This window comes from Nipponia nippon, unplaced genomic scaffold, assembly GCF_047370975.1.
Source record: "Nipponia nippon isolate SJK-2023a ecotype South Korea unplaced genomic scaffold, ASM4737097v1 scaffold_1, whole genome shotgun sequence".
In the NCBI taxonomy this organism is placed as follows: domain Eukaryota; kingdom Metazoa; phylum Chordata; class Aves; order Pelecaniformes; family Threskiornithidae; genus Nipponia; species Nipponia nippon.
The window spans coordinates 1201215-1313125 of NW_028262290.1; the positions used below are offsets into that span (position 1 = coordinate 1201215).

General features: G+C 57.2%; 23 protein-coding genes and 3 pseudogenes across 23 annotated transcripts; all 26 read right to left on the bottom strand.

The window, feature by feature from the left end:
• Positions 1 to 5819: 5819 nt before the first annotated feature.
• LOC148057190 (feather keratin-like) lies at positions 5820 to 6125 on the bottom strand. Its single transcript, XM_087734019.1, has one exon. The coding sequence runs from the start codon at positions 6123 to 6125 to the stop codon at positions 5820 to 5822; it is 306 nt and encodes a 101-aa protein (XP_087590145.1).
• Positions 6126 to 12479: 6354 nt separating this feature from the next.
• On the bottom strand, positions 12480 to 12791 carry LOC148057191 (feather keratin pseudogene; annotated as a pseudogene).
• A 3462-nt stretch (positions 12792 to 16253) lies between these two features.
• Positions 16254 to 16559, bottom strand: LOC148057192 (feather keratin-like). Its single transcript, XM_087734041.1, has one exon. The coding sequence runs from the start codon at positions 16557 to 16559 to the stop codon at positions 16254 to 16256; it is 306 nt and encodes a 101-aa protein (XP_087590167.1).
• A 3452-nt stretch (positions 16560 to 20011) lies between these two features.
• Positions 20012 to 20317, bottom strand: LOC148057193 (feather keratin-like). Its single transcript, XM_087734056.1, has one exon. The coding sequence runs from the start codon at positions 20315 to 20317 to the stop codon at positions 20012 to 20014; it is 306 nt and encodes a 101-aa protein (XP_087590182.1).
• A 3457-nt stretch (positions 20318 to 23774) lies between these two features.
• On the bottom strand, positions 23775 to 24080 carry LOC148057194 (feather keratin-like). Its single transcript, XM_087734069.1, has one exon. The coding sequence runs from the start codon at positions 24078 to 24080 to the stop codon at positions 23775 to 23777; it is 306 nt and encodes a 101-aa protein (XP_087590195.1).
• Positions 24081 to 27532: 3452 nt separating this feature from the next.
• Positions 27533 to 27838, bottom strand: LOC148057195 (feather keratin-like). Its single transcript, XM_087734083.1, has one exon. The coding sequence runs from the start codon at positions 27836 to 27838 to the stop codon at positions 27533 to 27535; it is 306 nt and encodes a 101-aa protein (XP_087590209.1).
• Positions 27839 to 31294: 3456 nt separating this feature from the next.
• On the bottom strand, positions 31295 to 31600 carry LOC148057196 (feather keratin-like). Its single transcript, XM_087734094.1, has one exon. The coding sequence runs from the start codon at positions 31598 to 31600 to the stop codon at positions 31295 to 31297; it is 306 nt and encodes a 101-aa protein (XP_087590220.1).
• A 3730-nt stretch (positions 31601 to 35330) lies between these two features.
• On the bottom strand, positions 35331 to 35636 carry LOC148057197 (feather keratin-like). The gene has a single exon (XM_087734105.1). The coding sequence runs from the start codon at positions 35634 to 35636 to the stop codon at positions 35331 to 35333; it is 306 nt and encodes a 101-aa protein (XP_087590231.1).
• A 3728-nt stretch (positions 35637 to 39364) lies between these two features.
• Positions 39365 to 39670, bottom strand: LOC148057198 (feather keratin-like). Its single transcript, XM_087734113.1, has one exon. The coding sequence runs from the start codon at positions 39668 to 39670 to the stop codon at positions 39365 to 39367; it is 306 nt and encodes a 101-aa protein (XP_087590239.1).
• Positions 39671 to 43124: 3454 nt separating this feature from the next.
• On the bottom strand, positions 43125 to 43430 carry LOC148057199 (feather keratin pseudogene; annotated as a pseudogene).
• A 3451-nt stretch (positions 43431 to 46881) lies between these two features.
• LOC148057200 (feather keratin-like) lies at positions 46882 to 47187 on the bottom strand. Its single transcript, XM_087734132.1, has one exon. The coding sequence runs from the start codon at positions 47185 to 47187 to the stop codon at positions 46882 to 46884; it is 306 nt and encodes a 101-aa protein (XP_087590258.1).
• Positions 47188 to 50914: 3727 nt separating this feature from the next.
• LOC148057201 (feather keratin-like) lies at positions 50915 to 51220 on the bottom strand. The gene has a single exon (XM_087734140.1). The coding sequence runs from the start codon at positions 51218 to 51220 to the stop codon at positions 50915 to 50917; it is 306 nt and encodes a 101-aa protein (XP_087590266.1).
• Positions 51221 to 54664: 3444 nt separating this feature from the next.
• LOC148057202 (feather keratin-like) lies at positions 54665 to 54970 on the bottom strand. The gene has a single exon (XM_087734152.1). It carries the CDS (start codon positions 54968 to 54970, stop codon positions 54665 to 54667), a length of 306 nt encoding a protein of 101 aa, XP_087590278.1.
• A 3727-nt stretch (positions 54971 to 58697) lies between these two features.
• On the bottom strand, positions 58698 to 59003 carry LOC148057203 (feather keratin-like). Its single transcript, XM_087734166.1, has one exon. The coding sequence runs from the start codon at positions 59001 to 59003 to the stop codon at positions 58698 to 58700; it is 306 nt and encodes a 101-aa protein (XP_087590292.1).
• A 3453-nt stretch (positions 59004 to 62456) lies between these two features.
• LOC148057204 (feather keratin-like) lies at positions 62457 to 62762 on the bottom strand. Its single transcript, XM_087734177.1, has one exon. It carries the CDS (start codon positions 62760 to 62762, stop codon positions 62457 to 62459), a length of 306 nt encoding a protein of 101 aa, XP_087590303.1.
• Positions 62763 to 66489: 3727 nt separating this feature from the next.
• LOC148057205 (feather keratin-like) lies at positions 66490 to 66807 on the bottom strand. Its single transcript, XM_087734192.1, has one exon. It carries the CDS (start codon positions 66805 to 66807, stop codon positions 66490 to 66492), a length of 318 nt encoding a protein of 105 aa, XP_087590318.1.
• A 3447-nt stretch (positions 66808 to 70254) lies between these two features.
• On the bottom strand, positions 70255 to 70560 carry LOC148057206 (feather keratin-like). The gene has a single exon (XM_087734205.1). It carries the CDS (start codon positions 70558 to 70560, stop codon positions 70255 to 70257), a length of 306 nt encoding a protein of 101 aa, XP_087590331.1.
• Positions 70561 to 74287: 3727 nt separating this feature from the next.
• LOC148057207 (feather keratin-like) lies at positions 74288 to 74593 on the bottom strand. Its single transcript, XM_087734215.1, has one exon. It carries the CDS (start codon positions 74591 to 74593, stop codon positions 74288 to 74290), a length of 306 nt encoding a protein of 101 aa, XP_087590341.1.
• Positions 74594 to 78049: 3456 nt separating this feature from the next.
• LOC148057208 (feather keratin-like) lies at positions 78050 to 78355 on the bottom strand. The gene has a single exon (XM_087734231.1). The coding sequence runs from the start codon at positions 78353 to 78355 to the stop codon at positions 78050 to 78052; it is 306 nt and encodes a 101-aa protein (XP_087590357.1).
• Positions 78356 to 82082: 3727 nt separating this feature from the next.
• Positions 82083 to 82388, bottom strand: LOC148057209 (feather keratin-like). The gene has a single exon (XM_087734247.1). The coding sequence runs from the start codon at positions 82386 to 82388 to the stop codon at positions 82083 to 82085; it is 306 nt and encodes a 101-aa protein (XP_087590373.1).
• Positions 82389 to 87702: 5314 nt separating this feature from the next.
• LOC148057210 (feather keratin-like) lies at positions 87703 to 88008 on the bottom strand. Its single transcript, XM_087734261.1, has one exon. The coding sequence runs from the start codon at positions 88006 to 88008 to the stop codon at positions 87703 to 87705; it is 306 nt and encodes a 101-aa protein (XP_087590387.1).
• A 4328-nt stretch (positions 88009 to 92336) lies between these two features.
• On the bottom strand, positions 92337 to 92642 carry LOC148057211 (feather keratin pseudogene; annotated as a pseudogene).
• Positions 92643 to 98497: 5855 nt separating this feature from the next.
• LOC148057212 (feather keratin-like) lies at positions 98498 to 98803 on the bottom strand. Its single transcript, XM_087734281.1, has one exon. The coding sequence runs from the start codon at positions 98801 to 98803 to the stop codon at positions 98498 to 98500; it is 306 nt and encodes a 101-aa protein (XP_087590407.1).
• A 3456-nt stretch (positions 98804 to 102259) lies between these two features.
• Positions 102260 to 102577, bottom strand: LOC148057213 (feather keratin-like). The gene has a single exon (XM_087734296.1). The coding sequence runs from the start codon at positions 102575 to 102577 to the stop codon at positions 102260 to 102262; it is 318 nt and encodes a 105-aa protein (XP_087590422.1).
• A 3451-nt stretch (positions 102578 to 106028) lies between these two features.
• LOC148057214 (feather keratin-like) lies at positions 106029 to 106346 on the bottom strand. The gene has a single exon (XM_087734311.1). It carries the CDS (start codon positions 106344 to 106346, stop codon positions 106029 to 106031), a length of 318 nt encoding a protein of 105 aa, XP_087590437.1.
• Positions 106347 to 109797: 3451 nt separating this feature from the next.
• On the bottom strand, positions 109798 to 110115 carry LOC148057215 (feather keratin-like). The gene has a single exon (XM_087734323.1). It carries the CDS (start codon positions 110113 to 110115, stop codon positions 109798 to 109800), a length of 318 nt encoding a protein of 105 aa, XP_087590449.1.
• Positions 110116 to 111911: the final 1796 nt, after the last annotated feature.

The following is a 111911-nucleotide window of genomic DNA, read 5'->3' on the forward strand; positions in this document are numbered from 1 at the left end:
CTCTCCAGCCACTCCTCCCCACGCCTGCAGCAGTGCCTGGGTTTGTTGTGACCCACGTGCAGGACCCAGCACTGAGCCTTGTTGAGCCTCATACAGTTGGCCCCAGCCCATCGACCCAGCCTGGCCAGGGCCCTCTGCAGACCCTTCCTACCCTCCAGCAGATTGAGACTCCCGCCCAACGGGGTGTCATCTACAAACTGACTGAGGGTGCCCTCGATCCCCTTGTCCAGATCGTCGATAAAGATATTAAACAGGACAGGTGACCCTGCATGGGTGTCCCAAGGACCTTGCAGCACGGATGGAAGGTGATGTGGACATGAAAAGCGGTGGGGGCAGTGGCTTTGGGACGCCTCAGCAAGGAGGGAAGACGACAGGAACCTGCATGGTTGGTCCAAGGACCCTGTGGATGAGGAATGGTGACATGCGATGGGCACGGGATGCCTGTGCTGAGGCGTCTGTGTTACTTATGAGAGTTTTGGGTTTTGTTATTGCTGTTATCATAATTTTTTAGCAACATTTTGTCTTTGTGTGTCCCCTGTGTCGTCCCCCCCCCCCCCCCTTTTTCCCCCACAGTTTATGTTTAGTGTTTCCTTGCCATTTCCCCCTCATTTTTTCAGTTGATTCTTTTCTCTCTTTCCCCTCTATTTTTTCGCAGTTTTTCATGGGGTCATTCGTTGATCTTAATTTGTTTAGGCAAGGCTTTCTAACCAGGTGTTTTTTCATCTTGTTGTAGCAGCCTTTTTCCCCCAGAAGGGCTTTGCAGGGTGGTTTCCTCGTTGGCATTTATTCCCGTGGGGTTTTATATATTTACTCAAAGTGGTACGACGCGTGGCGTTTTTGTGTCTTTGGAGGGTTATTTTTCCATCCCCAGCAGTTGCTTGCAGGGTCTGTTGATGTATTTATCGATCGCAGCTTTTTTTGAGGGGTGTTATTTAATCAGGGCATTTTCCCTCCATCTTACCCCTCGGAGTCCCCTAACTGCTTCCGTGTGAGGCGTTTGGTTTGGTTTTCGGCAGCGTTTCTCTCTGGGGAGAGATGGGACACGTGTGACACAGTGAGGTAAAAGAACTTTTATCCACAGGCTTACGAATGTTGAGGGATGTCAAAGGCAACACGAAGGGCTTCTATAAGTGTAGAAGTAGGGGGACAAGGGAGAATGCTGACCTCAGCAGGGACCCGAGTGCCACAGGACATGGAAAAGGTGGAGGTACTGAACACCGCCTTCACCTCCACGCCAGGCCCCAGAGACCAGGGGCGAAGTTAGGAGCAGGGAAGCCTTACCCTGGGTGGAAGGGGTGAGGTTAGACTATTCTTTAGCAAAGTGGACATAAATAAGTCCGTGGGTCATGATGGGAAGCACCCATGAATGCTGATGTCGCTGGCTGGTGTCATTGTGAGACCACTCTCAATAACTGAACGATTGTAGGGAGTGGGGAAGGTGTCCGAGGACTGGAGGAAAGCAAATGTCACTCCTATCTCGAAGAAGGGCAGGCAGGAGGACGCAGGGAACTGCAGGCCAGCCAGCTTTACCTGTATCCCTGGGAAGATGGTGGAGCAGCTCATCCTGGAAACCACTTCCAGGCACATGAAGGACAAGAAAGTCATCAGGAGTAGTCAGCATGGCTTCACTAAGGGGAAGTCACGCTTAACCAATCTGATAACCTCCTGTGATGAAATGACTGGCCTGGTAGGTGAGGGGAGAGCAGTAGATATTGTCTGCCTAGACTGCAGGAAGGTTTTCAACATTGTCTCATAAGATCATAAGATCCTCACAGAGAAGCTGATGAAGTATGGGCTCATCAGACAGTGAGGTGGATTAAAAACCATCTGAATGGCTGGACCCGGGGCCTAGTCTGAGGCCAGTAATTAGATCAAGGGGTCAATGCTGCATCAAATCATAGAATCATAGAATGGTTTGGGTCAGAAGGGACCTTAAAGATCATCCAGTCCAACTCCCCTGCCATGGGCAGGGATATCATCAACTAGATCAGGTTTCTCAGAGCCTCATCCAGCCTGGCCTTGAACACTTCCAGGGAGGGGGCATCCACAACTTCTCCGGGCAACCTCTTCCAGTGCCTCACCACCCTCACAGTAAAGAATTTCTTCCTAATATGTAACCTAAATCTAGCCTTTTTCAGTTTAAAACTGTTAATCCTTATCCTATCACTACACTCCCTGATAAAGACTCCCTCCCCATCTTTCCTGTAGGCCCCCTTTAGGTACTGGAAGGCTCCTATAAGGTCTCCCCGGAGCCTTCTCTTCTCCAGGCTGAACACCACCAACTGTCTCAGCCTGTCCTCAAAGGGGAGGTGCTCCAGCCCTGATCGTCTTCATGGCCTCCTCTTGAGCAGGTCCATGTCTGTCTTGTGCTGGGGGCCCCAGAGCTGAACACAGTACTCCTGTTTAACATCTTCATTAATGATCCGGATGGTGGGGCAGAACATGCCCTCAGAAAATTTGCAGATGACACCAAGCTGGGAGGAGTGGTTGATATGCCAGAGGGTCGTGCTGGGATCCAGAGGGACCTCACCAGGCTGGAGAAATGGGCTGACAGGAACCTCATGCAGTTCAACAATCATAGAATCATAAAGTCATTTAGGTTGGAAAAGACCTTTAAGATCATTGAGTCCAGCTGTTAACCCAGCACTGCCAAGTCCACCACAAAACCATGTCCCTCAGCACCACATCTACCCGGCTTTTAGATACCTCCAGGGGTGGGGACTCAGCCCCTGCCCCGGGCAGCCTGGGCCAGGGCCTGACAGCCCTTTGGGGGAAGAAGTTTTTCCTAATACCCAACCCAAACCTGCCCTGGTGCAGCTTGAGGCCGGTCCCTCTCGTCCCATCGCTTGTTCCTGGGGAGAAGAGACCGACCCCCCCGGCTCCAGCCTCCTTTCAGGCAGTTGCAGAGAGCGATGAGGGCTCCCCTCAGCCTCCTCTTCTCCAGGCTGAGCCCCCCCAGCTCCCCCAGCCGCTCCTCCCCAGCCTTGGGCTCCAGCCCCTGCCCCAGCCTCGCTGCCCTGCTCTGGCCACGCTCCAGCCCCTCCATGGCCGCCTTGGGGTGAGGGGCCCAGCGCTGAGCACAGCATTCGAGGGGCGGCCTCACCAGTGCCCAGCACAGGGGGACGATCACTTCCCTAGTCCTGCTGGACACACTATTTCTGGGGAATGGCAAAGTCCTATATCTGGAGAAGAACCACCCCAGGCACCAGGACATGCTAGGGGTCACCCAGCTGGAAAGCAGCTCTGCAGAAAAGGCTCCAGGGGTCCTGGTGGACACCAAGTTGAACACAAGGCAGCAACATGCTCTTGCTGCAAAGGGGCCTAACGGTGTCCTGCTGGAGAAGTGTTGCCAGCAGGTTCAGGGAGGGGACCCTTCCCCTCTATTCATCATTGGTGAGGCCACAGCTGGAGTACTGGGTCGAGTTCTGGGCTCCCCAGTACAAGAGAGACATGGACATACTGGAGAGAGTCCAATGAAGGGCCACGACAACGATGAAGGGACTGGAGCATCTCTCCTATGAGGAAAGGCTGGGAGAGCTGGGACTCTTTAGCCTGGAGAAGAGAAGGCTCAGGGAATCTCATCAACGTCTATAAACACCCGAAGGGAGGGTGCATAGAGGACAGAGCCAGGATCTTCTGCGTGGTGCGCAGTGCCAGGACCAGAGGCCGTGGGTGCAAACTGAAACACGGGAGGTTCCCTCTGAACATCAGGAAACACTTTTTTACTGTGAGGGTGACCGAACACTGGCACAGGTTGCTCAGGGAGGCTGTGAAGTCTCCGTCCTTGGAGATACTCAAAACCCAACTGGACATGGTCCTGGGCAGGTGGCTCTAGGTGGCTCTGCTTGAGCAGGGGGTTCAGACCAGATGATCTCCAGAGGTCCCTTACAGATTCAACCATTCCATGGCACTATAAAACCAGGTGAGGAGGTCTGTAAGCTGGTTCTGTTGGGGATGATGACTGTAGCTGGCAGTTAAGTGAGGAAGCAGAGGCTGGGGTCATCAATGCATGGGTTGAGGTGTTGGGGGTGAGAGAACTCTTTGGAAGGACAAAGATGGGGTCAGGAAAGGGTTGACCTGAAGCTCCTGCAGGGGAAAGGCCAGAGCCTGGGAAGTAAGCAGGAGGAGCGGGAGCTCTGGGTCAAGTCACAGAACTATGGCATCATAGGGCTACCCGAGACTGGTTGTGACTCATGTGACTGGAGTGCTGCGATGGATGCATACGGGCTCTGCAGGGCAGACATGCAGGGGGCTGGCTGTTGTGTGAAGGGGCAACTAACCTGTTTGGAGATGTTCAGTGGGGCAGATGAGTCGCTGGCTGGGGTGTGGTCTGCCTAAAGGCAGCTCATGTGGATGTTTGGTGGTTTGTTCCCCAGGTGAGCAGTGCTCGTTTGTGCTGGGGCCCTTGTGCCTGATCTCTTGCCTGAGCATCGTTGTGGCCACCTGCACACCCTCGTTCCTGGTGCATGGAATCGCCCTTAGTGAGGAAGGTCTTGGCAAAGGGTGGTGTGGACTTGGAGGGCTGCAGGTTGGGCTCTATGGTGATTTCCGTGTGAAACAGCGAGCAGAAAAGCGTGTCGTGTTTTCTCAAGGATTCCCTTGCTGCTTGTTGCAAACTCTTCTGCAGAGAAATGTGTGGTGCAGATGAAGAGTTGTGGAGTGGGAGAGTGGTTGGACGAGGGATGCGATGCTTTCTGCAGCCCCTTCTTTACCTTTGCCCATGCAGAGTACAGGGAAGATGCCTTGGGCAGTGATGGTTCCTGTGGGGAACCCAGCTGAGCCCTTTGTGTTGGGGTGCTTCAGGTCACGGAATGGGGACACAGAGGACAATGCTGAACCCCTGTTAGGAAATCACACATTGTTCCTCCTCATTCCCTTCCTCCTTCCTTTCTTTATATTTTGCCAATTCCAGCTTTCCCTTCTGCTCTGCAGAGACTATTTCTTGTTAGGGCTGGAGAGGGGTGCTGCGGAAGAGAGTTGGTTAAGAGTGTGCTGAGAGGAGGGGATTGCATCAGAGGCATGGCCAGATGAGCATTACTGTACCCAAGCCGTTGTATGGGCAAGTGAAGGGCTTGCCTCATGCCGGAAGGCAAATATGTGCCAATCTGGGTTGTTGTTGGTGACATACTTCCCAGGAGACATCTTGGCACCTTGGGGCACTCATGCACAGCTGTCTCCGATGATCCTTGTGTTTGTATAGTGATGGGATTGTTTGTCAGGATTAAAAGAGGCTGAGCACTGAACCATAGGGCACTGAACCATAGGGCACTGAGCCTGCTGGCCTCTTCAGCCCTGGCTTTGTGTCGGGTGAGGCTGGAAGAGCCTTGGGAGAAGAAAGGAAGAGGAGGTGTCTCACCCTGGCATGCAGAAGAACTTTATTGAGAAGATAAAGGAGAACAGGCAGGAGGGCCAAGTGGAAGGGAGCCAGTCTGAGGTGCAACAAGGGCGACCATCAGCCAAGGTCCTTTGCTTGCAGTAGATTTTAACAGAGCACCGAGATCTTCCTTTTCTATGGTGGGAGTAGCCCACTGGAGGTCCCCACTGGTCTTTGGCTTGTCAGAGAGCGACTGCAGCAGAGAGTAGTGGGCATAGCAGAAGGGGCGCTGCAAGGAAGGAAGAGGGAGAAGAGGCAGAGGTACATGGGCCATGTTTGCAGGGAGCCCAGGCTGGCCCCTTCCCTGCTTCCTTGCTTGGTGCTTTGAGAGGAGGAGCTGTGGACGGCAGGTCCACGTGCCATCAACAGCTGGAGGTGCGTCCTCAATCCATGCTGTGGCTTCCAGGGTGTGGGTGGTTGTTGTCAGGGGTGGTGGTGAGGGCCCTTAGCAGGGGTAGCAGCCTCTTGTGCCACTGAAGCAGCCCAGGCCTCCGAAGCCAGAGCCGAGGCCAAAGCCCCCGGAGACGGGCACTCCCTGGGAGCTGAGGACGTTGCCCACGGCAGCCGATGCGGAGGATCCGACGGCGGTGTTCTGGGGGAAGGAGCTGAGGATGGGTCCTGGCAGGGTGACCACGACGGCGGGAGGCTGGATGACGACGCGGGAGTCCTCGCACTGCCTGACACAGGGCTCGTTGCAGCTGTTAGCCAGCGGGGTGGGTCCGCAGGGGCGGCAGAGGTCGTAGCAGGCCATGGGTGTGGTGTGGAGGGGCCCTGGAAGAGAGGGTGTTGAGAAGGCGGAGGGGTGTGGGGGTGCGAGGGGCGGTGTTGCAGGAGGGCGAGGGAGCGGGGAGGCCTGGTGTGGGGCTGTGGGGAGCGTGGGGGTGGGGAGGCGTCAGCGGTGCTGAGGCTGGGGTCAGAGCGTGGTGGAAGAGAGGGGCCAGGTGGGTCAGGAGAAGGAGGGGAAGGGGGTTGAGGCTCACCTTGTTGAGCGCGGAGGAGAAGGCGTGAGGAGAAGAGTGTGAGGGAGAGAGGTCCTGGGCTGGCTTTTATGCTGGTGTGCGAGGGGCGGGACAGCCTTTGCGCATGACAGCATTTTGCAGCAAGCAGCTGTTGCATGCCCCAGCCATGTAAGTAATGAGGTGGGGTGTGTTTTCCTTCCCACAATAGTCCTATTTCATGTCCTCCTCTTGAGGCCGTGTCCATGTCACCCTGGCGGCAGCTTTTAAGTGCGAGTATTAGAGGCCAAAGGTTTGGTTTTGATGGTGCGTGTCAGGATGGGCAGAGGACACGACCAAAGGGTAGGAGAGGTGGGGTGTCATCAGTGAGGCCATCGCGTGGCACTGGTGTGGTGTGGTTTGTGGGTGCGTTGTGAAGAGGGGGCCCCATTTCCTTGTCGCCCTAATGAGCTGGTCTGGGCTTTGGAGGTGTGCTGGGCGTGAGGCGCTGCCCCTTTCATCGTGTTGGGTCAGTTCTTGGCTTTGCTGCCAGGTTGCTAAGCCTTTCTTTAGGCCTGGCCTTTCCCGTTGGCTGTGCTCTGTGGGTGTCTTGGTGCCCCTCTTGCTGGTAAGGTTGGAGGTGGGAGAAAGGAGGCTGCGTGTTTCGACTTGTGCCCCCTTGGTGCCGTTGCTGGGGGTGGCAGTGCAGGCAGGCAGAGGAGGACCGCTTGTGAGAGCAGGCCGTTGTGCTGGCAGCCCTGGTTCAGAGTTCATAAGCCCTGTGATGTGGGAGCCCTGCCAGGCTCCCCAAAGGCTTGTCTTGGCCCCTCCATAGCTCTCCCCTTAGCTGTGGCCGGCACGTTTGCAGCCTGGGCTCTGGTGTGACACAATGCCTGTGCTGTGGCGAGATGCGTTCAAAGAAGAGCAAGGCAGCTGGTGAAGGATCTAGAGAAGAAGACTGCTGAGGAGCAGTTGAGGGACCTGGGGGTGTTTAGTTTGCAGAAAAAGAAGGCTGAGGGGAGACCTTATTGCTGTCTGCAGTTACCTGAAAGGAGGATGTAATGATGTGGGTGTTGGTCTCTCATCCCTTGTAACAAATGATAGGAGAAGAGGAAATGGCCTCCAGCTGTGCCAGGGGAGGTTTGGATTGGGTATTAGGAACAATTTCTTCATGAGAAGTGTTACCAATCACTGGCACAGGCTGCCCAGGGAAGTGGTTGAGTCCCCATCCCGGGAGGTATCTAAAAGATGTGTAGATGTGTCGCTCAGGGACACGGTTTAGCGTTGGACTTGGTACTGTTTGTGTCACGGTTGGACTCGGTAGTGTTTAAGGGTCTTTTCCAAGCTCCATGCCTCTCTGATTGTATATGGGGCACCCTGCGAGGGCAGGTGAGTTTCTGGAGAGCCCGTGAGTGTGTGGAGAGGCAGAGGGGGAGTGGAGGTGGCAGGCAGGGGAGGTGGTGAGCCAGGGCCTTTGGGGTGTTGTTTTGGGGTGAGTGCCGAGGGGTGAGGCTGTTTCTCTGCACAGTGTCTGATGGGCTGAATGAGGATTTGGAGCTTGCGGAGGGGAGCTGGAGGTGAGCAGGCAGCACCTGGCTGCAGAGGGGAGGCCCTGGTGGTGGTGGCTGCATGCCGAAGGGTTGATGAATGGCAAGGCCTGCCCCAAGTGAGCTGAGGTGAGTGTGTTGCAGGCTGTTTGTCAGGCGGGCAGTGGTTGTTGCTGAGGAAGATGAAGGGAGGCAGGAAGGAGTGCTTTGCGACTGGATGTACGTAATTCCATGGGGCCTGACAGATTGCATCCACAAATGCAGAGGGAGCTGTCTGCTGTCCTTGGGAGGCCACTCTCCATTAGCTTGCAAAGGTCATGGTGCAGTGCATGGAGCAGTTCCTGAAGACTGGAAGGAAGCTCATACCCCTCGTATCTTGAAGAAGATCAAGAGGGAGGATCTGGGAAAGTAGAGGCTGGTGAGCCTGACCTCGTTTCCGGGGAAGACGATGGAGGAAATCCTCACTGAAAGCCCTGAAGAAGGTGATGGGAAGTGGTCAGCGTGGATTTACGAAGGAGAAATCATGCTTGACCAACCTCCGTGTCTTCCGGGTGTAAGTGACTGGATGTCGGACGAGGGGAGAGCAGTGGCTGTTGTTGAGCTCTACTTGAATGAAGCCTTTGTCGCTGCTCCCATTCCACGTCCCTAGAGAAGCCGAGAAAGTATGGGTTGCATAAGTGGCCAGTGAGGTGGACTGCAAAGTGGCTGAAGGGCTGGGCCCAGAGGGTTGTGATCGGTGGCAGGCCAAGCGGCCATGGGCACAAGTGAAAAGCGATGGAATTGCATGGGCAAGGAAGGCAAAGCTTTTTCAAAGAGTGGAAGAGGTGGTGGAGTCTCCATCCTGGGAGATACTGAAAACCCGACTGGATGTGGTCCCGGACAACCTGCTCTGGCTGGCCCTGCTTGAGTAGGGCGGTCAAAGCACCTGCTCTCCAGATGTTCCTGCCTAACTAAATGCTTCTGTGATTCTCTTTCCTGGCAGTACCGGGGAGTCATGCTGGGGAAGAGTTTGTCAAGTGTGCACTGGCACGGGGAGACTTGGTCAGAGGCGTGCACACGGGAGTACTGTCGTGTTGAAGCCTTTGTCTGATCCAGTGATGGGCTTGTGTCACGTTCTGGAATCCCCCCCCAGGTGCCAGTCTGCATTATTCATAGAATCATAGAATGTCCTGAGTTGGAAGGGACCCCCAAGGATCATTGAGTCCAGCTCCTGTCCCTGCGCAGGGCAACCCCAAAAATCACACCATACCTCTGAGGGTGTTGCCAAATACTTCTTGAATGTTGTCAGGCTTGGCGCCATGACGACCTCACGGGGGAGCTTGTTCCAGTGCTCCCCTACCCTTTGGGTGAAGAACCTTTTCCTAATGCCCAACCCAAACCTCCTCTGGCAGATCTTCCTGCCGTTCCCTCGGGTCCTATCGCTGGTCACCAGGGAGAAGAGATGAGCGCCTGCCCCTCCTCCTTCCCTCCTGAGGAAGCTGTAGACAGCGATGAGGTCTCCCCTCAGTCTCCTCTCCTCCAGCCTGAACAGACCAAGTGACTTCAGCCGCTCCTCGTACGGCTTCCCCTCTAAACCCTTCACCATCTTTGTGGCCCTCCTCTGGACAATCTCTAGGAGCTTCGTATCCTTTTTGTACTCTGGCGCCCAAAACTGCACACAGCACTCGAGATGAGGCCGCACCAGTGCAGAGGAGAGCGGGACAATCACCTCCCTCAACCGTCTGGCAATACAGTGCTTGATGCACCCCAGGACATGGTTGGCCCTCTTGGCTGCCAGGGCACACTGTTGGCTTGTGTTCAACTTGCTGTCGACCAGAACCCCCCTCCACGATCCCTCTCCGCGATCCCTCTCCGCGGGGCTGCTCTCCAGCCTCTCGTTCCCCAGTCTGTATGTACATCCAGGGTTGCCCTGTCCCAGGTGCAAAATCTGGCACGTGCCCTTGTTAAACTTCATAGGGTTGGTGATTGCCCAGCTCTCTCATTTGTCCAGATCCCTCTGCAGGGTCTCTCTGCCCTCGAGAGTGTCAACGGCTCCTCCCAGTTTTGTGTCATCGGCAAACTTTAGATAGTAATCCTTCCACTCCTGCATCCAAGTCATTTATGAGGATATTGAAGGGCACTGGCCCCAGGATGGATCCCTGCGGAACCCCACTAGTGACTGGTCACCAGCCCGATGTAACCCCATTTCCTATAACCCTTTGAGCCCGACCTGGCAGCCAATTGCACAGCCATTGCATTATGTGTTTATCCAGCTGTATGCTGGACATTTTGTCCAGGAGGGTACTGGGAGAAACGGTATCGAAGGCTTTAGTGAAGTCCAAAAAGATTACATCGACTGGCTTCCCTTGCTCAGCTAGGTGGGTAACCTTGTCATAGAAGGAAATCAAGTTTGTCAAGCAGGACTTTCCCCTCGTGAAGCCGTGCTGGCTGGGACCAATGACTGCGTTGTCTTTCAGGTGTTTCTCAGTAACACCCGGAATAATCTTCTCCATGACATTGCCAGGCACAGAGGTGAGACTGACAGGCCTGTAGTTCCCAGGGTCATCCCTGTTGCCCTTCTTGAAGATTGAGTCAACGTTTGCCAACTTCCAGTCAACTGGGACCTTCCCAGATTCCCAAAAGCTTTGAGAAATCATTGACAGAGGTTTCGCTATGACATCAGCCAGCTCTTTAAGTACCCTTGGATGAATCCCATCAGGCCCCATTGACTTATAGGGATCTAGCTGGAGCAGCAAATCCCGCACAGGTTCACACCTTTCCTGGTCGGTTCTCTTCGTACTTGTACCAAGAAGGTATCATCCAGATGGTTTAGGAATCTTCTGGACCTGCTTGTACCAGCTGTGTGGTATTCCCAGTTGACATCTGGCAAGTTGAAGTCCCCCAGAAGGACAAGGGCAGACGACTTGGAAGCATCCCTTAGTTCCTTAAAGAATAACTCATCCATGTCCTCATCCTGCTTGGGTGGCCTGTCGTAGACTCGCACAACAACATCCGCTTTATTTGTCTGTCCCTTAATCCTTACCCAGAGGCTCTCAACGGTGCCATCGCCAGCTGCTAGTTCCATGCATTCCAGCCCCTCCACTACATTCAGTGTCACCCCGCCACCTCGCCTGCCCTGCCTATCCCTCCTGAAGAGCCTGTAGCCATCCAGCATGGCATACCAGTCCCAGGACTCATCCCACCAGGTTTCGCTTATGCCTATGGCATCGTATCTCTGGGACTGGCCCAAGGCCACTACCTCGTCTTGCTTCTTCCTCAGGCTGCGTGCATTTGTGGAAGAACACTTCAAGTGTGGTCCATTGTGCCCGTTGCCTCGTGGAGCAGCCTGCGGAATCTCACTAGCACACAGCTCCTCGACCTTTGCCGTGCAATCCCATTGCTCATCGCTGACTCGCCAGCTATTGTCCCTTTCCCCCTTCCAAACTAGTTTAAAGCTCTACCAATCAGCCCTGCTAGCTCCTGGGGAAAAAAACGCTTTTCCATTTCTGAGGAAGGTGAATCCCATTGGATGTCAGTAGACCTGGGGATGAATAGACCATCCCATGATCGAAGAATCCAAAGTTCTGCCATGGCTTATCTTCTCGAGGCATAAATCGAGAGAGAGCTGGGAGTGTTTAGCCAGGAGACGATAATGCGCAGGGGGGCTGTGGTAAATGTGTATAAATCCCTGATGGCAGGGAATGAAGTGGAGGGAGCCTGGTTCTTCTGAGTAGTGCTTCCTACCAGGACAAGAGGCCATGGGCACAAGTGACGAGAGATGGAACTCCATGGGCAAGGAAGGCCAGGCTTTTTCAGTGTGAGGATGGTCAAAGGGCAGAAGAGGTGGTGGAGTCTCCGTCCTGGGAGGTACTGAAAACCCGACTGGCCATGGTCCCGGACAACCAGTTCTAGCTGGCCCTGCTTGAATAGGGTGGGTTGAAGCACCTGCTCTCCAGATGTTCCTGCCCAACTAAATGCTTCTGTGATTCTCTTTCCTGGCAGTACTGGGGAGTCATGCTGGGGAAGAGTTAGTCGAGTGTGCGCTGGCACGGGGAGACTTGGTCAGAGGTGTGGGAAGGGGAATGTTGTCATGTCAAAGCCTTTGTTTGATGCAGTGATGGGCTTGTGTCACATTCTGGCAGCCCCCCAAGAGCCAGTCTGTGTGGCTCGTGGTAGTGGTGGTGACCTCCTCCTAGAGATGTCTTCTTACCCTTCTCCACCCACCCTGATGGCAAGAAGAAGCACGGCTTTCTGCCAGGTGAAGTTGGAAGAGCCTTGGGAGAAGAGTGCACGAGGAGGCGTCTCAGGCTGGGATGCAGGAGAATTTTATTGAGAGGAGAAAAGAGTGAAAAGGCAGGAGCAGCAAGTGGAAGGGAGCCGGTGTGAGGGCGAGCATAAGCCAAAGTCCCTTGCATGCACTAGATTTTGCAAGTGCACCGAGGTCTTGCTGCCCTGTGGTGGGAGCAGCACACTGGAGGTCCCCCGTGGTCTTTGGCTTGTGAGAAGGTACTTGCTTTATGCCTTGAGAAGAGGAGCCATAGTTGGTGAGCCCACGTGCCAGCAATGGCCTGGAGGTGCATCCTCAATCCATGCTGTGGCTTCCAGGGTGTGGGTGGTTGTTGTCAGGGGTGGTGGTGAGGGCCCTTAGCAGGGATAGCAGCCTCTTCTGCCGCTGAAGCAGCCCTGGCCTCCAAAGCCAGAGCCGTAACCGTAGCCAAAGCCCCCGGAGACGGGCACTCCCTGGGAGCTGAGGACGTTGCCCACGGCAGCCGATGCGGAGGATCCGACGGCGGTGCTCTGGGGGAAGGAGCTGAGGATGGGTCCTGGCAGGGTGACCACGACGGTGGAAGGCTGGATGACGACGCGGGAGTCCTCGCACTGCCTGACACAGGGCTCGTTGCAGCTGTTAGCCAGCGGGGTGGGTCCGCAGGGGCGGCAGCTGTCGTAGCAGGCCATGGGTGTGGTGTGGAGGGGCCCTGGAAGAGAGGGTGTTGAGAAGGCGGAGGGGCGTGGGGGTGCGAGGGGCGGTGTTGCAGGAGGGCGAGGGAGCGGGGAGGCCTGGTGTGGGGCTGTGGGGAGCGTGGGGGTGGGGAGGCGTCAGCGGTGCTGAGGCTGGGGTCAGAGCGTGGTGGAAGAGAGGGGCCAGGTGGGTCAGGAGAAGGAGGGGAAGGGGGTTGAGGCTCACCTTGTTGAGCGCGGAGGAGAAGGCGTGAGGAGAAGAGTGTGAGGGAGAGAGGTCCTGGGCTGGCTTTTATGCTGGTGTGCGAGGGGCGGGACAGCCTTTGCGCATGACAGCATTTTGCATCAAGCAGCTGTTGCATGCCCCAGCCATGTAAGTAATGAGGTGGGGTGTGTTTTCCTTCCCGCAATTGTCCAATTTCATGTCCTCCTCTTGAGGCCGTGTCCATCTCACCCTGGCGGCAAGTTTGAAGTGCAAGTATTAGAGACCAAAGGTTTGGTTTTGATGGTGCATGTCAGGAGACTGGAATAAAGCATAGTAGATGTCAGGTGTCGTCGGTGAGGTCATCGCGTGGCACTGGTGTGGTGTGGTTTGTGGGTGCGTTGTGAAGAGGGGGCCCCATTTCTTCGCAGCCCTGGCAGGCTGGTCTGGGCTTTGGAGGTGTGCTGGGAGTGAGTCGCTGCCCCTTTCATCATGTTCCATCCATCCTTGCCTTACCACTAGGTCGCTAAGCCCATTTTTAAGCCTGGCCTTTCCCCGTTGGGTGTGCTCTGTGGTTGGGTTGGTTTCCCTCTTGCTTGTAAGGGTGTAGATTGGAGAAAGGAGGCTGCGTGTTTGGGCTTGTGCCCCCTTGGTTCTGTCCCCGGGGGTGGCAGTGCAGGCAGGCAGAGGAGGGCTGCTTGTGAGAGCAGGCCGTTGTGCTGGCAGCCCTGGTTCAGAGTTCGCAAGCCCTGTGATGTGGGGAGCTCCCCTTAGCTGTGGCCAGCACGTTTGCAGGCTGGGCTCCGGTGTGAAGCAATGCTTGTGCTGTGGTGTAATGCATCCAATGAAGAGCAAGGCAGCTGGTGAAGGATCTAGAGAAGATGACTTCTGAGGAGCAGTTGAGGGACCTGGGGGTGTTTAGTTTGCAGAAAAAGAAGGCTGAGGGGAGACCTTATTGCTGTCTACAGTCACCTGAGAGGGGGATGTAACGAGGTGGGTGTTGGTCTCTCATTCCTAATAAGAAGGGATAGGAGAAGAGGAAATGGCCTCCAGCTGTGCCAGGGGAGGTTTGGATTGGGTATTAGGAACAATTTCTTGATGAGAAGTGTTACCAAGTGTCACTGGCATAGGCTACCCAGGGAAGTGGTTGAGTCCCCATCCCGGGAGGTATCTAAAAGACGTGTAGATGTGTCGCTCAGGGACACGGTTTAGCGTTGGACTTGGTACTGTTTGTGTCACGGTTGGACTCGGTAGTGTTTAAGGGTCTTTTCCAAGCTCCATGCCTCTCTGATTGTATATGGGGCACCCTGCGAGGGCAGGTGAGTTTCTGGAGAGCCCGTGAGTGTGTGGAGAGGCAGAGGGGGAGTGGAGGTGGCAGGCAGGGGAGGTGGTGAGCCAGGGCCTTTGGGGTGTTGTTTTGGGGTGAGTGCCGAGGGGTGAGGCCGTTTCTCTGCACAGTGTCTGACGGGCTGAATGAGGATTTGGAGCTTGCGGAGGGGAGCTGGAGGTGAGCATGCAGCACCTGGCTGCAGAGGGGAGGCCCTGGTGGTGGTGGCTGCATGCCAAAGGGTTGATGAATGGCAAGGCCTGCCCCAAGTGAGCTGAGGTGAGTGTGTTGCAGGCTGTTTGTCAGGCGGGCAGTGGTTGTTGCTGAGGAAGATGAAGGGCGGCAGGAAGGAGTGCTTTGCGACTGGATGTACGCAAGAGCATGGGGCTTGACTGGTGGTAGCCACGAAGGCGGAGGGAGCTGTCTGCTGTCCTTGGGAGGCCACTCTCATTTAGCTTGGAAAGGTCATGGTGTGTTGGGGCAGTTCCTGAAGACTGGAAGGAAGCTCATACCCCTCATATCTTGAAGAAGATCAAGAGGGAGGATCTGGGAAAGTAGAGGCTGGTGAGGCTGACCTTGTTTCCGGGGAAGACGATGGAGGAAATCCTCCTGGGAAGCCCTGCCAGGACTAGGAAGGCCAAGAAGGTGCTGGGGAGTGGTCGGTGTGCATTTACGAAGGGGAAATTGTGCTTGACCAACCTCCGTGTCTTCCGGGTCGAAGTGACTTGGTGTTGGAGGAGGGGAGAGCAGTGTCTGTTGTTGAGCTCTACTTGAATGAAGCCTTTGTCACGGCTCCCATTCCACGCCCCTAGAGAAGCCGAGAAAGTATGGGTTGCATAAGTGGCCAGTGAGGCGGACTGCAAAGTGGCTGAAGGGCTGGGCCCAGAGGGTTGTGATCAGTGGCAGGCCAAGCGGCCATGGGCACAAGTGAAAAGCGATGGAATTGCATGGGCACGGAAGGCCAGGGTTTTTCAGTGTGCGGTTGGTCAAAGAGTGGAAGAGGTGGTGGAGTCTCCATCCTGGGAGATACTGAAACCACAACTGGCCATAGTCCCGGACAGCCTGCTCTGGCTTTCCCTGCTTGAGGAGGGTGGTTGACACATCTGCTTTCCAGAGTTTCTGTTGATCTAAACACTTCTGTGATTCTGCTTGCAGTGGTTGGCAGGGAGTCATGGTGGGGAACAGAGTCAGTGAAGTGTGTGATGGCACAGGGAGACTTTGTCAGCGGCGTGCGCAGGTGAGCGCTGTCGTGTCGAAGCGTTTGACTGAGCAAGTGGTGGGCTTGTGTCACGTTCTGGAAGCCCCCAGGTGCCAGTCTGTGTTGCTGTTGGTTGAGGTGACGTATTTCCTAGGAGAGGATTTGTGGCCCTTTTGCACCCACCCTGCTGGCCTGTTGAGCCGTGGCTTTGTGCCAGGTGAAGCTGGAAGAGCGTTGGGAGCAGAAAGGAAGAGGAGGCATCTTCAGGGTGGGCTGCAGAAGAACTTTATTGAGAGGAAATGAGAGAAAAGTCAGAAGCACCAAGAGGAAGGGAAGTGGTCTGATGTGCAAGTTGGGGCGACCATCAGCCGAGGTCCTTAGCTTGCAGTAGATTTTGCCAGAGCACCGAGATCTTCCTTTTCTATGGTGGGAGTAGCCCACTGGAGGTCCCCACTGGTCTTTGGCTTGTCAGAGAGTGATTGCAGCAGAGAGTAGTGGGCATAGCAGAAGGGGTGCTGCAAGGAAGGAAGAGGGAGAAGGGGCGGAGGTACATGGGCCATGTTTGCAGGCAGCCCAGGCTGGCCCCTTCCCTGCTTCCTTGCTTGCTGCTTTGAGAGGAGGAGCTGTGGACGGCAGGTCCATGTGCCTGCAACAGCCGGGAGGTGCGTCCTCAATCCATGCCATGGCTTCCAGGGTGTGGGTGGTTGTTGTCAGGGGTGGTGGTGAGGGCCCTTAGCAGGGGTAGCAGCCTCTTGCGCCACTGAAGCAGCCCAGGCCTCCGAAGCCAGAGCCGAGGCCAAAGCCCCCGGAGACGGGCACTCCCTGGGAGCTGAGGACGTTGCCCACGGCAGCCGATGCGGAGGATCCGACGGCGGTGTTCTGGGGGAAGGAGCTGAGGATGGGTCCTGGCAGGGTGACCACGACGGTGGAAGGCTGGATGACGACGCGGGAGTCCTCGCACTGCCTGACACAGGGCTCGTTGCAGCTGTTAGCCAGCGGGGTGGGTCCGCAGGGGCGGCAGCTGTCGTAGCAGGCCATGGGTGTGGTGTGGAGGGGCCCTGGAAGAGAGGGTGTTGAGAAGGCGGAGGGGCGTGGGGGTGCGAGGGGCGGTGTTGCAGGAGGGCGAGGGAGCGGGGAGGCCTGGTGTGGGGCTGTGGGGAGCGTGGGGGTGGGGAGGCGTCAGCGGTGCTGAGGCTGGGGTCAGAGCGTGGTGGAAGAGAGGGGCCAGGTGGGTCAGGAGAAGGAGGGGAAGGGGGTTGAGGCTCACCTTGTTGAGCGCGGAGGAGAAGGCGTGAGGAGAAGAGCGTGAGGGAGAGAGGTCCTGGGCTGGCTTTTATGCTGGTGTGCGAGGGGCGGGACAGCCTTTGCGCATGACAGCATTTTGCATCAAGCAGCTGTTGCATGCCCCAGCCATGTAAGTAATGAGGTGGGGTGTGTTTTCCTTCCCGCAATTGTCCAATTTCATGTCCTCTTGAGGCCGTGTCCATCTCACCGTGGCGGCAAGTTTGAAGTGCGAGTATTAGAGGCCAAAGGTTTGGTTTTGATGGTGCGTGTCAGGAGACTGGAATAAAGCATAGTAGATGTCAGGTGTCGTCGGTGAGGTCATCGCGTGGCACTGGTGTGGTTTGTGGGTGCGTTGTGAAGAGGGGGCCCCATTTCTTCGCAGCCCTGGCAGGCTGGTCTGGGCTTTGGAGGTGTGCTGGGAGTGAGTCGCTGCCCCTTTCGTCATGTTCCATCCATCCTTGCCTTACCACTAGGTCGCTAAGCCCATTTTTAAGCCTGGCCTTTCCCCGCTGGGTGTGCTCTGTGGTTGGGTTGGTTTCCCTCTTGCTTGTAAGGGTGTAGATTGGAGAAAGGAGGCTGCGTGTTTGGGCTTGTGCCCCCTTGGTTCTGTCCCCGGGGGTGGCAGTGCAGGCAGGCAGAGGAGGGCCTCTTGTGAGAGCAGGCCGTTGTGCTGGCAGCCCTGGTTCAGAGTTCGCAAGCCCTGTGATGTGGGGAGCTCCCCTTAGCTGTGGCCAGCACGTTTGCAGGCTGGGCTCCGGTGTGAAGCAATGCTTGTGCTGTGGTGTAATGCATCCAATGAAGAGCAAGGCAGCTGGTGAAGGATCTAGAGAAGAAGACTTCTGAGGAGCAGTTGAGGGACCTGGGGGTGTTTAGTTTGCAGAAAAAGAAGGCTGAGGGGAGACCTTATTGCTGTCTACAGTCACCTGAGAGGGGGATGTAACGAGGTGGGTGTTGGTCTCTCATCCCTTGTAACAAATGATAGGAGAAGAGGAAATGGCCTCCAGCTGTGCCAGGGGAGGTTTGGATTGGGTATTAGGAACAATTTCTTCATGAGAAGTGTTACCGAGTGTCACTGGCACAGGCTGCCCAGGGAAGTGGTTGAGTCCCCATCCCGGGAGGTATCTAAAAGACGTGTAGATGTGTCGCTCAGGGACACGGTTTAGCGTTGGACTTGGTACTGTTTGTGTCACGGTTGGACTCGGTAGTGTTTAAGGGTCTTTTCCAAGCTCCATGCCTCTCTGATTGTATATGGGGCACCCTGCGAGGGCAGGTGAGTTTCTGGAGAGCCCGTGAGTGTGTGGAGAGGCAGAGGGGGAGTGGAGGTGGCAGGCAGGGGAGGTGGTGAGCCAGGGCCTTTGGGGTGTTGTTTTGGGGTGAGTGCCGAGGGGTGAGGCCGTTTCTCTGCACAGTGTCTGATGGGCTGAATGAGGATTTGGAGCTTGCGGAGGGGAGTTGGAGGTTAGCATGCAGCACGTGGCTGCAGAGGGGAGGCCCTGGTGGTGGTGGCTGCATGCCGAAGGGTTGATGAATGGCAAGGCCTGCCCCAAGTGAGCTGAGGTGAGTGTGTTGCAGGCTGTTTGTCAGGCGGGCAGTGGTTGTTGCTGAGGAAGATGAAGGGCGGCAGGAAGGAGTGCTTTGCGACTGGATGTACGCAAGAGCATGGGGCTTGACTGGTGGTAGCCATGAAGGCGGAGGGAGCTGTCTGCTGTCCTTGGGAGGCCACTCTCCTTTAGCTTGGAAAGGTCATGGTGTGTTGGGGCAGTTCCTGAAGGCTGGAAGAAAGCTATACCCCTCATATCTTGAAGAAGATCAAGAGGGAGGATCTGGGAAAGTAGAGGCTGGTGAGGCTGACCTTGTTTCCGGGGAAGACGATGGAGGAAATCCTCCTGGGAAGCCCTGCCAGGACTAGGAAGGCCAAGAAGGTGCTGGGGAGTGGTCGGTGTGGATTTACGAAGGGGAAATCGTGCTTGACCAGCCTCCGTGTCTTCCGGGTCGAAGTGACTTGGTGTTGGAGGAGGGGAGAGCAGTGTCTGTTGTTGAGCTCTACTTGAATGAAGCCTTTGTCACGGCTCCCATTCCACGCCCCTAGAGAAGCCGAGAAAGTATGGGTTGCATAAGTGGCCAGTGAGGTGGACTGCAAAGTGGCTGAAGGGCTGGGCCCAGAGGGCTGTGATCGGTGGCAGGCCAAGCGGCCATGGGCACAAGTGAAAAGCGATGGAATTGCATGGGCACGGAAGGCCAGGGTTTTTCAGTGTGCGGTTGGTCAAAGAGTGGAAGAGGTGGTGGAGTCTCCATCCTGGGAGATACTGAAACCACAACTGGCCATAGTCCCGGACAGCCTGCTCTGGCTTTCCCTGCTTGAGGAGGGTGGTTGACACATCTGCTTTCCAGAGTTTCTGTTGATCTAAACACTTCTGTGATTCTGCTTGCAGTGGTTGGCAGGGAGTCATGGTGGGGAACAGAGTCAGTGAAGTGTGTGATGGCACAGGGAGACTTTGTCAGCGGCGTGCGCAGGTGAGCGCTGTCGTGTCGTGTCGTTTGACTGAGCAAGTGGTGGGCTTGTGTCACGTTCTGGAAGCCCCCAGGTGCCAGTCTGTGTTGCTGTTGGTTGAGGTGACGTATTTCCTAGGAGAGGATTTGTGGCCCTTTTGCACCCACCCTGCTGGCCTGTTGAGCCGTGGCTTTGTGCCAGGTGAAGCTGGAAGAGCCTTAGGAGAAGAAAGGAAGAGGAGGCATGTCAGGCTGAGATGCAGGAGAAGTTTATTGGGAGAAAAAAGGAGTGCAAAGGCAGGAGCACCAAGTAGAAGAGAGCTGATCTGAGGTGCAACCAGGGCGACCATCAGCCAAGGTCCTTTGCTTGCAGTAGATTTTGCCAGAGCACCGAGATCTTCCTTTTCTATGGTGGGAGTAGCCCACTGGAGGTCCCCACTGGTCTTTGGCTTGTCAGAGAGCGATTGCAGCAGAAAGTAGTGGGCATAGCAGAAGGGGCGCTGCAAGGAAGGAAGAGGGAGAAGAGGCAGAGGTACATGGGCCATGTTTGCAGGCAGCCCAGGCTGGCCCCTTCCCTGCTTCCTTGCTTGGTGCTTTGAGAGGAGGAGCCATGGACGGCAGGTCCACGTGCCATCAACAGCTGGAGGTGCGTCCTCAATCCATGCTGTGGCTTCCAGGGTGTGGGTGGTTGTTGTCAGGGGTGGTGGTGAGGGCCCTTAGCAGGGGTAGCAGCCTCTTGCGCCACTGAAGCAGCCCAGGCCTCCGAAGCCAGAGCCGAGGCCAAAGCCCCCGGAGACGGGCACTCCCTGGGAGCTGAGGACGTTGCCCACGGCAGCCGATGCGGAGGATCCGACGGCGGTGTTCTGGGGGAAGGAGCTGAGGATGGGTCCTGGCAGGGTGACCACGACGGTGGAAGGCTGGATGACGACGCGGGAGTCCTCGCACTGCCTGACACAGGGCTCGTTGCAGCTGTTAGCCAGCGGGGTGGGTCCGCAGGGGCGGCAGCTGTCGTAGCAGGCCATGGGTGTGGTGTGGAGGGGCCCTGGAAGAGAGGGTGTTGAGAAGGCGGAGGGGCGTGGGGGTGCGAGGGGCGGTGTTGCAGGAGGGCGAGGGAGCGGGGAGGCCTGGTGTGGGGCTGTGGGGAGCGTGGGGGTGGGGAGGCGTCAGCGGTGCTGAGGCTGGGGTCAGAGCGTGGTGGAAGAGAGGGGCCAGGTGGGTCAGGAGAAGGAGGAGAAGGGGGTTGAGGCTCACCTTGTTGAGCGCGGAGGAGAAGGCGTGAGGAGAAGAGTGTGAGGGAGAGAGGTCCTGGGCCGGCTTTTATGCTGGTGTGCGAGGGGCGGGACAGCCTTTGCGCATGACAGCATTTTGCATCAAGCAGCTGTTGCATGCCCCAGCCATGTAAGTAATGAGGTGGGGTGTGTTTTCCTTCCCGCAATTGTCCTATTTCATGTCCTCCTCTTGAGGCCGTGTGCATCTCACCGTGGCGGCAGCTTTTAAGTGCAAGTATTAGAGGCCAAAGGTTTGGTTTTGATGGTGCGTGTCAGGAGACTGGAATAAAGCATAGTAGATGTCAGGTGTCGTCGGTGAGGTCATCGCGTGGCACTGGTGTGGTTTGTGGGTGCGTTGTGAAGAGGGGGCCCCATTTCTTCGCAGCCCTGGCAGGCTGGTCTGGGCTTTGGAGGTGTGCTGGGAGTGAGTCGCTGCCCCTTTCATCATGTTCCATCCATCCTTGCCTTACCACTAGGTCGCTAAGCCCATTTTTAAGCCTGGCCTTTCCCCGTTGGGTGTGCTCTGTGGTTGGGTTGGTTTCCCTCTTGCTTGTAAGGGTGTAGATTGGAGAAAGGAGGCTGCGTGTTTGGGCTTGTGCCCCCTTGGTTCTGTCCCCGGGGGTGGCAGTGCAGGCAGGCAGAGGAGGGCCGCTTGTGAGAGCAGGCCGTTGTGCTGGCAGCCCTGGTTCAGAGTTCGCAAGCCCTGTGATGTGGGGAGCTCCCCTTAGCTGTGGCCAGCACATTTGCAGGCTGGGCTCCGGTGTGAAGCAATGCTTGTGCTGTGGTGTAATGCATCCAATGAAGAGCAAGGCAGCTGGTGAAGGATCTAGAGAAGACGACTTCTGAGGAGCAGTTGAGGGACCTGGGGGTGTTTAGTTTGCAGAAAAAGAAGGCTGAGGGGAGACCTTATTGCTGTCTACAGTCACCTGAGAGGGGGATGTAACGAGGTGGGTGTTGGTCTCTCATCCCTAATAAGAAGGGATAGGAGAAGAGGAAATGGCCTCCAGCTGTGCCAGGGGAGGTTTGGATTGGGTATTAGGAACAATTTCTTGATGAGAAGTGTTACCGAGTGTCACTGGCACAGGCTGCCCAGGGAAGTGGTTGAGTCCCCATCCCGGGAGGTATCTAAAAGACGTGTAGATGTGTCGCTCAGGGACACGGTTTAGCGTTGGACTTGGTACTGTTTGTGTCACGGTTGGACTCGGTAGTGTTTAAGGGTCTTTTCCAAGCTCCATGCCTCTCTGATTGTATATGGGGCACCCTGCGAGGGCAGGTGAGTTTCTGGAGAGCCCGTGAGTGTGTGGAGAGGCAGAGGGGGAGTGGAGGTGGCAGGCAGGGGAGGTGGTGAGCCAGGGCCTTTGGGGTGTTGTTTTGGGGTGAGTGCTGAGGGGTGAGGCTGTTTCTCTGCACAGTGTCTGATGGGCTGAATGAGGATTTGGAGCTTGCGGAGGGGAGCTGGAGGTGAGCAGGCAGCACGGGGCTGCAGAGGGGAGCCCTGGTGGTGGTGGCTGCATGCCGAAGGGTTGATGAATGGCAAGGCCTGCCCCAAGTGAGCTGAGGTGAGTGTGTTGCAGGCTGTTTGTCAGGCGGGCAGTGGTTGTTGCTGAGGAAGATGAAGGGCGGCAGGAAGGAGTGCTTTGTGACTGGATGTACGCAAGAGCATGGGGCTTGACTGGTGGTAGCCACGAAGGCGGAGGGAGCTGTCTGCTGTCCTTGGGAGGCCACTCTCCTTTAGCTTGGAAAGGTCATGGTGTGTTGGGGCAGTTCCTGAAGACTGGAAGGAAGCTCATACCCCTCGTATCTTAGAAGAAGATCAAGAGGGAGGATCTGGGAAAGTAGAGGCTGGTGAGGCTGACCTTGTTTCCGGGGAAGACGATGGAGGAAATCCTCCTGGGAAGCCCTGCCAGGACTAGGAAGGCCAAGAAGGTGCTGGGGAGTGGTCGGTGTGCATTTACGAAGGGGAAATTGTGCTTGACCAACCTCCGTGTCTTCCGGGTCGAAGTGACTTGGTGTTGGAGGAGGGGAGAGCAGTGTCTGTTGTTGAGCTCTACTTGAATGAAGCCTTTGTCACGGCTCCCATTCCACGCCCCTAGAGAAGCCGAGAAAGTATGGGTTGCATAAGTGGCCAGTGAGGCGGACTGCAAAGTGGCTGAAGGGCTGGGCCCAGAGGGTTGTGATCGGTGGCAGGCCAAGCGGCCATGGGCACAAGTGAAAAGCGATGGAATTGCATGGGCACGGAAGGCCAGGGTTTTTCAGTGTGCGGTTGGTCAAAGAGTGGAAGAGGTGGTGGAGTCTCCATCCTGGGAGATACTGAAACCACAACTGGCCATAGTCCCGGACAGCCTGCTCTGGCTTTCCCTGCTTGAGGAGGGTGGTTGACACATCTGCTTTCCAGAGTTTCTGTTGATCTAAACACTTCTGTGATTCTGCTTGCAGTGGTTGGCAGGGAGTCATGGTGGGGAACAGAGTCAGTGAAGTGTGTGATGGCACAGGGAGACTTTGTCAGCGGCGTGCGCAGGTGAGCGCTGTCGTGTCGAAGCGTTTGACTGAGCAAGTGGTGGGCTTGTGTCACGTTCTGGAAGCCCCCAGGTGCCAGTCTGTGTTGCTGTTGGTTGAGGTGACGTATTTCCTAGGAGAGGATTTGTGGCCCTTTTGCACCCACCCTGCTGGCCTGTTGAGCCGTGGCTTTGTGCCAGGTGAAGCTGGAAGAGCGTTGGGAGCAGAAAGGAAGAGGAGGCATCTTCAGGGTGGGCTGCAGAAGAACTTTATTGAGAGGAAATGAGAGAAAAGTCAGAAGCACCAAGAGGAAGGGAAGTGGTCTGATGTGCAAGTTGGGGCGACCATCAGCCGAGGTCCTTAGCTTGCAGTAGATTTTGCCAGAGCACCGAGATCTTCCTTTTCTATGGTGGGAGTAGCCCACTGGAGGTCCCCACTGGTCTTTGGCTTGTCAGAGAGTGATTGCAGCAGAGAGTAGTGGGCATAGCAGAAGGGGTGCTGCAAGGAAGGAAGAGGGAGAAGGGGCGGAGGTACATGGGCCATGTTTGCAGGCAGCCCAGGCTGGCCCCTTCCCTGCTTCCTTGCTTGCTGCTTTGAGAGGAGGAGCTGTGGACGGCAGGTCCATGTGCCTGCAACAGCCGGGAGGTGCGTCCTCAATCCATGCCATGGCTTCCAGGGTGTGGGTGGTTGTTGTCAGGGGTGGTGGTGAGGGCCCTTAGCAGGGGTAGCAGCCTCTTGCGCCACTGAAGCAGCCCAGGCCTCCGAAGCCAGAGCCGAGGCCAAAGCCCCCGGAGACGGGCACTCCCTGGGAGCTGAGGACGTTGCCCACGGCAGCCGATGCGGAGGATCCGACGGCGGTGCTCTGGGGGAAGGAGCTGAGGATGGGTCCTGGCAGGGTGACCACGACGGTGGAAGGCTGGATGACGACGCGGGAGTCCTCGCACTGCCTGACACAGGGCTCGTTGCAGCTGTTAGCCAGCGGGGTGGGTCCGCAGGGGCGGCAGCTGTCGTAGCAGGCCATGGGTGTGGTGTGGAGGGGCCCTGGAAGAGAGGGTGTTGAGAAGGCGGAGGGGCGTGGGGGTGCGAGGGGCGGTGTTGCAGGAGGGCGAGGGAGCGGGGAGGCCTGGTGTGGGGCTGTGGGGAGCGTGGGGGTGGGGAGGCGTCAGCGGTGCTGAGGCTGGGGTCAGAGCGTGGTGGAAGAGAGGGGCCAGGTGGGTCAGGAGAAGGAGGGGAAGGGGGTTGAGGCTCACCTTGTTGAGCGCGGAGGAGAAGGCGTGAGGAGAAGAGCGTGAGGGAGAGAGGTCCTGGGCTGGCTTTTATGCTGGTGTGCGAGGGGCGGGACAGCCTTTGCGCATGACAGCATTTTGCATCAAGCAGCTGTTGCATGCCCCAGCCATGTAAGTAATGAGGTGGGGTGTGTTTTCCTTCCCGCAATTGTCCAATTTCATGTCCTCTTGAGGCCGTGTGCATCTCACCGTGGCGGCAGCTTTTAAGTGCAAGTATTAGAGGCCAAAGGTTTGGTTTTGATGGTGCGTGTCAGGAGACTGGAATAAAGCATAGTAGATGTCAGGTGTCGTCGGTGAGGTCATCGCGTGGCACTGGTGTGGTTTGTGGGTGCGTTGTGAAGAGGGGGCCCCATTTCTTCGCAGCCCTGGCAGGCTGGTCTGGGCTTTGGAGGTGTGCTGGGAGTGAGTCGCTGCCCCTTTCATCATGTTCCATCCATCCTTGCCTTACCACTAGGTCGCTAAGCCCATTTTTAAGCCTGGCCTTTCCCCGTTGGGTGTGCTCTGTGGTTGGGTTGGTTTCCCTCTTGCTTGTAAGGGTGTAGATTGGAGAAAGGAGGCTGCGTGTTTGGGCTTGTGCCCCCTTGGTTCTGTCCCCGGGGGTGGCAGTGCAGGCAGGCAGAGGAGGGCCGCTTGTGAGAGCAGGCCGTTGTGCTGGCAGCCCTGGTTCAGAGTTCGCAAGCCCTGTGATGTGGGGAGCTCCCCTTAGCTGTGGCCAGCACGTTTGCAGGCTGGGCTCCGGTGTGAAGCAATGCTTGTGCTGTGGTGTAATGCATCCAATGAAGAGCAAGGCAGCTGGTGAAGGATCTAGAGAAGACGACTTCTGAGGAGCAGTTGAGGGACCTGGGGGTGTTTAGTTTGCAGAAAAAGAAGGCTGAGGGGAGACCTTATTGCTGTCTACAGTCACCTGAGAGGGGGATGTAACGAGGTGGGTGTTGGTCTCTCATCCCTAATAAGAAGGGATAGGAGAAGAGGAAATGGCCTCCAGCTGTGCCAGGGGAGGTTTGGATTGGGTATTAGGAACAATTTCTTCATGAGAAGTGTTACCGAGTGTCACTGGCACAGGCTGCCCAGGGAAGTGGTTGAGTCCCCATCCCGGGAGGTATCTAAAAGACGTGTAGATGTGTCGCTCAGGGACACGGTTTAGCGTTGGACTTGGTACTGTTTGTGTCACGGTTGGACTCGGTAGTGTTTAAGGGTCTTTTCCAAGCTCCATGCCTCTCTGATTGTATATGGGGCACCCTGCGAGGGCAGGTGAGTTTCTGGAGAGCCCGTGAGTGTGTGGAGAGGCAGAGGGGGAGTGGAGGTGGCAGGCAGGGGAGGTGGTGAGCCAGGGCCTTTGGGGTGTTGTTTTGGGGTGAGTGCCGAGGGGTGAGGCCGTTTCTCTGCACAGTGTCTGATGGGCTGAATGAGGATTTGGAGCTTGCGGAGGGGAGTTGGAGGTTAGCATGCAGCACGTGGCTGCAGAGGGGAGGCCCTGGTGGTGGTGGCTGCATGCCAAAGGGTTGATGAATGGCAAGGCCTGCCCCAAGTGAGCTGAGGTGAGTGTGTTGCAGGCTGTTTGTCAGGCGGGCAGTGGTTGTTGCTGAGGAAGATGAAGGGCGGCAGGAAGGAGTGCTTTGCGACTGGATGTACGCAAGAGCATGGGGCTTGACTGGTGGTAGCCACGAAGGCGGAGGGAGCTGTCTGCTGTCCTTGGGAGGCCACTCTCCTTTAGCTTGGAAAGGTCATGGTGTGTTGGGGCAGTTCCTGAAGGCTGGAAGAAAGCTATACCCCTCATATCTTGAAGAAGATCAAGAGGGAGGATCTGGGAAAGTAGAGGCTGGTGAGGCTGACCTTGTTTCCGGGGAAGACGATGGAGGAAATCCTCCTGGGAAGCCCTGCCAGGACTAGGAAGGCCAAGAAGGTGCTGGGGAGTGGTCGGTGTGGATTTACGAAGGGGAAATCGTGCTTGACCAGCCTCCGTGTCTTCCGGGTCGAAGTGACTTGGTGTTGGAGGAGGGGAGAGCAGTGGCTGTTGTTGAGCTCTACTTGAATGAAGCCTTTGTCACGGCTCCCATTCCACGCCCCTAGAGAAGCCGAGAAAGTATGGGTTGCATAAGTGGCCAGTGAGGTGGACTGCAAAGTGGCTGAAGGGCTGGGCCCAGAGGGCTGTGATCAGTGGCAGGCCAAGCGGCCATGGGCACAAGTGAAAAGCGATGGAATTGCATGGGCACGGAAGGCCAGGGTTTTTCAGTGTGCGGTTGGTCAAAGAGTGGAAGAGGTGGTGGAGTCTCCATCCTGGGAGATACTGAAACCACAACTGGCCATAGTCCCGGACAGCCTGCTCTGGCTTTCCCTGCTTGAGGAGGGCGGTTGACACATCTGCTTTCCAGAGTTTCTGTTGATCTAAACACTTCTGTGATTCTGCTTGCAGTGGTTGGCAGGGAGTCATGGTGGGGAACAGAGTCAGTGAAGTGTGTGATGGCACAGGGAGACTTTGTCAGCGGTGTGCGCAGGTGAGCGCTGTCGTGTCGTGTCGTTTGACTGAGCAAGTGGTGGGCTTGTGTCACGTTCTGGAAGCCCCCAGGTGCCAGTCTGTGTTGCTGTTGGTTGAGGTGACGTATTTCCTAGGAGAGGATTTGTGGCCCTTTTGCACCCACCCTGCTGGCCTGTTGAGCCGTGGCTTTGTGCCAGGTGAAGCTGGAAGAGCCTTAGGAGAAGAAAGGAAGAGGAGGCATGTCAGGCTGAGATGCAGGAGAAGTTTATTGGGAGAAAAAAGGAGTGCAAAGGCAGGAGCACCAAGTAGAAGAGAGCTGATCTGAGGTGCAACCAGGGCGACCATCAGCCAAGGTCCTTTGCTTGCAGTAGATTTTGCCAGAGCACCGAGATCTTCCTTTTCTATGGTGGGAGTAGCCCACTGGAGGTCCCCACTGGTCTTTGGCTTGTCAGAGAGCGATTGCAGCAGAAAGTAGTGGGCATAGCAGAAGGGGTGCTGCAAGGAAGGAAGAGGGAGAAGAGGCGGAGGTACATGGGCCATGTTTGCAGGCAGCCCAGGCTGGCCCCTTCCCTGCTTCCTTGCTTGGTGCTTTGAGAGGAGGAGCCATGGACGGCAGGTCCACGTGCCATCAACAGCTGGAGGTGCGTCCTCAATCCATGCTGTGGCTTCCAGGGTGTGGGTGGTTGTTGTCAGGGGTGGTGGTGAGGGCCCTTAGCAGGGGTAGCAGCCTCTTGCGCCACTGAAGCAGCCCAGGCCTCCGAAGCCAGAGCCGAGGCCAAAGCCCCCGGAGACGGGCACTCCCTGGGAGCTGAGGACGTTGCCCACGGCAGCCGATGCGGAGGATCCGACGGCGGTGTTCTGGGGGAAGGAGCTGAGGATGGGTCCTGGCAGGGTGACCACGACGGTGGAAGGCTGGATGACGACGCGGGAGTCCTCGCACTGCCTGACACAGGGCTCGTTGCAGCTGTTAGCCAGCGGGGTGGGTCCGCAGGGGCGGCAGCTGTCGTAGCAGGCCATGGGAGTGGTGTGGAGGGGCCCTGGAAGAGAGGGTGTTGAGAAGGCGGAGGGGCGTGGGGGTGCGAGGGGCGGTGTTGCAGGAGGGCGAGGGAGCGGGGAGGCCTGGTGTGGGGCTGTGGGGAGCGTGGGGGTGGGGAGGCGTCAGCGGTGCTGAGGCTGGGGTCAGAGCGTGGTGGAAGAGAGGGGCCAGGTGGGTCAGGAGAAGGAGGAGAAGGGGGTTGAGGCTCACCTTGTTGAGCGCGGAGGAGAAGGCGTGAGGAGAAGAGTGTGAGGGAGAGAGGTCCTGGGCCGGCTTTTATGCTGGTGTGCGAGGGGCGGGACAGCCTTTGCGCATGACAGCATTTTGCATCAAGCAGCTGTTGCATGCCCCAGCCATGTAAGTAATGAGGTGGGGTGTGTTTTCCTTCCCGCAATTGTCCTATTTCATGTCCTCCTCTTGAGGCCGTGTGCATCTCACCGTGGCGGCAGCTTTTAAGTGCAAGTATTAGAGGCCAAAGGTTTGGTTTTGATGGTGCGTGTCAGGAGACTGGAATAAAGCATAGTAGATGTCAGGTGTCGTCGGTGAGGTCATCGCGTGGCACTGGTGTGGTTTGTGGGTGCGTTGTGAAGAGGGGGCCCCATTTCTTCGCAGCCCTGGCAGGCTGGTCTGGGCTTTGGAGGTGTGCTGGGAGTGAGTCGCTGCCCCTTTCATCATGTTCCATCCATCCTTGCCTTACCACTAGGTCGCTAAGCCCATTTTTAAGCCTGGCCTTTCCCCGTTGGGTGTGCTCTGTGGTTGGGTTGGTTTCCCTCTTGCTTGTAAGGGTGTAGATTGGAGAAAGGAGGCTGCGTGTTTGGGCTTGTGCCCCCTTGGTTCTGTCCCCGGGGGTGGCAGTGCAGGCAGGCAGAGGAGGGCCGCTTGTGAGAGCAGGCCGTTGTGCTGGCAGCCCTGGTTCAGAGTTCGCAAGCCCTGTGATGTGGGGAGCTCCCCTTAGCTGTGGCCAGCACGTTTGCAGGCTGGGCTCCGGTGTGAAGCAATGCTTGTGCTGTGGTGTAATGCATCCAATGAAGAGCAAGGCAGCTGGTGAAGGATCTAGAGAAGACGACTTCTGAGGAGCAGTTGAGGGACCTGGGGGTGTTTAGTTTGCAGAAAAAGAAGGCTGAGGGGAGACCTTATTGCTGTCTACAGTCACCTGAGAGGGGGATGTAACGAGGTGGGTGTTGGTCTCTCATCCCTTGTAACAAATGATAGGAGAAGAGGAAATGGCCTCCAGCTGTGCCAGGGGAGGTTTGGATTGGGTATTAGGAACAATTTCTTCATGAGAAGTGTTACCGAGTGTCACTGGCACAGGCTGCCCAGGGAAGTGGTTGAGTCCCCATCCCGGGAGGTATCTAAAAGACGTGTAGATGTGTCGCTCAGGGACACGGTTTAGCGTTGGACTTGGTACTGTTTGTGTCACGGTTGGACTCGGTAGTGTTTAAGGGTCTTTTCCAAGCTCCATGCCTCTCTGATTGTATATGGGGCACCCTGCGAGGGCAGGTGAGTTTCTGGAGAGCCCGTGAGTGTGTGGAGAGGCAGAGGGGGAGTGGAGGTGGCAGGCAGGGGAGGTGGTGAGCCAGGGCCTTTGGGGTGTTGTTTTGGGGTGAGTGCTGAGGGGTGAGGCTGTTTCTCTGCACAGTGTCTGATGGGCTGAATGAGGATTTGGAGCTTGCGGAGGGGAGCTGGAGGTGAGCAGGCAGCACGGGGCTGCAGAGGGGAGCCCTGGTGGTGGTGGCTGCATGCCGAAGGGTTGATGAATGGCAAGGCCTGCCCCAAGTGAGCTGAGGTGAGTGTGTTGCAGGCTGTTTGTCAGGCGGGCAGTGGTTGTTGCTGAGGAAGATGAAGGGCGGCAGGAAGGAGTGCTTTGTGACTGGATGTACGCAAGAGCATGGGGCTTGACTGGTGGTAGCCACGAAGGCGGAGGGAGCTGTCTGCTGTCCTTGGGAGGCCACTCTCCTTTAGCTTGGAAAGGTCATGGTGTGTTGGGGCAGTTCCTGAAGACTGGAAGGAAGCTCATACCCCTCGTATCTTAGAAGAAGATCAAGAGGGAGGATCTGGGAAAGTAGAGGCTGGTGAGGCTGACCTTGTTTCCGGGGAAGACGATGGAGGAAATCCTCCTGGGAAGCCCTGCCAGGACTAGGAAGGCCAAGAAGGTGCTGGGGAGCGGTCGGTGTGGGTTTACGAAGGGGAAATGGTGCTTGACCAACCCCCGTGTCTTCCGGGTCGAAGTGACTTGGTGTTGGAGGAGGGGAGAGCAGTGTCTGTTGTTGAGCTCTACTTGAATGAAGCCTTTGTCACGGCTCCCATTCCACGCCCCTAGAGAAGCTGAGAAAGTATGGGTTGCATAAGTGGCCAGTGAGGTGGACTGCAAAGTGGCTGAAGGGCTGGGCCCAGAGGGTTGTGATCGGTGGCAGGCCAAGCGGCCATGGGCACAAGTGAAAAGCGATGGAATTGCATGGGCACGGAAGGCCAGGGTTTTTCAGTGTGCGGTTGGTCAAAGAGTGGAAGAGGTGGTGGAGTCTCCATCCTGGGAGATACTGAAACCACAACTGGCCATAGTCCCGGACAGCCTGCTCTGGCTTTCCCTGCTTGAGGAGGGCGGTTGACACATCTGCTTTCCAGAGTTTCTGTTGATCTAAACACTTCTGTGATTCTGCTTGCAGTGGTTGGCAGGGAGTCATGGTGGGGAACAGAGTCAGTGAAGTGTGTGATGGCACAGGGAGACTTTGTCAGCGGCGTGCGCAGGTGAGCGCTGTCGTGTCGTGTCGTTTGACTGAGCAAGTGGTGGGCTTGTGTCACGTTCTGGAAGCCCCCAGGTGCCAGTCTGTGTTGCTGTTGGTTGAGGTGACGTATTTCCTAGGAGAGGATTTGTGGCCCTTTTGCACCCACCCTGCTGGCCTGTTGAGCCGTGGCTTTGTGCCAGGTGAAGCTGGAAGAGCCTTAGGAGAAGAAAGGAAGAGGAGGCATGTCAGGCTGAGATGCAGGAGAAGTTTATTGGGAGAAAAAAGGAGTGCAAAGGCAGGAGCACCAAGTAGAAGAGAGCTGATCTGAGGTGCAACCAGGGCGACCATCAGCCAAGGTCCTTTGCTTGCAGTAGATTTTGCCAGAGCACCGAGATCTTCCTTTTCTATGGTGGGAGTAGCCCACTGGAGGTCCCCACTGGTCTTTGGCTTGTCAGAGAGCGATTGCAGCAGAGAGTAGTGGGCATAGCAGAAGGGGCGCTGCAAGGAAGGAAGAGGGAGAAGAGGCAGAGGTACATGGGCCATGTTTGCAGGGAGCCCAGGCTGGCCCCTTCCCTGCTTCCTTGCTTGGTGCTTTGAGAGGAGGAGCCATGGACGGCAGGTCCATGTGCCATCAACAGCTGGAGGTGCGTCCTCAATCCATGCTGTGGCTTCCAGGGTGTGGGTGGTTGTTGTCAGGGGTGGTGGTGAGGGCCCTTAGCAGGGGTAGCAGCCTCTTGCGCCACTGAAGCAGCCCAGGCCTCCGAAGCCAGAGCCGAGGCCAAAGCCCCCGGAGACGGGCACTCCCTGGGAGCTGAGGACGTTGCCCACGGCAGCCGATGCGGAGGATCCGACGGCGGTGTTCTGGGGGAAGGAGCTGAGGATGGGTCCTGGCAGGGTGACCAGCACGGCGGGAGGCTGGATGACGACGCGGGAGTCCTCGCACTGCCTGACACAGGGCTCGTTGCAGCTGTTAGCCAGCGGGGTGGGTCCGCAGGGGCGGCAGCTGTCGTAGCAGGCCATGGGTGTGGTGTGGAGGGGCCCTGGAAGAGAGGGTGTTGAGTAGGCGGAGGGGCGTGGGGGTGCGAGGGGCGGTGTTGCAGGAGGGCGAGGGAGCGGGGAGGCCTGGTGTGGGGCTGTGGGGAGCGTGGGGGTGGGGAGGCGTCAGCGGTGCTGAGGCTGGTGTCAGAGCATGGTGGAAGAGAGGGGCCAGGTGGGTCAGGAGAAGGAGGGGAAGGGGGTTGAGGCTCACCTTGTTGAGCGCGGAGGAGAAGGCGTGAGGAGAAGAGCGTGAGGGAGAGAGGTCCTGGGCTGGCTTTTATGCTGGTGTGCGAGGGGCGGGACAGCCTTTGTGCATGACAGCATTTTGCATCAAGCAGCTGTTGCATGCCCCAGCCATGTAAGTAATGAGGTGGGGTGTGTTTTCCTTCCCGCAATTGTCCAATTTCATGTCCTCCTCTTGAGGCCGTGTCCATGTCACCCTGGCGGCAAGTTTGAAGTGCAAGTATTAGAGGCCAAAGGTTTGGTTTTGATGGTGCGTGTCAGGACGGGCAGAGGACACGACCAAAGGGTAGGAGAGGTGGGGTGTCATCAGTGAGGTCATCACGTGGCACTGGTGTGGTGTGGTTTGCGGGTGCGTTGTGAAGAGGGGGCCCCATTTCCTTGTCGCCCTAATGAGCTGGTCTGGGCTTTGGAGGTGTGCCGGGTGTGAGGGGCTGCCCCTTCCATCGCATTGGGTCCGTCCTTGCCTTGGTGCCAGATCACTACGGCAGTTTTTAGGCCTGGCCTTTCCTGTTGGGTGTGCTCTGTGGGTGTCTTGGTGCCCCTCTTGCTGGTAAGGTTGGAGGTGGGAGAAAGGAGGCTGCGTGTTTGGGCTTGTGCCCCCTTGGTGCTGTCCCTGGGTGTGGCAGTGCAGGCAGGCAGAGGAGGGCCTCTTGTGAGAGCAGGCCGTTGTGCTGGCAGCCCTGGTTCAGAGTTTGCAAGGCCTGTGATGTTGGCCTGCCAAGCTCCCCAAAGGCTTGTGTTGGCCCCTCCGGAGCGCTCCCCTTAGCTGTGGCCCGCACGTTTGCATGCTGGGCTGTGGCATAATTTATCCAGAGAAGAGCAAGGCAGCTGGTGAAGGATCTAGAGAAGAAGACAACTGTGGAGAGGTTGAGGGAACTGGAGATTTTAATTTGCAGAAAAAGAAGGCTGAAGGATGACCTTCTCACTCTCTACAGTCACCTGAAAGGACGATGTAACAAGGTGGGTGTTGGTCCCTCATTCCTAGTCATAAGTGAGAGAAGAGGATAATGGCCTTCAAGCTGTGCCAGGGGAGGTTTAGATTGGGTATTAGAAATAATTTCTTCACAGAAAGGTTTATCAAGTACTGGAACAGGGAAGTGGTTGAGTCCCCATCCTGAGAGGTATCTAAAACACGTGCAACGTGGTGCTCAGGGACATGGTTTTGTGGTGGACTTGGCAGTGTTAGTTAACGGTTGGACTCAATGATCTTAAGGGTCTTTTCCAAGCTAAATGAATCTATGCTTCTAAGTGCGTGCTGCCAACGGAAGCTGGCATGAGAGACATGGGCAGAAGTGCATTAGTGTGTCCAAGCCTTTGAGTAAGTGATGGGCTTGTGTCATGGGCTTGACGTCCCCATGTGACAGTCTGTGGTGGTGTTGTTGCTGGGGACATACTTGCTAAGAGAGGTCTTGCAGCCCCTTTCCAGCCATCCCGCCAGCCTGTTGAGCCCTGGCTTTGTGCTGAGTGAGGCTGGAAGAGCGTTGGGAGAAGAAAGGCAGTGGAGGCATCTTCAGGCTGGGCTGCAGAAGAACTTTATTGAGAGGAAAAAGAGAGAAAAGGCAGGAGCACCAAGAGGAAGGGAAGTGGTCTGAGGCGCAAGTAGGGCGACCATCAGCCATGGTCCCTTGTGTGAGATAGCTCTAGCCAGAGCCCCAAGATCTTCCTTTCCCGCAGTGGGAGCGGCACACTGGAGGCCTCCCATGGCCTTTGGCTTGTGAGAACGTAGCTGCAGCAGAGAGCAGTGGACGTAGTAGGAGAGGCAGTGCCAAGAAGGAAGAGGGAGCAGAGGAGGAGGTACACGGGCCATGTTTGCAGGCAGCCCAGGCTGGCCCCTTCCCTGCTCGTTGCTTGGTGCCTTGAGAGGAGGAGCTGTGCACTGCGGGTGCACGTGGCAGCAAGTGATTGGAGGTGCGTCCTCAATCCATGCCATGGCTTCCAGGGTGTCGCTGCCTTGCTGCGTGATCACTAAGCCTGTCCTCAGGCCTGGCCTTTCCCGTTGGGTGTGCTCTGTGGGTGTCTGGAGCCCCTCTTGTTTGACTTTGTGGTTCTTGTGGAGGACGAGCTGACTCCAAGGCAGCAACGCACCCTTCTGGCAAAAGTGACCAAGAATCTCCATGGCAGCATTGGGTCGAACGTTGCCAGCAAGTGTGGGGAGGTGATCTTGCTCTGTCTTCAGCGCTGGTGAGGCTCCGTGTGGAGTCCTGTGTCCAGCTGAGGGCTGCCCAATGGAAGAAGGACATGGCCTTCGTGGAGTGAGTGCGGTGCAGGAGTACCAAGATGCTGAGGGGACTTGCGCGTCCTTCCTATGAGGAGAAGCTGAGAGAGCTGAGAGGTTTTTGAGCCAGGAGCCAAGACTGCGCAGGGGAGAGGTCATCAATGTTTGTAAATCCCAGATAGGAGGGAAAGGTCAGGGGAGTCAGGCAATTTTCATGGGTGGCCGTGGCCAGGGCAAGGGTGGATGGAGAAAGCTGTGAAGACGTGCCATTTCCTTGGAAGGGAAGGCAAGGCTTTTTCAGCGTGAGGGTGGTCAAAGAGTGGAACCGTCTGCGCAGAGAGATGCTGGAGTCTCCATCACTGGATATATTGAAACCCTGAGTGGTCATGGTCGTGGACAGCCTGCTCGAGCTGACCCTGCTTGAGCAGGTTGGGTAGAAGTAGCCAATCTCCAGAGATTCCTTGGGCATTGAGTGTTTCTGTTTGCTGTGATTCTGCTTGCTGTGTTGGGCAGAGAGTCATGCTGGGGAAGAGAGTTGGTCAAGTGTGTGCTGCCATGGGGAGCGTCCATCAGAGTCATGTGTAGAAGTGCCTTAACGTACTGAGGCCTTTCTTTGGGCGAGTGAAGGGCTTGTGTGATGGCTTGGAAGCCCTCTGGGTGCCAGTGGGTGGTGTTGCTGGGGCCATACTTGCGAAGAGAGGTCTGGTAGCCCCTTTTTGACCCAACCCAATGGCCTGTTGAGCCCTGGCTTTGTGCTGAGTGAGGCTGGGAGACGAAAGGAAAAGGAGGCATGTCAGGCTGGGATGCAGGAGATGTTTATTGAGAGAAAAAGAGAGTGAAAAGGCAGGAGCAGCAAGAGGAAGGGAGGCGCTCTGAGGTGCAATGTGGGCGACAATCAGTCGAGGTCCTTGGCTTGCAGTAGATTTTGCCAGAGCACCGAGATCTTCCTTCCCTACGGTGGGAGCAGGCCAACAGAGGTTCCTGGTCATCTTTGGCTTGTCAGAGAGCGATTGCAGCAGAGAGCAGTGGGCATAGGAGAAGGGATGCTTCAAGGAAAGAAGAGGAGGAGGTACATGGGCCATGTTTGCAGGCAGCCCGGGCTGGCCCCTTCCCTGCTTCCTTGCTTGGTGCTTTGAGAGGAGGAGCCATGGACGGCAGGTCCACGTGCCAGCAGTGGCCTGGAGGTGCGTCCTCAATCCATGCCGTGGCTTCCAGGGTGTGGGTGGTTGTTGTCAGGGGTGGTGGTGAGGGCCCTTAGCAGGGGTAGCAGCCTCTTGCGCCACTGAAGCAGCCCAGGCCTCCGAAGCCAGAGCCGAGGCCAAAGCCCCCGGAGACGGGCACTCCCTGGGAGCTGAGGACGTTGCCCACGGCAGCCGATGCGGAGGATCCGACAGCGGTGCTCTGGGGGAAGGAGCTGAGGATGGGTCCTGGCAGGGTGACCACGACGGTGGAAGGCTGGATGACGACGCGGGAGTCCTCGCACTGCCTGACACAGGGCTCGTTGCAGCTGTTAGCCAGCGGGGTGGGTCCGCAGGGGCGGCAGCTGTCGTAGCAGGCCATGGGTGTGGTGTGGAGGGGCCCTGGAAGAGAGGGTGTTGAGAAGGCGGAGGGGCGTGGGGGTGCGAGGGGCGGTGTTGCAGGAGGGCGAGGGAGCGGGGAGGCCTGGTGTGGGGCTGTGGGGAGCGTGGGGGTGGGGAGGCGTCAGCGGTGCTGAGGCTGGGGTCAGAGCGTGGTGGAAGAGAGGGGCCAGGTGGGTCAGGAGAAGGAGGGGAAGGGGGTTGAGGCTCACCTTGTTGAGCGCGGAGGAGAAGGCGTGAGGAGAAGTGTGTGAGGGAGAGAGGCGCTGAGCCGGCTTTTATGCGGGTGTGCGAGGGGCGGGACAGCCTTTGCGCATGACAGCATTTTGCATCAAGCAGCTGTTGCATGCCCCAGCCATGTAAGTAATGAGGTGGGGTGTGTTTTCCTTCCCGCAATTGTCCAATTTCATGTCCTCTTGAGGCCGTGTCCATGTCACCCTGGCGGCAAGTTTGAAGTGCGAGTATTAGAGGCCAAAGGTTTGGTTTTGATGGTGCGTGTCAGGACAGGCAGAGGACACGACCAAAGGGTAGGAGAGGTGGGGTGTCATCAGTGAGGTCATCGCGTGGCACTGGTGTGGTGTGGTTTGTGGGTGCGTTGTGAAGAGGGGGGCCCCATTTCCTTGTCGCCCTAATGAGCTGGTCTGGGCTTTGGAGGTGTGCTGGGTGTGAGGGGCTGCCCCTTCCATCGCATTGGGTCCGTCCTTGCCTTGGTGCCAGATCACTACGGCAGTTTTTAGGCCTGGCCTTTCCTGTTGGGTGTGCTCTGTGGGTGTCTTGGTGCCCCTCTTGCTGGTAAGGTTGGAGGTGGGAGAAAGGAGGCTGCGTGTTTGGGCTTGTGCCCCCTTGGTGCTGTCCCTGGGTGTGGCAGTGCAGGCAGGCAGAGGAGGGCCTCTTGTGAGAGCAGGCCGTTGTGCTGGCAGCCCTGGTTCAGAGTTTGCAAGGCCTGTGATGTTGGCCTGCCAAGCTCCCCAAAGGCTTGTGTTGGCCCCTCCGGAGCGCTCCCCTTAGCTGTGGCCCGCACGTTTGCATGCTGGGCTGTGGCATAATTTATCCAGAGAAGAGCAAGGCAGCTGGTGAAGGATCTAGAGAAGAAGACAACTGTGGAGAGGTTGAGGGAACCGGAGATTTTAATTTGCAGAAAAAGAAGGCTGAAGGATGACCTTCTCACTCTCTACAGTCACCTGAAAGGACGATGTAACAAGGTGGGTGTTGGTCCCTCATTCCTAGTAATAAGTGAGAGAAGAGGATAATGGCCTTCAAGCTGTGCCAGGGGAGGTTTAGATTGGGTATTAGAAATAATTTCTTCACAGAAAGGTTTATCAAGTACTGGAACAGGGAAGTGGTTGAGTCCCCATCCTGAGAGGTATCTAAAACACGTGCAACGTGGTGCTCAGGGACATGGTTTTGTGGTGGACTTGGCAGTGTTAGTTAACGGTTGGACTCAATGATCTTAAGGGTCTTTTCCAAGCTAAATGAATCTATGCTTCTAAGTGCGTGCTGCCAACGGAAGCTGGCATGAGAGACATGGGCAGAAGTGCATTAGTGTGTCCAAGCCTTTGAGTAAGTGATGGGCTTGTGTCATGGGCTTGACGTCCCCATGTGACAGTCTGTGGTGGTGTTGTTGCTGGGGACATACTTGCTAAGAGAGGTCTTGCAGCCCCTTTCCAGCCATCCCGCCAGCCTGTTGAGCCCTGGCTTTGTGCTGAGTGAGGCTGGAAGAGCGTTGGGAGAAGAAAGGCAGTGGAGGCATCTTCAGGCTGGGCTGCAGAAGAACTTTATTGAGAGGAAAAAGAGAGAAAAGGCAGGAGCACCAAGAGGAAGGGAAGTGGTCTGAGGCGCAAGTAGGGCGACCATCAGCCATGGTCCCTTGTGTGAGATAGCTCTAGCCAGAGCCCCAAGATCTTCCTTTCCCGCAGTGGGAGCGGCACACTGGAGGCCTCCCATGGCCTTTGGCTTGTGAGAACGTAGCTGCAGCAGAGAGCAGTGGACGTAGTAGGAGAGGCAGTGCCAAGAAGGAAGAGGGAGCAGAGGAGGAGGTACACGGGCCATGTTTGCAGGCAGCCCAGGCCGGCCCCTTCCCTGCTCGTTGCTTGGTGCCTTGAGAGGAGGAGCTGTGCACTGCGGGTGCACGTGGCAGCAAGTGATTGGAGGTGCGTCCTCAATCCATGCCATGGCTTCCAGGGTGTCGCTGCCTTGCTGCGTGATCACTAAGCCTGTCCTCAGGCCTGGCCTTTCCCGTTGGGTGTGCTCTGTGGGTGTCTGGAGCCCCTCTTGTTTGACTTTGTGGTTCTTGTGGAGGACGAGCTGACTCCAAGGCAGCAACGCACCCTTCTGGCAAAAGTGACCAAGAATCTCCATGGCAGCATTGGGTCGAACGTTGCCAGCAAGTGTGGGGAGGTGATCTTGCTCTGTCTTCAGCGCTGGTGAGGCTCCGTGTGGAGTCCTGTGTCCAGCTGAGGGCTGCCCAATGGAAGAAGGACATGGCCTTCGTGGAGTGAGTGCGGTGCAGGAGTACCAAGATGCTGAGGGGACTTGCGCGTCCTTCCTATGAGGAGAAGCTGAGAGAGCTGAGAGGTTTTTGAGCCAGGAGCCAAGACTGCGCAGGGGAGAGGTCATCAATGTTTGTAAATCCCAGATAGGAGGGAAAGGTCAGGGGAGTCAGGCAATTTTCATGGGTGGCCGTGGCCAGGGCAAGGGTGGATGGAGAAAGCTGTGAAGACGTGCCATTTCCTTGGAAGGGAAGGCAAGGCTTTTTCAGCGTGAGGGTGGTCAAAGAGTGGAACCGTCTGCGCAGAGAGATGCTGGAGTCTCCATCACTGGATATATTGAAACCCTGAGTGGTCATGGTCGTGGACAGCCTGCTCGAGCTGACCCTGCTTGAGCAGGTTGGGTAGAAGTAGCCAATCTCCAGAGATTCCTTGGGCATTGAGTGTTTCTGTTTGCTGTGATTCTGCTTGCTGTGTTGGGCAGAGAGTCATGCTGGGGAAGAGAGTTGGTCAAGTGTGTGCTGCCATGGGGAGCGTCCATCAGAGTCATGTGTAGAAGTGCCTTAACGTACTGAGGCCTTTCTTTGGGCGAGTGAAGGGCTTGTGTGATGGCTTGGAAGCCCTCTGGGTGCCAGTGGGTGGTGTTGCTGGGGCCATACTTGCGAAGAGAGGTCTGGTAGCCCCTTTTTGACCCAACCCAATGGCCTGTTGAGCCCTGGCTTTGTGCTGAGTGAGGCTGGGAGACGAAAGGAAAAGGAGGCATGTCAGGCTGGGATGCAGGAGATGTTTATTGAGAGAAAAAGAGAGTGAAAAGGCAGGAGCAGCAAGAGGAAGGGAGGCGCTCTGAGGTGCAATGTGGGCGACAATCAGTCGAGGTCCTTGGCTTGCAGTAGATTTTGCCAGAGCACCGAGATCTTCCTTCCCTACGGTGGGAGCAGGCCAACAGAGGTTCCTGGTCATCTTTGGCTTGTCAGAGAGCGATTGCAGCAGAGAGCAGTGGGCATAGGAGAAGGGATGCTTCAAGGAAAGAAGAGGAGGAGGTACATGGGCCATGTTTGCAGGCAGCCCGGGCTGGCCCCTTCCCTGCTTCCTTGCTTGGTGCTTTGAGAGGAGGAGCCATGGACGGCAGGTCCACGTGCCAGCAGTGGCCTGGAGGTGCGTCCTCAATCCATGCCGTGGCTTCCAGGGTGTGGGTGGTTGTTGTCAGGGGTGGTGGTGAGGGCCCTTAGCAGGGGTAGCAGCCTCTTGCGCCACTGAAGCAGCCCAGGCCTCCGAAGCCAGAGCCGAGGCCAAAGCCCCCGGAGACGGGCACTCCCTGGGAGCTGAGGACGTTGCCCACGGCAGCCGATGCGGAGGATCCGACGGCGGTGCTCTGGGGGAAGGAGCTGAGGATGGGTCCTGGCAGGGTGACCACGACGGTGGAAGGCTGGATGACGACGCGGGAGTCCTCGCACTGCCTGACACAGGGCTCGTTGCAGCTGTTAGCCAGCGGGGTGGGTCCGCAGGGGCGGCAGAGGTCGTAGCAGGCCATGGGTGTGGTGTGGAGGGGCCCTGGAAGAGAGGGTGTTGAGAAGGCGGAGGGGCGTGGGGGTGCGAGGGGCGGTGTTGCAGGAGGGCGAGGGAGCGGGGAGGCCTGGTGTGGGGCTGTGGGGAGCGTGGGGGTGGGGAGGCGTCAGCGGTGCTGAGGCTGGGGTCAGAGCGTGGTGGAAGAGAGGGGCCAGGTGGGTCAGGAGAAGGAGGGGAAGGGGGTTGAGGCTCACCTTGTTGAGCGCGGAGGAGAAGGCGTCAGGAGAAGAGCGTGAGGGAGAGAGGTCCTGGGCTGGCTTTTATGCGGGTGTGCGAGGGGCAGGACAGCCTTTGTGCATGACAGCATTTTGCATCAAGCAGCTGTTGCATGCCCCAGCCATGTAAGTAATGAGGTGGGGTGTGTTTTCCTTCCCGCAGTTGTCCAATTTCATGTCCTCTTGAGGCCGTGTCCATCTCACCCTGGCGGCAGCTTTTAAGTGCGAGTATTAGAGGCCAAAGGTTTGGTTTTGATGGTGCGTGTCAGGAGACTGGAATAAAGCATAGTAGATGTCAGGTGTCGTCGGTGAGGTCATCGCGTGGCACTGGTGTGGTTTGTGGGTGCGTTGTGAAGAGGGGGCCCCATTTCTTCGCAGCCCTGGCAGGCTGGTCTGGGCTTTGGAGGTGTGCTGGGAGTGAGTCGCTGCCCCTTTCGTCATGTTCCATCCATCCTTGCCTTACCACTAGGTCGCTAAGCCCATTTTTAAGCCTGGCCTTTCCCCGCTGGGTGTGCTCTGTGGTTGGGTTGGTTTCCCTCTTGCTTGTAAGGGTGTAGATTGGAGAAAGGAGGCTGCGTGTTTGGGCTTGTGCCCCCTTGGTTCTGTCCCCGGGGGTGGCAGTGCAGGCAGGCAGAGGAGGGCCGCTTGTGAGAGCAGGCCGTTGTGCTGGCAGCCCTGGTTCAGAGTTCGCAAGCCCTGTGATGTGGGGAGCTCCCCTTAGCTGTGGCCAGCACGTTTGCAGGCTGGGCTCCGGTGTGAAGCAATGCTTGTGCTGTGGTGTAATGCATCCAATGAAGAGCAAGGCAGCTGGTGAAGGATCTAGAGAAGAAGACTTCTGAGGAGCAGTTGAGGGACCTGGGGGTGTTTAGTTTGCAGAAAAAGAAGGCTGAGGGGAGACCTTATTGCTGTCTACAGTCACCTGAGAGGGGGATGTAACGAGGTGGGTGTTGGTCTCTCATCCCTTGTAACAAATGATAGGAGAAGAGGAAATGGCCTCCAGCTGTGCCAGGGGAGGTTTGGATTGGGTATTAGGAACAATTTCTTCATGAGAAGTGTTACCAAGTGTCACTGGCACAGGCTGCCCAGGGAAGTGGTTGAGTCCCCATCCCGGGAGGTATCTAAAAGACGTGTAGATGTGTCGCTCAGGGACACGGTTTAGCGTTGGACTTGGTACTGTTTGTGTCACGGTTGGACTCGGTAGTGTTTAAGGGTCTTTTCCAAGCTCCATGCCTCTCTGATTGTATATGGGGCACCCTGCGAGGGCAGGTGAGTTTCTGGAGAGCCCGTGAGTGTGTGGAGAGGCAGAGGGGGAGTGGAGGTGGCAGGCAGGGGAGGTGGTGAGCCAGGGCCTTTGGGGTGTTGTTTTGGGGTGAGTGCCGAGGGGTGAGGCCGTTTCTCTGCACAGTGTCTGATGGGCTGAATGAGGATTTGGAGCTTGCGGAGGGGAGTTGGAGGTTAGCATGCAGCACGTGGCTGCAGAGGGGAGGCCCTGGTGGTGGTGGCTGCATGCCGAAGGGTTGATGAATGGCAAGGCCTGCCCCAAGTGAGCTGAGGTGAGTGTGTTGCAGGCTGTTTGTCAGGCGGGCAGTGGTTGTTGCTGAGGAAGATGAAGGGCGGCAGGAAGGAGTGCTTTGCGACTGGATGTACGCAAGAGCATGGGGCTTGACTGGTGGTAGCCACGAAGGCGGAGGGAGCTGTCTGCTGTCCTTGGGAGGCCACTCTCCTTTAGCTTGGAAAGGTCATGGTGTGTTGGGGCAGTTCCTGAAGACTGGAAGGAAGCTCATACCCCTCGTATCTTAGAAGAAGATCAAGAGGGAGGATCTGGGAAAGTAGAGGCTGGTGAGGCTGAGCTTGTTTCCGGGGAAGACGATGGAGGAAATCCTCCTGGGAAGCCCTGCCAGGACTAGGAAGGCCAAGAAGGTGCTGGGGAGCGGTCGGTGTGGGTTTACGAAGGGGAAATGGTGCTTGACCAACCTCCGTGTCTTCTGGGTCGAAGTGACTTGGTGTTGGAGGAGGGGAGAGCAGTGTCTGTTGTTGAGCTCTACTTGAATGAAGCCTTTGTCACGGCTCCCATTCCACGCCCCTAGAGAAGCCGAGAAAGTATGGGTTGCATAAGTGGCCAGTGAGGTGGACTGCAAAGTGGCTGAAGGGCTGGGCCCAGAGGGCTGTGATCAGTGGCAGGCCAAGCGGCCATGGGCACAAGTGAAAAGCGATGGAATTGCATGGGCACGGAAGGCCAGGGTTTTTCAGTGTGCGGTTGGTCAAAGAGTGGAAGAGGTGGTGGAGTCTCCATCCTGGGAGATACTGAAACCACAACTGGCCATAGTCCCGGACAGCCTGCTCTGGCTTTCCCTGCTTGAGGAGGGCGGTTGACACATCTGCTTTCCAGAGTTTCTGTTGATCTAAACACTTCTGTGATTCTGCTTGCAGTGGTTGGCAGGGAGTCATGGTGGGGAACAGAGTCAGTGAAGTGTGTGATGGCACAGGGAGACTTTGTCAGCGGCGTGCGCAGGTGAGCGCTGTCGTGTCGAAGCGTTTGACTGAGCAAGTGGTGGGCTTGTGTCACGTTCTGGAAGCCCCCAGGTGCCAGTCTGTGTTGCTGTTGGTTGAGGTGACGTATTTCCTAGGAGAGGATTTGTGGCCCTTTTGCACCCACCCTGCTGGCCTGTTGAGCTGTGGCTTTGTGCCAGGTGAAGCTGGAAGAGCCTTAGGAGAAGAAAGGAAGAGGAGGCATGTCAGGCTGAGATGCAGGAGAAGTTTATTGGGAGAAAAAAGGAGTGCAAAGGCAGGAGCACCAAGTAGAAGAGAGCTGATCTGAGGTGCAACCAGGGCGACCATCAGCCAAGGTCCTTTGCTTGCAGTAGATTTTGCCAGAGCACCGAGATCTTCCTTTTCTATGGTGGGAGTAGCCCACTGGAGGTCCCCACTGGTCTTTGGCTTGTCAGAGAGCGATTGCAGCAGAGAGTAGTGGGCATAGCAGAAGGGGCGCTGCAAGGAAGGAAGAGGGAGAAGAGGCAGAGGTACATGGGCCATGTTTGCAGGGAGCCCAGGCTGGCCCCTTCCCTGCTTCCTTGCTTGGTGCTTTGAGAGGAGGAGCCATGGACGGCAGGTCCATGTGCCATCAACAGCTGGAGGTGCGTCCTCAATCCATGCTGTGGCTTCCAGGGTGTGGGTGGTTGTTGTCAGGGGTGGTGGTGAGGGCCCTTAGCAGGGGTAGCAGCCTCTTGCGCCACTGAAGCAGCCCAGGCCTCCGAAGCCAGAGCCGAGGCCAAAGCCCCCGGAGACGGGCACTCCCTGGGAGCTGAGGACGTTGCCCACGGCAGCCGATGCGGAGGATCCGACGGCGGTGCTCTGGGGGAAGGAGCTGAGGATGGGTCCTGGCAGGGTGACCAGCACGGCGGGAGGCTGGATGACGACGCGGGAGTCCTCGCACTGCCTGACACAGGGCTCGTTGCAGCTGTTAGCCAGCGGGGTGGGTCCGCAGGGGCTGCAGCTGTCGTAGCAGGCCATGGGTGTGGTGTGGAGGGGCCCTGGAAGAGAGGGTGTTGAGAAGGCGGAGGGGCGTGGGGGTGCGAGGGGCGGTGTTGCAGGAGGGCGAGGGAGCGGGGAGGCCTGGTGTGGGGCTGTGGGGAGCGTGGGGGTGGGGAGGCGTCAGCGGTGCTGAGGCTGGGGTCAGAGCGTGGTGGAAGAGAGGGGCCAGGTGGGTCAGGAGAAGGAGGGGAAGGGGGTTGAGGCTCACCTTGTTGAGCGCGGAGGAGAAGGCGTGAGGAGAAGAGTGTGAGGGAGAGAGGTCCTGGGCCGGCTTTTATGCTGGTGTGCGAGGGGCGGGACAGCCTTTGCGCATGACAGCATTTTGCATCAAGCAGCTGTTGCATGCCCCAGCCATGTAAGTAATGAGGTGGGGTGTGTTTTCCTTCCCGCAATTGTCCTATTTCATGTCCTCCTCTTGAGGCCGTGTGCATCTCACCGTGGCGGCAGCTTTTAAGTGCAAGTATTAGAGGCCAAAGGTTTGGTTTTGATGGTGCATGTCAGGAGACTGGAATAAAGCATAGTAGATGTCAGGTGTTGTCGGTGAGGTCATCGCGTGGCACTGGTGTGGTTTGTGGGTGCGTTGTGAAGAGGGGGCCCCATTTCTTCGCAGCCCTGGCAGGCTGGTCTGGGCTTTGGAGGTGTGCTGGGAGTGAGTCGCTGCCCCTTTCATCATGTTCCATCCATCCTTGCCTTACCACTAGGTCGCTAAGCCCATTTTTAAGCCTGGCCTTTCCCCGTTGGGTGTGCTCTGTGGTTGGGTTGGTTTCCCTCTTGCTTGTAAGGGTGTAGATTGGAGAAAGGAGGCTGCGTGTTTGGGCTTGTGCCCCCTTGGTTCTGTCCTCGGGGGTGGCAGTGCAGGCAGGCAGAGGAGGGCCGCTTGTGAGAGCAGGCCGTTGTGCTGGCAGCCCTGGTTCAGAGTTCGCAAGCCCTGTGATGTGGGGAGCTCCCCTTAGCTGTGGCCAGCACGTTTGCAGGCTGGGCTCCGGTGTGAAGCAATGCTTGTGCTGTGGTGTAATGCATCCAATGAAGAGCAAGGCAGCTGGTGAAGGATCTAGAGAAGATGACTTCTGAGGAGCAGTTGAGGGACCTGGGGGTGTTTAGTTTGCAGAAAAAGAAGGCTGAGGGGAGACCTTATTGCTGTCTACAGTCACCTGAGAGGGGGATGTAACGAGGTGGGTGTTGGTCTCTCATCCCTTGTAACAAATGATAGGAGAAGAGGAAATGGCCTCCAGCTGTGCCAGGGGAGGTTTGGATTGGGTATTAGGAACAATTTCTTCATGAGAAGTGTTACCAAGTGTCACTGGCACAGGCTGCCCAGGGAAGTGGTTGAGTCCCCATCCCGGGAGGTATCTAAAAGACGTGTAGATGTGTCGCTCAGGGACACGGTTTAGCGTTGGACTTGGTACTGTTTGTGTCACGGTTGGACTCGGTAGTGTTTAAGGGTCTTTTCCAAGCTCCATGCCTCTCTGATTGTATATGGGGCACCCTGCGAGGGCAGGTGAGTTTCTGGAGAGCCCGTGAGTGTGTGGAGAGGCAGAGGGGGAGTGGAGGTGGCAGGCAGGGGAGGTGGTGAGCCAGGGCCTTTGGGGTGTTGTTTTGGGGTGAGTGCCGAGGGGTGAGGCTGTTTCTCTGCACAGTGTCTGATGGGCTGAATGAGGATTTGGAGCTTGCGGAGGGGAGCTGGAGGTGAGCAGGCAGCACGGGGCTGCAGAGGGGAGCCCTGGTGGTGGTGGCTGCATGCCGAAGGGTTGATGAATGGCAAGGCCTGCCCCAAGTGAGCTGAGGTGAGTGTGTTGCAGGCTGTTTGTCAGGCGGGCAGTGGTTGTTGCTGAGGAAGATGAAGGGCGGCAGGAAGGAGTGCTTTGCGACTGGATGTACGCAAGAGCATGGGGCTTGACTGGTGGTAGCCACGAAGGCGGAGGGAGCTGTCTGCTGTCCTTGGGAGGCCACTCTCCTTTAGCTTGGAAAGGTCATGGTGTGTTGGGGCAGTTCCTGAAGACTGGAAGGAAGCTCATACCCCTCGTATCTTAGAAGAAGATCAAGAGGGAGGATCTGGGAACGTAGAGGCTGGTGAGGCTGACCTTGTTTCCGGGGAAGACGATGGAGGAAATCCTCCTGGGAAGCCCTGCCAGGACTAGGAAGGCCAAGAAGGTGCTGGGGAGCGGTCGGTGTGGGTTTACGAAGGGGAAATGGTGCTTGACCAACCTCCGTGTCTTCCGGGTCGAAGTGACTTGGTGTTGGAGGAGGGGAGAGCAGTGGCTGTTGTTGAGCTCTACTTGAATGAAGCCTTTGTCACGGCTCCCATTCCACGCCCCTAGAGAAGCCGAGAAAGTATGGGTTGCATAAGTGGCCAGTGAGGTGGACTGCAAAGTGGCTGAAGGGCTGGGCCCAGAGGGCTGTGATCAGTGGCAGGCCAAGCGGCCATGGGCACAAGTGAAAAGCGATGGAATTGCATGGGCACGGAAGGCCAGGGTTTTTCAGTGTGCTGTTGGTCAAAGAGTGGAAGAGGTGGTGGAGTCTCCATCCTGGGAGATACTGAAACCACAACTGGCCATAGTCCCGGACAGCCTGCTCTGGCTTTCCCTGCTTGAGGAGGGTGGTTGACACATCTGCTTTCCAGAGTTTCTGTTGATCTAAACACTTCTGTGATTCTGCTTGCAGTGGTTGGCAGGGAGTCATGGTGGGGAACAGAGTCAGTGAAGTGTGTGATGGCACAGGGAGACTTTGTCAGCGGCGTGCGCAGGTGAGCGCTGTCGTGTCGTTTGACTGAGCAAGTGGTGGGCTTGTGTCACGTTCTGGAAGCCCCCAGGTGCCAGTCTGTGTTGCTGTTGGTTGAGGTGACGTATTTCCTAGGAGAGGATTTGTGGCCCTTTTGCACCCACCCTGCTGGCCTGTTGAGCCCTGGCTTTGTGCCAGGTGAAGCTGGAAGAGCCTTAGGAGAAGAAAGGAAGAGGAGGCATGTCAGGCTGAGATGCAGGAGAAGTTTATTGGGAGAAAAAAGGAGTGCAAAGGCAGGAGCACCAAGTAGAAGAGAGCTGATCTGAGGTGCAACCAGGGCGACCATCAGCCAAGGTCCTTTGCTTGCAGTAGATTTTGCCAGAGCACCGAGATCTTCCTTTTCTATGGTGGGAGTAGCCCACTGGAGGTCCCCACTGGTCTTTGGCTTGTCAGAGAGCGATTGCAGCAGAGAGTAGTGGGCATAGCAGAAGGGGCGCTGCAAGGAAGGAAGAGGGAGAAGAGGCAGAGGTACATGGGCCATGTTTGCAGGGAGCCCAGGCTGGCCCCTTCCCTGCTTCCTTGCTTGGTGCTTTGAGAGGAGGAGCCATGGACGGCAGGTCCATGTGCCATCAACAGCTGGAGGTGCGTCCTCAATCCATGCTGTGGCTTCCAGGGTGTGGGTGGTTGTTGTCAGGGGTGGTGGTGAGGGCCCTTAGCAGGGGTAGCAGCCTCTTGCGCCACTGAAGCAGCCCAGGCCTCCGAAGCCAGAGCCGAGGCCAAAGCCCCCGGAGACGGGCACTCCCTGGGAGCTGAGGACGTTGCCCACGGCAGCCGATGCGGAGGATCCGACGGCGGTGTTCTGGGGGAAGGAGCTGAGGATGGGTCCTGGCAGGGTGACCACGACGGTGGAAGGCTGGATGACGACGCGGGAGTCCTCGCACTGCCTGACACAGGGCTCGTTGCAGCTGTTAGCCAGCGGGGTGGGTCCGCAGGGGCGGCAGCTGTCGTAGCAGGCCATGGGTGTGGTGTGGAGGGGCCCTGGAAGAGAGGGTGTTGAGAAGGCGGAGGGGCGTGGGGGTGCGAGGGGCGGTGTTGCAGGAGGGCGAGGGAGCGGGGAGGCCTGGTGTGGGGCTGTGGGGAGCGTGGGGGTGGGGAGGCGTCAGCGGTGCTGAGGCTGGGGTCAGAGCGTGGTGGAAGAGAGGGGCCAGGTGGGTCAGGAGAAGGAGGGGAAGGGGGTTGAGGCTCACCTTGTTGAGCGCGGAGGAGAAGGCGTGAGGAGAAGTGTGTGAGGGAGAGAGGCGCTGAGCCGGCTTTTATGCGGGTGTGCGAGGGGCGGGACAGCCTTTGCGCATGACAGCATTTTGCATCAAGCAGCTGTTGCATGCCCCAGCCATGTAAGTAATGAGGTGGGGTGTGTTTTCCTTCCCGCAGTTGTCCAATTTCATGTCCTCTTGAGGCCGTGTCCATGTCACCCTGGCGGCAAGTTTGAAGTGCGAGTATTAGAGGCCAAAGGTTTGGTTTTGATGGTGCGTGTCAGGACGGGCAGAGGACACGACCAAAGGGTAGGAGAGGTGGGGTGTCATCAGTGAGGTCATCGTGTGGCACTGGTGTGGTGTGGTTTGCGGGTGCGTTGTGAAGAGGGGGCCCCATTTCCTTGTCGCCCTAATGAGCTGGTCTGGGCTTTGGAGGTGTGCCGGGTGTGAGGGGCTGCCCCTTCCATCGCATTGGGTCCGTCCTTGCCTTGGTGCCAGATCACTACGGCAGTTTTTAGGCCTGGCCTTTCCTGTTGGGTGTGCTCTGTGGGTGTCTTGGTGCCCCTCTTGCTGGTAAGGTTGGAGGTGGGAGAAAGGAGGCTGCGTGTTTGGGCTTGTGCCCCCTTGGTGCTGTCCCTGGGTGTGGCAGTGCAGGCAGGCAGAGGAGGGCCTCTTGTGAGAGCAGGCCGTTGTGCTGGCAGCCCTGGTTCAGAGTTTGCAAGGCCTGTGATGTTGGCCTGCCAAGCTCCCCAAAGGCTTGTGTTGGCCCCTCCGGAGCGCTCCCCTTAGCTGTGGCCCGCACGTTTGCATGCTGGGCTGTGGCATAATTTATCCAGAGAAGAGCAAGGCAGCTGGTGAAGGATCTAGAGAAGAAGACAACTGTGGAGAGGTTGAGGGAACCGGAGATTTTAATTTGCAGAAAAAGAAGGCTGAAGGATGACCTTCTCACTCTCTACAGTCACCTGAAAGGACGATGTAACAAGGTGGGTGTTGGTCCCTCATTCCTAGTCATAAGTGAGAGAAGAGGATAATGGCCTTCAAGCTGTGCCAGGGGAGGTTTAGATTGGGTATTAGAAATAATTTCTTCACAGAAAGGTTTATCAAGTACTGGAACAGGGAAGTGGTTGAGTCCCCATCCTGAGAGGTATCTAAAACACGTGCAACGTGGTGCTCAGGGACATGGTTTTGTGGTGGACTTGGCAGTGTTAGTTAACGGTTGGACTCAATGATCTTAAGGGTCTTTTCCAAGCTAAATGAATCTATGCTTCTAAGTGCGTGCTGCCAACGGAAGCTGGCATGAGAGACATGGGCAGAAGTGCATTAGTGTGTCCAAGCCTTTGAGTAAGTGATGGGCTTGTGTCATGGGCTTGACGTCCCCATGTGACAGTCTGTGGTGGTGTTGTTGCTGGGGACATACTTGCTAAGAGAGGTCTTGCAGCCCCTTTCCAGCCATCCCGCCAGCCTGTTGAGCCCTGGCTTTGTGCTGAGTGAGGCTGGAAGAGCGTTGGGAGAAGAAAGGCAGTGGAGGCATCTTCAGGCTGGGCTGCAGAAGAACTTTATTGAGAGGAAAAAGAGAGAAAAGGCAGGAGCACCAAGAGGAAGGGAAGTGGTCTGAGGCGCAAGTAGGGCGACCATCAGCCATGGTCCCTTGTGTGAGATAGCTCTAGCCAGAGCCCCAAGATCTTCCTTTCCCGCAGTGGGAGCGGCACACTGGAGGCCTCCCATGGCCTTTGGCTTGTGAGAACGTAGCTGCAGCAGAGAGCAGTGGACGTAGTAGGAGAGGCAGTGCCAAGAAGGAAGAGGGAGCAGAGGAGGAGGTACACGGGCCATGTTTGCAGGCAGCCCAGGCTGGCCCCTTCCCTGCTCGTTGCTTGGTGCCTTGAGAGGAGGAGCTGTGCACTGCGGGTGCACGTGGCAGCAAGTGATTGGAGGTGCGTCCTCAATCCATGCCATGGCTTCCAGGGTGTCGCTGCCTTGCTGCGTGATCACTAAGCCTGTCCTCAGGCCTGGCCTTTCCCGTTGGGTGTGCTCTGTGGGTGTCTGGAGCCCCTCTTGTTTGACTTTGTGGTTCTTGTGGAGGACGAGCTGACTCCAAGGCAGCAACGCACCCTTCTGGCAAAAGTGACCAAGAATCTCCATGGCAGCATTGGGTCGAACGTTGCCAGCAAGTGTGGGGAGGTGATCTTGCTCTGTCTTCAGCGCTGGTGAGGCTCCGTGTGGAGTCCTGTGTCCAGCTGAGGGCTGCCCAATGGAAGAAGGACATGGCCTTCGTGGAGTGAGTGCGGTGCAGGAGTACCAAGATGCTGAGGGGACTTGCGCGTCCTTCCTATGAGGAGAAGCTGAGAGAGCTGAGAGGTTTTTGAGCCAGGAGCCAAGACTGCGCAGGGGAGAGGTCATCAATGTTTGTAAATCCCAGATAGGAGGGAAAGGTCAGGGGAGTCAGGCAATTTTCATGGGTGGCCGTGGCCAGGGCAAGGGTGGATGGAGAAAGCTGTGAAGACGTGCCATTTCCTTGGAAGGGAAGGCAAGGCTTTTTCAGCGTGAGGGTGGTCAAAGAGTGGAACCGTCTGCGCAGAGAGATGCTGGAGTCTCCATCACTGGATATATTGAAACCCTGAGTGGTCATGGTCGTGGACAGCCTGCTCGAGCTGACCCTGCTTGAGCAGGTTGGGTAGAAGTAGCCAATCTCCAGAGATTCCTTGGGCATTGAGTGTTTCTGTTTGCTGTGATTCTGCTTGCTGTGTTGGGCAGAGAGTCATGCTGGGGAAGAGAGTTGGTCAAGTGTGTGCTGCCATGGGGAGCGTCCATCAGAGTCATGTGTAGAAGTGCCTTAACGTACTGAGGCCTTTCTTTGGGCGAGTGAAGGGCTTGTGTGATGGCTTGGAAGCCCTCTGGGTGCCAGTGGGTGGTGTTGCTGGGGCCATACTTGCGAAGAGAGGTCTGGTAGCCCCTTTTTGACCCAACCCAATGGCCTGTTGAGCCCTGGCTTTGTGCTGAGTGAGGCTGGGAGACGAAAGGAAAAGGAGGCATGTCAGGCTGGGATGCAGGAGATGTTTATTGAGAGAAAAAGAGAGTGAAAAGGCAGGAGCAGCAAGAGGAAGGGAGGCGCTCTGAGGTGCAATGTGGGCGACAATCAGTCGAGGTCCTTGGCTTGCAGTAGATTTTGCCAGAGCACCGAGATCTTCCTTCCCTACGGTGGGAGCAGGCCAACAGAGGTTCCTGGTCATCTTTGGCTTGTCAGAGAGCGATTGCAGCAGAGAGCAGTGGGCATAGGAGAAGGGATGCTTCAAGGAAAGAAGAGGAGGAGGTACATGGGCCATGTTTGCAGGGAGCCCAGGCTGGCCCCTTCCCTGCTTCCTTGCTTGGTGCTTTGAGAGGAGGAGCCATGGACGGCAGGTCCACGTGCCAGCAGTGGCCTGGAGGTGCGTCCTCAATCCATGCTGTGGCTTCCAGGGTGTGGGTGGTTGTTGTCAGGGGTGGTGGTGAGGGCCCTTAGCAGGGGTAGCAGCCTCTTGCGCCACTGAAGCAGCCCAGGCCTCCGAAGCCAGAGCCGAGGCCAAAGCCCCCGGAGACGGGCACTCCCTGGGAGCTGAGGACGTTGCCCACGGCAGCCGATGCGGAGGATCCGACAGCGGTGCTCTGGGGGAAGGAGCTGAGGATGGGTCCTGGCAGGGTGACCACGACGGTGGAAGGCTGGATGACGACGCGGGAGTCCTCGCACTGCCTGACACAGGGCTCGTTGCAGCTGTTAGCCAGCGGGGTGGGTCCGCAGGGGCGGCAGCTGTCGTAGCAGGCCATGGGTGTGGTGTGGAGGGGCCCTGGAAGAGAGGGTGTTGAGAAGGCGGAGGGGCGTGGGGGTGCGAGGGGCGGTGTTGCAGGAGGGCGAGGGAGCGGGGAGGCCTGGTGTGGGGCTGTGGGGAGCGTGGGGGTGGGGAGGCGTCAGCGGTGCTGAGGCTGGGGTCAGAGCGTGGTGGAAGAGAGGGGCCAGGTGGGTCAGGAGAAGGAGGGGAAGGGGGTTGAGGCTCACCTTGTTGAGCGCGGAGGAGAAGGCGTCAGGAGAAGAGTGTGAGGGACAGAGGTTCTGGGCTGGCTTTTATGCGGGTGTGCGAGGGGCGGGACAGCCTTTGCGCATGACAGCATTTTGCATCAAGCAGCTGTTGCATGCCCCAGCCATGTAAGTAATGAGGTGGGGTGTGTTTTCCTTCCCGCAGTTGTCCAATTTCATGTCCTCCTCTTGAGGCCGTGTGCATCTCACCGTGGCGGCAGCTTTTAAGTGCGAGTATTAGAGGCCAAAGGTTTGGTTTTGATGGTGCGTGTCAGGAGACTGGAATAAAGCATAGTAGATGTCAGGTGTCGTCGGTGAGGTCATCGCGTGGCACTGGTGTGGTTTGTGGGTGCGTTGTGAAGAGGGGGCCCCATTTCTTCGCAGCCCTGGCAGGCTGGTCTGGGCTTTGGAGGTGTGCTGGGAGTGAGTCGCTGCCCCTTTCATCATGTTCCATCCATCCTTGCCTTACCACTAGGTCGCTAAGCCCATTTTTAAGCCTGGCCTTTCCCCGTTGGGTGTGCTCTGTGGTTGGGTTGGTTTCCCTCTTGCTTGTAAGGGTGTAGATTGGAGAAAGGAGGCTGCGTGTTTGGGCTTGTGCCCCCTTGGTTCTGTCCCCGGGGGTGGCAGTGCAGGCAGGCAGAGGAGGGCCGCTTGTGAGAGCAGGCCGTTGTGCTGGCAGCCCTGGTTCAGAGTTCGCAAGCCCTGTGATGTGGGGAGCTCCCCTTAGCTGTGGCCAGCACGTTTGCAGGCTGGGCTCCGGTGTGAAGCAATGCTTGTGCTGTGGTGTAATGCATCCAATGAAGAGCAAGGCAGCTGGTGAAGGATCTAGAGAAGAAGACTTCTGAGGAGCAGTTGAGGGACCTGGGGGTGTTTAGTTTGCAGAAAAAGAAGGCTGAGGGGAGACCTTATTGCTGTCTACAGTCACCTGAGAGGGGGGATGTAACGAGGTGGGTGTTGGTCTCTCATCCCTAATAAGAAGGGATAGGAGAAGAGGAAATGGCCTCCAGCTGTGCCAGGGGAGGTTTGGATTGGGTATTAGGAACAATTTCTTGATGAGAAGTGTTACCGAGTGTCACTGGCACAGGCTGCCCAGGGAAGTGGTTGAGTCCCCATCCCGGGAGGTATCTAAAAGACGTGTAGATGTGTCGCTCAGGGACACGGTTTAGCGTTGGACTTGGTACTGTTTGTGTCACGGTTGGACTCGGTAGTGTTTAAGGGTCTTTTCCAAGCTCCATGCCTCTCTGATTGTATATGGGGCACCCTGCGAGGGCAGGTGAGTTTCTGGAGAGCCCGTGAGTGTGTGGAGAGGCAGAGGGGGAGTGGAGGTGGCAGGCAGGGGAGGTGGTGAGCCAGGGCCTTTGGGGTGTTGTTTTGGGGTGAGTGCCGAGGGGTGAGGCTGTTGCTCTGCACAGTGTCTGATGGGCTGAATGAGGATTTGGAGCTGGAGGTGAGCAGGCAGCACGGGGCTGCAGAGGGGAGCCCTGGTGGTGGTGGCTGCATGCCAAAGGGTTGATGAATGGCAAGGCCTGCCCCAAGTGAGCTGAGGTGAGTGTGTTGCAGGCTGTTTGTCAGGCGGGCAGTGGTTGTTGCTGAGGAAGATGAAGGGCGGCAGGAAGGAGTGCTTTGCGACTGGATGTACGCAAGAGCATGGGGCTTGACTGGTGGTAGCCACGAAGGCGGAGGGAGCTGTCTGCTGTCCTTGGGAGGCCACTCTCCTTTAGCTTGGAAAGGTCATGGTGTGTTGGGGCAGTTCCTGAAGACTGGAAGGAAGCTCATACCCCTCGTATCTTAGAAGAAGATCAAGAGGGAGGATCTGGGAAAGTAGAGGCTGGTGAGGCTGAGCTTGTTTCCGGGGCAAGACGATGGAGGAAATCCTCCTGGGAAGCCCTGCCAGGACTAGGAAGGCCAAGAAGGTGCTGGGGAGCGGTCGGTGTGGGTTTACGAAGGGGAAATGGTGCTTGACCAACCTCCGTGTCTTCCGGGTCGAAGTGACTTGGTGTTGGAGGAGGGGAGAGCAGTGTCTGTTGTTGAGCTCTACTTGAATGAAGCCTTTGTCACGGCTCCCATTCCACGCCCCTAGAGAAGCCGAGAAAGTATGGGTTGCATAAGTGGCCAGTGAGGTGGACTGCAAAGTGGCTGAAGGGCTGGGCCCAGAGGGCTGTGATCAGTGGCAGGCCAAGCGGCCATGGGCACAAGTGAAAAGCGATGGAATTGCATGGGCACGGAAGGCCAGGGTTTTTCAGTGTGCGGTTGGTCAAAGAGTGGAAGAGGTGGTGGAGTCTCCATCCTGGGAGATACTGAAACCACAACTGGCCATAGTCCCGGACAGCCTGCTCTGGCTTTCCCTGCTTGAGGAGGGTGGTTGACACATCTGCTTTCCAGAGTTTCTGTTGATCTAAACACTTCTGTGATTCTGCTTGCAGTGGTTGGCAGGGAGTCATGGTGGGGAACAGAGTCAGTGAAGTGTGTGATGGCACAGGGAGACTTTGTCAGCGGCGTGCGCAGGTGAGCGCTGTCGTGTCGAAGCGTTTGACTGAGCAAGTGGTGGGCTTGTGTCACGTTCTGGAAGCCCCCAGGTGCCAGTCTGTGTTGCTGTTGGTTGAGGTGACGTATTTCCTAGGAGAGGATTTGTGGCCCTTTTGCACCCACCCTGCTGGCCTGTTGAGCCGTGGCTTTGTGCCAGGTGAAGCTGGAAGAGCCTTAGGAGAAGAAAGGAAGAGGAGGCATGTCAGGCTGAGATGCAGGAGAAGTTTATTGGGAGAAAAAAGGAGTGCAAAGGCAGGAGCACCAAGTAGAAGAGAGCTGATCTGAGGTGCAACCAGGGCGACCATCAGCCAAGGTCCTTTGCTTGCAGTAGATTTTGCCAGAGCACCGAGATCTTCCTTTTCTATGGTGGGAGTAGCCCACTGGAGGTCCCCACTGGTCTTTGGCTTGTCAGAGAGCGATTGCAGCAGAGAGTAGTGGGCATAGCAGAAGGGGCGCTGCAAGGAAGGAAGAGGGAGAAGGGGCGGAGGTACATGGGCCATGTTTGCAGGCAGCCCAGGCTGGCCCCTTCCCTGCTTCCTTGCTTGGTGCTTTGAGAGGAGGAGCCATGGACGGCAGGTCCATGTGCCATCAACAGCTGGAGGTGCGTCCTCAATCCATGCTGTGGCTTCCAGGGTGTGGGTGGTTGTTGTCAGGGGTGGTGGTGAGGGCCCTTAGCAGGGGTAGCAGCCTCTTGCGCCACTGAAGCAGCCCAGGCCTCCGAAGCCAGAGCCAAGGCCAAAGCCCCCGGAGACGGGCACTCCCTGGGAGCTGAGGACGTTGCCCACGGCAGCCGATGCGGAGGATCCGACGGCGGTGCTCTGGGGGAAGGAGCTGAGGATGGGTCCTGGCAGGGTGACCAGCACGGCGGGAGGCTGGATGACGACGCGGGAGTCCTCGCACTGCCTGACACAGGGCTCGTTGCAGCTGTTAGCCAGCGGGGTGGGTCCGCAGGGGCGGCAGCTGTCGTAGCAGGCCATGGGTGTGGTGTGGAGGGGCCCTGGAAGAGAGGGTGTTGAGAAGGCGGAGGGGCGTGGGGGTGCGAGGGGCGGTGTTGCAGGAGGGCGAGGGAGCGGGGAGGCCTGGTGTGGGGCTGTGGGGAGCGTGGGGGTGGGGAGGCGTCAGCGGTGCTGAGGCTGGGGTCAGAGCGTGGTGGAAGAGAGGGGCCAGGTGGGTCAGGAGAAGGAGGGGAAGGGGGTTGAGGCTCACCTTGTTGAGCGCGGAGGAGAAGGCGTGAGGAGAAGTGTGTGAGGGAGAGAGGCGCTGAGCCGGCTTTTATGCGGGTGTGCGAGGGGCGGGACAGCCTTTGCGCATGACAGCATTTTGCATCAAGCAGCTGTTGCATGCCCCAGCCATGTAAGTAATGAGGTGGGGTGTGTTTTCCTTCCCGCAGTTGTCCAATTTCATGTCCTCTTGAGGCCGTGTCCATGTCACCCTGGCGGCAAGTTTGAAGTGCGAGTATTAGAGGCCAAAGGTTTGGTTTTGATGGTGCGTGTCAGGACGGGCAGAGGACACGACCAAAGGGTAGGAGAGGTGGGGTGTCATCAGTGAGGTCATCGTGTGGCACTGGTGTGGTGTGGTTTGCGGGTGCATTGTGAAGAGGGGGCCCCATTTCCTTGTCGCCCTAATGAGCTGGTCTGGGCTTTGGAGGTGTGCTGGGTGTGAGGGGCTGCCCCTTCCATCGCATTGGGTCCGTCCTTGCCTTGGTGCCAGATCACTACGGCAGTTTTTAGGCCTGGCCTTTCCTGTTGGGTGTGCTCTGTGGGTGTCTTGGTGCCCCTCTTGCTGGTAAGGTTGGAGGTGGGAGAAAGGAGGCTGCGTGTTTGGGCTTGTGCCCCCTTGGTGCTGTCCCTGGGTGTGGCAGTGCAGGCAGGCAGAGGAGGGCCTCTTGTGAGAGCAGGCCGTTGTGCTGGCAGCCCTGGTTCAGAGTTTGCAAGGCCTGTGATGTTGGCCTGCCAAGCTCCCCAAAGGCTTGTGTTGGCCCCTCCGGAGCGCTCCCCTTAGCTGTGGCCCGCACGTTTGCATGCTGGGCTGTGGCATAATTTATCCAGAGAAGAGCAAGGCAGCTGGTGAAGGATCTAGAGAAGAAGACAACTGTGGAGAGGTTGAGGGAACTGGAGATTTTAATTTGCAGAAAAAGAAGGCTGAAGGATGACCTTCTCACTCTCTACAGTCACCTGAAAGGACGATGTAACAAGGTGGGTGTTGGTCCCTCATTCCTAGTAATAAGTGAGAGAAGAGGATAATGGCCTTCAAGCTGTGCCAGGGGAGGTTTAGATTGGGTATTAGAAATAATTTCTTCACAGAAAGGTTTATCAAGTACTGGAACAGGGAAGTGGTTGAGTCCCCATCCTGAGAGGTATCTAAAACACGTGCAACGTGGTGCTCAGGGACATGGTTTTGTGGTGGACTTGGCAGTGTTAGTTAACGGTTGGACTCAATGATCTTAAGGGTCTTTTCCAAGCTAAATGAATCTATGCTTCTAAGTGCGTGCTGCCAACGGAAGCTGGCATGAGAGACATGGGCAGAAGTGCATTAGTGTGTCCAAGCCTTTGAGTAAGTGATGGGCTTGTGTCATGGGCTTGACGTCCCCATGTGACAGTCTGTGGTGGTGTTGTTGCTGGGGACATACTTGCTAAGAGAGGTCTTGCAGCCCCTTTCCAGCCATCCCGCCAGCCTGTTGAGCCCTGGCTTTGTGCTGAGTGAGGCTGGAAGAGCGTTGGGAGAAGAAAGGCAGTGGAGGCATCTTCAGGCTGGGCTGCAGAAGAACTTTATTGAGAGGAAAAAGAGAGAAAAGGCAGGAGCACCAAGAGGAAGGGAAGTGGTCTGAGGCGCAAGTAGGGCGACCATCAGCCATGGTCCCTTGTGTGACATAGCTCTAGCCAGAGCCCCAAGATCTTCCTTTCCCGCAGTGGGAGCGGCACACTGGAGGCCTCCCATGGCCTTTGGCTTGTGAGAACGTAGCTGCAGCAGAGAGCAGTGGACGTAGTAGGAGAGGCAGTGCCAAGAAGGAAGAGGGAGCAGAGGAGGAGGTACACGGGCCATGTTTGCAGGCAGCCCAGGCTGGCCCCTTCCCTGCTCGTTGCTTGGTGCCTTGAGAGGAGGAGCTGTGCACTGCGGGTGCACGTGGCAGCAAGTGATTGGAGGTGCGTCCTCAATCCATGCCATGGCTTCCAGGGTGTCGCTGCCTTGCTGCGTGATCACTAAGCCTGTCCTCAGGCCTGGCCTTTCCCGTTGGGTGTGCTCTGTGGGTGTCTGGAGCCCCTCTTGTTTGACTTTGTGGTTCTTGTGGAGGACGAGCTGACTCCAAGGCAGCAACGCACCCTTCTGGCAAAAGTGACCAAGAATCTCCATGGCAGCATTGGGTCGAACGTTGCCAGCAAGTGTGGGGAGGTGATCTTGCTCTGTCTTCAGCGCTGGTGAGGCTCCGTGTGGAGTCCTGTGTCCAGCTGAGGGCTGCCCAATGGAAGAAGGACATGGCCTTCGTGGAGTGAGTGCGGTGCAGGAGTACCAAGATGCTGAGGGGACTTGCGCGTCCTTCCTATGAGGAGAAGCTGAGAGAGCTGAGAGGTTTTTGAGCCAGGAGCCAAGACTGCGCAGGGGAGAGGTCATCAATGTTTGTAAATCCCAGATAGGAGGGAAAGGTCAGGGGAGTCAGGCAATTTTCATGGGTGGCCGTGGCCAGGGCAAGGGTGGATGGAGAAAGCTGTGAAGACGTGCCATTTCCTTGGAAGGGAAGGCAAGGCTTTTTCAGCGTGAGGGTGGTCAAAGAGTGGAACCGTCTGCGCAGAGAGATGCTGGAGTCTCCATCACTGGATATATTGAAACCCTGAGTGGTCATGGTCGTGGACAGCCTGCTCGAGCTGACCCTGCTTGAGCAGGTTGGGTAGAAGTAGCCAATCTCCAGAGATTCCTTGGGCATTGAGTGTTTCTGTTTGCTGTGATTCTGCTTGCTGTGTTGGGCAGAGAGTCATGCTGGGGAAGAGAGTTGGTCAAGTGTGTGCTGCCATGGGGAGCGTCCATCAGAGTCATGTGTAGAAGTGCCTTAACGTACTGAGGCCTTTCTTTGGGCGAGTGAAGGGCTTGTGTGATGGCTTGGAAGCCCTCTGGGTGCCAGTGGGTGGTGTTGCTGGGGCCATACTTGCGAAGAGAGGTCTGGTAGCCCCTTTTTGACCCAACCCAATGGCCTGTTGAGCCCTGGCTTTGTGCTGAGTGAGGCTGGGAGACGAAAGGAAAAGGAGGCATGTCAGGCTGGGATGCAGGAGATGTTTATTGAGAGAAAAAGAGAGTGAAAAGGCAGGAGCAGCAAGAGGAAGGGAGGCGCTCTGAGGTGCAATGTGGGCGACAATCAGTCGAGGTCCTTGGCTTGCAGTAGATTTTGCCAGAGCACCGAGATCTTCCTTCCCTACGGTGGGAGCAGGCCAACAGAGGTTCCTGGTCATCTTTGGCTTGTCAGAGAGCGATTGCAGCAGAGAGCAGTGGGCATAGGAGAAGGGATGCTTCAAGGAAAGAAGAGGAGGAGGTACATGGGCCATGTTTGCAGGCAGCCCGGGCTGGCCCCTTCCCTGCTTCCTTGCTTGGTGCTTTGAGAGGAGGAGCCATGGACGGCAGGTCCACGTGCCAGCAGTGGCCTGGAGGTGCGTCCTCAATCCATGCCGTGGCTTCCAGGGTGTGGGTGGTTGTTGTCAGGGGTGGTGGTGAGGGCCCTTAGCAGGGGTAGCAGCCTCTTGCGCCACTGAAGCAGCCCAGGCCTCCGAAGCCAGAGCCGAGGCCAAAGCCCCCGGAGACGGGCACTCCCTGGGAGCTGAGGACGTTGCCCACGGCAGCCGATGCGGAGGATCCGACGGCGGTGCTCTGGGGGAAGGAGCTGAGGATGGGTCCTGGCAGGGTGACCACGACGGTGGAAGGCTGGATGACGACGCGGGAGTCCTCGCACTGCCTGACACAGGGCTCGTTGCAGCTGTTAGCCAGCGGGGTGGGTCCGCAGGGGCGGCAGCTGTCGTAGCAGGCCATGGGTGTGGTGTGGAGGGGCCCTGGAAGAGAGGGTGTTGAGAAGGCGGAGGGGCGTGGGGGTGCGAGGGGCGGTGTTGCAGGAGGGCGAGGGAGCGGGGAGGCCTGGTGTGGGGCTGTGGGGAGCGTGGGGGTGGGGAGGCATCAGCGGTGCTGAGGCTGGGGTCAGAGCGTGGTGGAAGAGAGGGGCCAGGTGGGTCAGGAGAAGGAGGGGAAGGGGGTTGAGGCTCACCTTGTTGAGCGCGGAGGAGAAGGCGTGAACAGAAGTGTGTGAGGGAGAGAGGTCCTGGGCTGGCTTTTATGCGGGTGTGCGAGGGGCGGGACAGCCTTTGCGCATGACAGCATTTTGCATCAAGCAGCTGTTGCATGCCCCAGCCATGTAAGTAATGAGGTGGGGTGTGTTTTCCTTCCCGCAGTTGTCCAATTTCATGTCCTCTTGAGGCCGTGTCCATCTCACCCTGGCGGCAGCTTTTAAGTGCGAGTATTAGAGGCCAAAGGTTTGGTTTTGATGGTGCGTGTCAGGAGACTGGAATAAAGCATAGTAGATGTCAGGTGTCGTCGGTGAGGTCATCGCGTGGCACTGGTGTGGTTTGTGGGTGCGTTGTGAAGAGGGGGCCCCATTTCTTCGCAGCCCTGGCAGGCTGGTCTGGGCTTTGGAGGTGTGCTGGGAGTGAGTCGCTGCCCCTTTCGTCATGTTCCATCCATCCTTGCCTTACCACTAGGTCGCTAAGCCCATTTTTAAGCCTGGCCTTTCCCCGCTGGGTGTGCTCTGTGGTTGGGTTGGTTTCCCTCTTGCTTGTAAGGGTGTAGATTGGAGAAAGGAGGCTGCGTGTTTGGGCTTGTGCCCCCTTGGTTCTGTCCCCGGGGGTGGCAGTGCAGGCAGGCAGAGGAGGGCCGCTTGTGAGAGCAGGCCGTTGTGCTGGCAGCCCTGGTTCAGAGTTCGCAAGCCCTGTGATGTGGGGAGCTCCCCTTAGCTGTGGCCAGCACGTTTGCAGGCTGGGCTCTGGTGTGAAGCAATGCTTGTGCTGTGGTGTAATGCATCCAATGAAGAGCAAGGCAGCTGGTGAAGGATCTAGAGAAGACGACTTCTGAGGAGCAGTTGAGGGACCTGGGGGTGTTTAGTTTGCAGAAAAAGAAGGCTGAGGGGAGACCTTATTGCTGTCTACAGTCACCTGAGAGGGGGATGTAACGAGGTGGGTGTTGGTCTCTCATCCCTTGTAACAAATGATAGGAGAAGAGGAAATGGCCTCCAGCTGTGCCAGGGGAGGTTTGGATTGGGTATTAGGAACAATTTCTTGATGAGAAGTGTTACCGAGTGTCACTGGCACAGGCTGCCCAGGGAAGTGGTTGAGTCCCCATCCCGGGAGGTATCTAAAAGACGTGTAGATGTGTCGCTCAGGGACACGGTTTAGCGTTGGACTTGGTACTGTTTGTGTCACGGTTGGACTCGGTAGTGTTTAAGGGTCTTTTCCAAGCTCCATGCCTCTCTGATTGTATATGGGGCACCCTGCGAGGGCAGGTGAGTTTCTGGAGAGCCCGTGAGTGTGTGGAGAGGCAGAGGGGGAGTGGAGGTGGCAGGCAGGGGAGGTGGTGAGCCAGGGCCTTTGGGGTGTTGTTTTGGGGTGAGTGCCGAGGGGTGAGGCTGTTTCTCTGCACAGTGTCTGATGGGCTGAATGAGGATTTGGAGCTTGCGGAGGGGAGCTGGAGGTGAGCAGGCAGCACGGGGCTGCAGAGGGGAGCCCTGGTGGTGGTGGCTGCATGCCGAAGGGTTGATGAATGGCAAGGCCTGCCCCAAGTGAGCTGAGGTGAGTGTGTTGCAGGCTGTTTGTCAGGCGGGCAGTGGTTGTTGCTGAGGAAGATGAAGGGCGGCAGGAAGGAGTGCTTTGCGACTGGATGTACGCAAGAGCATGGGGCTTGACTGGTGGTAGCCACGAAGGCGGAGGGAGCTGTCTGCTGTCCTTGGGAGGCCACTCTCCTTTAGCTTGGAAAGGTCATGGTGTGTTGGGGCAGTTCCTGAAGACTGGAAGGAAGCTCATACCCCTCGTATCTTAGAAGAAGATCAAGAGGGAGGATCTGGGAAAGTAGAGGCTGGTGAGGCTGAGCTTGTTTCCGGGGAAGACGATGGAGGAAATCCTCCTGGGAAGCCCTGCCAGGACTAGGAAGGCCAAGAAGGTGCTGGGGAGCGGTCGGTGTGGGTTTACGAAGGGGAAATGGTGCTTGACCAACCTCCGTGTCTTCCGGGTCGAAGTGACTTGGTGTTGGAGGAGGGGAGAGCAGTGTCTGTTGTTGAGCTCTACTTGAATGAAGCCTTTGTCACGGCTCCCATTCCACGCCCCTAGAGAAGCCGAGAAAGTATGGGTTGCATAAGTGGCCAGTGAGGTGGACTGCAAAGTGGCTGAAGGGCTGGGCCCAGAGGGCTGTGATCAGTGGCAGGCCAAGCGGCCATGGGCACAAGTGAAAAGCGATGGAATTGCATGGGCACGGAAGGCCAGGGTTTTTCAGTGTGCGGTTGGTCAAAGAGTGGAAGAGGTGGTGGAGTCTCCATCCTGGGAGATACTGAAACCACAACTGGCCATAGTCCCGGACAGCCTGCTCTGGCTTTCCCTGCTTGAGGAGGGTGGTTGACACATCTGCTTTCCAGAGTTTCTGTTGATCTAAACACTTCTGTGATTCTGCTTGCAGTGGTTGGCAGGGAGTCATGGTGGGGAACAGAGTCAGTGAAGTGTGTGATGGCACAGGGAGACTTTGTCAGCGGCGTGCGCAGGTGAGCGCTGTCGTGTCGAAGCGTTTGACTGAGCAAGTGGTGGGCTTGTGTCACGTTCTGGAAGCCCCCAGGTGCCAGTCTGTGTTGCTGTTGGTTGAGGTGACGTATTTCCTAGGAGAGGATTTGTGGCCCTTTTGCACCCACCCTGCTGGCCTGTTGAGCCGTGGCTTTGTGCCAGGTGAAGCTGGAAGAGCCTTAGGAGAAGAAAGGAAGAGGAGGCATGTCAGGCTGAGATGCAGGAGAAGTTTATTGGGAGAAAAAAGGAGTGCAAAGGCAGGAGCACCAAGTAGAAGAGAGCTGATCTGAGGTGCAACCAGGGTGACCATCAGCCAAGGTCCTTTGCTTGCAGTAGATTTTGCCAGAGCACCGAGATCTTCCTTTTCTATGGTGGGAGTAGCCCACTGGAGGTCCCCACTGGTCTTTGGCTTGTCAGAGAGCGATTGCAGCAGAGAGTAGTGGGCATAGCAGAAGGGGCGCTGCAAGGAAGGAAGAGGGAGAAGAGGCGGAGGTACATGGGCCATGTTTGCAGGGAGCCCAGGCTGGCCCCTTCCCTGCTTCCTTGCTTGGTGCTTTGAGAGGAGGAGCTGTGGACGGCAGGTCCACGTGCCAGCAGCAGCTGGAGGTGCGTCCTCAATCCATGCTGTGGCTTCCAGGGTGTGGGTGGTTGTTGTCAGGGGTGGTGGTGAGGGCCCTTAGCAGGGGTAGCAGCCTCTTGCGCCACTGAAGCAGCCCAGGCCTCCGAAGCCAGAGCCGAGGCCAAAGCCCCCGGAGACGGGCACTCCCTGGGAGCTGAGGACGTTGCCCACGGCAGCCGATGCGGAGGATCCGACGGCGGTGCTCTGGGGGAAGGAGCTGAGGATGGGTCCTGGCAGGGTGACCACGACGGTGGAAGGCTGGATGACGACGCGGGAGTCCTCGCACTGCCTGACACAGGGCTCGTTGCAGCTGTTAGCCAGCGGGGTGGGTCCGCAGGGGCGGCAGAGGTCGTAGCAGGCCATGGGTGTGGTGTGGAGGGGCCCTGGAAGAGAGGGTGTTGAGAAGGCGGAGGGGCGTGGGGGTGCGAGGGGCGGTGTTGCAGGAGGGCGAGGGAGCGGGGAGGCCTGGTGTGGGGCTGTGGGGAGCATGGGGGTGGGGAGGCGTCAGCGGTGCTGAGGCTGGGGTCAGAGCGTGGTGGAAGAGAGGGGCCAGGTGGGTCAGGAGAAGGAAGGGAAGGGGGTTGAGGCTCACCTTGTTGAGCGCGGAGGAGAAGGCGTGAGGAGAAGAGCGTGAGGGAGAGAGGTCCTGGGCTGGCTTTTATGCGGGTGTGCGAGGGGCGGGACAGCCTTTGCGCATGACAGCATTTTGCATCAAGCAGCTGTTGCATGCCCCAGCCATGTAAGTAATGAGGTGGGGTGTGTTTTCCTTCCCGCAATTGTCCAATTTCATGTCCTCTTGAGGCCGTGTCCATGTCACCCTGGCGGCAAGTTTGAAGTGCGAGTATTAGAGGCCAAAGGTTTGGTTTTGATGGTGCGTGTCAGGACGGGCAGAGGACACGACCAAAGGGTAGGAGAGGTGGGGTGTCATCAGTGAGGTCATCGCGTGGCACTGGTGTGGTGTGGTTTGCGGGTGCGTTGTGAAGAGGGGGCCCCATTTCCTTGTCGCCCTAATGAGCTGGTCTGGGCTTTGGAGGTGTGCCGGGTGTGAGGGGCTGCCCCTTCCATCGCATTGGGTCCGTCCTTGCCTTGGTGCCAGATCACTACGGCAGTTTTTAGGCCTGGCCTTTCCTGTTGGGTGTGCTCTGTGGGTGTCTTGGTGCCCCTCTTGCTGGTAAGGTTGGAGGTGGGAGAAAGGAGGCTGCGTGTTTGGGCTTGTGCCCCCTTGGTGCTGTCCCTGGGTGTGGCAGTGCAGGCAGGCAGAGGAGGGCCTCTTGTGAGAGCAGGCCGTTGTGCTGGCAGCCCTGGTTCAGAGTTTGCAAGGCCTGTGATGTTGGCCTGCCAAGCTCCCCAAAGGCTTGTGTTGGCCCCTCCGGAGCGCTCCCCTTAGCTGTGGCCCGCACGTTTGCATGCTGGGCTGTGGCATAATTTATCCAGAGAAGAGCAAGGCAGCTGGTGAAGGATCTAGAGAAGAAGACAACTGTGGAGAGGTTGAGGGAACTGGAGATTTTAATTTGCAGAAAAAGAAGGCTGAAGGATGACCTTCTCACTCTCTACAGTCACCTGAAAGGACGATGTAACAAGGTGGGTGTTGGTCCCTCATTCCTAGTAATAAGTGAGAGAAGAGGATAATGGCCTTCAAGCTGTGCCAGGGGAGGTTTAGATTGGGTATTAGAAATAATTTCTTCACAGAAAGGTTTATCAAGTACTGGAACAGGGAAGTGGTTGAGTCCCCATCCTGAGAGGTATCTAAAACACGTGCAACGTGGTGCTCAGGGACATGGTTTTGTGGTGGACTTGGCAGTGTTAGTTAACGGTTGGACTCAATGATCTTAAGGGTCTTTTCCAAGCTAAATGAATCTATGCTTCTAAGTGCGTGCTGCCAACGGAAGCTGGCATGAGAGACATGGGCAGAAGTGCATTAGTGTGTCCAAGCCTTTGAGTAAGTGATGGGCTTGTGTCATGGGCTTGACGTCCCCATGTGACAGTCTGTGGTGGTGTTGTTGCTGGGGACATACTTGCTAAGAGAGGTCTTGCAGCCCCTTTCCAGCCATCCCGCCAGCCTGTTGAGCCCTGGCTTTGTGCTGAGTGAGGCTGGAAGAGCGTTGGGAGAAGAAAGGCAGTGGAGGCATCTTCAGGCTGGGCTGCAGAAGAACTTTATTGAGAGGAAAAAGAGAGAAAAGGCAGGAGCACCAAGAGGAAGGGAAGTGGTCTGAGGCGCAAGTAGGGCGACCATCAGCCATGGTCCCTTGTGTGAGATAGCTCTAGCCAGAGCCCCAAGATCTTCCTTTCCCGCAGTGGGAGCGGCACACTGGAGGCCTCCCATGGCCTTTGGCTTGTGAGAACGTAGCTGCAGCAGAGAGCAGTGGACGTAGTAGGAGAGGCAGTGCCAAGAAGGAAGAGGGAGCAGAGGAGGAGGTACACGGGCCATGTTTGCAGGCAGCCCAGGCTGGCCCCTTCCCTGCTCGTTGCTTGGTGCCTTGAGAGGAGGAGCTGTGCACTGCGGGTGCACGTGGCAGCAAGTGATTGGAGGTGCGTCCTCAATCCATGCCATGGCTTCCAGGGTGTCGCTGCCTTGCTGCGTGATCACTAAGCCTGTCCTCAGGCCTGGCCTTTCCCGTTGGGCGTGCTCTGTGGGTGTCTGGAGCCCCTCTTGTTTGACTTTGTGGTTCTTGTGGAGGACGAGCTGACTCCAAGGCAGCAACGCACCCTTCTGGCAAAAGTGACCAAGAATCTCCATGGCAGCATTGGGTCGAACGTTGCCAGCAAGTGTGGGGAGGTGATCTTGCTCTGTCTTCAGCGCTGGTGAGGCTCCGTGTGGAGTCCTGTGTCCAGCTGAGGGCTGCCCAATGGAAGAAGGACATGGCCTTCGTGGAGTGAGTGCGGTGCAGGAGTACCAAGATGCTGAGGGGACTTGCGCGTCCTTCCTATGAGGAGAAGCTGAGAGAGCTGAGAGGTTTTTGAGCCAGGAGCCAAGACTGCGCAGGGGAGAGGTCATCAATGTTTGTAAATCCCAGATAGGAGGGAAAGGTCAGGGGAGTCAGGCAATTTTCATGGGTGGCCGTGGCCAGGGCAAGGGTGGATGGAGAAAGCTGTGAAGACGTGCCATTTCCTTGGAAGGGAAGGCAAGGCTTTTTCAGCGTGAGGGTGGTCAAAGAGTGGAACCGTCTGCGCAGAGAGATGCTGGAGTCTCCATCACTGGATATATTGAAACCCTGAGTGGTCATGGTCGTGGACAGCCTGCTCGAGCTGACCCTGCTTGAGCAGGTTGGGTAGAAGTAGCCAATCTCCAGAGATTCCTTGGGCATTGAGTGTTTCTGTTTGCTGTGATTCTGCTTGCTGTGTTGGGCAGAGAGTCATGCTGGGGAAGAGAGTTGGTCAAGTGTGTGCTGCCATGGGGAGCGTCCATCAGAGTCATGTGTAGAAGTGCCTTAACGTACTGAGGCCTTTCTTTGGGCGAGTGAAGGGCTTGTGTGATGGCTTGGAAGCCCTCTGGGTGCCAGTGGGTGGTGTTGCTGGGGCCATACTTGCGAAGAGAGGTCTGGTAGCCCCTTTTTGACCCAACCCAATGGCCTGTTGAGCCCTGGCTTTGTGCTGAGTGAGGCTGGGAGAAGAAAGGAAAAGGAGGCATGTCAGGCTGGGATGCAGGAGATGTTTATTGAGAGAAAAAGAGAGTGAAAAGGCAGGAGCAGCAAGAGGAAGGGAGGCGCTCTGAGGTGCAATGTGGGCGACAATCAGTCGAGGTCCTTGGCTTGCAGTAGATTTTGCCAGAGCACCGAGATCTTCCTTCCCTACGGTGGGAGCAGGCCAACAGAGGTTCCTGGTCATCTTTGGCTTGTCAGAGAGCGATTGCAGCAGAGAGCAGTGGGCATAGGAGAAGGGATGCTTCAAGGAAAGAAGAGGAGGAGGTACATGGGCCATGTTTGCAGGCAGCCCGGGCTGGCCCCTTCCCTGCTTCCTTGCTTGGTGCTTTGAGAGGAGGAGCCATGGACGGCAGGTCCACGTGCCAGCAGTGGCCTGGAGGTGCGTCCTCAATCCATGCCGTGGCTTCCAGGGTGTGGGTGGTTGTTGTCAGGGGTGGTGGTGAGGGCCCTTAGCAGGGGTAGCAGCCTCTTGCGCCACTGAAGCAGCCCAGGCCTCCGAAGCCAGAGCCGTAGCCGTAGCCGAGGCCAAAGCCCCCAGAGACGGGCACTCCCTGGGAGCTGAGGACGTTGCCCACGGCAGCCGATGCGGAGGATCCGACAGCGGTGCTCTGGGGGAAGGAGCTGAGGATGGGTCCTGGCAGGGTGACCAGCACGGCGGGAGGCTGGATGACGACGCGGGAGTCCTCGCACTGCCTGACACAGGGCTCGTTGCAGCTGTTAGCCAGCGGGGTGGGTCCGCAGGGGCGGCAGCTGTTGTAGCAGGCCATGGGTGTGGTGTGGAGGGGCCCTGGAAGAGAGGGTGTTGAGTAGGCGGAGGGGCGTGGGGGTGCGAGGGGCGGTGTTGCAGGAGGGCGAGGGAGCAGGGAGGCCTGGTGTGGGGCTGTGGGGAGCGTGGGGGTGGGGAGGCGTCAGCGGTGCTGAGGCTGGGGTCAGAGCGTGGTGGAAGAGAGGGGCCAGGTGGGTCAGGAGAAGGAGGGGAAGGGGGTTGAGGCTCACCTTGTTGAGCGCGGAGGAGAAGGCGTGAGGAGAAGAGCGTGAGGGAGAGAGGTCCTGGGCTGGCTTTTATGCTGGTGTGCGAGGGGCGGGACAGCCTTTGTGCATGACAGCATTTTGCATCAAGCAGCTGTTGCATGCCCCAGCCATGTAAGTAATGAGGTGGGGTGTGTTTTCCTTCCCGCAATTGTCCAATTTCATGTCCTCTTGAGGCCGTGTCCATCTCACCCTGGCGGCAGCTTTTAAGTGCGAGTATTAGAGGCCAAAGGTTTGGTTTTGATGGTGCGTGTCAGGAGACTGGAATAAAGCATAGTAGATGTCAGGTGTCGTCGGTGAGGTCATCGCGTGGCACTGGTGTGGTTTGTGGGTGCGTTGTGAAGAGGGGGCCCCATTTCTTCGCAGCCCTGGCAGGCTGGTCTGGGCTTTGGAGGTGTGCTGGGAGTGAGTCGCTGCCCCTTTCATCATGTTCCATCCATCCTTGCCTTACCACTAGGTCGCTAAGCCCATTTTTAAGCCTGGCCTTTCCCCGTTGGGTGTGCTCTGTGGTTGGGTTGGTTTCCCTCTTGCTTGTAAGGGTGTAGATTGGAGAAAGGAGGCTGCGTGTTTGGGCTTGTGCCCCCTTGGTTCTGTCCTCGGGGGTGGCAGTGCAGGCAGGCAGAGGAGGGCCGCTTGTGAGAGCAGGCCGTTGTGCTGGCAGCCCTGGTTCAGAGTTCGCAAGCCCTGTGATGTGGGGAGCTCCCCTTAGCTGTGGCCAGCACGTTTGCAGGCTGGGCTCCGGTGTGAAGCAATGCTTGTGCTGTGGTGTAATGCATCCAATGAAGAGCAAGGCAGCTGGTGAAGGATCTAGAGAAGAAGACTTCTGAGGAGCAGTTGAGGGACCTGGGGGTGTTTAGTTTGCAGAAAAAGAAGGCTGAGGGGAGACCTTATTGCTGTCTACAGTCACCTGAGAGGGGGATGTAACGAGGTGGGTGTTGGTCTCTCATCCCTAATAAGAAGGGATAGGAGAAGAGGAAATGGCCTCCAGCTGTGCCAGGGGAGGTTTGGATTGGGTATTAGGAACAATTTCTTCATGAGAAGTGTTACCGAGTGTCACTGGCACAGGCTGCCCAGGGAAGTGGTTGAGTCCCCATCCCGGGAGGTATCTAAAAGACGTGTAGATGTGTCGCTCAGGGACACGGTTTAGCGTTGGACTTGGTACTGTTTGTGTCACGGTTGGACTCGGTAGTGTTTAAGGGTCTTTTCCAAGCTCCATGCCTCTCTGATTGTATATGGGGCACCCTGCGAGGGCAGGTGAGTTTCTGGAGAGTCCGTGAGTGTGTGGAGAGGCAGAGGGGGAGTGGAGGTGGCAGGCAGGGGAGGTGGTGAGCCAGGGCCTTTGGGGTGTTGTTTTGGGGTGAGTGCCGAGGGGTGAGGCTGTTGCTCTGCACAGTGTCTGATGGGCTGAATGAGGATTTGGAGCTTGCGGAGGGGAGCTGGAGGTGAGCAGGCAGCACGGGGCTGCAGAGGGGAGCCCTGGTGGTGGTGGCTGCATGCCGAAGGGTTGATGAATGGCAAGGCCTGCCCCAAGTGAGCTGAGGTGAGTGTGTTGCAGGCTGTTTGTCAGGCGGGCAGTGGTTGTTGCTGAGGAAGATGAAGGGCGGCAGGAAGGAGTGCTTTGCGACTGGATGTACGCAAGAGCATGGGGCTTGACTGGTGGTAGCCACGAAGGCGGAGGGAGCTGTCTGCTGTCCTTGGGAGGCCACTCTCCTTTAGCTTGGAAAGGTCATGGTGTGTTGGGGCAGTTCCTGAAGACTGGAAGGAAGCTCATACCCCTCGTATCTTAGAAGAAGATCAAGAGGGAGGATCTGGGAACGTAGAGGCTGGTGAGGCTGAGCTTGTTTCCGGGGAAGACGATGGAGGAAATCCTCCTGGGAAGCCCTGCCAGGACTAGGAAGGCCAAGAAGGTGCTGGGGAGCGGTTGGTGTGGGTTTACGAAGGGGAAATGGTGCTTGACCAACCTCCGTGTCTTCCGGGTCGAAGTGACTTGGTGTTGGAGGAGGGGAGAGCAGTGTCTGTTGTTGAGCTCTACTTGAATGAAGCCTTTGTCACGGCTCCCATTCCACGCCCCTAGAGAAGCCGAGAAAGTATGGGTTGCATAAGTGGCCAGTGAGGTGGACTGCAAAGTGGCTGAAGGGCTGGGCCCAGAGGGCTGTGATCAGTGGCAGGCCAAGCGGCCATGGGCACAAGTGAAAAGCGATGGAATTGCATGGGCACGGAAGGCCAGGGTTTTTCAGTGTGCGGTTGGTCAAAGAGTGGAAGAGGTGGTGGAGTCTCCATCCTGGGAGATACTGAAACCACAACTGGCCATAGTCCCGGACAGCCTGCTCTGGCTTTCCCTGCTTGAGGAGGGTGGTTGACACATCTGCTTTCCAGAGTTTCTGTTGATCTAAACACTTCTGTGATTCTGCTTGCAGTGGTTGGCAGGGAGTCATGGTGGGGAACAGAGTCAGTGAAGTGTGTGATGGCACAGGGAGACTTTGTCAGCGGCGTGCGCAGGTGAGCGCTGTCGTGTCGTTTGACTGAGCAAGTGGTGGGCTTGTGTCACGTTCTGGAAGCCCCCAGGTGCCAGTCTGTGTTGCTGTTGGTTGAGGTGACGTATTTCCTAGGAGAGGATTTGTGGCCCTTTTGCACCCACCCTGCTGGCCTGTTGAGCCGTGGCTTTGTGCCAGGTGAAGCTGGAAGAGCCTTAGGAGAAGAAAGGAAGAGGAGGCATGTCAGGCTGAGATGCAGGAGAAGTTTATTGGGAGAAAAAGGAGTGCAAAGGCAGGAGCACCAAGTAGAAGAGAGCTGATCTGAGGTGCAACCAGGGCGACCATCAGCCAAGGTCCTTTGCTTGCAGTAGATTTTGCCAGAGCACCGAGATCTTCCTTTTCTATGGTGGGAGTAGCCCACTGGAGGTCCCCACTGGTCTTTGGCTTGTCAGAGAGCGATTGCAGCAGAGAGTAGTGGGCATAGCAGAAGGGGCGCTGCAAGGAAGGAAGAGGGAGAAGAGGCAGAGGTACATGGGCCATGTTTGCAGGGAGCCCAGGCTGGCCCCTTCCCTGCTTCCTTGCTTGGTGCTTTGAGAGGAGGAGCCATGGACGGCAGGTCCATGTGCCATCAACAGCTGGAGGTGCGTCCTCAATCCATGCTGTGGCTTCCAGGGTGTGGGTGGTTGTTGTCAGGGGTGGTGGTGAGGGCCCTTAGCAGGGGTAGCAGCCTCTTGCGCCACTGAAGCAGCCCAGGCCTCCGAAGCCAGAGCCGAGGCCAAAGCCCCCGGAGACGGGCACTCCCTGGGAGCTGAGGACGTTGCCCACGGCAGCCGATGCGGAGGATCCGACGGCGGTGCTCTGGGGGAAGGAGCTGAGGATGGGTCCTGGCAGGGTGACCAGCACGGCGGGAGGCTGGATGACGACGCGGGAGTCCTCGCACTGCCTGACACAGGGCTCGTTGCAGCTGTTAGCCAGCGGGGTGGGTCCGCAGGGGCGGCAGCTGTCGTAGCAGGCCATGGGTGTGGTGTGGAGGGGCCCTGGAAGAGAGGGTGTTGAGAAGGCGGAGGGGCGTGGGGGTGCGAGGGGCGGTGTTGCAGGAGGGCGAGGGAGCGGGGAGGCCTGGTGTGGGGCTGTGGGGAGCGTGGGGGTGGGGAGGCGTCAGCGGTGCTGAGGCTGGGGTCAGAGCGTGGTGGAAGAGAGGGGCCAGGTGGGTCAGGAGAAGGAGGGGAAGGGGGTTGAGGCTCACCTTGTTGAGCGCGGAGGAGAAGGCGTGAGGAGAAGTGTGTGAGGGAGAGAGGCGCTGAGCCGGCTTTTATGCGGGTGTGCGAGGGGCGGGACAGCCTTTGCGCATGACAGCATTTTGCATCAAGCAGCTGTTGCATGCCCCAGCCATGTAAGTAATGAGGTGGGGTGTGTTTTCCTTCCCGCAGTTGTCCAATTTCATGTCCTCTTGAGGCCGTGTCCATGTCACCCTGGCGGCAAGTTTGAAGTGCGAGTATTAGAGGCCAAAGGTTTGGTTTTGATGGTGCGTGTCAGGACGGGCAGAGGACACGACCAAAGGGTAGGAGAGGTGGGGTGTCATCAGTGAGGTCATCGTGTGGCACTGGTGTGGTGTGGTTTGCGGGTGCATTGTGAAGAGGGGGCCCCATTTCCTTGTCGCCCTAATGAGCTGGTCTGGGCTTTGGAGGTGTGCCGGGTGTGAGGGGCTGCCCCTTCCATCGCATTGGGTCCGTCCTTGCCTTGGTGCCAGATCACTACGGCAGTTTTTAGGCCTGGCCTTTCCTGTTGGGTGTGCTCTGTGGGTGTCTTGGTGCCCCTCTTGCTGGTAAGGTTGGAGGTGGGAGAAAGGAGGCTGCGTGTTTGGGCTTGTGCCCCCTTGGTGCTGTCCCTGGGTGTGGCAGTGCAGGCAGGCAGAGGAGGGCCTCTTGTGAGAGCAGGCCGTTGTGCTGGCAGCCCTGGTTCAGAGTTTGCAAGGCCTGTGATGTTGGCCTGCCAAGCTCCCCAAAGGCTTGTGTTGGCCCCTCCGGAGCGCTCCCCTTAGCTGTGGCCCGCACGTTTGCATGCTGGGCTGTGGCATAATTTATCCAGAGAAGAGCAAGGCAGCTGGTGAAGGATCTAGAGAAGAAGACAACTGTGGAGAGGTTGAGGGAACCGGAGATTTTAATTTGCAGAAAAAGAAGGCTGAAGGATGACCTTCTCACTCTCTACAGTCACCTGAAAGGACGATGTAACAAGGTGGGTGTTGGTCCCTCATTCCTAGTCATAAGTGAGAGAAGAGGATAATGGCCTTCAAGCTGTGCCAGGGGAGGTTTAGATTGGGTATTAGAAATAATTTCTTCACAGAAAGGTTTATCAAGTACTGGAACAGGGAAGTGGTTGAGTCCCCATCCTGAGAGGTATCTAAAACACGTGCAACGTGGTGCTCAGGGACATGGTTTTGTGGTGGACTTGGCAGTGTTAGTTAACGGTTGGACTCAATGATCTTAAGGGTCTTTTCCAAGCTAAATGAATCTATGCTTCTAAGTGCGTGCTGCCAACGGAAGCTGGCATGAGAGACATGGGCAGAAGTGCATTAGTGTGTCCAAGCCTTTGAGTAAGTGATGGGCTTGTGTCATGGGCTTGACGTCCCCATGTGACAGTCTGTGGTGGTGTTGTTGCTGGGGACATACTTGCTAAGAGAGGTCTTGCAGCCCCTTTCCAGCCATCCCGCCAGCCTGTTGAGCCCTGGCTTTGTGCTGAGTGAGGCTGGAAGAGCGTTGGGAGAAGAAAGGCAGTGGAGGCATCTTCAGGCTGGGCTGCAGAAGAACTTTATTGAGAGGAAAAAGAGAGAAAAGGCAGGAGCACCAAGAGGAAGGGAAGTGGTCTGAGGCGCAAGTAGGGCGACCATCAGCCATGGTCCCTTGTGTGAGATAGCTCTAGCCAGAGCCCCAAGATCTTCCTTTCCCGCAGTGGGAGCGGCACACTGGAGGCCTCCCATGGCCTTTGGCTTGTGAGAACGTAGCTGCAGCAGAGAGCAGTGGACGTAGTAGGAGAGGCAGTGCCAAGAAGGAAGAGGGAGCAGAGGAGGAGGTACACGGGCCATGTTTGCAGGCAGCCCAGGCTGGCCCCTTCCCTGCTCGTTGCTTGGTGCCTTGAGAGGAGGAGCTGTGCACTGCGGGTGCACGTGGCAGCAAGTGATTGGAGGTGCGTCCTCAATCCATGCCATGGCTTCCAGGGTGTCGCTGCCTTGCTGCGTGATCACTAAGCCTGTCCTCAGGCCTGGCCTTTCCCGTTGGGTGTGCTCTGTGGGTGTCTGGAGCCCCTCTTGTTTGACTTTGTGGTTCTTGTGGAGGACGAGCTGACTCCAAGGCAGCAACGCACCCTTCTGGCAAAAGTGACCAAGAATCTCCATGGCAGCATTGGGTCGAACGTTGCCAGCAAGTGTGGGGAGGTGATCTTGCTCTGTCTTCAGCGCTGGTGAGGCTCCGTGTGGAGTCCTGTGTCCAGCTGAGGGCTGCCCAATGGAAGAAGGACATGGCCTTCGTGGAGTGAGTGCGGTGCAGGAGTACCAAGATGCTGAGGGGACTTGCGCGTCCTTCCTATGAGGAGAAGCTGAGAGAGCTGAGAGGTTTTTGAGCCAGGAGCCAAGACTGCGCAGGGGAGAGGTCATCAATGTTTGTAAATCCCAGATAGGAGGGAAAGGTCAGGGGAGTCAGGCAATTTTCATGGGTGGCCGTGGCCAGGGCAAGGGTGGATGGAGAAAGCTGTGAAGACGTGCCATTTCCTTGGAAGGGAAGGCAAGGCTTTTTCAGCGTGAGGGTGGTCAAAGAGTGGAACCGTCTGCGCAGAGAGATGCTGGAGTCTCCATCACTGGATATATTGAAACCCTGAGTGGTCATGGTCGTGGACAGCCTGCTCGAGCTGACCCTGCTTGAGCAGGTTGGGTAGAAGTAGCCAATCTCCAGAGATTCCTTGGGCATTGAGTGTTTCTGTTTGCTGTGATTCTGCTTGCTGTGTTGGGCAGAGAGTCATGCTGGGGAAGAGAGTTGGTCAAGTGTGTGCTGCCATGGGGAGCGTCCATCAGAGTCATGTGTAGAAGTGCCTTAACGTACTGAGGCCTTTCTTTGGGCGAGTGAAGGGCTTGTGTGATGGCTTGGAAGCCCTCTGGGTGCCAGTGGGTGGTGTTGCTGGGGCCATACTTGCGAAGAGAGGTCTGGTAGCCCCTTTTTGACCCAACCCAATGGCCTGTTGAGCCCTGGCTTTGTGCTGAGTGAGGCTGGGAGACGAAAGGAAAAGGAGGCATGTCAGGCTGGGATGCAGGAGATGTTTATTGAGAGAAAAAGAGAGTGAAAAGGCAGGAGCAGCAAGAGGAAGGGAGGCGCTCTGAGGTGCAATGTGGGCGACAATCAGTCGAGGTCCTTGGCTTGCAGTAGATTTTGCCAGAGCACCGAGATCTTCCTTCCCTACGGTGGGAGCAGGCCAACAGAGGTTCCTGGTCATCTTTGGCTTGTCAGAGAGCGATTGCAGCAGAGAGCAGTGGGCATAGGAGAAGGGATGCTTCAAGGAAAGAAGAGGAGGAGGTACATGGGCCATGTTTGCAGGCAGCCCGGGCTGGCCCCTTCCCTGCTTCCTTGCTTGGTGCTTTGAGAGGAGGAGCCATGGACGGCAGGTCCACGTGCCAGCAGTGGCCTGGAGGTGCGTCCTCAATCCATGCCGTGGCTTCCAGGGTGTGGGTGGTTGTTGTCAGGGGTGGTGGTGAGGGCCCTTAGCAGGGGTAGCAGCCTCTTGCGCCACTGAAGCAGCCCAGGCCTCCGAAGCCAGAGCCGAGGCCAAAGCCCCCGGAGACGGGCACTCCCTGGGAGCTGAGGACGTTGCCCACGGCAGCAGATGCGGAGGATCCGACGGCGGTGCTCTGGGGGAAGGAGCTGAGGATGGGTCCTGGCAGGGTGACCACGACGGTGGAAGGCTGGATGACGACGCGGGAGTCCTCGCACTGCCTGACACAGGGCTCGTTGCAGCTGTTAGCCAGCGGGGTGGGTCCGCAGGGGCGGCAGCTGTCGTAGCAGGCCATGGGTGTGGTGTGGAGGGGCCCTGGAAGAGAGGGTGTTGAGAAGGCGGAGGGGCGTGGGGGTGCGAGGGGCGGTGTTGCAGGAGGGCGAGGGAGCGGGGAGGCCTGGTGTGGGGCTGTGGGGAGCGTGGGGGTGGGGAGGCGTCAGCGGTGCTGAGGCTGGGGTCAGAGCGTGGTGGAAGAGAGGGGCCAGGTGGGTCAGGAGAAGGAGGGGAAGGGGGTTGAGGCTCACCTTGTTGAGCGCGGAGGAGAAGGCGTGAGGAGAAGAGTGTGAGGGACAGAGGTTCTGGGCTGGCTTTTATGCGGGTGTGCGAGGGGCGGGACAGCCTTTGCGCATGACAGCATTTTGCATCAAGCAGCTGTTGCATGCCCCAGCCATGTAAGTAATGAGGTGGGGTGTGTTTTCCTTCCCACAGTTGTCCAATTTCATGTCCTCCTCTTGAGGCCGTGTCCATCTCACCCTGGCGGCAGCTTTTAAGTGCGAGTATTAGAGGCCAAAGGTTTGGTTTTGATGGTGCGTGTCAGGAGACTGGAATAAAGCATAGTAGATGTCAGGTGTCGTCGGTGAGGTCATCGCGTGGCACTGGTGTGGTTTGTGGGTGCGTTGTGAAGAGGGGGCCCCATTTCTTCGCAGCCCTGGCAGGCTGGTCTGGGCTTTGGAGGTGTGCTGGGAGTGAGTCGCTGCCCCTTTCATCATGTTCCATCCATCCTTGCCTTACCACTAGGTCGCTAAGCCCATTTTTAAGCCTGGCCTTTCCCCGCTGGGTGTGCTCTGTGGTTGGGTTGGTTTCCCTCTTGCTTGTAAGGGTGTAGATTGGAGAAAGGAGGCTGCGTGTTTGGGCTTGTGCCCCCTTGGTTCTGTCCCCGGGGGTGGCAGTGCAGGCAGGCAGAGGAGGGCCGCTTGTGAGAGCAGGCCGTTGTGCTGGCAGCCCTGGTTCAGAGTTCGCAAGCCCTGTGATGTGGGGAGCTCCCCTTAGCTGTGGCCAGCACGTTTGCAGGCTGGGCTCCGGTGTGAAGCAATGCTTGTGCTGTGGTGTAATGCATCCAATGAAGAGCAAGGCAGCTGGTGAAGGATCTAGAGAAGAAGACTTCTGAGGAGCAGTTGAGGGACCTGGGGGTGTTTAGTTTGCAGAAAAAGAAGGCTGAGGGGAGACCTTATTGCTGTCTACAGTCACCTGAGAGGGGGATGTAACGAGGTGGGTGTTGGTCTCTCATCCCTTGTAACAAATGATAGGAGAAGAGGAAATGGCCTCCAGCTGTGCCAGGGGAGGTTTGGATTGGGTATTAGGAACAATTTCTTCATGAGAAGTGTTACCGAGTGTCACTGGCACAGGCTGCCCAGGGAAGTGGTTGAGTCCCCATCCCGGGAGGTATCTAAAAGACGTGTAGATGTGTCGCTCAGGGACACGGTTTAGCGTTGGACTTGGTACTGTTTGTGTCACGGTTGGACTCGGTAGTGTTTAAGGGTCTTTTCCAAGCTCCATGCCTCTCTGATTGTATATGGGGCACCCTGCGAGGGCAGGTGAGTTTCTGGAGAGCCCGTGAGTGTGTGGAGAGGCAGAGGGGGAGTGGAGGTGGCAGGCAGGGGAGGTGGTGAGCCAGGGCCTTTGGGGTGTTGTTTTGGGGTGAGTGCCGAGGGGTGAGGCTGTTTCTCTGCACAGTGTCTGATGGGCTGAATGAGGATTTGGAGCTTGCGGAGGGGAGCTGGAGGTGAGCAGGCAGCACGGGGCTGCAGAGGGGAGCCCTGGTGGTGGTGGCTGCATGCCGAAGGGTTGATGAATGGCAAGGCCTGCCCCAAGTGAGCTGAGGTGAGTGTGTTGCAGGCTGTTTGTCAGGCGGGCAGTGGTTGTTGCTGAGGAAGATGAAGGGCGGCAGGAAGGAGTGCTTTGCGACTGGATGTACGCAAGAGCATGGGGCTTGACTGGTGGTAGCCACGAAGGCGGAGGGAGCTGTCTGCTGTCCTTGGGAGGCCACTCTCCTTTAGCTTGGAAAGGTCATGGTGTGTTGGGGCAGTTCCTGAAGACTGGAAGGAAGCTCATACCCCTCGTATCTTAGAAGAAGATCAAGAGGGAGGATCTGGGAAAGTAGAGGCTGGTGAGGCTGACCTTGTTTCCGGGGAAGACGATGGAGGAAATCCTCCTGGGAAGCCCTGCCAGGACTAGGAAGGCCAAGAAGGTGCTGGGGAGCGGTCGGTGTGGGTTTACGAAGGGGAAATGGTGCTTGACCAACCTCCGTGTCTTCCGGGTTGAAGTGACTTGGTGTTGGAGGAGGGGAGAGCAGTGTCTGTTGTTGAGCTCTACTTGAATGAAGCCTTTGTCACGGCTCCCATTCCACGCCCCTAGAGAAGCCGAGAAAGTATGGGTTGCATAAGTGGCCAGTGAGGTGGACTGCAAAGTGGCTGAAGGGCTGGGCCCAGAGGGCTGTGATCAGTGGCAGGCCAAGCGGCCATGGGCACAAGTGAAAAGCGATGGAATTGCATGGGCACGGAAGGCCAGGGTTTTTCAGTGTGCGGTTGGTCAAAGAGTGGAAGAGGTGGTGGAGTCTCCATCCTGGGAGATACTGAAACCACAACTGGCCATAGTCCCGGACAGCCTGCTCTGGCTTTCCCTGCTTGAGGAGGGTGGTTGACACATCTGCTTTCCAGAGTTTCTGTTGATCTAAACACTTCTGTGATTCTGCTTGCAGTGGTTGGCAGGGAGTCATGGTGGGGAACAGAGTCAGTGAAGTGTGTGATGGCACAGGGAGACTTTGTCAGCGGCGTGCGCAGGTGAGCGCTGTCGTGTCGAAGCGTTTGACTGAGCAAGTGGTGGGCTTGTGTCACGTTCTGGAAGCCCCCAGGTGCCAGTCTGTGTTGCTGTTGGTTGAGGTGACGTATTTCCTAGGAGAGGATTTGTGGCCCTTTTGCACCCACCCTGCTGGCCTGTTGAGCCGTGGCTTTGTGCCAGGTGAAGCTGGAAGAGCCTTAGGAGCAGAAAGGAAGAGGAGGCATGTCAGGCTGAGATGCAGGAGAAGTTTATTGGGAGAAAAAAGGAGTGCAAAGGCAGGAGCACCAAGTAGAAGAGAGCTGATCTGAGGTGCAACCAGGGCGACCATCAGCCAAGGTCCTTTGCTTGCAGTAGATTTTGCCAGAGCACCGAGATCTTCCTTTTCTATGGTGGGAGTAGCCCACTGGAGGTCCCCACTGGTCTTTGGCTTGTCAGAGAGCGATTGCAGCAGAGAGTAGTGGGCATAGCAGAAGGGGCGCTGGAAGGAAGGAAGAGGGAGAAGAGGCAGAGGTACATGGGCCATGTTTGCAGGGAGCCCAGGCTGGCCCCTTCCCTGCTTCCTTGCTTGGTGCTTTGAGCGGAGGAGCCATGGACGGCAGGTCCATGTGCCATCAACAGCTGGAGGTGCGTCCTCAATCCATGCTGTGGCTTCCAGGGTGTGGGTGGTTGTTGTCAGGGGTGGTGGTGAGGGCCCTTAGCAGGGGTAGCAGCCTCTTGCGCCACTGAAGCAGCCCAGGCCTCCGAAGCCAGAGCCGAGGCCAAAGCCCCCGGAGACGGGCACTCCCTGGGAGCTGAGGACGTTGCCCACGGCAGCCGATGCGGAGGATCCGACGGCGGTGTTCTGGGGGAAGGAGCTGAGGATGGGTCCTGGCAGGGTGACCAGCACGGCGGGAGGCTGGATGACGACGCGGGAGTCCTCGCACTGCCTGACACAGGGCTCGTTGCAGCTGTTAGCCAGCGGGGTGGGTCCGCAGGGGCGGCAGCTGTCGTAGCAGGCCATGGGTGTGGTGTGGAGGGGCCCTGGAAGAGAGGGTGTTGAGAAGGCGGAGGGGCGTGGGGGTGCGAGGGGCGGTGTTGCAGGAGGGCGAGGGAGCGGGGAGGCCTGGTGTGGGGCTGTGGGGAGCGTGGGGGTGGGGAGGCGTCAGCGGTGCTGAGGCTGGGGTCAGAGCGTGGTGGAAGAGAGGGGCCAGGTGGGTCAGGAGAAGGAGGGGAAGGGGGTTGAGGCTCACCTTGTTGAGCGCGGAGGAGAAGGCGTGAGGAGAAGAGTGTGAGGGAGAGAGGTCCTGGGCTGGCTTTTATGCTGGTGTGCGAGGGGCGGGACAGCCTTTGTGCATGACAGCCTTTTGCAGCAAGCAGCTGTTGCATGCCCCAGCCATGTAAGTAATGAGGTGGGGTGTGTTTTCCTTCCCGCAATTGTCCAATTTCATGTCCTCTTGAGGCTGTGTCCATCTCACCCTGGCGGCAAGTTTGAAGTGCGAGTATTAGAGGCCAAAGGTTTGGTTTTGATGGTGCGTGTCAGGACGGGCAGAGGACACGACCAAAGGGTAGGAGAGGTGGGGTGTCATCAGTGAGGTCATCACGTGGCACTGGTGTGGTGTGGTTTGCGGGTGCGTTGTGAAGAGGGGGCCCCATTTCCTTGTCGCCCTAATGAGCTGGTCTGGGCTTTGGAGGTGTGCCGGGTGTGAGGGGCTGCCCCTTCCATCGCATTGGGTCCGTCCTTGCCTTGGTGCCAGATCACTACGGCAGTTTTTAGGCCTGGCCTTTCCTGTTGGGTGTGCTCTGTGGGTGTCTTGGTGCCCCTCTTGCTGGTAAGGTTGGAGGTGGGAGAAAGGAGGCTGCGTGTTTGGGCTTGTGCCCCCTTGGTGCTGTCCCTGGGTGTGGCAGTGCAGGCAGGCAGAGGAGGGCCTCTTGTGAGAGCAGGCCGTTGTGCTGGCAGCCCTGGTTCAGAGTTTGCAAGGCCTGTGATGTTGGCCTGCCAAGCTCCCCAAAGGCTTGTGTTGGCCCCTCCGGAGCGCTCCCCTTAGCTGTGGCCCGCACGTTTGCATGCTGGGCTGTGGCATAATTTATCCAGAGAAGAGCAAGGCAGCTGGTGAAGGATCTAGAGAAGAAGACAACTGTGGAGAGGTTGAGGGAACTGGAGATTTTAATTTGCAGAAAAAGAAGGCTGAAGGATGACCTTCTCACTCTCTACAGTCACCTGAAAGGACGATGTAACAAGGTGGGTGTTGGTCCCTCATTCCTAGTAATAAGTGAGAGAAGAGGATAATGGCCTTCAAGCTGTGCCAGGGGAGGTTTAGATTGGGTATTAGAAATAATTTCTTCACAGAAAGGTTTATCAAGTACTGGAACAGGGAAGTGGTTGAGTCCCCATCCTGAGAGGTATCTAAAACACGTGCAACGTGGTGCTCAGGGACATGGTTTTGTGGTGGACTTGGCAGTGTTAGTTAACGGTTGGACTCAATGATCTTAAGGGTCTTTTCCAAGCTAAATGAATCTATGCTTCTAAGTGCGTGCTGCCAACGGAAGCTGGCATGAGAGACATGGGCAGAAGTGCATTAGTGTGTCCAAGCCTTTGAGTAAGTGATGGGCTTGTGTCATGGGCTTGACGTCCCCATGTGACAGTCTGTGGTGGTGTTGTTGCTGGGGACATACTTGCTAAGAGAGGTCTTGCAGCCCCTTTCCAGCCATCCCGCCAGCCTGTTGAGCCCTGGCTTTGTGCTGAGTGAGGCTGGAAGAGCGTTGGGAGAAGAAAGGCAGTGGAGGCATCTTCAGGCTGGGCTGCAGAAGAACTTTATTGAGAGGAAAAAGAGAGAAAAGGCAGGAGCACCAAGAGGAAGGGAAGTGGTCTGAGGCGCAAGTAGGGCGACCATCAGCCATGGTCCCTTGTGTGACATAGCTCTAGCCAGAGCCCCAAGATCTTCCTTTCCCGCAGTGGGAGCGGCACACTGGAGGCCTCCCATGGCCTTTGGCTTGTGAGAACGTAGCTGCAGCAGAGAGCAGTGGACGTAGTAGGAGAGGCAGTGCCAAGAAGGAAGAGGGAGCAGAGGAGGAGGTACACGGGCCATGTTTGCAGGCAGCCCAGGCTGGCCCCTTCCCTGCTCGTTGCTTGGTGCCTTGAGAGGAGGAGCTGTGCACTGCGGGTGCACGTGGCAGCAAGTGATTGGAGGTGCGTCCTCAATCCATGCCATGGCTTCCAGGGTGTCGCTGCCTTGCTGCGTGATCACTAAGCCTGTCCTCAGGCCTGGCCTTTCCCGTTGGGTGTGCTCTGTGGGTGTCTGGAGCCCCTCTTGTTTGACTTTGTGGTTCTTGTGGAGGACGAGCTGACTCCAAGGCAGCAACGCACCCTTCTGGCAAAAGTGACCAAGAATCTCCATGGCAGCATTGGGTCGAACGTTGCCAGCAAGTGTGGGGAGGTGATCTTGCTCTGTCTTCAGCGCTGGTGAGGCTCCGTGTGGAGTCCTGTGTCCAGCTGAGGGCTGCCCAATGGAAGAAGGACATGGCCTTCGTGGAGTGAGTGCGGTGCAGGAGTACCAAGATGCTGAGGGGACTTGCGCGTCCTTCCTATGAGGAGAAGCTGAGAGAGCTGAGAGGTTTTTGAGCCAGGAGCCAAGACTGCGCAGGGGAGAGGTCATCAATGTTTGTAAATCCCAGATAGGAGGGAAAGGTCAGGGGAGTCAGGCAATTTTCATGGGTGGCCGTGGCCAGGGCAAGGGTGGATGGAGAAAGCTGTGAAGACGTGCCATTTCCTTGGAAGGGAAGGCAAGGCTTTTTCAGCGTGAGGGTGGTCAAAGAGTGGAACCGTCTGCGCAGAGAGATGCTGGAGTCTCCATCACTGGATATATTGAAACCCTGAGTGGTCATGGTCGTGGACAGCCTGCTCGAGCTGACCCTGCTTGAGCAGGTTGGGTAGAAGTAGCCAATCTCCAGAGATTCCTTGGGCATTGAGTGTTTCTGTTTGCTGTGATTCTGCTTGCTGTGTTGGGCAGAGAGTCATGCTGGGGAAGAGAGTTGGTCAAGTGTGTGCTGCCATGGGGAGCGTCCATCAGAGTCATGTGTAGAAGTGCCTTAACGTACTGAGGCCTTTCTTTGGGCGAGTGAAGGGCTTGTGTGATGGCTTGGAAGCCCTCTGGGTGCCAGTGGGTGGTGTTGCTGGGGCCATACTTGCGAAGAGAGGTCTGGTAGCCCCTTTTTGACCCAACCCAATGGCCTGTTGAGCCCTGGCTTTGTGCTGAGTGAGGCTGGGAGACGAAAGGAAAAGGAGGCATGTCAGGCTGGGATGCAGGAGATGTTTATTGAGAGAAAAAGAGAGTGAAAAGGCAGGAGCAGCAAGAGGAAGGGAGGCGCTCTGAGGTGCAATGTGGGCGACAATCAGTCGAGGTCCTTGGCTTGCAGTAGATTTTGCCAGAGCACCGAGATCTTCCTTCCCTACGGTGGGAGCAGGCCAACAGAGGTTCCTGGTCATCTTTGGCTTGTCAGAGAGCGATTGCAGCAGAGAGCAGTGGGCATAGGAGAAGGGATGCTTCAAGGAAAGAAGAGGAGGAGGTACATGGGCCATGTTTGCAGGCAGCCCGGGCTGGCCCCTTCCCTGCTTCCTTGCTTGGTGCTTCGAGAGGAGGAGCCATGGACGGCAGGTCCACGTGCCAGCAGTGGCCTGGAGGTGCGTCCTCAATCCATGCCGTGGCTTCCAGGGTGTGGGTGGTTGTTGTCAGGGGTGGTGGTGAGGGCCCTTAGCAGGGGTAGCAGCCTCTTGCGCCACTGAAGCAGCCCAGGCCTCCGAAGCCAGAGCCGAGGCCAAAGCCCCCGGAGACGGGCACTCCCTGGGAGCTGAGGACGTTGCCCACGGCAGCCGATGCGGAGGATCCGACGGCGGTGCTCTGGGGGAAGGAGCTGAGGATGGGTCCTGGCAGGGTGACCACGACGGTGGAAGGCTGGATGACGACGCGGGAGTCCTCGCACTGCCTGACACAGGGCTCGTTGCAGCTGTTAGCCAGCGGGGTGGGTCCGCAGGGGCGGCAGCTGTCGTAGCAGGCCATGGGTGTGGTGTGGAGGGGCCCTGGAAGAGAGGGTGTTGAGAAGGCGGAGGGGCGTGGGGGTGCGAGGGGCGGTGTTGCAGGAGGGCGAGGGAGCGGGGAGGCCTGGTGTGGGGCTGTGGGGAGCGTGGGGGTGGGGAGGCGTCAGCGGTGCTGAGGCTGGGGTCAGAGCGTGGTGGAAGAGAGGGGCCAGGTGGGTCAGGAGAAGGAGGGGAAGGGGGTTGAGGCTCACCTTGTTGAGCGCGGAGGAGAAGGCGTGAGGAGAAGAGTGTGAGGGACAGAGGTTCTGGGCTGGCTTTTATGCGGGTGTGCGAGGGGCGGGACAGCCTTTGCGCATGACAGCATTTTGCATCAAGCAGCTGTTGCATGCCCCAGCCATGTAAGTAATGAGGTGGGGTGTGTTTTCCTTCCCGCAGTTGTCCAATTTCATGTCCTCTTGAGGCAGTGTCCATCTCACCCTGGCGGCAGCTTTTAAGTGCGAGTATTAGAGGCCAAAGGTTTGGTTTTGATGGTGCGTGTCAGGAGACTGGAATAAAGCATAGTAGATGTCAGGTGTCGTCGGTGAGGTCATCGCGTGGCACTGGTGTGGTTTGTGGGTGCGTTGTGAAGAGGGGGCCCCATTTCTTCGCAGCCCTGGCAGGCTGGTCTGGGCTTTGGAGGTGTGCTGGGAGTGAGTCGCTGCCCCTTTCATCATGTTCCATCCATCCTTGCCTTACCACTAGGTCGCTAAGCCCATTTTTAAGCCTGGCCTTTCCCCGCTGGGTGTGCTCTGTGGTTGGGTTGGTTTCCCTCTTGCTTGTAAGGGTGTAGATTGGAGAAAGGAGGCTGCGTGTTTGGGCTTGTGCCCCCTTGGTTCTGTCCCCGGGGGTGGCAGTGCAGGCAGGCAGAGGAGGGCCGCTTGTGAGAGCAGGCCGTTGTGCTGGCAGCCCTGGTTCAGAGTTCGCAAGCCCTGTGATGTGGGGAGCTCCCCTTAGCTGTGGCCAGCACGTTTGCAGGCTGGGCTCTGGTGTGAAGCAATGCTTGTGCTGTGGTGTAATGCATCCAATGAAGAGCAAGGCAGCTGGTGAAGGATCTAGAGAAGAAGACTTCTGAGGAGCAGTTGAGGGACCTGGGGGTGTTTAGTTTGCAGAAAAAGAAGGCTGAGGGGAGACCTTATTGCTGTCTACAGTCACCTGAGAGGGGGATGTAACGAGGTGGGTGTTGGTCTCTCATCCCTTGTAACAAATGATAGGAGAAGAGGAAATGGCCTCCAGCTGTGCCAGGGGAGGTTTGGATTGGGTATTAGGAACAATTTCTTGATGAGAAGTGTTACCGAGTGTCACTGGCACAGGCTGCCCAGGGAAGTGGTTGAGTCCCCATCCCGGGAGGTATCTAAAAGACGTGTAGATGTGTCGCTCAGGGACACGGTTTAGCGTTGGACTTGGTACTGTTTGTGTCACGGTTGGACTCGGTAGTGTTTAAGGGTCTTTTCCAAGCTCCATGCCTCTCTGATTGTATATGGGGCACCCTGCGAGGGCAGGTGAGTTTCTGGAGAGCCCGTGAGTGTGTGGAGAGGCAGAGGGGGAGTGGAGGTGGCAGGCAGGGGAGGTGGTGAGCCAGGGCCTTTGGAGTGTTGTTTTGGGGTGAGTGCCGAGGGGTGAGGCCGTTTCTCTGCACAGTGTCTGATGGGCTGAATGAGGATTTGGAGCTTGCGGAGGGGAGCTGGAGGTGAGCAGGCAGCACGGGGCTGCAGAGGGGAGGCCCTGGTGGTGGTGGCTGCATGCCGAAGGGTTGATGAATGGCAAGGCCTCCCCCAATTGAGTCACGTTGAGTGTTTGCAGGTTGTTTCTCAGGCAAGCAGTTGTTGTTCCTGAGGCAGATGAAACGAGGTAATGAGGCGTGTTTTGAGACTGGATGTACCTAGGTTGCACCCACGAATGCGGAGGGAGCTGCCTGATGTCCTTGGGAGGCCACTCTCCATTATCATTTGGAAAGGTCATGGTGTGTGGGGGCAGTTCCTGAAGCCTGGAAGAAAGCTCATGGCCCCTGTATCTTGAAGAAGATCAAGAGGGAGGGTCTGGGAGAGTAGAGGCTGTTGATGGTGACCTCGTTCCTGCTCTCACGGTCTGTTTGTATCTGTCACGTTCACGGGACAACGTAGTTTGTGATTTAAGCTGTATTTCTTGAGTTCACGAAGAAATACAGTAAACCAAGTCAGCAAACTGGGGCTCCATCGCCTTTTGCCCAGGCTAGCTGATGACTTCAATTCCCTTATTCACCATTCAAGTTATTAGGTTTCATACCTTATAACCCGTAACTCTTAACATCGCTTACCTGTGAGCAAAAAGTTATAATTACCTAGCCGACGGTAAGGGTGCTCCTCCTCTCTCCTCCGTCACGGTGCGGGCGTTCCTTGTGTCACAGCGGGAAGCATGAACACCTCAGCAGTCCAGCTGCTGTTGGATCTGCTTGAAAAGCTTTTTGGGGAAGCTGATGTTTTGGACCTTCCAGATTGGAGGTTTGGTCTATAGCATGTCCATAAGGTAGCGGACTCTGACTAACCTGCCAGACAAAAGAGAATGGCTGCAGGAGACAGCAATGTGCAGGTGATAATGGCTGCAGAACGGCCGTTTCCATCTTGCTGGCCACTTGTCCTGCCTAAGCGGTGCTCTTGCTTTGACCTAATGGCGCTGCTCCCAGCATACATGAGGCCGTAGCCAAAGCTGGGTTAGCCAAAATCTGCGCAGGAGTTGAGTGAACAGTGCCAGGCACCCCAGAACGCGGTTTGCCCTCTTGGCTGCCAGGGCGCGTGTATTGAGCCTGCTGCCATGCAGCACCCTCAGATCTCTTTCTGCAGGGCTGCTCTCCAGCCACTCCTCTCCCAAGGCGTGCTTGTGTCCAGAATTGCTCCGTCCTAGGTGCAGGATCCGGCATTTGTTCCTGTTAAATTTCATCCCATTAATCACTGCCCAGTGCTCCGATCTCTCTAGACCCCTCTGCTAGGCCTCTTGTCCCTCAAGAGGCTCAGCAGCACCTCCCAGTTTGGTACCATCAGCAAACTTGCTAAAGGTGCAATCACCTCCTGCATCCAGGTCATTGATACAAATCTTGAAGAGATCTGGCCCTAGGACTGAAGCCTGAGGAACACCGCTGGTGAGCGGTCGCCAGCCAGATGGAGCCCTGTTCACTGCAACCCTTTGAGCCCTGCCCTTCAGGCAGTTCTTGACCCAGCGCAGCGGGTACCTGCTCAGCTCACAGCTGGACAACTTGTCCAGAAGGATGCTGTGAGGGACAGGATCAAAAGCCTTCCTAAAATCCAGAAAAACTACATCCACGGCGTTCCCTTCATGCACGAGGCGGGTGCCTTTGTCGTCAAAGGATATGAAATCAGGCAGGCAGGACTTTCCCTCAGTGAACCCGTGTTCTCTGTGCCTGGGGATTGCATTGTCCTTTAAATTCCTTTCAGCAGCAGCCAGGAGGATCTTCTCCATAATTTTTCCAGGTACTGAGGCCAGCCTAACAGGTCTGCAGTTTCTTGGGTCTTCCCTTCTGCCCCTTTTATAAATTGGAATGAGGCTGGCTAGCTTCCCGTGCGCAAGGACCTCCCCAGACCCCCAAGACCTGCCCACATTCAGCGAAGGTGAGTGTCTTGAGGGTTGTCCACTGTGCGAGCAGTGCTTGATTGTGAGGAAGAGGAGGTGAGGTAGGAAGGGTACCTGTGCTTCTGTGTTGGTGGGTGCTGGAGCGCCTGGCCGGGAAGAGGCACGCGGGGCTGTGCTGGAGGTGCCAGTGGACTCACGGCTGCCCCCCCGAAAGATGGGTTTGTGGAACTGGATGTACGTAAGTCCATGGGGAAAGATGGTTTGCAGCCACGAATGCTGAGGGAGCTACCCGAGTTCCTTGCACCGGACACAGAGGAATCTGATGGAGTTGAGCAAGAGGAGATGCAAAGCCCTGTTTCTGGGGAGGAGTCACCCCCGGTAGCCGGAATGGCTGGGGTCAGCTGGACAGAAAGCATCTTAGCAGAGAAGGACCTTGTGGTCCTGGTGGAGAACAAATGGACCATGAGGTGGCAAAGCACCCTTGCTGTCAAATGGGGCCACAAGTCTCCAGGGCCTCATGAGGAAAAGCATTGCCAGCAAGCAGGGGGAGGAGACCCTTCCTGTCTCCTCAGCACGAGTGAGGCCCCACGTTGGGTGCTGTGTGCAGTTCGGGGTACCCAGACGGAGAATGCCATGGACGTAGTTGAACGAGACCAGTGCAGGGCCACCAAGATGCTGAAGGGGCTGGAGCATCCTTCGTAGGAGGAGAGGCTGAGAGCGCTGGGAGTGTTTAGCCAGGAGACGAGAACGCGCAGGGGGGCTGTGGTAAATGTGTATAAATCCCTGATGGCAGGGAATGAAGTGGAGGGAGCCTGGTTCTTCTGAGTAGTGCTTCCTACCAGGACAAGAGGCCATGATCCCAAGTGACAAGAGATGGAACTCCATGGGCAAGGAAGGCCAGGCTTTTTCAGTGTGAGGGTGGTCAAAGGGCAGAAGAGGTGGTGGAGTCTCCGTCCTGGGAGGTACTGAAAACCCGACTGGATGTGGTCCCGGACAACCTGCTCTAGCTGGCCCTGCTTGAGTAGGGTGGGTTGAAGCACCTGCTCTCCAGATGTTCCTGCCCAACTAAATGCTTCTGTGATTCTCTTTCCTGGCAGTACCGGGGAGTCATGCAGGGGAAGAGTTAGTCGAGTGTGCGCTGGCACGGGGAGACTTGGTCAGAGGTGTGGGAAGGGGAATGTTGTCATGTCAAAGCCTTTGATGCAGTGATGGGCTTGTGTCACATTCTGGCAGCCCCCCAAGAGCCAGTCTGTGTGGCTCGTGGTAGTGGTGGTGACCTCTTCCTAGGAGACATCTTCTTACCCTTTTCCACCCACCCTGAAGGCAACTCGAGGCATGGCTTTCTGCCAGGTGAAGTTGGAAGAGCCTTGGGAGAAGAGTGCACGAGGAGGCGTCTCAGGCTGGGATGCAGGAGAATTTTATTGAGAGGAGAAAAGAGTGAAAAGGCAGGAGCAGCAAGTGGAAGGGAGCCGGTGTGAGGGCGAGCATCAGCCAAAGTCCCTTGCGTGCGCTAGATTTTGCAAGCGCACCGAGGTCTTGCTGCCCTGTGGTGGGAGCAGCACACTGGAGGTCCCCCGTGGTCTTTGGCTTGTGAGAAGGTACTTGCTTTATGCCTTGAGGAGAGGAGCCATAGTTGGTGAGCCCACGTGCCAGCAATGGCCTGGAGCTGCATCCTCAATCCATGCCGTGGCTTCCAGGGTGTGGGTGGTTGTTGTCAGGGGTGGTGGTGAGGGCCCTTAGCAGGGGTAGCAGCCTCTTGCGCCACTGAAGCAGCCCAGGCCTCCGAAGCCAGAGCCGAGGCCAAAGCCCCCGGAGACGGGCACTCCCTGGGAGCTGAGGACGTTGCCCACGGCAGCCGATGCGGAGGATCCGACGGCGGTGCTCTGGGGGAAGGAGCTGAGGATGGGTCCTGGCAGGGTGACCACGACGGTGGAAGGCTGGATGACGACGCGGGAGTCCTCGCACTGCCTGACACAGGGCTCGTTGCAGCTGTTAGCCAGCGGGGTGGGTCCGCAGGGCCGGCAGCTGTCGTAGCAGGCCATGGGTGTGGTGTGGAGGGGCCCTGGAAGAGAGGGTGTTGAGAAGGCGGAGGGGCGTGGGGGTGCGAGGGGCGGTGTTGCAGGAGGGCGAGGGAGCGGGGAGGCCTGGTGTGGGGCTGTGGGGAGCGTGGGGGTGGGGAGGCGTCAGCGGTGCTGAGGCTGGGGTCAGAGCGTGGTGGAAGAGAGGGGCCAGGTGGGTCAGGAGAAGGAGGGGAAGGGGGTTGAGGCTCACCTTGTTGAGCGCGGAGGAGAAGGCGTGAGGAGAAGTGTGTGAGGGAGAGAGGCGCTGGGCTGGCTTTTATGCTGGTGTGCGAGGGGCGGGACAGCCTTTGCGCATGACAGCATTTTGCATCAAGCAGCTGTTGCACTCCACAGCCATGTAAGTAATGAGGTGGGGTGTGTTTTCCTTCCCGCAATTGTCCAATTTCATGTCCTCCTCTTGAGGCCGTGTCCATCTGACCTTGGCGGCAGCTTTGAAGTGAGAGTAGGTATTTGGGAGGATTTGCATGGAAGGTGCGTGTCAGGGCATCTGGCAGACGCGGGCAAAGCCTAGGAGAGGTGGGGTGTCATCAGTGAGGTCATCGCGTGGCACTGGTGTGGTGTGGTTTGCGGGTGCGTTGTGAGGAGGGGGCCCCATTTCCTTGTCGCCCTAATGAGCTGGTCTTGGCTTTGGAGCTGTGCCGGGCACGAGGGGCTGCCCCTTCCATTGCATTGGGTCCGTCCTTGCCTTGGTGCCAGATCACTACGGCAGTTTTTAGGCCTGGCCTTTCCGTGCTGGGTGTGCATTGTGCGTGTCTTGGTGCCCCTCTTGCTTGTAAGGTTGGAGGTGGGAGAAAGGAGGCTGTGTGTTTGGCCTTGTGCCTCCTTGGTGCCGTCCCTGGGGGTGGCAGTGCAAGCAGGCATATGAGAGCCGCTTTGGACAGGAGGCCGTTGTTCAGTAGCCCTGGGTTAGAGTTCACAAGCCATGTGACGTGGGGAGCCCTGCCAGGCTCCCCAAAGCCTTTCGTTTGCCCTTCCGTAGCGCTCCCCTTAGCTGTGGTCGGAACATTTGCAGGCTGGGCTGTGGCGTGATGCGTCCAAAGAAGAGTAAGGCAGGTGGTGAAGGATCCAGAGAAGAAGACTTAGGATGAGTAGTTGCAGGACCTGCTTGTGAGAAGAGGAAACGGCCTCAAGATACGCCAGGGGAGGTTTGGATTGGATGTTAGGACAAATTTATTATTCATGGAAAGTGTTATCAAATGAAGGTAATGATAAGGTTGAGGGCTTATGGGTAAAGACCAGTGGGAAGGCCGACAAGGCAGATATCCTGGGGGGACTCTGTTATAGACCGCCCAACCAAGATGAAGAAACAGATGGAGCATTCTAGAAGTGGCTGGCTGAAGTCTCGCGATCGCTAGCCCTTGTTGTCATGGGAGACGTCAACTTACCAGATCTCTGCTGGAAACACAACACAGCAGAGAGGAAACGGTGTAGGAGGTTCCTGGAGTGCGTGGAAGATAAGTTCCTGACGCAGCTGGTAAGCGAGCCAAGCATGGGAGGTGCCCCGCTGGACCTGCTGTTTACGAAGAGAGAAGGCCTGGTGGTGGTCGGAGGCCGTCTTGGGCACAGCGACCATGAAATGATAGAGGTTTCGAGCTTTGTCTGGAACTCAGGAAAAAAAGGAGAGCTGACCACCTTTGGAAGAAGGGGCAGGCAACTCAGGAGGACTACAAGGATGTTGTGAGGTTATGCAGGGAGAAAATGAGAAAGGCAAAGGCCCAGCTAGAACTTAAACTGGCCACTGCACTCAGGAATAACAAAAAATGTTTCTACAAATATATCGGCGACAAAAGGAGGGCCAAGGAGAATCTCCATTCTTTGTTGGCTGCAGAGGGAAACATCGCCACAAAGGATGAGGAGAAGGCTGGGGTACTTAATGCCTTCTTTGCCTCAGTCTTTAAGAGTCCGACTGGTCATCCTCAGGGTATTCGGGCCCCTGAGCTGGGAGATGGGGATAGGAAGCAGAACGAAGCCCCAGTAATGGAAGAGGTAACAGTCAGCGACCTGCTCCTCCACCTGGATGCCCACAAGTCTATGGGGCCAGATGGGATCCATTTGAGGATACCGAGAGAGCTGGTGGAGGAGCTCGCCAAGCCACTCTCCATCATTTACCAGCAGTCCTGGTCAACGAGGGAGGTCCCAGCTGACTGGAAGTTAGCTAATGTGACACCCACCTACACGAAGGTTTGGAAGGAGGATCCAGGGAACTACAGGCCTGTCAGCCTGACCTCGGTGCCGGGGAAGGTCATGGAGCAGATCCTCTTGAGTGCCATCACGCAGCACATGCAGGACAACCAGGGGATCAGGCTCAGTCAGCATGGGTTCATGAAGGGAAGATCCTGCCTGACCAACCTGATCTCCTTCTATGACAAGGTGACGCGCTTGGTGGATGAGGGGAAGGCTGTGGATGTTGTCGACCTGGACTTTAGCAAGGCCTTTGCCACTGTCTCCCACAGCATTCTCCTGGAGAAGCTGGCTGCTCACGGCTCGGAGAAGTGCACTCTGCGTTGGGTAAAAACCTGGCTGAATGGGCGAGGCCAGAGAGTGGTGGTGAATGGAGTTCAATCTAGTTGGTGACCGGTCACGCGTGGTGTTCCCCAGGGCTGAGTATTGGGGCCGGTGCTGTTTAATATCTTTATCAATGATCTGGATGAGGGGATCAAGCGTACCCTCAGTAAGTTTGCAGATGAAGCCACGCTGGGCGGGAGTGTTGATCTGCTGGAGGGCAGAAAGGCTCTGCAGAGGGATCTGGAGAGGCTGGATCAATGGGCCGAGGCCAACTGTATGGGATTTAACATGGCTCAGTACCGCGTCCTGCATTTGGGTCACAGCAACGCCATGCAGCAGTGCAGGCTTAGGAAAGAGTGGCTGGAAAGCTGCGCGAGGGAAAAGGAGCTGGGGGAGTTGGTTGATATCCGGCTGCTTGTGAGCCGGCAGTGTGCCCAGGTGGCCAAGAAGGCCAATAGCATCGTGGCTTGTATGATAAATAGCGTGGCCAGCAGGACTGGGGGGGTGATCGTCCCCCTCTACTCAGCACTGGTGAGGCTGCATCTCAAAGCCTGTGTTGAGTGTTGGGCCCCTGCCTACAAGAAAGACACTGAGGTGCAGGAGGGTGTTGAAAGAAGAGCAAGGAAGCTGGTGAAGGGTCTAGAGAACAAGTCCTGTGAGGAGCGGCAGAGGGAACTGGGATGGTTCAGTCCGGAGAACAGGAGGGTGAGGGGAGACCTTATGGCTCTCTCCAACTGCATGAAAGGAGGCTGGAGCCAGGTGGGGCTGGGTCTCTTTTCCCAACAAGTGATAGGAGAAGATGAAATGGGCTCAACTTGCATAGGGGAGGTTTGGATTGGATAATAGGAGCAATTTCTTCCTGAAAAGGGTTATCAAGCACTGGACCAGGCTGCCCAGGGATGTGGTTGAGTCTCCATCCTGGGAGGTATCTAAAAGATGTGTGCATGTGGCGCTTAGGGCCATGGTTTTGTGGTGGACTTGGCAGCGTTAGTTAACAGTTGGACTCAATGACCTTGAGGGTCTTTTCCAACTTAAATAAATCTATGCTTGTAAGCGCTTGCTGCCAAGGGAAGCTGGCGTCAGAGACCTGGCGAGAAGTGCATTAGAGTGGCCAAGCCTTTAAGTGATGGGCTTGTGTGACAAGCTCGATGTCCCCGTATACCGCTCCGTGTTGTTGTTGTTGTTCCTGAGGCCATAGTTCCTACGTGAGGTCTTGCAGCCCCTTTCCAGCCATCCCACTGGCCTCTTGAGCCCTGGCTTTGTCCTGAGTGAGGCTGGAAGAGCGTTGGGAGAAGAAAGGCAGTGGAGGCATCTTCAGGCTGGGCTGCAGAAGAACTTTATTGAGAGGAAAAAGAGAGAAAAGGCAGGAGCAGCAAGAGGAAGGGAGGTGGTCTGAGGTGCAAGTAGGGCGACCATCAGCCATGGTCCCTTGTGTGAGATAGCTCTAGCCAGAGCCCCAAGATCTTCCTTTCTCGCAGTGGGAGCGGCACACTGGAAGCCTCCCATGGACTTTGGCTTGTAGAGGACGTAGTTGCATTGGAGAGCAGTGGGCATAGTAGAAGAGGCAGTGCCAAGAAGGAAGAGGGAGAAGAGGCGGAGGTACATGGGCCATGCTTGCAGGCAGCCCGGGCTGGCCCCTTCCCTGCTTCCTTGCTTGGTGCCTTGAGAGGAGGAACTGTGCACTGCGGGTGCACAGGCCAGCAATTGCCGGGAGGTGCATCCTCAATCCATGCTGTGGCTTCCAGGGTGTGGGAGGTTTTTGTCAGGGGTGGTGGTGAGGGCCCTTAGCAGGGGTAGCAGCCTCTTGCACCGCTGAAGCAACCCAGGCCTCCGAAGCCAGAGCCGAGGCCAAAGCCCCCAGAGACGGGCACTCCCTGGGAGCTGAGGACGTTGCCCACGGCAGCCGATGCGGAGGATCCGACGGCGGTGCTCTGGGGGAAGGAGCTGAGGATGGGTCCTGGCAGGGTGACCAGCACGGCGGGAGGCTGGATGATGACGCGGGAGTCCTCGCACTGCCTGACACAGGGCTCGTTGCAGCTGTTAGCCAGCGGGGTGGGTCCGCAGGGGCTGCAGCTGTCGTAGCAGGCCATGGGTGTGGTGTGGAGGGGCCCTGGAAGAGAGGGTGTTGAGAAGGCGGAGGGGCGTGGGGGTGCGAGGGGCGGTGTTGCAGGAGGGCGAGGGAGCGGGGAGGCCTGGTGTGGGGCTGTGGGGAGCGTGGGGGTGGGGAGGCGTCAGCGGTGCTGAGGCTGGGGTCAGAGCGTGGTGGAAGAGAGGGGCCAGGTGGGTCAGGAGAAGGAGGGGAAGGGGGTTGAGGCTCACCTTGTTGAGCGCGGAGGAGAAGGTGTCAGCAGAAGTGTGTGAGGGAGAGAGGTCCTGGGCCGGCTTTTATGCGGGTGTGCGAGGGGCGGGACAGCCTTTGCGCATGACAGCATTTTGCAGCAAGCAGCTGTTGCATGCCCCAGCCATGTAAGTAATGAGGTGGGGTGTGTTTTCCTTCCCGCAATTGTCCTATTTCATGTCCTCCTCTTGAGGCCGTGTCCATCTGACCCTGGCGGCAACTTTGAACTGTGAGTATTAGAGGCCAAAGGCTTGGTGTTGATGGTGCGTGTCAGGACAGGCAGAGGACACGACCAAAGGGTAGGAGAGGTGGGGTGTCATCAGTGAGGTCATCGCGTGGCACTGGTATGGTGTGGTTTGTGGGTGCATTGTGAAGAGGGGGCCCCATTTCCTTGTCGCCCTAATGAGCTGGTCTGGGCTTTGGAGGTGTGCCGGGCATGAGGCGCTGCGCCTTCCAGTGCTTTGGGTCCGTCGTTGCCTTGGTGCCAGATCACTACGGCAGTTTTTAGGCCTGGCTTTTCCCACTGGATGTGCTCTGTGGGTGTCTGCTGCCCCTCTTGTTTGACTTTGTGGTTCTTGTGGAGGACAAGCTGATTCCGAGGGGGCAATGCACCCTTGCAGCAAAAGAGGCCAAGATTCTCCAGGGCGGCGCTAGATGAGCATTGCCAGCAGGTCGGGGGAGGTGATCTTGCTCTGTCTTTTGCACTGGTGAGGCCCCATGTGGAGTCCTGTGTCCAGCTGAGGGCTCCCCAGTGAATACCGGAGTGGCCGTGGTCATGGACAGCCTCCTTGAGCTGAGCCTGCTTGATCAGGTTGGGTTGAACTGATCTCCCTAAAGCTAGCTAAGGCACATGGAGGTCAGGGAGGTCCCGCACGGCTTCATCAAGGGCAAGTCCTGCCTGCGCAACCTAGTGGCTTTCAATGATGGAGTAACAACATCAGTGGACGAGGGAAGAGCTACGGATGTCATCTATCTGGACTTCTGTAAGGCCTTTGACACAGTCCCCCGCAATCTCCTCCTCTCTAAATCGGAAGGATATGGATTTGATGGGTGGACTGTTTGGTGGATAAGGAATTGGCTGGATGGTCGCATCCAGAGGGTAGTGGTCAATGGCTCGATGTCCAGATGGAGACCAGTGACGAGTGGTGTCCCTCAGGGGTGCATTCTGGGGCCAGTGCTGTTCAATATCTTCGTCAATGACGTAGACAGAGGGATCGATTGCACCCTCAGCAAGTTTGCAGATGACACCAAGCTGAGGGGTGCAGCTGACACGCCTGAGGGATGGGATGCCATGCAGAGGGACCTGGACAGGCTGGAGAGGTGGGCCTGGGTGAACCTCGTGGGGTTCAACAAGGACAAGTGCAAGGTCCTGCACCTGGGTCGGGGCAATCTCTGGTATCAGTAGAGGCTGGGGGATGAAGGGATTGAGAGCAGCCCTGAGGAGAAGGACTTGGGGGGTACTGATAGACAAAAAGCTGGACATGAGCCGGCAATGTGGTCTCCCAGACCAGAAAGCCAACCATCTCCTGGGCTGCATCAAAAGCAGCGTGGGCAGCAGGGCGAGGGAGGGGATTCTGCCCCTCTACTCTGTTCTGGTGAGGCCCCCCTGGAGCCCTGCGTCCAGCTGTGGGGTCCTCAGCACAGGAAGGACATGGAGCTGTTGGAGCGGGTCCAGAGGAGGGCCACAAAAATGATCAGAGGGATGGAACAGCTCTGCTGTGAGGAAAGGCTGAAGGAGCTGGGGTTGTGCAGCCTGGAGAAGAGAAGGCTGCGGGGAGACCTTATTGCAGCCTTTCAATACTTAAAGGGGGCCTATAGGAAAGATGGGGATAGTCTTTTTACCAAGGACAGGAAGAGGGGTAATGGTTTTGAACTAAAGGAGGGTAGATTTAGACTAAACAGAAGGAAAAAATTTTTGATGCTGAGGGTGGTGAAACACTGGAACGGGTTGCCCAGAGCGGTGGGAGATGCCCCATCCCTGGCAACATTCAAGGTCAGGTTGGACGGGGCTGTGAGCAACCGGATCTGGTTGAAGATGTCCCTGCCCATGGCAGGGGGGTTGGACTGGATGAGCTTTGAAGGTCCCTTCCATCCCAAAGCATTCTATAATTCTATGATTCTATGCTTAGCAGCAGTCCTGGTCAAGCGGGGAGGTCCCAGGGGACTGGAAGTCAGCTATTGTGACACCCATCTACACGAAGGGTCGGAAGGAGGATCCGGGGAACTACAGGCCTGTCAGCCTGACCTTGGCGCCGGGGAAGGTCATGGAGCAGATCCGCTTGAGTGCCATCATGCAGCACATGCAGGACAACCAGGGGATCAGGCTCAGCCAGCATGGGTTCATGAAGGGAAGGTCCTGCTTGACCAACCTGATCTCCTTCTATGACAAGGTGACGCGCTTGGTGGATGAGGAGAAGGCTGTGGATGTTGTCGACCTGGACTTTAGCAAGGCCTTTGCCACTGTCTCCCGCAGCATTCTCCTGGAGAAGCTGGCTGCTCGCGGCTCGGAGAAGTGCACTCTGCGCTGGGTAAAAAAACTGTCTGAATGGGCGAGGCCAGAGAGTGGTGGTGAATGGAGTTCAATCCAGTTGGTGACCGGTCACGAGTGGTGTTCCCCAGGGCTGAGTATTGGGGCCGGTGCTGTTTAATATCTTTATCGATGATCTGGATGAGGGGCTTGAGTGTACCCTCAGTATGTTTGCAGAGGATGCCAAGTTGGGTGGAAGTGTTGATCTGCTGGAGGGCAGAAGGGCTCTGCAGAGGGATCTGGAGAGGCTGGGTCGATGGTCCAAGACACTCTGTAGAAGGTTCAACAAGGCTCAGTACCGCATGCTGCACTTGGGTCACAAGAACTCCATGCAAAGGTGCAGGCTTGGGGAAGAGTGGCTGGAGAGCTGCCTGGCAGAAAAGGAGCTGGGGGTGCTGGCTGATACCCAGCGGCTTATGAGTCGGCAGTGTGCCCAGGTGGCCAAGAGGGCCAATGGCATCGTGGCTTGTATGGGGAATAGTGTGGCCAGCAGGACTAGGAAGGTGATAATAGTGCCTCTGTAGTGGGCACTGGTGAGGCCACACCTCGAGTACTGTGTTGAGTGTTGGGCCCCTAACTCCAAGAAAGACACTGAGGTGCTGGAGGGTGTCCAAAGAAGGGCAGTGAAGCTGGTGAAGGGTCTGGTGAGGAGCGGCTGAGGGAGCTGGTGTTGCTTAGTTTGGAAAAGAGAAGGCTGAGGGGAGACCCTATCGCTCCCTACAACTGCCTGAAAGGAGGCTGGAGCCAGATGGGGGTGGGTGTCTTTTCCCAACTAACAAGTGATAGGAGAAGAGCAAATGGGCTCAAGTTGTGCCAGGGGAGATTTAGATTAGGTATGAGGAAAAATTTCTGCACGGAGAGCGTGGTTAGGCATTGGAACAGGCTGCCCAGGGAAGTGGTGCCATCAGAGTCCCTGGAAGTGTTCAAAAACCGTGTGGATGTGGTGCTGAGGGACATGGTTTAGAGGTGGACCCGGCAGTTAGGTGAACGGTTAGAGTCACCCCACCCCCACGCTCCCCACAGCTCCACAGACATCATTTCGGAGGTCCTTTCCAACCGTAATGATTCTATTATGGTTTTGCCAGGCACAGAGGTGAGACTGACAGGCCTGTAGTTCCCAGGGTCATCCCTGTTGCCCTTCTTGAAGCTTGGGTCCACATTTGCCGGCTTCCAGGATCCAGCTGGAGCAGCAACTCCTGCACAGGTTCACACCTTTCCTGGTCGGTTCTCTTCGTACTTGTACCAAGAAGGTATCATCCAGATGGTTTAGGAATCTTCTGGACCTGCTTGTACCAGCTGTGTGGTATTCCCAGTTGACATCTGGCAAGTTGAAGTCCCCCAGAAGGACAAGGGCAGACGACTTGGAAGCATCCCTTAGTTCCTTAAAGGATAACTCATCCGTGTCCTCATCCTGCTTGGGTGGCCTGTCATAGACTCGCACAACAACATCCGCTTTATTTGTCTGTCCCTTAATCCTTACCCAGAGGCTCTCAACGGTGCCATCGCCAGCTGCTAGTTCCATGCATTCCAGCCCCTCCACTACATTCAGTGTCACCCCGCCACCTCGCCTGCCCTGCCTATCCCTCCTGAAGAGCCTGTAGCCATCCAGCATGGCATACCAGTCCCAGGACTCATCCCACCAGGTTTCGCTTATGCCTATGGCATCGTATCTCTGGGACTGGCCCAAGGCCACTACCTCGTCTTGCTTCTTCCTCAGGCTGCGTGCATTTGTGGAAGAACACTTCAAGTGTGGTCCATTGTGCCCGTTGCCTCGTGGAGCAGCCTGCGGAATCTCACTAGCACACAGCTCCTCGACCTTTGCCGTGCAATCCCATTGCTCATCGCTGACTCGCCAGGTATTGTCCCTTTCCCCCTTCCAAACTAGTTTAACGCTCTACCAATCAGCCCTGCTAGCTCCTGGGGAAAAACGCTTTTCCCTTTCTGAGGAAGGTGAATCCCATTGGATGTCAGTAGACCTGGGGATGAATAGACCATCCCATGATTGAAGAATCCAAAGTTCTGCCATGGCTTATCTTCTCAAGGCATAAATCGAGAGAGAGCTGGGAGTGTTTAGCCAGGAGACGATAACGCGCAGGGGGGCTGTGGTAAATGTGTATAAATCCCTGATGGCAGGGAATGAAGTGGAGGGAGCCTGGTTCTTCTGAGTAGTGCTTCCTACCAGGACAAGAGGCCATGGTCCCAAGTGACAAGAGATGGAACTCCATGGGCAAGGAAGGCCAGGCTTTTTCAGTGTGAGGATGGTCAAAGGGCAGAAGAGGTGGTGGAGTCTCTGTCCTGGGAGGTACTGAAAACCCGACTGGATGTGGTCCCGGACAACCTGCTCTAGCTGGCCCTGCTTGAGTAGGGTGGGTTGAAGCACCCGCTCTCCAGATGTTCCTGCCCAACTAAATGCTTCTGTGATTCTCTTTCCTGGCAGTACTGGGGAGTCATGCTGGGGAAGAGTTAGTCGAGTGTGCGCTGGCACGGGGAGACTTGGTCAGAGGTGTGCAAAGGGGGATGTTGTCATGTCAAAGCCTTTGTTTGATGCAGTGATGGGCTTGTGTCACATTCTGGCAGCCCCCCAAGAGCCAGTCTGTGTGGCTCGTGGTAGTGGTGGTGACCTCTTCCTAGGAGACATCTTCTTACCCTTTTCCACCCACCCTGAAGGCAACTCGAGGCATGGCTTTCTGCCAGGTGAAGTTGGAAGAGCCTTGGGAGAAGAGTGCACGAGGAGGCGTCTCAGGCTGGGATGCAGGAGAATTTTATTGAGAGGAGAAAAGAGTGAGAAGGCAGGAGCAGCAAGTGGAAGGGAGGCGGTGTGAGGGCGAGCATCAGCCAAAGACCCTTGCATGCACTAGATTTTGCAAGCGCACCGAGGTCTTGCTGCCCTGTGGTGGGAGCAGCACACTGGAGGTCCCCCGTGGTCTTTGGCTTGTGAGAAGGTACTTGCTTTATGCCTTGAGGAGAGGAGCCATAGTTGGTGAGCCCATGTGCCAGCAATGGCCTGGAGCTGCATCCTCAATCCATGCTGTGGCTTCCAGGGTGTGGGTGGTTGTTGTCAGGGGTGGTGGTGAGGGCCCTTAGCAGGGGTAGCAGCCTCTTGCGCCACTGAAGCAGCCCAGGCCTCCGAAGCCAGAGCCGAGGCCAAAGCCCCCGGAGACGGGCACTCCCTGGGAGCTGAGGACGTTGCCCACGGCAGCCGATGCGGAGGATCCGACGGCGGTGCTCTGGGGGAAGGAGCTGAGGATGGGTCCTGGCAGGGTGACCACGACGGTGGAAGGCTGGATGACGACGCGGGAGTCCTCGCACTGCCTGACACAGGGCTCGTTGCAGCTGTTAGCCAGCGGGGTGGGTCCGCAGGGGCGGCAGCTGTCGTAGCAGGCCATGGGTGTGGTGTGGAGGGGCCCTGGAAGAGAGGGTGTTGAGAAGGCGGAGGGGCGTGGGGGTGCGAGGGGCGGTGTTGCAGGAGGGCGAGGGAGCGGGGAGGCCTGGTGTGGGGCTGTGGGGAGCGTGGGGGTGGGGAGGCGTCAGCGGTGCTGAGGCTGGGGTCAGAGCGTGGTGGAAGAGAGGGGCCAGGTAGGTCAGGAGAAGGAGGGGAAGGGGGTTGAGGCTCACCTTGTTGAGCGCGGAGGAGAAGACGTGAGGAGAAGTGTGTGAGGGAGAGAGGTCCTGGGCTGGCTTTTATGCTGGTGTGCGAGGGGCGGGACAGCCTTTGCGCATGACAGCATTTTGCATCAAGCAGCTGTTGCATGCCCCAGCCATGTAAGTAATGAGGTGGGGTGTGTTTTCCTTCCCGCAATTGTCCAATTTCATGTCCTCCTCTTGAGGCTGTGTCCATCTGACCCTGGCGGCAGCTTTTAAGTGCAAGTATTAGAGGCCAAAGGCTTGGTTTTGATGGTGCGTGTCAGGAGACCGGAATAAAGCATAGTAGATGTCAGGTGTCGTCGGTGAGGTCATCGCGTGGCACTGGTGTGGTTTGTGGGTGCGTTGTGAAGAGGGGGCCCCATTTCTTCGCAGCCCTGGCAGGCTGGTCTGGGCTTTGGAGGTGTGCTGGGAGTGAGTCGCTGCCCCTTTCATCATGTTCCATCCATCCTTGCCTTACCACTAGGTCGCTAAGCCCATTTTTAAGCCTGGCCTTTCCCCGTTGGGTGTGCTCTGTGGTTGGGTTGGTTTCCCTCTTGCTTGTAAGGGTGTAGATTGGAGAAAGGAGGCTGCGTGTTTGGGCTTGTGCCCCCTTGGTTCTGTCCCCGGGGGTGGCAGTGCAGGCAGGCAGAGGAGGGCCGCTTGTGAGAGCAGGCCGTTGTGCTGGCAGCCCTGGTTCAGAGTTCGCAAGCCCTGTGATGTGGGGAGCTCCCCTTAGCTGTGGCCAGCACGTTTGCAGGCTGGGCTCCGGTGTGAAGCAATGCTTGTGCTGTGGTGTAATGCATCCAGTGAAGAGCAAGGCAGCTGGTGAAGGATCTAGAGAAGATGACTTCTGAGGAGCAGTTGAGGGACCTGGGGGTGTTTAGTTTGCAGAAAAAGAAGGCTGAGGGGAGACCTTATTGCTGTCTGCAGTCACCTGAGAGGGGGATGTAACGAGGTGGGTGTTGGTCTCTCATCCCTAATAAGAAGGGATAGGAGAAGAGGAAATGGCCTCCAGCTGTGCCAGGGGAGGTTTGGATTGGGTATTAGGAACAATTTCTTGATGAGAAGTGTTACCGAGTGTCACTGGCACAGGCTGCCCAGGGAAGTGGTTGAGTCCCCATCCCGGGAGGTATCTAAAAGACGTGTAGATGTGTCGCTCAGGGACACGGTTTAGCGTTGGACTTGGTACTGTTTGTGTCACGGTTGGACTCGGTAGTGTTTAAGGGTCTTTTCCAAGCTCCATGCCTCTCTGATTGTATATGGGGCACCCTGCGAGGGCAGGTGAGTTTCTGGAGAGCCTGTGAGTGTGTCGAGAGGCAGAGGGGGAGTGGAGGTGGCAGGCAGGGGAGGTGGTGAGCCAGGGCCTTTGGGGTGTTGTTCTGGGGTGAGGGCCGAGGGGTGAGGCTGTTTCTCTGCACAGTGTCTGATGGGCTGAATGAGGATTTGGAGCTTGCGGAGGGGAGCTGGAGGTGAGCAGGCAGCACCTGGCTGCAGAGGGGAGGCCCTGGTGGTGGTGGCTGCATGCCAAAGGGTTGATGAATGGCAAGGCCTGCCCCAAGTGAGCTGAGGTGAGTGTGTTGCAGGCTGTTTGTCAGGCGGGCAGTGGTTGTTGCTGAGGAAGATGAAGGGCGGCAGGAAGGAGTGCTTTGCGACTGGATGTACGCAAGAGCATGGGGCTTGACTGGTGGTAGCCACGAAGGCGGAGGGAGCTGTCTGCTGTCCTTGGGAGGCCACTCTCCTTTAGCTTGGAAAGGTCATGGTGTGTTGGGGCAGTTCCTGAAGACTGGAAGGAAGCTCATACCCCTCGTATCTTGAAGAAGATCAAGAGGGAGGATCTGGGAAAGTAGAGGCTGGTGAGGCTGACCTTGTTTCCGGGGAAGACGATGGAGGAAATCCTCCTGGGAAGCCCTGCCAGGACTAGGAAGGCCAAGAAGGTGCTGGGGAGCGGTCGGTGTGGGTTTACGAAGGGGAAATGGTGCTTGACCAACCCCCGTGTCTTCCGGGTCGAAGTGACTTGGTGTTGGAGGAGGGGAGAGCAGTGTCTGTTGTTGAGCTCTACTTGAATGAAGCCTTTGTCACGGCTCCCATTCCACGCCCCTAGAGAAGCTGAGAAAGTATGGGTTGCATAAGTGGCCAGTGAGGTGGACTGCAAAGTGGCTGAAGGGCTGGGCCCAGAGGGCTGTGATCGGTGGCAGGCCAAGCGGCCATGGGCACAAGTGAAAAGTGATGGAATTGCATGGGCACGGAAGGCCAGGGTTTTTCAGTGTGCGGTTGGTCAAAGAGTGGAAGAGGTGGTGGAGTCTCCATCCTGGGAGATACTGAAACCACAACTGGCCATAGTCCCGGACAGCCTGCTCTGGCTTTCCCTGCTTGAGGAGGGCGGTTGACACATCTGCTTTCCAGAGTTTCTGTTGATCTAAACACTTCTGTGATTCTGCTTGCAGTGGTTGGCAGGGAGTCATGGTGGGGAACAGAGTCAGTGAAGTGTGTGATGGCACAGGGAGACTTTGTCAGCGGCGTGCGCAGGTGAGCGCTGTCGTGTCGAAGCGTTTGACTGAGCAAGTGGTGGGCTTGTGTCAACTTCTGGAAGCCCCCAGGTGCCAGTCTGTGTTGCTGTTGGTTGAGGTGACGTATTTCCTAGGAGAGGATTTGTGGCCCTTTTGCACCCACCCTGCTGGCCTGTTGAGCCATGGCTTTGTGCCAGGTGAAGCTGGAAGAGCCTTAGGAGAAGAAAGGAAGAGGAGGCATGTCAGGCTGAGATGCAGGAGAAGTTTATTGGGAGAAAAAAGGAGTGCAAAGGCAGGAGCACCAAGTAGAAGAGAGCTGATCTGAGGTGCAACCAGGGCGACCATCAGCCAAGGTCCTTTGCTTGCAGTAGATTTTGCCAGAGCACCGAGATCTTCCTTTTCTATGGTGGGAGTAGCCCACTGGAGGTCCCCACTGGTCTTTGGCTTGTCAGAGAGCGATTACAGCAGAGAGTAGTGGGCATAGCAGAAGGGGCGCTGGAAGGAAGGAAGAGGGAGAACAGGCGGAGGTACATGGGCCATGTTTGCAGGCAGCCCAGGCTGGCCCCTTCCCTGCTTCTTTCCTTCGTGCTTGAGAGGAGGAGCTGTGGACGGCAGGTCCACGTGCCTGCAACAGCCGGGAGGTGCGTCCTCAATCCATGCCGTGGCTTCCAGGGTGTGGGTGGTTGTTGTCAGGGGTGGTGGTGAGGGCCCTTAGCAGGGGTAGCAGCCTCTTGCGCCACTGAAGCAGCCCAGGCCTCCGAAGCCGTAGCCATAGCCGTAGCCGAGGCCAAAGCCCCCGGAGACGGGCACTCCCTGGGAGCTGAGGACGTTGCCCACGGCAGCCGATGCAGAGGATCCGACGGCGGTGCTCTGGGGGAAGGAGCTGAGGATGGGTCCTGGCAGGGTGACCACGACGGTGGAAGGCTGGATGACGACGCGGGAGTCCTCGCACTGCCTGACACAGGGCTCGTTGCAGCTGTTAGCCAGCGGGGTGGGTCCGCAGGGGCGGCAGCTGTCGTAGCAGGCCATGGGTGTGGTGTGGAGGGGCCCTGGAAGAGAGGGTGTTGAGAAGGCGGAGGGGCGTGGGGGTGCGAGGGGCGGTGTTGCAGGAGGGCGAGGGCGCGGGGAGGCCTGGTGTGGGGCTGTGGGGAGCGTGGGGGTGGGGAGGCGTCAGCGGTGCTGAGGCTGGGGTCAGAGCGTGGTGGAAGAGAGGGGCCAGGTGGGTCAGGAGAAGGAGGGGAAGGGGGTTGAGGCTCACCTTGTTGAGCGCGGAGGAGAAGGCGTGAGGAGAAGAGCGTGAGGGAGAGAGGCGCTGAGCCGGCTTTTATGCGGGTGTGCGAGGGGCGGGACAGCCTTTGCGCATGACAGCATTTTGCATCAAGCAGCTGTTGCATGCCCCAGCCATGTAAGTAATGAGGTGGGGTGTGTTTTCCTTCCTGCAATTGTCCAATTTCATGTCCTCCTCTTGAGGCCGTGTCCATTTCACCCTGGCGGCAGCTTTTAAGTGCGAGTATTAGAGGCCAAAGTTTTGGTTTTGATGGTGCGTGTCAGGAGACCGGAATAAAGCATAGTAGATGTCAGGTGTCGTCGGTGAGGTCATCGCGTGGCACTGGTGTGGTTTGTGGGTGCGTTGTGAAGAGGGGGCCCCATTTCTTCGCAGCCCTGGCAGGCTGGTCTGGGCTTTGGAGGTGTGCTGGGAGTGAGTCGCTGCCCCTTGCATCATGTTCCATCCATCCTTGCCTTACCACTAGGTTGCTAAGCCCATTTTTAAGCCTGGCCTTTCCCCGTTGGGTGTGCTCTGTGGTTGGGTTGGTTTCCCTCTTGCTTGTAAGGGTGTAGATTGGAGAAAGGAGGCTGCGTGTTTGGGCTTGTGCCCCCTTGGTTCTGTCCCCGGGGGTGGCAGTGCAGGCAGGCAGAGGAGGGCCGCTTGTGAGAGCAGGCCGTTGTGCTGGCAGCCCTGGTTCAGAGTTCGCAAGCCCTGTGATGTGGGGAGCTCCCCTTAGCTGTGGCCAGCACATTTGCAGGCTGGGCTCCGGTGTGAAGCAATGCTTGTGCTGTGGTGTAATGCATCCAATGAAGAGCAAGGCAGCTGGTGAAGGATCTAGAGAAGATGACTTTTGAGGAGCAGTTGAGGGACCTGGGGGTGTTTAGTTTGCAGAAAAAGAAGGCTGAGGGGAGACCTTATTGCTGTCTACAGTCACCTGAGAGGGGGATGTAACGAGGTGGGTGTTGGTCTCTCATCCCTTGTAACAAATGATAGGAGAAGAGGAAATGGCCTCCAGCTGTGCCAGGGGAGGTTTGGATTGGGTATTAGGAACAATTTCTTGATGAGAAGTGTTACCGAGTGTCACTGGCACAGGCTGCCCAGGGAAGTGGTTGAGTCCCCATCCCGGGAGGTATCTAAAAGACGTGTAGATGTGTCGCTCAGGGACACGGTTTAGCGTTGGACTTGGTACTGTTTGTGTCACGGTTGGACTCGGTAGTGTTTAAGGGTCTTTTCCAAGCTCCATGCCTCTCTGATTGTATATGGGGCACCCTGCGAGGGCAGGTGAGTTTCTGGAGAGCCCGTGAGTGTGTCGAGAGGCAGAGGGGGAGTGGAGGTGGCAGGCAGGGGAGGTGGTGAGCCAGGGCCTTTGGGGTGTTGTTCTGGGGTGAGGGCCGAGGGGTGAGGCTGTTTCTCTGCACAGTGTCTGATGGGCTGAATGAGGATTTGGAGCTTGCGGAGGGGAGCTGGAGGTGAGCAGGCAGCACCTGGCTGCAGAGGGGAGGCCCTGGTGGTGGTGGCTGCATGCCAAAGGGTTGATGAATGGCAAGGCCTGCCCCAAGTGAGCTGAGGTGAGTGTGTTGCAGGCTGTTTGTCAGGCGGGCAGTGGTTGTTGCTGAGGAAGATGAAGGGCGGCAGGAAGGAGTGCTTTGCGACTGGATGTACGCAAGAGCATGGGGCTTGACTGGTGGTAGCCACGAAGGCGGAGGGAGCTGTCTGCTGTCCTTGGGAGGCCACTCTCCTTTAGCTTGGAAAGGTCATGGTGTGTTGGGGCAGTTCCTGAAGACTGGAAGGAAGCTCATACCCCTCGTATCTTGAAGAAGATCAAGAGGGAGGATCTGGGAAAGTAGAGGCTGGTGAGGCTGACCTTGTTTCCGGGGAAGACGATGGAGGAAATCCTCCTGGGAAGCCCTGCCAGGACTAGGAAGGCCAAGAAGGTGCTGGGGAGCGGTCGGTGTGGGTTTACGAAGGGGAAATGGTGCTTGACCAACCCCCGTGTCTTCCGGGTCGAAGTGACTTGGTGTTGGAGGAGGGGAGAGCAGTGTCTGTTGTTGAGCTCTACTTGAATGAAGCCTTTGTCACGGCTCCCATTCCACGCCCCTAGAGAAGCTGAGAAAGTATGGGTTGCATAAGTGGCCAGTGAGGTGGACTGCAAAGTGGCTGAAGGGCTGGGCCCAGAGGGCTGTGATCGGTGGCAGGCCAAGCGGCCATGGGCACAAGTGAAAAGTGATGGAATTGCATGGGCACGGAAGGCCAGGGTTTTTCAGTGTGCGGTTGGTCAAAGAGTGGAAGAGGTGGTGGAGTCTCCATCCTGGGAGATACTGAAACCACAACTGGCCATAGTCCCGGACAGCCTGCTCTGGCTTTCCCTGCTTGAGGAGGGCGGTTGACACATCTGCTTTCCAGAGTTTCTGTTGATCTAAACACTTCTGTGATTCTGCTTGCAGTGGTTGGCAGGGAGTCATGGTGGGGAACAGAGTCAGTGAAGTGTGTGATGGCACAGGGAGACTTTGTCAGCGGCGTGCGCAGGTGAGCGCTGTCGTGTCGTTTGACTGAGCAAGTGGTGGGCTTGTGTCAACTTCTGGAAGCCCCCAGGTGCCAGTCTGTGTTGCTGTTGGTTGAGGTGACGTATTTCCTAGGAGAGGATTTGTGGCCCTTTTGCACCCACCCTGCTGGCCTGTTGAGCCGTGGCTTTGTGCCAGGTGAAGCTGGAAGAGCCTTAGGAGCAGAAAGGAAGAGGAGGCATGTCAGGCTGAGATGCAGGAGAAGTTTATTGGGAGAAAAAAGGAGTGCAAAGGCAGGAGCACCAAGTAGAAGAGAGCTGATCTGAGGTGCAACCAGGGCGACCATCAGCCAAGGTCCTTTGCTTGCAGTAGATTTTGCCAGAGCACCGAGATCTTCCTTTTCTATGGTGGGAGTAGCCCACTGGAGGTCCCCACTGGTCTTTGGCTTGTCAGAGAGCGATTGCAGCAGAGAGTAGTGGGCATAGCAGAAGGGGCGCTGGAAGGAAGGAAGAGGGAGAAGAGGCGGAGGTACATGGGCCATGTTTGCAGGGAGCCCAGGCTGGCCCCTTCCCTGCTTCCTTGCTTGGTGCTTTGAGAGGAGGAGCCATGGACGGCAGGTCCACGTGCCATCAACAGCTGGAGGTGCGTCCTCAATCCATGCCGTGGCTTCCAGGGTGTGGGTGGTTGTTGTCAGGGGTGGTGGTGAGGGCCCTTAGCAGGGGTAGCAGCCTCTTGCGCCACTGAAGCAGCCCAGGCCTCCGAAGCCGTAGCCATAGCCGTAGCCGAGGCCAAAGCCCCCGGAGACGGGCACTCCCTGGGAGCTGAGGACGTTGCCCACGGCAGCCGATGCGGAGGATCCGACGGCGGTGCTCTGGGGGAAGGAGCTGAGGATGGGTCCTGGCAGGGTGACCACGACGGTGGAAGGCTGGATGACGACGCGGGAGTCCTCGCACTGCCTGACACAGGGCTCGTTGCAGCTGTTAGCCAGCGGGGTGGGTCCGCAGGGCCGGCAGCTGTCGTAGCAGGCCATGGGTGTGGTGTGGAGGGGCCCTGGAAGAGAGGGTGTTGAGAAGGCGGAGGGGCGTGGGGGTGCGAGGGGCGGTGTTGCAGGAGGGCGAGGGCGCGGGGAGGCCTGGTGTGGGGCTGTGGGGAGCGTGGGGGTGGGGAGGCGTCAGCGGTGCTGAGGCTGGGGTCAGAGCGTGGTGGAAGAGAGGGGCCAGGTGGGTCAGGAGAAGGAGGGGAAGGGGGTTGAGGCTCACCTTGTTGAGCGCGGAGGAGAAGGCGTGAGGAGAAGAGCGTGAGGGAGAGAGGCGCTGAGCCGGCTTTTATGCGGGTGTGCGAGGGGCGGGACAGCCTTTGCGCATGACAGCATTTTGCATCAAGCAGCTGTTGCATGCCCCAGCCATGTAAGTAATGAGGTGGGGTGTGTTTTCCTTCCTGCAATTGTCCAATTTCATGTCCTCCTCTTGAGGCCGTGTCCATTTCACCCTGGCGGCAGCTTTTAAGTGCGAGTATTAGAGGCCAAAGGTTTGGTTTTGATGGTGCGTGTCAGGAGACCGGAATAAAGCATAGTAGATGTCAGGTGTCGTCGGTGAGGTCATCGCGTGGCACTGGTGTGGTTTGTGGGTGCGTTGTGAAGAGGGGGCCCCATTTCTTCGCAGCCCTGGCAGGCTGGTCTGGGCTTTGGAGGTGTGCTGGGAGTGAGTCGCTGCCCCTTTCATCATGTTCCATCCATCCTTGCCTTACCACTAGGTCGCTAAGCCCATTTTTAAGCCTGGCCTTTCCCCGTTGGGTGTGCTCTGTGGTTGGGTTGGTTTCCCTCTTGCTTGTAAGGGTGTAGATTGGAGAAAGGAGGCTGCGTGTTTGGGCTTGTGCCCCCTTGGTTCTGTCCTCGGGGGTGGCAGTGCAGGCAGGCAGAGGAGGGCCGCTTGTGAGAGCAGGCCGTTGTGCTGGCAGCCCTGGTTCAGAGTTCGCAAGCCCTGTGATGTGGGGAGCTCCCCTTAGCTGTGGCCAGCACATTTGCAGGCTGGGCTCCGGTGTGAAGCAATGCTTGTGCTGTGGTGTAATGCATCCAATGAAGAGCAAGGCAGCTGGTGAAGGATCTAGAGAAGATGACTTCTGAGGAGCAGTTGAGGGACCTGGGGGTGTTTAGTTTGCAGAAAAAGAAGGCTGAGGGGAGACCTTATTGCTGTCTACAGTCACCTGAGAGGGGGATGTAACGAGGTGGGTGTTGGTCTCTCATCCCTTGTAACAAATGATAGGAGAAGAGGAAATGGCCTCCAGCTGTGCCAGGGGAGGTTTGGATTGGGTATTAGGAACAATTTCTTGATGAGAAGTGTTACCGAGTGGCACTGGCACAGGCTGCCCAAGGATGTGGTTGAGTCCCCATCCCGGGAGGTATCTAAAAGACGTGTAGATGTGTCGCTCAGGGACACGGTTTAGCGTTGGACTTGGTACTGTTTGTGTCACGGTTGGACTCGGTAATGTTTAAGGGTCTTTTCCAAGCTCCATGCCTCTCTGATTGTATATGGGGCACCCTGCGAGGGCAGGTGAGTTTCTGGAGAGCCCGTGAGTGTGTCGAGAGGCAGAGGGGGAGTGGAGGTGGCAGGCAGGGGAGGTGGTGAGCCAGGGCCTTTGGGGTGTTGTTCTGGGGTGAGGGCCGAGGGGTGAGGCTGTTTCTCTGCACAGTGTCTGATGGGCTGAATGAGGATTTGGAGCTTGCGGAGGGGAGCTGGAGGTGAGCAGGCAGCACCTGGCTGCAGAGGGGAGGCCCTGGTGGTGGTGGCTGCATGCCGAAGGGTTGATGAATGGCAAGGCCTGCCCCAAGTGAGCTGAGGTGAGTGTGTTGCAGGCTGTTTGTCAGGCGGGCAGTGGTTGTTGCTGAGGAAGATGAAGGGCGGCAGGAAGGAGTGCTTTGCGACTGGATGTACGCAAGAGCATGGGGCTTGACTGGTGGTAGCCACGAAGGCGGAGGGAGCTGTCTGCTGTCCTTGGGAGGCCACTCTCCTTTAGCTTGGAAAGGTCATGGTGTGTTGGGGCAGTTCCTGAAGACTGGAAGGAAGCTCATACCCCTCGTATCTTGAAGAAGATCAAGAGGGAGGATCTGGGAAAGTAGAGGCTGGTGAGGCTGACCTTGTTTCCGGGGAAGACGATGGAGGAAATCCTCCTGGGAAGCCCTGCCAGGACTAGGAAGGCCAAGAAGGTGCTGGGGAGCGGTCGGTGTGGGTTTACGAAGGGGAAATGGTGCTTGACCAACCCCCGTGTCTTCCGGGTCGAAGTGACTTGGTGTTGGAGGAGGGGAGAGCAGTGTCTGTTGTTGAGCTCTACTTGAATGAAGCCTTTGTCACGGCTCCCATTCCACGCCCCTAGAGAAGCCGAGAAAGTATGGGTTGCATAAGTGGCCAGTGAGGTGGACTGCAAAGTGGCTGAAGGGCTGGGCCCAGAGGGCTGTGATCGGTGGCAGGCCAAGCGGCCATGGGCACAAGTGAAAAGTGATGGAATTGCATGGGCACGGAAGGCCAGGGTTTTTCAGTGTGCGGTTGGTCAAAGAGTGGAAGAGGTGGTGGAGTCTCCATCCTGGGAGATACTGAAACCACAACTGGCCATAGTCCCGGACAGCCTGCTCTGGCTTTCCCTGCTTGAGGAGGGCGGTTGACACATCTGCTTTCCAGAGTTTCTGTTGATCTAAACACTTCTGTGATTCTGCTTGCAGTGGTTGGCAGGGAGTCATGGTGGGGAACAGAGTCAGTGAAGTGTGTGATGGCACAGGGAGACTTTGTCAGCGGCGTGCGCAGGTGAGCGCTGTCGTGTCGTTTGACTGAGCAAGTGGTGGGCTTGTGTCACGTTCTGGAAGCCCCCAGGTGCCAGTCTGTGTTGCTGTTGGTTGAGGTGACGTATTTCCTAGGAGAGGATTTGTGGCCCTTTTGCACCCACCCTGCTGGCCTGTTGAGCCGTGGCTTTGTGCCAGGTGAAGCTGGAAGAGCCTTAGGAGCAGAAAGGAAGAGGAGGCATGTCAGGCTGAGATGCAGGAGAAGTTTATTGGGAGAAAAAAGGAGTGCAAAGGCAGGAGCACCAAGTAGAAGAGAGCTGATCTGAGGTGCAACCAGGGCGACCATCAGCCAAGGTCCTTTGCTTGCAGTAGATTTTGCCAGAGCACCGAGATCTTCCTTTTCTATGGTGGGAGTAGCCCACTGGAGGTCCCCACTGGTCTTTGGCTTGTCAGAGAGCGATTGCAGCAGAGAGTAGTGGGCATAGCAGAAGGGGCGCTGGAAGGAAGGAAGAGGGAGAACAGGCGGAGGTACGTGGGCCATGTTTGCAGGCAGCCCAGGCTGGCCCCTTCCCTGCTTCTTTCCTTCGTGCTTGAGAGGAGGAGCTGTGGACGGCAGGTCCACGTGCCTGCAACAGCCGGGAGGTGCGTCCTCAATCCATGCTGTGGCTTCCAGGGTGTGGGTGGTTGTTGTCAGGGGTGGTGGTGAGGGCCCTTAGCAGGGGTAGCAGCCTCTTGCGCCACTGAAGCAGCCCAGGCCTCCGAAGCCGTAGCCAGAGCCGTAGCCGAGGCCAAAGCCCCCGGAGACGGGCACTCCCTGGGAGCTGAGGACGTTGCCCACGGCAGCCGATGCGGAGGATCCGACGGCGGTGCTCTGGGGGAAGGAGCTGAGGATGGGTCCTGGCAGGGTGACCACGACGGTGGAAGGCTGGATGACGACGCGGGAGTCCTCGCACTGCCTGACACAGGGCTCGTTGCAGCTGTTAGCCAGCGGGGTGGGTCCGCAGGGGCGGCAGCTGTCGTAGCAGGCCATGGGTGTGGTGTGGAGGGGCCCTGGAAGAGAGGGTGTTGAGAAGGCGGAGGGGCGTGGGGGTGCGAGGGGCGGTGTTGCAGGAGGGCGAGGGAGCGGGGAGGCCTGGTGTGGGGCTGTGGGGAGCGTGGGGGTGGGGAGGCGTCAGCGGTGCTGAGGCTGGGGTCAGAGCGTGGTGGAAGAGAGGGGCCAGGTGGGTCAGGAGAAGGAGGGGAAGGGGGTTGAGGCTCACCTTGTTGAGCGCGGAGGAGAAGGCGTGAGGAGAAGTGTGTGAGGGAGAGAGGCGCTGAGCCGGCTTTTATGCGGGTGTGCGAGGGGCGGGACAGCCTTTGCGCATGACAGCATTTTGCATCAAGCAGCTGTTGCATGCCCCAGCCATGTAAGTAATGAGGTGGGGTGTGTTTTCCTTCCTGCAATTGTCCAATTTCATGTCCTCTTGAGGCCGTGTCCATTTCACCCTGGCGGCAGCTTTTAAGTGCGAGTATTAGAGGCCAAAGTTTTGGTTTTGATGGTGCGTGTCAGGAGACCGGAATAAAGCATAGTAGATGTCAGGTGTCGTCGGTGAGGTCATCGCGTGGCACTGGTGTGGTTTGTGGGTGCGTTGTGAAGAGGGGGCCCCATTTCTTCGCAGCCCTGGCAGGCTGGTCTGGGCTTTGGAGGTGTGCTGGGAGTGAGTCGCTGCCCCTTTCATCATGTTCCATCCATCCTTGCCTTACCACTAGGTTGCTAAGCCCATTTTTAAGCCTGGCCTTTCCCCGTTGGGTGTGCTCTGTGGTTGGGTTGGTTTCCCTCTTGCTTGTAAGGGTGTAGATTGGAGAAAGGAGGCTGCGTGTTTGGGCTTGTGCCCCCTTGGTTCTGTCCCCGGGGGTGGCAGTGCAGGCAGGCAGAGGAGGGCCGCTTGTGAGAGCAGGCCGTTGCGCTGGCAGCCCTGGTTCAGAGTTCGCAAGCCCTGTGATGTGGGGAGCTCCCCTTAGCTGTGGCCAGCACGTTTGCAGGCTGGGCTCCGGTGTGAAGCAATGCTTGTGCTGTGGTGTAATGCATCCAATGAAGAGCAAGGCAGCTGGTGAAGGATCTAGAGAAGATGACTTCTGAGGAGCAGTTGAGGGACCTGGGGGTGTTTAGTTTGCAGAAAAAGAAGGCTGAGGGGAGACCTTATTGCTGTCTACAGTCACCTGAGAGGGGGATGTAACGAGGTGGGTGTTGGTCTCTCATCCCTAATAAGAAGGGATAGGAGAAGAGGAAATGGCCTCCAGCTGTGCCAGGGGAGGTTTGGATTGGGTATTAGGAACAATTTCTTGATGAGAAGTGTTACCGAGTGTCACTGGCACAGGCTGCCCAGGGAAGTGGTTGAGTCCCCATCCCGGGAGGTATCTAAAAGACGTGTAGATGTGTCGCTCAGGGACACGGTTTAGCGTTGGACTTGGTACTGTTTGTTTCACGGTTGGACTCGGTAGTGTTTAAGGGTCTTTTCCAAGCTCCATGCCTCTCTGATTGTATATGGGGCACCCTGCAAGGGCAGGTGAGTTTCTGGAGAGCCCGTGAGTGTGTGGAGAGGCAGATGGGGAGTGGAGGTGGCAGGCAGGGGAGGTGGTGAGCCAGGGCCTTTGGGGTGTTGTTTTGGGGTGAGTGCCGAGGGGTGAGGCCGTTTCTCTGCACAGTGTCTGATGGGCTGAATGAGGATTTGGAGCTTGCGGAGGGGAGTTGGAGGCGAGCATGCAGCACGGGGCTGCAGAGGGGAGGCCCTGGTGGTGGTGGCTGCATGCCGAAGGGTTGATGAATGGCAAGGCCTCCCCCAATTG

What these genes read in the sequence shown, in the direction of transcription:
- LOC148057190 (XM_087734019.1), bottom strand. Translation starts at nt 6,125, where the DNA reads ATGGCCTGCTACGACCTCTGCCGCCCCTGCGGACCCACCCCGCTGGCT.
- LOC148057192 (XM_087734041.1), bottom strand. Translation starts at nt 16,559, where the DNA reads ATGGCCTGCTACGACAGCTGCCGCCCCTGCGGACCCACCCCGCTGGCT.
- LOC148057193 (XM_087734056.1), bottom strand. Translation starts at nt 20,317, where the DNA reads ATGGCCTGCTACGACAGCTGCCGCCCCTGCGGACCCACCCCGCTGGCT.
- LOC148057194 (XM_087734069.1), bottom strand. Translation starts at nt 24,080, where the DNA reads ATGGCCTGCTACGACAGCTGCCGCCCCTGCGGACCCACCCCGCTGGCT.
- LOC148057195 (XM_087734083.1), bottom strand. Translation starts at nt 27,838, where the DNA reads ATGGCCTGCTACGACAGCTGCCGCCCCTGCGGACCCACCCCGCTGGCT.
- LOC148057196 (XM_087734094.1), bottom strand. Translation starts at nt 31,600, where the DNA reads ATGGCCTGCTACGACAGCTGCCGCCCCTGCGGACCCACCCCGCTGGCT.
- LOC148057197 (XM_087734105.1), bottom strand. Translation starts at nt 35,636, where the DNA reads ATGGCCTGCTACGACAGCTGCCGCCCCTGCGGACCCACCCCGCTGGCT.
- LOC148057198 (XM_087734113.1), bottom strand. Translation starts at nt 39,670, where the DNA reads ATGGCCTGCTACGACCTCTGCCGCCCCTGCGGACCCACCCCGCTGGCT.
- LOC148057200 (XM_087734132.1), bottom strand. Translation starts at nt 47,187, where the DNA reads ATGGCCTGCTACGACAGCTGCCGCCCCTGCGGACCCACCCCGCTGGCT.
- LOC148057201 (XM_087734140.1), bottom strand. Translation starts at nt 51,220, where the DNA reads ATGGCCTGCTACGACAGCTGCCGCCCCTGCGGACCCACCCCGCTGGCT.
- LOC148057202 (XM_087734152.1), bottom strand. Translation starts at nt 54,970, where the DNA reads ATGGCCTGCTACGACAGCTGCCGCCCCTGCGGACCCACCCCGCTGGCT.
- LOC148057203 (XM_087734166.1), bottom strand. Translation starts at nt 59,003, where the DNA reads ATGGCCTGCTACGACAGCTGCCGCCCCTGCGGACCCACCCCGCTGGCT.
- LOC148057204 (XM_087734177.1), bottom strand. Translation starts at nt 62,762, where the DNA reads ATGGCCTGCTACGACCTCTGCCGCCCCTGCGGACCCACCCCGCTGGCT.
- LOC148057205 (XM_087734192.1), bottom strand. Translation starts at nt 66,807, where the DNA reads ATGGCCTGCTACAACAGCTGCCGCCCCTGCGGACCCACCCCGCTGGCT.
- LOC148057206 (XM_087734205.1), bottom strand. Translation starts at nt 70,560, where the DNA reads ATGGCCTGCTACGACAGCTGCCGCCCCTGCGGACCCACCCCGCTGGCT.
- LOC148057207 (XM_087734215.1), bottom strand. Translation starts at nt 74,593, where the DNA reads ATGGCCTGCTACGACAGCTGCCGCCCCTGCGGACCCACCCCGCTGGCT.
- LOC148057208 (XM_087734231.1), bottom strand. Translation starts at nt 78,355, where the DNA reads ATGGCCTGCTACGACAGCTGCCGCCCCTGCGGACCCACCCCGCTGGCT.
- LOC148057209 (XM_087734247.1), bottom strand. Translation starts at nt 82,388, where the DNA reads ATGGCCTGCTACGACAGCTGCCGCCCCTGCGGACCCACCCCGCTGGCT.
- LOC148057210 (XM_087734261.1), bottom strand. Translation starts at nt 88,008, where the DNA reads ATGGCCTGCTACGACAGCTGCCGGCCCTGCGGACCCACCCCGCTGGCT.
- LOC148057212 (XM_087734281.1), bottom strand. Translation starts at nt 98,803, where the DNA reads ATGGCCTGCTACGACAGCTGCCGCCCCTGCGGACCCACCCCGCTGGCT.
- LOC148057213 (XM_087734296.1), bottom strand. Translation starts at nt 102,577, where the DNA reads ATGGCCTGCTACGACAGCTGCCGCCCCTGCGGACCCACCCCGCTGGCT.
- LOC148057214 (XM_087734311.1), bottom strand. Translation starts at nt 106,346, where the DNA reads ATGGCCTGCTACGACAGCTGCCGGCCCTGCGGACCCACCCCGCTGGCT.
- LOC148057215 (XM_087734323.1), bottom strand. Translation starts at nt 110,115, where the DNA reads ATGGCCTGCTACGACAGCTGCCGCCCCTGCGGACCCACCCCGCTGGCT.